Here is a 140666-nt window from a genome sequence, read left to right on the forward strand (position 1 = left end):
GTTTGATTGGTTTGTCAATCATGCAGGTTTTAAACGTTACAAATGAATAAAACTTTTAACATAAATGATTGATTTTCCATTTTGTCGAAACCATTTTTTATTTTTGGAAAAAAAAAAAACACTCATCAGCGGCAAGGGGCTGGCAGGGCCCAGTCTCCTCTAAAATGGAAATTTTCCATTTAGGCCTCTTAAAATTTTAAATCTGTAATGATAAAATTGCACTTTACCCTCTAAATGATAAAAAATTGATTTAATCTTTTAAAAATCATAAAGATATAGGCTATTAAAATGGTAAAATTATATTTTTACTACCATAAAAATATACAATTAAATTTCGACTCTCCTCAAAAAATTTCTAACTTTGCCCCTGACTTTCATAATACGATTTGAGCTTAAAACACCATAGTTTTCAATATATTTATTACATGTATTTTTCACTCATATAATAAGTTTGACGTAATCTAATATTAAATAAATAAATCTAATATTAAATAAATAAAGGGTTAAATCTAATATTTAAGTAATTTATGCACAAACAAAACTTACTAGAACTTAATTGCAAATTAATTTCACTATAATTTTTATATTCTTAAGCTATCATAAATCTTACAAGCAACCACTTTTAATTAAGAGTCAAATACCAAAGCTTACGTGTGTCGACAGTTGACTTTCACATGGGGATGGTTTTACTTCAATGCATATATATATATATCAGTTTTAGGTAGCTTTGTATGTAGTCAAATATTTCTTAGTCAAGAATAAGGTCGAATTGTGATTTTGGCTATCTACTATGTTCAAATTTGGGATTTAGTCCCTATATTATGATTTGGCATGATTTGGATCCTCTAATTTTATAATGCCATCACAGTTAAAATATGGTCCAATCAATTGTTAAATAGGTAAAAATATTATGGAGGCCCTTACTAGGAATCAGATTATAGTTTATCTCCTCTATTTAAAAAATAGATAAATTAATCCATGTATGTTAGTTTAAAGAGTAAACTGATCATTCTGTTAGAAATTTGATTCATTTCTATTGTTAATTATATCGATTAAAAAATTTAAGTGAATTTAAATCCAGAGAAATTGTAAAAAAATTTGAAACTCCACCAATGGACCAGAATTTAGGTTGGAACCATAAGATTTTCTAAAGAAAAACTTCGATAGAAATTGTGTAGTATAGATTGATGAAACCTCCTAGAAATTTTCTAGCAGGAAAATAAATCCCCAATTACCTCTTTATATATTTATAAACTTAAATTAATTTCTTGGCATAAACCCAGATTCATCAATGAAATTTCCTGCCCTGTCTCCACATTTTCAGCTTCTCTTTCTTTCCTTCTTCTTTTTTTTTTTTTTAATAATAATAAAAAAAGCTTCTCTTTCTTTCCATGGTGTAAATAGAGAAGACCCATGGATTACTCAAATAACCAACAAACAAATAATAATAATAATAACTATTTTATTGAATTTTGACCATATTACAAAAGAATATTCAACAGAAAGAACAGGAAAAGGTTTACAAAAATTTACGACTTATTTGGAGTAAAACTTTTGGGGGTTTACTACACGAAAAATACTAAAATTTGAAAAAAAAAACCATTAACAAAATGGGGTTTAAGTTTTCCGAGAGAGTTTTGAAGTATCATCCCTTCAAAGTTGATGGACTTTTCAATAGGTTTGATATCCTTATACAATTCGGATGCCTAAGGCAAAATGCGTGATGCATGACTATTTACAAAAAGAACTTGAGTGTTTGCGGATTTGAAGTAAGTGGTCAAGCACTTAGATTCTTCACAGAATCGGGAGAAAAAACTGTGACTAGAGATAATAACAAATCCATTAAAGAGTTCATCTACTTCAATTGTTAACGACCCTGCACAATATATATGTACTTTTCTCGCTTCAATTAGCATCTTCCAATTCCACCAAGTTCTTAATAACAGCATCGGTTGCACAATTCAAGAAACCCGACCAGTCCCTTTAATTACAAAACAAAACAAAAAAAATGTCAGAAATTCCATGTTTTTTAATTATCGCAACATTATTAAAAGTTGTGTTTCATACCCTTGTAAACTATCGAACGTAAGTCCAACGGTATATTTAGCTTCCTCGAGAGCCCAACTAAACCTTTCCAATTCCTCGGCCGAGCTGGTCCCGTAATCCACCACCCGAAGTTGCGACGGTTTAACGTCGTAAAATATGGGCACAACCCTTTTCTTACACTCCATCAAAAGCGCAAGCTCATGTAAGCAAAAGTACGAATCGCAATAATTCGGCGAAATGATCGCCACGCCGAGCTTACAGCTCCGAATAGCCGGATCTATTTTACCGTACAGCTTATCGCCGGCTTTCATATTCATGCTATCGAGGAAAGGTCTCAACCCCAACCTGAACAAATGGCCGTGGAGCAACCCCGCAATGGTTCTCTTCGTATCGACCCCACGGTGGTTGATGAAGATATCGCAAAGTGGCGGCTGCGGTGGAGGCGGCGACGGCCAGACTGAGGCAACTCGGTGGGGTTGAAGGATTTTGCGGCATAAGTTCACAGCTGATGAAGCACAACGTTGCTGCATGGTTACTTCTAAGAAAGCTATAAGATCGAGAGAGATTGATTGAAGTGAATGCTTACAAGGTAAAATACTTGAATTTTTCAAGTGTATATATAAAGGTTTAAAAGATCTAATAACTGGGTTTAATGGGTGAATTTTTATTTTTTTATTTTCAATTTAAGAAATTTAGAATTTTCCAGTTTGACTCTTGATGCTTTTCTTCCTATTTTTTTTTTTGGTATAATCCTTCTAACACGTTTAATATGTATATATATATACACCGTTTGAAACAGTCTCTCCTAGGAATATTGCAGCTTCTTATATTTCATTAGACTAAACATTAAAATATTCCTCTTCTTCCTTTCTTTTTATTTACTATTTTTTTGTCTTTTTAGTTAATATTACTCACATTAGTAATGTATAATTGTATGTATCAGTACATGAAATTAAATAAATTTAATTTTAAATTATATACATCATATGATTCGCTAATACCAATTTCTAAAACCCTTCAATTATTTAATTAATTACACCTTAAAAGTGAAAAATTGTAGATTTATATATATAAATCCTTTACTTCTTACTTAAGCATACATACCTACTCTTTTTTGACTTCGAGCCTTGTAATCATTATTTTCTTTGTAGTAATTTAGCAATGAACCCTAAAAATGAAGAATAATTTGTTTTTCTTTTTTGTTTTTTGATGAAGCATGCAAAATTTCCACGTGCGTCCATAAATGCGAAAGGTTAGTTCACTTGTTATATTCAAATCTCATTTGTTTGGTATATATATAACACTATGTGTTACACGTGGTTCAACCTATAATTAGCAGCTAATTATGCCATTAATGACTTAAGACTCCTATAATTAATTCCCAACTAAATTCAATTTATATGCTTAAAATATATTTAATTCCTGTTAAAATATATCACTTAATCTTTTAAAAAATTTCTAACTTCACCCTCCAGTTTATATATTATTATAGTACTAGATTTCATTAATTCTAAAATTCATCTCTTAAAACATCATTTTAAAAAAATATATGTATTGATATAAAGGAAAAGATTGTATAAAACAGAACGCCACGTCATCTCGTATCCAATTTCTAATAGTACTTTTATGTCACGTTGGCATTTTTATCTTAAAAAAATTAAACCTAAATTAAAACCTTGATATTCAGAATGAAATTACTGATATGATATTAAACCATTAAAAATATTAATATTTTTGTTTCATACCATCAATTCTTTCTGTTGATGTAAAATAGTTTGGTGGGTATATATTACTATATATAGCCATAAAAAATCCAAAGGAAGAATAACATGAACTGGTCTCGTGAGGCATGCAAATTTTCCATTTTCGTACGTCTTCATGTGCAGGAAAATTAAGTCATTAAACTTGTCTGAATTGCGGCGCACTTAGGTTTCACATTATTCCAGTTAATCATTTTATTAATTCCTCTAGGAATTTTTTTTTATGTTATTAACATATAATTTTGATAATTTTTTTATCTAGAATTTTGAATTCCAAACCTAAACTTCAAACTTAAAATCTTAAATTTTAAACTCAAACTCTAACCTTGAATCTTGAATTTGGGGGTTAAGGTTTAAGATTCGGGTTTGAGATTAAGGATTCAAAGTTTAAGGTTCACTCTCCAACTTTTAAATAAGATAATAATGCGCTTCAGCGCACTTGAACCTATGTTCTCTTGTATTGACAACAATGCTCATGCCAGTTGAGCTATCACTCAATCAGCAATTTATTTATTTATTTTTGCCATATAAAAATTAAGAAGTTAGTTGAACTGATAAGCTTGTTAAACCTTACCATCAAATTGTTGACTTGGAAATAAACAATTTAGCAATCTATATGATTAAAAATTAGTAAAAATTAATAGTTTAACAATTTTTTTACATTAAATTAGCCAAAATTAGTAGTTCAAATTCACGTGATTACTGAGAACCGAATCAGCTCTATAGTTTTCATAAAATAAAATGACCAAATTTCGACAAATTAAAATAAATAGACCTACTTCTGAAGTTACGTAAGGTAGAAGGATGCAATTCAAAATTAAACCAATACCTTTTATACTTCAAAAGAGTGGAGAGCTAGGCGGTGCATAAACATCACTCACCAAGTGAAACTGTATAATTTATTAAGGGTAAACTATAAAAATAATTATTTTTATTTGCCTCATATTACATTTTAGTCACTTACGTTTTAGTGACTTACGTTATCGTTTTGTTACGAAGTGGTCACTCTACTATTAAATTCTGTTACCTCCCTAACGGCAGTTCAAATGGATTTTAAATGTCAACTTGAATGTCCAGTTGCTAGGATGAAAATAAATTTTTAATTAAATAAATTTAATTTGGACTACCACTTAGGATGAAAATTTGATTCATTCCTATTGTTAATTATATCAATTAAAAGATTAAAAAATTGAAGTGAATTTAAATCCAGAGAAATTGTAAAAAAAATTTGAAACTCCACCAATGGACCAGAATTTAGGTTGGAAGCATAAGATTTTCTAAAGAAAAACTTCGATAGAAATTCATGACAATTACTGCTGTGTAGTATAGATTGATCAGACGTCCTAGAAATTTGGCTTTTTTATTTAAATAACCCAAATAATTTAATTAAGTATTAAAATGACCCACCTTTTTAATTAAACACCAAAATAACCTAAAATGTAACACCCCTTACCCGAGACCATCGCCAGAATCGAGTACGAGATGTTATCCAATTTAACTTACCAATTCGGAGCATAAAAATTTGCTTTTAAAATTAAATTTACTGTTTACAACAAAATTATCCACCTGAGCGACTGTCACTAATTTAATTATAACTCAAGTTACAAAACTAAAAATTTAAATCCGTAAATTTTCCCTGAAACTAGACTCATATTACTACTTACCATAAAATTTTCAGAATTTTTTACTTAGCCAATTAGTACAGTTTATTCATTAAATTATCCCCTATTTCACAGCTCGACAGATCTGACCTCTTGGCACTAAAAATCAATTATCTCATTGTACAGAATTAATATAAGGTTACCGTTTATTTATTTTGAAAATAGACTCACTAAGGAATCTAGACATATAAATTATAACCTATAATTCTTTCTGTACAATTTATAATGATTTTCTAAATTCAAAACAGGGGACTTCAAAAACCATTCTGACCCTGTCTCACTAAAATTCAAATATCTCAAACTATAGAATTCCTTTGCCTACACCGTTTCTTCCATGTAAAAATATACTTGATAAGCTTTAATTATATATATAATTCACTCTCTAATTCAATTTCTACTATTTATGGTGCTTTTTCACATTCACATCACTGCTGCTGTCAAAGAAACTGCTTCTTTGAATTAGTTACCATTTTAACATACATAACACCAAAACATATTCTTTAATAACTACTTCAATAGCTAATATTAGCCATATCATTTGAACATGCTCAAAATGATTAAGACCCTATACATGCCATAGTTTAAACATTTTGAAAAGCACATAATACCGAGATGATTATGATAGTGTGATACGAGCTCCGACGATCCCCACTTCGATCAAGTTCAAATCACTATAAAACAAAGGAAAAGAAGAAAGGTGTAAGCTACTAATAGCTTAGTAAGTTACATGTAAATAATAGGTGTACAAGCCCAAATTGTCCGGCCCACTAAAAAACCAAATTAACAGCCCAATTGACCCAATACACTACCCAATAACCAAATCAGCCCAAACCTTCAGCACAAAAACCCTAAAACCTTCAGCACAACTCCTAGCGCCGCAGCCTAGCAACTCTAGCCGCTGCGCGACTCGGGGCCACAATCCTCCCTCCGCGCGATTTGCGCCTCCACATACATACGCCCTCTTCGCCACCGAACCTGCAAAAAAGGAGGCACACAAACGCAACAAATATTGTTGGGGAAATAGATTTTTTATTTTTTATTTTCTTTCGGCTATAAAAGGGCCGTTATCAAATCTGTAATGGGGGGAATATGGTATGAACGGAGAAAATACGCACGAAATAGAAAAAGCACTGAATACAGATTGTTTTTTGATTCAAGGTGAAATTTTTTTCGTTTTTTTATTCTCTTTATTTCATTTGTTCTGATTTAAAAAAGAAATAATAAAAGAAAAGGGAGGAGGCTTACCTGCGTGGTCTTGCCGATGAAACCTGAAGCTCGCTTCGCCTTGGACGGCCGGGGTCTGGACTGGCCGATTGGTTGAGGGCGGCGGCGTAGGGAATAAAACCCTAGCAGAGGGAAAATGGGCAGCATCTGTTTTAATTTTTTTTATGCTGAAAATGTTTTCTGAAATGTTTTTTTTTTGTTTAAATAATGATTCAAAATGGTGCCGTTTAGCGGACTTGACCAGCAGGTGACCGACCAAGGGGAGGATTCAAGGCTCGACGTCGAGAGGAGAAATTTGCGCGTTTGGTCCTTCCTTTTTGCAGCGCACTCCAATTAAACCCTTTTTTTACTTATTTTAAAATTGGACCGAATATTTGATGTCCGTTTCAATTTAGTCCCTTGCTACGCAGCGTTTTGGAAGGAGGGGATAATTTCCCTTTTGGTCCTCCACTGTTATGCGCGCATTTAAGTTGGTCCTGATTTTATTTTTTTTTATTTTTTTATTTTTTCTAAATTCGTTTTTTTCGTTTTAATTCAGTTTGGCCCTTTTTTTTTCTCCCTTTATTATTTTTATCCTTATTTCTATATTTCAAAAGCACGCACGATTATATATACATGCATTTCAATGTAATATACGTACTTGTATATATACATTTCGTGCAGATTTTTACCTCTATATATATTATTATATTTTAGTTTTTTTACTTTCATAAATATGCGTGTACCTATGATTTTTATATTATTCTTCACCATTTTGAAACACATATATGTGTGTATACATACACATGTTCTTCGTATTTTACAATTCAAAACACATTTTATATTATACATATATACGTTTTTGAGTTATTATAAATATTTCTCTTATTCTAAATGCACACCGTTATTTGTACTCATATTATATAGGTTTTAATATACATATGCGTATTTCCATGATTTACCAATACATACACATATACATTTTTATTCTGTAAATATATACACATGTACATGCTTTTATGTTTATTTTATTTTCACGATTTCCAAATACATACATGTATTTTTATTATATTTTGATTGATATATCCCATTTCATCTTTTATGTGTATCTTTGTACATATGTTAAATATATGTGTACACATATTTGTAAATTTAATTATATAGTGTACTTGTATATATACTTGTGAATATTTATTCATATTTGTCTTAAACTAGAGTATTTGTTTCATGTTATGCCTTAACCCTTTTTTAGCATCTCTTTTAAAACATCTATTTTGATTTTCTCAAAGTATTTAAATCGTCCTATTTTATAAATTCCAAAATATTTGGCATTCATGATTCTCGTGAAAGATCATGTCCTAACTTACTGGATCGCAATTATTTTTCGATGAATTTAGAAAGCCAAGTATTTGTTTCGCAATAAATTCAAATTTTAAATAAAAGCTTATTCTCGGGAATTCAAAATGTTGGGTCCTAACTTACTGGTCATGACATTTTCTTCTCGAAATAAGAATTTTCAAAAACAAAAGGCAATATTCGGGTATTTTGAAGATTTAAAAACATTGTGCCCTAACTCACTGGGTATGGTGTTTTATTTCTTTGAAATAGGAATTGTCTTATTATTTTAATTCGTTCATGAAATAAAAAGTTTCCTTTTAAAATCTTTTCAAATTTTCGACACCAAGGCATTAAAAAAATCAATTTGGTACCAATTTTGGGCGTTCGAAGGTGCTAATCCTTCCTCATGCGTAACTGACTCCCGAACCTGTTTTCTCAAATTTCGCAGACCAAAATTATTTTTAAGGTGGGCCGATCACACCTTAATAAAGGATCGGTGGCGACTCCAGTTTTGTTTTTTAAAGTCGACAACCAAAATTTTTGTTTTCAAAAAACGGTTTCGACAATAGGTACTCATTTAACAATTAACACTTTTAACATATAACTAATCAAAACATTTCTTAGCAATTTCAGTCACTTACAAATGCACAATCTTACCAATTCATTTGCATATACATTTTCACACTTAACTTTTATCACATATATTCATTCTTTCAATTGTATCTGCATACACACTTCATTTCATATTCACTTTAATTCATTATTAATCCCGTTGAACACTTGGAATATACACGGATACGTAAAGATTTAGCACATAAGTGCCACAATCGATATGTAGCCGGTTACCACCGATATGTAGCCGGTTACCACCGAATGTAGCCGGTTACCACCGAAATGTAGCCGGCTACCACCGATCAATAACACCGAAATGTCCACGGCCTGCTCACACAAGTCGTCAGTGTCGCGCAACACATGCTAGATCACCCAAGATCCGGACTCACTGTAACATCAGTAACATCGGTCTCTAGTGACATGTCACTTGTATCCATTTCTATTCCTAAGTTCAACCGGGAATTTACACTTAACACTTTAATTTCAACACTTTATCACTTGAATAATTCATGAACAATTTTCCTTCCACATTCAATATTGATTCACATATCAATATAATTCACAATTTATAAAAATATATTGCTATTATTTACACATAACTTACCTCGGATGCAAAATGACTATTTTTTTTTGTAATTTAGTCGATAACTTTCTCTTTTCCCCGATCACTTCCACTATTTCTTCTTTCTTGATCTATATTAACACAATTTAATATATTTTATCAACATTTCATTCAAATACAATTCATACACAATATTTTGGCAAATTTACATTTTTCCCAAAACTTTTCAAAAATTCCACTTTTGTCCCTAAGCTCGTAAAAATAAAATTCACTAAATTCTTAAATTTCAAACTTCACGAAATCATATTTCATGCTCATAACAGCCCTCAATTTCACAAAATCACAAATTTATGCACACTTTATCATATTTCACAATTTAGCCCTTTTTCAATATTTTCATTGAAGTTCATCTAGTAAAACTTATAATTAACACTTCAAACATTCATTATCTAACATCACTAATCAATTTACAATTGTATCATGAATGGGTCGATTTTTAAACTTTAATTTCATTTAAATTAAATGGTAGAAACATAAAATTCAAGCTTCAATAAGCATAAAAATACGAAAATAATTAAAAACAGGGCAATAAATCACTTACAATTAAGCTTAGAAAAATCAAGAACCTTAGCTATGGTAACATGAAACTTTCGGCAGCAAGCTTCTGATTTTGAAGAAGATGGACACTTATTTTCTCTTTATTTTGTCTTTTTCCCAATTTGGACAAAAATGCCCTTGACCCATTACTTAGATATTTTTCTAGAATTACCCTTTTGTGTCCATAAACTAATTTATGGTCTAATTGCCACATAAACACTTCCAATTTCATGCAATAATTCAATTAAGTCATTTAATCACTAATTAGACACACTTTGCATTTTTCTCAATTTAGTCCTAAAAATTCAATTAGACACTAAATCATTAAAATTTCTTATCCATATTTTCACACAATATTTCAATCAATCAGTAACTAATAAAAATTTATAAAATTAAAATATTTCACTTCGGATTTGTGGTTACGAAACCACTATTCCGATTAGGCCCTATTTCGGGCTATCACATGAAATCTACAGTAAAAGTTAGTGGAGTCAAATTATATGGTGCCACCAACTTGTCACGTCAGCAAGGAGCATTAAAAAATTAATTTTTTGGTGGAGCCATGTAAAATGGCGGCACCTATATAAATACTATAGAAATACTACAAGTTCTGGAAAAATGGGGGACTTCAAAACAATTTTCTATTTTTTGGTGGAGCCAACCTAAATGGCGCCACCAGACCAGACCTGACACCTTATTTTATTTTTATTTTTATTTTTTTCTTTTTATTAACTTTTGTCTTTCTCTTTAAATTTTTTTCTTTTTTTAAGTTTTTTTTTATTTTTTCTTATTTTATTTTGTTTATATATTTATTTTATTTATTTATTGTTATTAATTTTAAAAAATTTGAAATGTATATTTGAAATTTTTTATAATATATTTTAAAAATTTTAAAATTATTTTAAATTATTTTTAAAATTTGAATATTATTTTAAAATATTAAATATATATTTTAATAATAGAAAATATTTAAATATTTTAAATATATGACCTTTCAAATTTATTATTAGTTTTTAATATTTTAATATTATTTAATTTGTTTTATAATATCTTAAATTATGATTTTTAAATTATTTTTAAAGATATTTGGCTTTTAATAAAATAACCCAAAAATTTTAATTAATTATCAAAATGACCCATTTTTTAATTTGGCTCCACCAACTTTTACTATAGATTTCGTGTCACCTTCGTGTTTAATTAAAAATGAGTTATTTTGATAATGAATTAAATTTTTGTGTTATTTTTATAAAAAAGGTCAAGATATTCAAACCATTTTTTAAATTCTATTTAAAAATTAAAAATAATATTTTATTTAAAAAGTGAAATTTGAATTAATTAAAAATAAAAAGATTTGTTAAAAAGATTTATTTGTTAAAAATAAATTTATTTAAAAATATATATTAAAAATTAAAATTTAAATTAAAAGTTAAAATATATATTATAAGATCACATCATGTCAAGAATGTGATTAGACATGAAATTAAATATTAAATAAAAATCAATTAAATATTAAATAAAAAACCAATCCTATATAAGGGGTTTGGTCCCCTTCAGAAGAAAGAAAGAGAGAGAAAAAAGTTAAGTTAGTTAATTTTTTATTTTATAATTATTGTAATATAATAATTATTTATATTGTATTTATCTATTTTTTATATTATACGATATCAAAATGTCTTCGGAGATACAGATCACACTTCATCAAGGATCGATGAAACAATAAAATTAATTATGAATTAAATAAAAAATCGTCTTAGTTTCTCTTTTTCTTGCTAAGCACTACTTTGCTCAACGTGTTTTGATTTATGAATGTAATCTCTATTTAGTTATTATTATTCATTTTAACTATTTTCTTGCATGAAATTAATCTGTATGTGTTGGTTATAATTTTTTAATTTTAGTACACATTTATAAATTTATATATTAATTTTTAATTTTAGTACACATTCATAAATTTATGTACTTAATATATATTTTAATAGATAAAGACAAAAAGATTTTAAAATTCTTAATAGATTTAAAATGTTTAAAACTTAAAGAAATTAAATATATTAAAAATGTTATGTATAGCCAATTTTAAAATTTTAATATATTTAATATATTTTAAAACTTAAATATATCAAAAAATGTTAAGTATATTTTAAAATGTATTTTAAAAATATATTTTAAAATGTTAATATATTTAATATATATTTTAATAGGAAAAGAGAAAATGATTTTTTAATATATTTAAAATTTTAAAAACATAAATATATTAAATATATTAAATTTTAAATATGTTAAAAGAAAATATTGAGTATAACCAATTTTAAATTTTAATAACTGAATATATTTAAATATATTAAAATTTTGGACATATTAAAAAATTAAGTCTATATATTATATGTAAGATAAAAGTTCTTGTATGTAAGATAAATTTTCGAGTTTGAATATGCCTAGTTTATATTATATGTAAAACTCTATATATTATTATAGATATCAATTCAATAAAATAAATTTTTTTATTTTATATTTACCCATACAACCTATAATTTTTAGGATATTATTATTTTTTATGTACTTTTGTTGTTATATAGTTGCCTTTAGTTTTAATGCTTAACTATGATTAATATATTATGACAAATCTTCATTCTATTATTAATATATTATTACTTATTTAATTTAACTTAAATAAAAAATACTTAGAATGGCTATGTTGGTATAGTATAAGTGTGATGTTTTTGTTTTCTCAACCTTTCAATTTTAGTCTTCAATATATAATTTTATGTTTAAATTATATAGATAATTGATTTATCATATTTTTATAAAAAATTTACCATACATGATGGTTATTGGGTTTTGAGGTCGTGGTTTCATTTTCCCAAGTACGATCCGGACGAACAGATCATGCCATACTTACAGATGGTGGGATTTGGGGACGTCGCATTGATCCGGAGGTTTGACCTGAAGGCGAACTTAATATCTGCCTTGGTTGAGCGGTGGTGTACGGAGACCCACACCTTCATTATGCCGTGCGGGGAGTGCACTATCACATTGGAAGACATCGTTATGCAACTTAGGTTACGAGTTGATGGTGTTGTGGTCACTGGTCGAAGCAATGTGTTGGAACCTTCAGTACTATGCCACAGATTGCTTGGACGGTCCCCCTAATGATGGGGAACGAAATTTCACATGCTTGACGTTAAAATGGTTGAGAGCAAATTTTAAGGAGTTATTGAGCATTGCCACTGAGTATGAGGTGATGAGTGTTGCGCGAGCCTATATTATGCAGTTGATCGGGGGGTACTTATGCCAAACAACACGTCTAATAGGGTCCACTTAAAGTACTTGCCTCTATTGGAGGATTTTTTTCATGCTGGTAGTTACAGTTGAGGATCGGCAGTGTTGGCCACATTGTACTATGATCTTTGCCGAGCAACAAAACATGGGGTTAGTAACATGGCTAGTTGTCTAGTTCTGCTACAGTCTTGGGCTTTATAGAGGATGCCGTTTCTAGCGACTGTCAAGCACCAACCATATTAGTGGCCACTTATAAATAGGTAAAAACAAAATTATACTTTAACACTTAACGACTTATAAGTGTGGATAATATTTTCCAAAGTTTAACTGCTAATGTGTTAGTTTCGATTTCAGATGGGCCACATCTTCGGGAATTGGTGCGAGCCAAACATTAATCATTTACCGCCAAATGATAGAGGCGTATGCTGTAGAGAAAGTAATATATATTTATATAGTTTAAGTAACATTGATTTAACTTATCCACTTGCAGTATGTGATGTGACTTGACTCATTATGTTATATTGTGTAGTTCTTGTGGATGTCGTATTCTGCAATGAACATTGCAACCATTATTCTTCAGTGGGTTCAAGCTGAAGCCCATATATGGTGCATTAACACATCGATGCTCAACTTTTCAATCATTGAGTGGTACAACGGTGATCGAGTTATGCGACAATTTGGGTGTAGACAATTTGTGCCGGTCGAGCCAGAACAATTTAATGAAGTCCACGGTAAGACCATGAGGGGAAACATACAACAGATTGGAGCGTGAAACATCAATCTTTTGTAGCACTATGGAATGCCCGGTACGACAGGCGGCCTGAGATGCACTCGTGCATGTTTGAATTTAGTCTCTCGACTGAATATATGCAGTGGTACATGACTCGATGTCGTGTTTATTTATATGGTGGACAACTTATGATAGTACCGGGTCATGGCTATAGACGTGGAAATCAACCTATGAGGGAGCTAGAGGATCAACATATGGTGGAGCCCAACTTGAAGGACCAACCTTTGAACACATCGAATCAATGGGTTGACGCTTTTTGTGATGAGTCGCAGAGTAGTTCATATCACTCGGACCTTGCCAGTTTAAGTTCATATCACCCAGACATAGGTGGTTCAAGTTCATATCACCCAGACATAGGCAGTTCGAGTTCATTTCACCCAAAACAACCATCGATATCATTTGATATATTTGGTAATAACATGTACTCCACCCCGCCTCAGGTCACGTTCGATCCATCTGTTGATCTTCCTAATGTGTACAGTACACCCCAACGTCTACCCCGTCAATGAATGCTCGTGAATCACTATACCTTGAACGACGATACCACTCCCGATTCTTTCCAATTTTAAGTTATGTAAATTTCAAATGTTATCTAATATTTCTTGTATTAGTTTAGGGTTCCACAACTTATATATTAGTCTTTTTTTATATAATTTATAATATCTTTTAAAGTATTTAAAGTTGCAACTATTAATTTTAAGTAAAAACTTAACACTAAATAATACAAACTTTATTTCTAAGAGATCATAAAATGCAAACATCAGGTACAACATTTAATTTCTTTCAGACCGTGAAGATTTACCAGTGTTGACGTTTTCATGGGGCCATTTGCTCCGATTGTAGCCAACTGTTATACATATGGTGCAACGTTTTGGATTGACTTGTTCTCTTATATCCATGTCGTTTCGAATCCTCATTGTTATCGGTCTACTTTGATTCGCCTACGTAGTGACCGATCTAGCAACATCTTGAACACAAGCGGTTGCACTTCCTATGTTGATACATCCCTTAATACAGGGAACTCGTTACCCCAAATACGTAACGTACGTTTAAGTATGTACACATCGTTGATATATTGTTCGGCATTCAAAATAACATAGTGTTTGGAACATCCAATACTCACATTGCCTTTTTCGAAGATCAACTCCGTAGGACCGTGACAGGATCCCCAACCGACGACCGACATACTCTGTCACTCAAAAAGTTTCTAAATTTTGGGAATATAGTTCTACATTCATCGACCTAGCCCTTTGAGCGTTCTCTTTCATGGCATCCCTAATTTTTTTGACGTACACGTGTCCTGCCTCTAACTGTTTTGCTTGTTTCAACCCCATTTTTGGCATTAAGGTTGCTAGCCTATAAAATGTGGTTGAAAAATCCGCTGAAATTGGCAAGTGACGTGTACGCCTCAAGACGGAGTTAATGGCCTCAACGAGGTTAGTTGTCAGTCTATCATATCGGTATCCCTCGTTAAAACATTGAGCCCATTGCCACGACTCCATGCTACCTAACCACTTCTGAGAGAAGGATTGGACCCCGCCATATCAATCTCTAACCTCGCCAACTTATGTCTGAAACGATGTGCTTCCAGCTTGTATCTTACGTATGTATTCCAATATTAAGTTATGTTACTATTCGAATTAGGAAATGGACTCGAAATAATTACAAATACAAATTTAAATACGATATTTTTACCCATGTTCACAATTCGTTTGCGCCAATCTTTATTCTTGTACTGATTGTGGAAGTTGACAGCGATGTGACGAATACAATAGACGAACCTCCATGGAACCTCAGATTTTTGAATCACAGCAACAAGACCCTTCGATCTGTCGGAGATAATGCAAATGTTGTCTTACCGGACAACATGTCTCCGTATGTTCTGAATAAAATACGCCCACGATTCGGAGTTCTCAGACTCCACGATAGCAAAAGCGATCGGTAGTACATTTCCGTTACCTTCTTGTGCAACTACAATCAGAAGTATTTACGTGTATTTTCCATAAAGCCATGTTACATCAACTTGCACTAGTTGTTTGCAGTAGGGGAATGCTCTAACACATGGATCGAAAGTCCAGAACAGTCGACGAAAAACACTTCTCTCCAGTTCCAATTGTCCATTAGGGCCTCTATAAGGCAACGTTTGCAAGTCCATGATAGTTCCTGGGATGTACTCCACCATCGCTGAAATCTAACCCTGAAGTTCATTGTATGACTCATCCCAGTCGCCGTACAATTGTTGTATAGCCATTTGTTTTGCCAACCACGCTTTCTTATACGAAATTTTGTACTGAAATCCAGCTTGCATGTCTGCAATCAATGTTGACACAGGAATGATTGAACAATCTTTCACTAGTGGCATGATACAATTGCAAATGCTTTTGGCATCCAATTTTTGGTGGTTTTGAGACATACGTGCGACACTACATGTATAAAGCCCTTCTAATTTTCGTATTTGCCATTGTTGAGTCCTCTGTATAAATGCGACTCGAACTCGCCAACCACACCCATCGCCGGCTCTCCAACATTCCACAACATATAATGTCGGTGTAGATTTAACAACTTTGTAATCAATCAACAACTTCATACTATATTGTTTGATGGCAAACACACAGTCCACATTGTTCTCAAACTGTTGCCCAACGAATAACTCCGCGAACTGTGAATTTATTGTCAATCTATGAGCAGGTACTATATAGGCGTACTCAGGAAACTCGGATGCATGCATTGCATCTGGATCCACGTTCAACATGTCGCCCCAAGGTTCATTTCATAAAATAATGCCACGAGTTGGGTTACTGAATGAAGGACCGTGAACATCTTCAACCTCTTCCGGGCCTTCACCATCGATGTCGTCTGGAACCTCATCAACATCGGGGTCACTAAAATCTTCAACGTCTTGATTAGAATCTTCACCATTATTGGTCATTTCTCTGACTTGCCTCTGTGCTTATTATCACCTCTAGATGTATTTGTAAATGGGGACCGGGGATAGGGTTGTTATACGAACTCCCAGCATAATTAGAATGTTTGGGCATCTTTGATGTCCATTCACATTCTAATTGGTCTGTCCATCCAACATTAAGATGAAAGTCAAATTTGTGATGTTGACTTATTGGACTAACATTCTCAACAAGCTCTAAGTCAGCTAACTCGGCAAATAATTCAACTGGTTGGGGGTTCTCACTCCCCGTCGGCCACCATATTTCCATCATAGTGCCTAAGTCATCATCATCTAACAACTGCATCTCACAAAATTTAACGGATCTGTAGAGACTGGAAACTTGTAAAATAATTTGAACATCGCCCTTCCACAACGGATAGCTATTTTCGCACTAATCTTCCTTTTCATTTATGCTAGCTCCACGTTTTTTTGAATCGCAAACCTACTTTTTGCCGACCTTGAAATACACAACCAACATCACTTTCTATAATTTCACCATAAAAAATAACATACACCAAAAACACCTCATTATTCATCTTGAATAGATTTTTTTAACTCTCGTAGTGAATACAATAATTTCACCATTCTATATATGGTAGAGAACCAAGAGGTGGAGCCATTCAAAATAAAATATTAAATATTAAATTATTAATTTAAAAAAATAAAAAGTACACTATTAAGTGATGGAGCCATTCTAAATGGCTCCACCAAATAAAATATTAATTCTTACAATTTTAAATTTAATTTAAAAACATTTGAATATCTTTAAAATTAATTTTAAAATTAATAATTTATAAAAATTATATTTAAACATTTAAAAATATTTAAAATATTATAAAACAAATAATAAATTTGAAAGGTCATATTTTAAAATATTTAAATGTTTTATATTATAAAAATATATTTAGTATTTAAAAATAATATTTAAAATTTAGAAAATAATTTCAAAAATATATATTTAAAATTTAAAATATATATATTATAAAACATTTCAAATATACATTTCAAGTTTTTAAAATTAATAATAAATAAATAAATAAAGATAAAGACAAAAATAAAAACATCAAGAAATGACAAAAGTTAAAAAAAAAAAGAAAAAACAAATTAAAAAAAATAGAAGCAGGGTGTTCTGGTGGCGCCATTTAAATTTACTCCACCCAAAATTTAAAAATTATTTTTAAAGTCCCTTATTTTTTAGAATTTTTAAATTATGATTTTTAATTATTTTTAAAGATATTTAAACCTTTTAAAAGAATTTTATAAAATTTTATTTAAAATTTTAAATGTTTAAATATTATTAAAATATATTTAATATTTAAAAATAATATTTAAAATTAAAAATAATTTCAAAAATATATTTTTAAAATTTATAAGAAATAATTTCAAAATATATTTTTAAATTTAAATATATATTTTGAAATTATTTTATTTTGTTTAAAAATATATTTTTAAAAATATGTTTAAAATTTAAAATTTAAAAAATTAATTTCAAAAAATATTTTTAAAATTTATAATACATAATTTTAAAAATAATATTTAAAATTTAAAAAATATATATTTTAAAACATTTCAAATATAAATTTTAATTTTTTTTAAATTAATAACAAAAAATAAATAAACAATATAAAATAAGAAAAATATAAAACTTAAAAAAAATTAAAGAAAAAGACAAAAGTTAATAAAAAAGTAAAAAAAAAAAGTAAACGAAAGGTGTAGGTCAAGTCTGGTGGCGCCATTTAAGTTGGCTCCACCAGAAAATGGAAAATTATTTTGACGTTCCCCGTTTTTTCAGAACTTGCAGTATTTCCATTATATTTATATAAGTGGCGTCATTTTACATGGCTCCACCAAGAGATTAAATTTTTAATACTCCCCGATGACGTGACAAGTTGGTGGCGCCATATAATTTGGTTTCACTAACTTTTACTGTAGATTTCAGATAATTTTAGTGTTTACTTAAAAAGGTGGGTCATTTTGATAATTTTTTAGCAGGAAAATAAATCTTTATATATTTATAAACTGAAATTAATTTCTTGGCATAAACCCAGACTCGTCAATGAAATTTCCTTCTCTGTCTCCACATTTTCAGCTTCTCTTTCTTTCCTTCTTCTTTTTCTATTTTTTTCTTAATTAAAAAAAAAAGCTTCTCTTTCTTTCCATGGTGTAAATAGAGAAGACCCATGGATTACTCAAATAACCAACAAACAAATAATAATAATAACTATTTTATTGAATTTTGACCATGTTACAAATGATTAATTCACTCAAGTACGTACCAATATATATGCATGTTTCAACAGAAAGAAAAGGAAAAAGTTGATGGTCTTTTAAATAGGTTTTATATCCTCTCCAGACAAAGAAAAGGAAAAAGTTGATGGTCTTTTCAATAGGCTTTATATCCTCTCCAGACTCCTTATACAATTTGGATGCCTAAGGTAAGATGCGTGGTGCTTGAGTGTTTGCAGATTTGAACTTAGTAAGTGATCAAGTACTTAGAGTCTCCACAGAATCGAGAAAAAAAGCAGACTATAGATAATAACAAATCCATTAAAGAGTTCATAAACTCCAAACAAAGAACGCTTCAAAAACTTCTCCCAAAATAATCAGCATGACTCCAAAAAAGTTGATGCGGTTAACAAATAATGAAGTATCTTCATTCTTGTTAACATATATGTACTTTTCTTGCTTCAATTAGCATCTTCCAATTCCACCAAGTTCTTAATAACAGCATCGGTTGCACAATTCAAGAAACCCGACCAGTCCCTTTAATCACAAAACAAAACAAAAAAATGTCAGAAATTCCATTTTTTTAATTATCCTAAGTCCTAACATTATTAAAAGTTGTGTTTCATACCCTTGTAAACTATCGAACGTAAGTCCAACGGTATATTTAGCTTCCTCGAGCGCCCAACTAAACCTCTCCAATTCCTCGGCCGAGCTGATCCCGCAATCCACCACCCGCAGTTGCGACGGTTTCACGTCGTAAAATATGGGTACAACCCTTTTCTTACACTCCATCAAAAGCGCAAGCTCATGTAAGCAAAAGTACGAATTGCAATAGTTCGGCGAAAAGATGGCCACGCCGAGCTTACAGCTCCGAATAGCCGGGTCTATTTTACCGAACAGCTTATCTCCGGGTTTCATATTCATGGTATCCAGGAAAGGTCTCAACCCCAACCTGAACAAATGGCCGTAGAGCAACCCCACAATGGTTCTCTTCGTATCGACCCCACGGTGGTTGATGAAGATATCGCAAAGTGGCGGCTGCAGTGGCGGCTGCAGTGACAGCTGCAATGGCGGCTGCAGTGGCGGCGTAGGTGGAGGCGGCGGCGGCCAGACTGAGGCAACGCGGTGGGGTTGAAGGATTTTGTGGCATAAGTTCACAGCTGATGAAGCACAACGTTGCTGCATGGTTACTTAAGAAAGCTACAAGAGAAACAAATTGATTGAAGTGGATGCTTACAACGTAAAATACTTGAATTTTTCAAGTGTATATATAAAGGTTTAAAAGATTTAATAAATGGGTTTAATGGGTGAATTTTTATTTTTAGAATTTTCCAGTTTGACTCTTTGATGCTTTTCTTCCTATTTTATTTGTATAATCCTTCTAACAAGTTTAATATGTATATATATATACACACACCGTTTGAAACCGTCTCTCTAGGATTATTGCAGCTTCTTATAATAGTAATATATATATATATATATATTTAACTAGACTAAAGGGAATCATTGAAATATTCCTCTTCTTCCTTTCTTTTTATTTACTATTTCTTTTTGTCTTTTTAGATAGTATTATTCACATTAGTAATATATAATTCTATGCCCAGTATATGAAATTAAATAAATTTAATTTTAAATTATATATATCATATGATTCGCTAATACACCTTAAAAGTGAAAAATTGTAGAATTATACATAAATCCTTTTCTTCTTACTTCATTTTTATAAACCCATTTATCCTATAAACCAAATATATGTATCAAAAGACATAAGCATATATACCTACTTTTTTGACCTCGACCCTTGTAATCATTATTGTCTTTGTATTAATTTTGCCATGAACCCTAAAAATGAAGAATAATATGTTTTTCTTGTTTGTTTTTTGATGAAGCATGCAAAATTTCCATTACGTGCGTCCATAAATGCGAAGGTTTAGTTCACTTGTTATAGTCAAACCTCATTTGTTTGGGAATAGTAAATTACGAATATATATATATATTATGTGTTACACGCGGTTCAACCTATAATTAATTAGTTAGCAGCTAATTATGCCATTAATAACTTAAGACTCCTATAATTAATTCCAACTAAATTCAATTTATATGCCAATACAATAGTAAAAATATATTTAATTCCTGTTAAAATATATCACTTAATCTTTAAAAAACTCGAGTTTATATATTATAGTACTGTGAACTTTTAATAAACATATGAATATATATAACTATATATAATAATCTCAAATAATAGGTAAAACCCATTAAATTAAAAATACCTATAATTCATTTTTAAAATATTATTTTAAAAAATATATGTATTAATATAAAAGAAAAAATTATATAAAACAGTAACACCACGTCATCTCAGTATATGATTTCTAATAGTTTTATGTCACATTAGTATTTTCATCTTAAAAAAATCAAATCTTAAAATCCTAAAATTCATGATGAAATTACTGATATAATATTAAACTATTAGAAATAGAGAATATCTTTCTTTTTTGTTGATGTAAAATAGTTTGGTGGGTAATATATTATTATATATAGCCATAAAAAATCCAAATGAAGAATAATATGAACTGGTCTTTTGAGGCATGCAGATTTTCCATTTACGTATGTCTTCATATGCAGGAAACTTAAGTCATTAAACTTGTCTGAATTGCGGCGCACTTAGGTTTCACACAATTCCAGCTAAAAATCATTTTATTAATTCCACTGAATTTTTTTCCATATAATTTTAATAATTCTTTTTATCTAGAATTTTGAACTCCAAATCTAAACTTCAAACTTAGAATTTTAAATTCGAGGGTCAGGGTTCAAGGTTCGGATTTGAGATTAAGGATTCCAAGTTTAAGGTTCACTATCTAGAGCCTCTTATCAACTTTTAAATAAGATGATAATACGCTTTAGCGTACTTGAACCCATGTCCTCTTGTATTGGCAACAATGCTCATACTGGTGGAGCTATGACTCAACCAGCAATTTATTTATTTACTCTACTTTAATTTTCTAGATGTCTTTATAAAAATTAAGAAGTTAATTGAACTGATAAGCTTGTTAAACCTTACCATCAAATTGTTGACTTGGAAATAAACAATTTAGCAATCTATATGATTAAAAATTAGTAAAAATTAATAGTTTAACAATTTTTTACATTAAATTGGCCAAAATTAGTAGTTCAAATTCACGTGATTACTGAGAACTGAATCAGCTCTATAGTTTTCATAAAATAAAATGACCAAATTTTGACAAATTAAAATAAATAGACTTACTTCTGAAGTTACGTGAGTTAGGGGGATGCAATTCAAGATTAAACCAATACCTTTTATACTTCGAAAGAGTGGAGAGCTGCGTGGTGAAACAGTACAATTTATTAAGGGTAAACTACAAAAATAATCATTTTTATTTGCTTCCTATTACATTTTAGTCACTGATGTTTGAAATGTTACGTTTTAGTCACTTACGTTATCGTTTTGTTACGAAGTGGTCACTCTACTATTAAACTCTGTTACCTCCCTAATTGCAGCCTAAATGGGTTTTAAATGCCAACTTGAATGTCCAGTTGCTAGGATGAAAATAAGTTGTTAATTAAATAAATTTAATTTGGACTATCACGTAGGACATCCAAGTTAGCATTTAAAACCCATTTGGACTGTCATGTAGAACGGAGCTTAAGGGTAGAGTGACCACTTCGTAACAAAACGATAATGTAAATGATTAAAATGTAACATTTCAAATATAAGTGACTAAAATGTAATTTGAGGTAAACAAAAATGACTGCTTACCCTTTTATTAATTTATGTAAAGGCAAGCCGCTATAAAAATGGTAAATTCATGTTTAGTCCCTCTAAAAATTATAAAAATATATTTTGACATCTTGAAATTTTATAATTTTAATTTAACTACATTAACAATAAAATATGTATTTTTAATAATATATATATAGTGTAATAACTATGCTAAATTAGTTATATATGCCAAAAAATATTAATTGGCCAAATAGGTCGGTTTTTGAAAATTTAGAGAAATAAATTGTTTTAGAGTGAGAGTATGAAAGTGTGCCAAACTAGACAAACTTTTTTGTAATTATTGAAAATACGTTTAACTAGATGTACTTTCACACACTCTCTTAAAAATAATTTATTTATTAAAATAAAAAAGCCTATTTAACCAATTAAATTTTTTGACATATATTCAACTAAATTAACCTAATAAAAAATGAAAAATACATTATATAATACAATAAACGTGAGAAAAAATAAATTAGACGTGGGCAATGAGTCCAAAGGAGCAGTTTAATATGAAAATACTGACTCATTTAATTAAACACGTCATCCTCGGACACGAATAGGGCCAAATTAAAAGGTGGTGGGTTAATGGAAATACCGAAAATGGATTTAGGTACAAAGTTTTATATAATCGGTCCATGACTCTTTACTTAAATTAAAGCTGTAATATGTAAAGTGTGAACCAACTTATTATTTGTTATTACATCAACCTGAATTTCCAATATTTGATTAATTAAAAATTTTAGTATTTTTATTATTAAAAATTTATCATTGTAGGTTACATATGACTTAGAGGTTGATTTAACACTTGTCTAGATCGATAAAATCGATCTTTTCTTAGTCCAATCAACTTGTCCGGTCCAGTTCCAATAACATTGAAGTTTTGACATCAACTTGGCCAGAATTAAATAAGTTTAAAAATATTTTATTAAGGATGGGGTCACACGGTTTGAACCCGTACCAAACAAGTGTCTGACAAAAGATTTAACCACCGCTTTACACAAGTCAATACAAGTTTTAAAATATTTTCATTTAAATGTAATTATAAAAATATAATAAATACGAATATGAAATTATATTTTTTAAAATATTTTAATTTTAAATAGTAAACCAAATTGTAAACATGTGTATAATATCTACTCTATGAACAATTTAGACCTGACTTGTTTACTATTCGATCTGTGTTTTGAATATACTCAATACCATATTTGAGTTGACATTTAATGCCCCAAACAAATAATGCTTAGTATAAGGATCTAATTGATACCATAACGAAATTTTGAGAACTCAATTAAAATATTTTAACATTGGGGACCAATTTAAAATATATATCATAATTTAAATATATCTAACGCAATTGACCCATCAAATTAAACTAAGCAACTTAAATCTAGGACTTAATCGTTACTAGGTCAAGCGTACTATAATATATGTTTCAAATAAGACAATATTATGTACAGGCTAAAATATGTTTCAAGTGTTTGTTATTTTTATATTTAGAATTTAGTCCTTCTATTTTTAATTTAAAGAATTTAGTCCCTCTACTTTTTGGATTTAAAAGGTTAAATTGTGTCACAGCCTCATAGGTCCTTGTACTTTTATTTTAACAATCTCGTAGATTCAATCCTTTAAAAATTATAAAATATAGATATTAAAATAATAAAATTATATTTTTATTATGATAAAACTACACGACTTAATTCCGACCCCAAAAATATTTGTAACTTCATGGCTAGTTGTAATTTCATGATTATTTTCCATGGCTCTATAGTAATTTACTATATATACCTTAACCATAACTTAAACGTATTTTTATCTTCTTTTCTAGAAAATATTTAAACACATAAAAGATGAGAAAATTCAACTAAGAACCATACTCTGTTAAAAAGATCATAAATTGGATTAAATTTAGTAAAATTAAGATTAAAAAAATTATAAAACCAACCCATTAAACCTTAAGAGATTTTGTAGTTTAAACTAAGCAAACACACACCATTCAATCTAAACCCACTCTGTAGATTTTTGTTAAGCTAAAACCCAAAAGTTTTAACAAATACTCTTACTTTTGATTTTTCTTCTTTTTAATCCTTGGCTTTCTTGTTTTAAGAGATATCCCCTTCCAAAAAAAAAAAAAACATGCACAGCAACACCAAACTGGGTTCTTTTTTTTTTTTTTTCAATGCTTCTTTGTTTTGTAAAATTATAGAACATTGACTTTTTTTTATTTTTATTTTTGGCTTTGTGGCAAATTGTTTGGTCGTAGATTAGTTGATAATGCCAGGAACTTTCTGTGGTTTATCACCAATGTTGTTTGGTCGGAAGCTTGTCCAGGTAATTTAATTATTCAGATTATTTTCTTATTTATTGGTCAAATTTCATAAATGGTCATTGTAGTATGTGTTTTTTGTGGTTTTGATCCTTCTATTATAATCGGATTTTTCTTTTTCGAAAGGTCGTGGTTATTTGGTGTAATTTAATTAATTTATTTTGGTTAAAATATGTTATATATCTTCGTATTTTTACAAATTTAGTCTTTGTATTTTTATTTTCATAAATTTAATCTCTTTACTTTGCAGATTTCAAAGTCTAAATCTAATTGTTCATACTGTTAGTTTTTTTTAATTTATTAGTGTGACATTTTAAAATAAAAAACTTACCTTATAGTTATATAATTAAAAAATGACATTATAATGAATCTGAATTTAATAAAATAATTTTAATATTGTTAACAGTTAGATCTAAAATTTAAAAATATGAAAAATAGAAAGACAAAATTCCAAAAATTTGAAGAATATAAAGACTTTAGGCTAAATTTAAATTATTCAAAATGGCTAACCCGATTAGATATTTATATAAAATTGAATCTTGTTTATGCAGGGACAAAAGGCCCCTCTACCAAGGAAGGAAAATTCATGTCAATCAAGTGCCTGCAACTTCATTTTGATTATGGAGCTTAGGAAAAAAATCATTGCTTTCAGGGACATCATTGATCTGCCACCACCTTCTAGCACTTTAGTTTCAACAGACCAGGTAATGCATGAATCTAAAATTAGGTAAATTATATTTGTAATCATCAACTATTAGTAAATTTTTTAAAATTTTACCACAAATAAAGTATTAGTGATAACTTAGCAGCTTTTAAGGTTGGTATAATAATAACTTTAACCATCTGTATTTGTATATTGCGTCAGTTTAGTCTTAATTTCAGAAAAAACACTTATTAGTAGTCGGGTTACTACGAGTTTTACATTACTTAAAAAATAAGTTTGTAATATAATTAAAGCGATAATAAAACAAAATTAAAAATTTTGAAATAATTTTCACTTGATTCAATTATTTTGTGTTGCTGCAGTTGTTGATTGGAACAATGAAAGATCTTCATAAGTTCTACCCTGAAAGCATACCCTATTTTCGCATTTCAGAGTTCAAAAAATTGCCTCTTGATAAGGTATTTTGCCCACTTTTCATAAATTTTTAAGCTAAAAAATGGGTATTCTGAAGGATCGTACGGTAACTGTTTGATGAAATGCCTGAACAGGCGCTGATATACTTTTGCAAGGCTTTGCAAGGCCTTGGGGACACATCAAAGATGAGCGATGAGTGGATAAACAAATATAAGTACGATATACATGATAATGACAACTGCAAAAATGTCGATAAGCTCGGTATGTTAGTTAATTTTGCTCAGCCATGTTGGCAATGGTCACTGGCGAAGCAGAAAATCAAAATTTTATCATTTTGAGAGGTCAAAGTGTAATTTTTTATTTTTAATTTGAAATTTTATAAATTATAAAAGGTGATGAAAATAAAGTCCGGAGCTCCTGACAACACCCCGGCTTCGCCACTGACAATGGCTATGTTGTTCTTACATTTTTTTGAACTTTGGCAGTTGAAATCGCTGTGGCTACACTCAATGGATTGATTAAGATAGCAAAGGAGAAATTCGATATGATGGATGAAGATGAAGAGAACAAAGAGTTCGGTCCGAAGGCGAAAACGTTCGGAAAGGTTTTGAAGGAATCGTATTCGGAGTATGGCTCGAGTAGCCCTTCTCCGGTGACACCAACTTCTGTCCTGCCTGAATTGATGAATGGTTCGCCGAAATCCTCTTATTCGTCATCACTTTTGTTGCCTCTTCGGGTTCAAGCGGTTGGGAAATCGAATCCTGTAGATGTGAAGCGGCTCGAGTCAGATATGCTTCCGAAGGTTCAAGTCCATGTTCAGAACTCATTGAACCAAAAGAAGGTTGCTGCTGTTGAGAAACAGAAGAAAGAAGCAAAGGGCAATTCCCCAGTGAGAAAAACATCAGAGGTTCCCCATTTGAATTCAAGCAATGCTTCTGGTGATAAAGCAAAGAGCTCACTGAATGCAGCATTGCCATCATCGCCTTTAGGGAGGCTACATTCCGAGTTGTTGAAAGATAAAGTAGGTGCAGAAAAATCAACATTGCCATCACCATCACCATCACCACTATCAGCATCCCTATTGCCGTCACCGTCACCATCAGCATCACAATTGTCATCACCACTATCAACATCCCTATTGCCATCACCGTCACCATCAGCATCACAATTGCCATCACCACTATCAACATCCCTATTGCCATCACCGTCACCTTCAGCATCACCATTGCCATCACCATCAGCGTCACAATTACCATCACCGTCACCACTATCAGAAACACCATCTGCAGATGTGTTACTGCCATCCCCGCAATCACAGCGAGTAAAAATGTCAATGGATATGGAGACGGACATAAGATTACTTCCACCACCACCGAAACCGTCGGCTGAAGTTTTATTGGCTCCCCTGCCATCCCTGCCAACAAAGCTGTCAACAGATAAGGCAGTAGATATAAGAGCATTTGCACCATCGGCGCCACCGACAGCAGCATCAGCACTAGCACCACCATTGTTGCAACAAAATGTAGTATCGGGAGGACCGCCATTGCCTTCGCCCCCAATGTTGCAACGAAATGTAGAAGCGGTACAAGCAACAAAAGTAGCAACAGAGTCACAGTTGCCTTCACCACTTTCAATGCTAACAAATATAACAGTGGCTGGAATACCATTACCACGTCCGCCATCACCTCCACCTCCGGTCTCATCGAAGCCAAATGTAATGGCTATAGGAGCACCCCTTCTACCACCACCTCCAGTCCTATTGCAGTCAAAAGTAGTGGCAACCGGAGCACCACTTCCACCACCACCACCACCTCCTCCTCCTGGAACAGTATCAACAATGCCATCACGCCAACCACCGATGATCCTTTCAAAAGGATCGGGACCATTGCTGCCGCCACCGCCATCACCCCCCATGTCAAACGGAGGAGCTGCTCCACCACCTTCTCCACATGGTGCGGCAAAATCCTTGCGCCCCAAGAAAGCAAATACTAAATTGAAGCGATCAAGCCATATAGGTAACCTATATCGGGTTTGGAGGGGCAAAATCGACGAATGTCCCAAGCAAGGCAAGTCACCTACTGGTACAAAAACTGGGGTTGGAACCATCATCATCAATGGCAAACAAGGCATATCTGATGCATTAGCAGAGATGAACAAGAGGTATATCAAGACCTGCACCTCATCCAAATTTTGTTTTTGTTTTTTTACCAATCACACATTCTTCATTCTTTTTTTCGGCCTCAGATCGGATTATTTCCAACAAATAGAAGAAGATGTCGACAAGCATGCTAAATCAATCACAGAACTCAAAACTGCTGTTAACACATTCAATACAAAGGACATGACAAAGCTGCTCAAGTTCCACAAACATTTAGAATCCATTCTTGAGAACTTAACAGATGAAACCCAGGTTATTTGAGCATTGCTTATCAATCTTATTGCCCTATGCTTAATGATTCTATGATTATGAAGAATGTTTTTGGGCTTGCAGGTTCTAACAAGGTTTGAAGGGTTCCCAACCAAAAAGTTGGAAGCATTAAGGACAGCTTCAGGACTTTATTTGAAATTAGAATCAATGATCACTGTGCTACAAAACTGGAAGATTGAGCCTCCTTTGGCTGAGCTTCTTAACAAGGTTGATCGTTACTTCAACAAGGTATGATTTGGCTCTTTTATAAACATAAGATAATTAATAATAGGTTTAGCCTTTATACTACAGTTAAATTTAGGATTTAGTTCTATCGAAGGGAGGCCAGACTCACAAGGGAAGAATCCGTCGAGGACCGACAGACCCGTCAACAAGTTCGATATTGGGCTGGGGATGTCTATACTCGATTTTATTCTTGAGTTTTGTTTTTCGGCTCTGCTAAGAGGCCAAGCAGGTTTACAAAGTTAGATCAAGTGGTACCCATACCCACAAATGCCATATAAGTCCATGGGTTCATACCCCCACCAAGAGCAAATGTGGATATTTTGTTGGTGGGTGAAAGCGCTGATGCTCTGTGAACGTGCCACCTTCTTGGGCTCTTAGCAGAGTAACTTGGCGAACTCATTCGGGCCCTCTGCAATGTCGGAAGACAAAACTTAGAATAAAACTAAGTATAAACGCTTTAGGCCCAATAGCAAACTTGTTGAGGGGTTTGCTGACCCTTGATGGGTGACATTTTGCAAACTTTTCCTCGAGTGATTCTGGCCTTCCCTCAACAAGTCCCTATACTTAAGTATTGGCATAACTTAACATATTTATTTTTATAATGTCATTAATTAATTAAATAAGTAATACTGATAATTATTTCAGTTAAAATGCTAATGTAGTTTTTTTTTTAAACACCTTTTTGACTTATCATGCTGACATGATTCTTTTTCATGCATGAATAAGAATACATGTTAGCATCTTAATAGTTATAACCGCGGAATATATTGGTTAAATTCTAAATTCAACCGTAATAAAAGTATCAAAACCAAAATTTTACCTTAGTAACACCATTTCCTCCCTAACCAACCAAAATCCATACAATTTTAAAACAGATCAAAGGTGAAATAGTCGCCCTGGAAAGAACCAAAGATGAATTAACCAAGAAATTCAAGAGCCAAGACATCGATTTCGACTTCCAAATCCTCGTACAAATCAAAGAAGCAATGGTTGATGTTTCATCCAATTGCATGGAACTAGCAATGAAGGTAAGCTCCAACTCAATGTCTCCATTAATCAATATTGAAAATTCTTCTTAAAAAAAAAACTGGGGTGTTAAAAAATAAACCCAGGAAAGAAGAGAAGTGAAGCTAAGAGAAAACGAAGTATCCAAAGCCAAAGCTGAAGCTCAAAGGAAAGTGTGCATTAAAATGCTGTGGAGAGCTTTCCAATTGGCTTTCAGGGTTTATACATTCGCCGGCCTAAGCCATGATGATCGTGCCGATCAACTGACCCCAGAATTGGCTGACGAAAGCCAAATCGATCCTCAATAATTCATTATATATATAAATATATATATATATATATATGTCTTGAGGAACTTGAATTGAAGTTTCAAAAGGGCTTTGTAAATTTAAACTAAGAAACTTTGCGAACTCACAAAAGCTTGAGATTGTAATTTTTATGATGTCATTCATTTTTTCCCTTGTAACCAACGTCGAACTATTGATTTTTCTTATTAAATTAATAAAATGTTTATTATTCTTTTTATAATTTACTATGTGTAATATCAAATTAATACGGAGTAGAAAGTGGTGAAGAATCGAAATATAAATGGACAAAACTCATCCACAATAATTCAGTATGGTGGGACTGGAGATCTATATATATATATATATATATGATAATCATACTAGATAATCGTATAATTCATTATATATAATAGGTTAAATTTTGCTATCAATCCTTATACTTTATGAAAGTTGTGGATTTAGTCTCGTACTTTAATTCGATTAATTTTAGTCGTCAGATTTTTTGAATTTTTAGTCCCGACACGATAATAATAATAAAATTAGTTTAGTTAAATTCAATTATTAGTCTTGAGCTATGCGTACAATTGTAGATTTAGTATATGTTTTACAATTGGATTATTCTAAATCTCTATTTTGTCAAATTTTGAAATTTCAATATTATGTGAATGACAATCGTTAATCCATTAACTGAATTTTTGTGAGTAATATGTTAAAATAACAAGCTCACGTGGCATGAGACATATTATGATATATTTTGAAAATAACATAACTTAATGAATTTAACAATTATTGCTTGTTGAGTACTGAAATTTTAAAATTCGAAAAAATATAGAGATTAAAAATGACTAAATCCACAACTTCTGCAAATTACAAAGATTGATAATGGAATTTGATTTTTTTATTCACTCCAACTTCACACAGTTATGGATTTAATGGAGCAAAGCTTGCTGGTTTCATCTTACCGTTGTAATGATCATTACATCAATGGCTATAGCTTGCAACCAGATGGTTATAAGCAGTTTCAAAGCTCAAAAGGCATCAATTCATCATGTTACAGATATGTGCACCCTAAGCTCGCTAATTATTGTCATACATCTCACTCCGCTTCGCTTCACTCAAGAGATCTCGCCAAATGTCTGTCTCATCAAGGCTCGTTGCCTTATCAAAGGCAAAGGCCTTGCCATGCCTTGTACGCCATCGTCATGCAAACTCCAAATGACAGGTGAAGTAAGACATGACTCAAAAGACATACATTAACACGTGTCAGCAATGTCACATGACTCAACCTATGAATATCAAGATGATGACACCTATCCTAGAATATGTATATATAGTTCTCCAGGGACAAAATCAGAAAATTACTTTAAGGGATATAGGAATATTAATGTGCAATTTTATCATTATACTAATATGTAATTTCTTAAAAACTTAAGGGACTAAATGGTAAATCTATCATTTCTGAAGGGCAAAGGTCACTACCTACCCCGTTTGCCTTTGTCCCTATAGCTTCCATACACTAAAAAAGGAAAACATTTATGGGCTTAGATAGGCTCTCGACACTCAACAATGTTTAAAATGAAAAATTTAATTTCTCACCGCAATTTTTAATAGCAATATCAAATACTTTAAAAACTACACTTTTTCACGATACTTTTCAAAAAAACATATTTTTAAACAAACTTTTTACAGCACCAAATTTGTCCTTAAAAAATATTAAAAGTTTTAAAAGTTGATTAAAATTATATTAAAATTAGTAAAACACTGTTGTAACTTTGTATGAACAGCAAGAAATGTCAAAATGTTTTAGTCTCTATATTAAAAATAGTTTAAAATTATATTTCTTACCATTATTATAATCTTATTCTAATCATTAACATAATTAATATTGTCTAATTTGATTTTGGCAACACATATATTTTGGTTCTTTTTCTTTTGAATATTAGTTTTATTATATGATTTTATCATATCTATTCGTTTTGTACAAAACTTAGAACTACCTATATGTCCGGCTTTTTCCCAACACTGTATTTTAATATAATCAAACTCACATTTTCCTACACCGACAAAAATAATGATATATCATTTAATAAGAAATAATTAATTATTAAGGTGGAATTGATTGACTTGTCTTTAGGTAAATATCAACTGTGGATGATAATTGAAAATCTTTTGACTGGTTAGTGGTGTAAATGACAAAGTTGTCTTTTTCTTTTGTCCCCCCATTGAATTATTTTGGATGTGGCAGCAATCAAAAAAATCCATATTAATCCATTGCTTGCCATACATTTTCTCTTATCATTAATGGAGGCACATCAATCATCTTGCCCTTTAATTCTAATATTTTAATGCTCCACCAAATCATTTTCAACCCTCGTCAATGTTTTTTAATTCTCATCTAACCCGTTGCCATTGAAATACGGTCGAAACAGTGAAATATGGTGCAATACTGTGAATTGGTGTTTTGTATGCACTTGGCATTCTTACTCATAAGTGTCTTATAGTATGTAAAATATGTGTTCGAGTCCAACTATGTGCGGGATGCAAACGAAGGCCAATAAAAGCCTACAGACACCCCTCAAGTGCAGCAGGCTTGAATTGGTGCACTTTCAAGAAGAAATGGTTTAGAAATTCTCGAAAAGCTTGAGAAGAGACCGAAATCTTGTAAAATTAAGTAAAACGTTGTGGAAGCTCTAAAAAGATATAGCCTTCTCTAGAATTGTATATGTAAGTTTATATAGAATATTCTAAAAGCACAATTCTTTATCGTTGAATGTAATATATCCTAGTTGTAAGATGAAAGGGACTTGACCTATATGAAGGAGGTAGCCCACCTTTATTTGTATACTTGAGCAGTAATACTTCTTATCATTCTCTCAAACTCTCTCCCGTAAGAATCGAGCATAATGTCAAACTTTTTCTCTTGTGTGTTTTAGGTGAGGCTTAAGTCTAACTAGTGACTTTTTAATCTGGATAGATGGTTGACTTGGGTATATATTAGCCGAAGAATCGAGCAGGTCATATGTTGGTGAAGCTAAAGTCTTGGCTCATAACCTAAGGTGCAGGTTGCACCTTCTCAAGCTCGATAATGATGTGGAAGATTCACTAGTCAATTAGAGAGACATGTGATTGCAACGCATTCAATGTTCTCCACCTTAGTAGCTAAGGTTTTTTTTTTAATCTAATTTGGTACTTGAATTTGATACACTTTTCTTAATTTGATATTTAAGTTTTTTTAGTCCAATTTGGTACTTAAACTTACGACCTACATGTGGTATATGATAAATGAATTTTTTTTTGTATTTTAAATGTTCTATTACATTTAGTTTAATTTATTAAATTCATTTTATTTTTAATTTAATATAATTAATTTCTTTTATTTTGATTATTCAAAACTCTTATTTTTTCTTCAATAGTCCTTTGTTAAGCATAGCTCAAAACACAATTTTTAACACGAATTTCTTTTGATATTGACGATATTTTTATGGAATTGAGGACTTTGTAAAGATCAAGCCATACTTTAAACATGTGGTCCCTCTTGAATAATTTATATCCTTAACAATCAAAGTGATCTTAACTTCAATAAAAATAAAATTTGAGCATATTCTTACTGAAAATTCTAAATAAAATAATAAGTCTTACCATTAAATTTAATGTCATTTGCTACCTATATAAAAAAAATAACACCGTTAGTGTTTTTGGGTAATTTTTATAGCATTTGACTAGTTTAGATATCAAATTAAATTAAAATAACTTAAGTATCAAATTAAAAAAAATTATCAATTAAGCCAAATTAAAATAATATAACATTCATCTTTGGATCTTGCTAGGCTTGTGGCAAGGAAAGTCCACAACGGTGACTTATCATGCATTTAATTTCGTGGATAAACACGAAAGTCAAAATCAAAACCACTAAACAAAATCAATTAAACTAATCTTACAATCATGTTCAGATACGTATTTGAGTAATTATTCCTTTCTTTAGAAGTAAAACCACGCTACCCTAACCTCAAACCTCTGCACATATATATAGTCCCCCCATTTGTTCCTGCTTTTTTCGAACGCTTTTACTTAAAATTCCTTTTTCCTTTTCTGTTTACTTCTCTGGGTCATAATTTTTTTTGGGATTTTTGTTTAAGCTTTGTGGGGGGAGGGGGGGTTGCCCTTTTAACTATGGCTTCAACGTTGTTACTGGCTCTGGTTTTTGTGATTGATCTTATTGCTTTTGGACTTGCTGTTGCTGCTGAGCAAAGGAGAAGCACTGTGAGTTTTCTTCATACAGAAAAAAAAAAAAAAAACTGCCCTTTTGTTTCTTTCCTTTCTTTTTTAGAGTACTCTTTGCTGTTTATGACTAATTTCTTATGGTTTGCTTATTTTGTTTATATGATTTCCTGAATGGGTTTTTGATTCCATGCTGTAGAGTTTAGGCTTTTTAGTTGTAAGGTAAAAAGTTGCTTGCTTTCTAAACAAAATGAATATTTGTTATATAGCATGGTTGTTTGTATTTGAAGTTCCAAGTTTTCAATAAGCGCTCACTGTGAAAACTAAGCTAGAAATGCACTTGGGTGCAAAATATTTAACTATAAAGATGGATTAAACAAGATTTTGTTGCAAGTATTAGTAGTTTTACTTACCGGGAAAACCGTGATTTTGGGCTAATTTAGTATTCCCGTTGAGTTCAAAAAGTGATTGAGTTTGGTTCTAAATAGGCTAAATGCTCAAATTGAGACCAAAAACGTCTTATGGGTTGTTTACATAAGGGACCAACTTTTTCAGATGATGTCTAACCTTTACAAAAGTGCTCAAATGAATGTCAAATCTTTGCGAAAATACTTAAATAAGTGCTAAACCATTTCAAAGTACTCAAATGTCGTATATCATATTTTAAAATATGTTTATTATTTTCATTTCTTTTCAAGTTATATCTAATTCAGTTGTCATGTGTTTTATTTTAAACACGCCAGCATTCACCTAATTTTTACGACAAATAGGGAAAGGGCATAAAAAGTCTTTATTTGAACACTTTTATAAAGGTTAAGCTATTATTTGATCATTTTAAAAAAATTGGCCCTTATGTGAGTTACACTTAAAAGGTTGGGCCCTAATTTGAGCATTTAACCGCTCTAAATACATCCTTTTATCAACAAGCTTGTTTAGTTCATGATAACAGGAATATTTAATAAAAAAATGTAGGAAAACACTAAGAGGAAACCGTGCTGAAAACATTGTATATCTTTAATACCATTTTAGATGCTATGTTACTTCAAGTGTGTTTTAATTTAGAACTTGAGGCTCAGGGAAGAAATGTCTTTGTTGTTCTTATTGATCCCAAATAGAGTGCACATGGCCTCTGAAAGAGGTTATTGCCTTGAGATTTGGGTAATGTATCTGTTGGTTCTAAGATCATAGGCTGGCTATGCTTCTTTCGATGCCAGCAGGAATGTTTCGTAGTTACAAACAATGTATCTACAGCGAACGATATTTGGTTATGCCGGTGCAACCATCGACAATTCTAAATGGTGATAGCCCTTGTTCTCTGTTTGCAGGCCACTGTTGGCAATAATGGGAAAGAAAGTTATTGTGTTTATGATAAGGATATTGCAACTGGCTTAGGTGTAGGTTCATTCCTTTTCCTTCTACTCGGTCAGATACTAATCATGGTGGCGAGCCGATGCTTATGCTGTGGTAAAGCCATGAAACCTAGTGGTTCTAGAGCATGGGCAGTTGTACTCTTCATCACTTGCTGGTAATGTTTTTTCACTGCTTTTTAACGCCTCGTGTTCGTTTCCCCAATCGTCTAATCAACGTGTTGCATCGGGTATTTCAGGGTGTTCTTTCTCATCGCGGAGGTATGCTTGCTAGCAGGGTCGGTCCGTAACGCATACCACACCAAATACAAGAATCTCTTGGATAATCCTCCATCATGTGCAACGTTGAGAAAAGGTGTGTTTGGCGCCGGGGCTGCATTCATTTTCTTAACGGCCGTAGTTTCCGAGCTTTACTACGTTAGCTACTCGAAAGCAGCTAGGGATGAGAAGCCTAACAACTATGGTAGGGACACTGGAGTGAGAATGGGAAACCTATAAGATGAGTATATATATATGGTCATTGATGATCATATGAAATATTCTTATGTAGTAATTCATTGTTAATTTGACCTTGGTGTGTTTTTGGTAACATGTGTGATTGACTATACATTGATCTTTGACCATGCCCACTTTAGCCTCTCTTTTTTTTTTTTTCTCTGTTTTTCAATGTTTTTTACCTAGGGTAAATTTAGAACTTTTTTTTAGAAGTTAAAAGTTAAATTATAAATTTAATTTTATTATTTTTTATAAATATTAAATCATAATTTTATTATTTTTGGGAATTCGAAATACAATATTTTTCATGTATTAACTTAAACTTTATAAATTTTAAAAGACAAGAGAAAATTTCTCATTTTAAAGGCCATTGTCCTTGTCTACCCATTTGGTGTCACCCTGACCTATTTATAAAATGTTTTTAAAAAAAACATGATTTTTCATTCAAAAGATGTTTCAAATAGTCACGTGTTTTACTTGTCTTTTAGAGTTTTTATATATAGTATTACACATGGTACTTCCACCACTGAATACCTTCATGAGAGGGCTTTGTCAATATATGAGAAAGATGAGAAAGATGAACGCGAAAGCGGATCGTAAAATTTGTCAAAGTTGTAGATTTGACTGAGGGTTCTAGACGTTCAAAAAGAAACTTGGATTTTGACACAACTTGAAACGAAATTGAATTCAAGTTAAATAGAAAAAATTAAAACAAATAAATAAAATAAAATAATAAATCAAAGATTAAGGATGCAAATAAAGAAGATAAATAGAAAGATAGAACTTAGCGTGTAGAAGTCCTAAAAAGCCTTAGAAATACGAAGAATTCACAACCATTTTCAACTGGCTCTAATTTTCCCTTTAAGATAGAAACCTTAGCAAGAAAAAGTTTAAAATGATCCCCACAATCTAAAAAGATTGTTAAAACTCTTCTAAGAAAAACTTAAGAGAAATTATTCAAAAGAAAAACTTAAAGAGAATTTATTAACTCAAAAAAGAAATAAAATAAGAATGAATTGTCTGAATTGTGTATAATGCAAATGCCTATATATACGCTAGCTAAATAAATATAAATAAAATTCTTATGTATACTAGAACTCTAATTTAATATAAACAATAGGTAGTTTTAAACTAAACTTTCTTGTTAACATAAAACTCTTAAATAACTTAAAATACTTAATAATTATAAAAAATTCGGAATAAAATAATAAGATATGATAAATATAATATTGAGCTCATATATAATAAAAATTAAGCCTAAAACTCAAACCTAATATGATTTAAACTTGAATTAAAAGTCTAAAACTCGTAATTCCCGTCATAATCCCGTTCAGAAATTCTGCTCGCTTAATTTTCACTAAAACAGTCATAACTTGAGCTCCCGAACTCAAAATCGAGTGATTCAAAATACGTTTCGAAACTAAGAGATAGATCTTCAAACATCATAGAGACATCTCAACCGAAAAATGCTAAGATCCCATCCAAAAAGTCGTCACAAATCTGCTGATATCCCAAATCTAAAAATTGACAATTTTAGTGATTGAAATCTAATAAATTTCCCTTCATCCATGCAAGTATCAATGTATCTCTACCAAAGGTATTCTTCACTCGAGTCCTAAAAACACATAATCCCATCATTGTTAGGTAGACCATTTATATTGACGTGACAATTATCACCGACCACTTACATACTCTACAACATCACATTACTCATCAATCTAAGCCCTTTGAAAGAATCAATGAACCAACCAAAGGCTACCATGTGCCTCCATAGGCCTATTACTTTATAAACTCATCTCACACCTGTATACCCTACAATATCACATTACTTATCAGTCTAAGCCCTTTGAAAAAATCAACGAACCAGCCAAAGGCTACTATGTGCCTACATAGGCCTAGGCTACTAGACACAACCCATACCTCTCCTAACTCCTTCATCATCTACTCCTCTTTCCAGATCCCTTTAATCAAACATATAACATATAAGAATCAGAGGAAAAAAATATATTTTCTCAACAATCCCATAGTAGATAAAAACTCAATCAAAGGAAGCTGATGCTATAAAAACAAATTAGGAAACAAAGAGTGGAAAGTGTGGCCCCAATGTCCACATGCTCTGGATCTCTCAACTTAGAGAGGATGAGAGCAGACCATGTTGGAACAAAGATTTTGGTGCCTACTAAACTAGTAATAATATAAACATAGAAGTACACAGTTCAGACTGGCCAGCTAGAAGAGGGAAAAAAAAGAAGAAAAGTAAAGCAAAAAAAAAAACCCTACTTTCCAACCAGACAAAGAAGAGAATGATTCTCTGATCATAAATTATAAAGAAAAAGAATCTAACTATATTACAACTATTCAGATATGCCACTAAATATGCATATCCACATCAACGACCTTCCATCACATTCAGTTTGCCCAGCATAGCTGGAAAAAGACCCCATTTCTGAACTCTTCATATATCATATAGGTTTTGGAACTATTGGCAAAAGCTGAGGAATCCAACTTTGAAAGTTGGAATTCGAATCTCATTATATGCGAATATAATGTGTGGGTTTTCTTCCCATGTTTTGTGTGGGTCTTATTCAACTATTTTCAGATTAGTCTGGTTTTTATTCGATTTTCATTTTTTATGCATTATATTGATTGTATTTTACATTATAGTTTGGTGTGTCATATAAATTTATACTTGTTTTATTCTTATAATTTGTACTTGCCTTGTAATTGTACGGTCTTTGTGTTACCGCATATATATATATATATGATATATCCTCTTCAAGGCCTTAGTTTAATGGTATGATTAAGGTCTAAGTTCGAGTACTTTATAATTCTTATATAAATGTATAAGTTCTCTACTAAATTTAATCTAACTAATTAATTAATTTGTAATTAATTATGATGACTGATTCTATTCCAACCGTAATAGTAATAATTATAAAATAACATATCCCACCATATTTCCCACTTTTCCATTCATACAGCTAACATGCAAATTCATTTTCTTGCATTATGTAAAGATGTAGAGAGTACAAAATAATGTCCACCTAAAACCCAGAGCTGAATCTGAAAAATCACAGCTTTGTGAACAATAATCAATCTAAGGGGCCAAAAAAAAAAGTAAATGAGAAAAAGGGATCTCCTACATATTAACATTGAATATATAATTAAAATTTGCTTTTCATGGTTTGATCTCAGAATCAACCCATGGTATGTTGTTGAGATCAGTAGAGACCAGTTCATCAATATCATCCAGGTTCCAGTAATTTGCCATGTCCATGCTTGCACTAGGCACTTGCCATGTCTGTGAACGACTACTGTTTGCTTCTCCAGTGTAGTTATAGTTACTTGGTGAAATGGAGCTAGAACTTGAGCTTGAAAATGGGAATTCTAGGCCTTGAGTTTGAGGTAACAAAAGGGATGAAGATGAACCCATTAGCATGTTATTACGGTCCAACAATGGTGGAAATGGATGTTGTTGCTGCCATTGGATTGCCATCAAGGAATCAAGTAACAGCCTATTGCTATTATCAGTTTATCACTAGAGGCAGTGCTGGTTTTAATGGCGGTGCTGGCAGCTTTGATGCCAGGCTTCAGCCGCTGGTTTTTACGACCACCACCGACAGGTACATTCCGGAGAGTGCCACCTTTAGTCCAATGTCTCTTACAAGCCTTGCAGAAATGTCTAGGCTGTGATTTGTTGTAGTTATTGTAATAACAAAACTTTGTGTTCAAAGAATCACATCTAGGACACTTCAATGGCTACTGGTGCTGGTTTTGTGTGCGTCGCTTCTTCATTATTGAAGCTTTTGGTAGTGTTTGAGCCTGCAACAAAGATTGGCTCCAACCATGACCACCATCGCTAGAAACCTGTTTAGAACTCAATCCCATAACACTATATATCTTTAATCTAAGCTATATGTCTCACATACATATATATACATAAAATAGTGAGTTTGTTTTAGACTTTGATAAACAAATAATGATATGATGATTAATATATAGAAGCATAGAAGAAGAGAGAGGATTTCTTGCTTAACAATGAATTTGAAAGTGGGGTAGGGAGGGTGAAACGTGGAATTATTTGGACCGTTGATGGTGGAGAGTGATTGGATAGGCTGTAAAGAGCAAAAGGTATTCATGTTACATGCTATAATAAGTAATAGTAAATTAATTAAGGTATGCTACAATGTCATGCATATCGTATAGTGTATATACATATAATAATCTTCCCTTAACATTTAGATGGGGGGAGAAAATGGGTCTCTTAAAACCTATAATTTGGGAGTTATGAAGATAGTCTTGCATGGCATGATAGCTGATAGATGATACTTGTGATGATGATCTTATGGGCCTATGTACATGTGATTATGCACCTATGGGCCTTATGTGTGAAGATCCCCAAGTTGGTTTTTTTCACTAAATATTGGCTTGAAAGTTGGCTCTAAAAACTTTAAATTATTGTTATTTCTTGTAGTGTTGTTAAAATTTTAATAATTTATTTAATTTTTATAAAAAAAAATTGACTATGTTGATACAGAGTGAAAGAGAGTGTTTGAAGACAGCTCACTAAGCAGACGGAAAGTCGTAAGTGATCAAGTATTGTAGTAGAAAGGAAAAAAGAGAAAGTAACAATTGAGAGAGAGACTATAGTGAGTATCTCGGCTCATATTTGGGCCTTATAAATGGTATTGCCGATCCTTTTTCGAGATTACACATATCTTTCTATTATTGGTTTCCTTTCTCCTATGTACAGGCTGCCTTATCAAGATACTAAATAAGGGTAGCATATAGACGTCATGTGGTCTCTCAACATGTACTCACCTTATTATTAATCTGTGAGACAGGTATTTCAAAGTCTTAATCAGTGGTATCTAGTCTTCATTATTGGTCTCAGCTCGTAAGACGAACTCTCCAAAGACCATTAATTAATTCAGGAGATAAACATATAACAAACATTAATTTTATATAAATAATAATAATCAAAGTGAATGGATAAATGGTACCTAAAAAGCTAAATAAGCACACATCAACTTTTGGTGTTGGAATGAAATGGCATTTGGTATGCGATTAAAAAGAGAATAATCGGTATAAAATTTTGTCTGATATAATTAACAAATGGCATTATTAGTTGCATCCATGAAAGGCTTATCAGAATATGAATGTGTGTGCAATTTGAGAGTCGCTCAAATTTTTAAACCATCAAAGGATCGAAACAATTAGGCCAGGGATGATGCATAAGTTTGATTTTATTTTTTAAAGTAAAAAATCAGTAATAATGTAACCTAAATCTTTAGTCGGTTGGTTAGGTAAAGTTGATTTGCATAGCCATTTTTCAATACTTTCCATAACGTCTGTCGCACAGTTTAGAAAGTGACTAAGCACACTAGCCAATTGAACGAAAACATGTCTTTATCCATCGTCTGGGAAACCAGTTGGTGGCAACGATGGCGCCAGCGAGGGTCCTCTGCAAAGCACCAATACCCGCCTGTGAGGAAGGAAGCGTCGCCGCTGAATGACAACGAGAGGACGTCAATGGCGCTTGTTTCCTTCCATTTTTCAAATGCAAAGCTTTAGTTTTTCTAACACTTACTGATAACTAATATTTTTAATTTGTTTGGGTGTGTCTTAATTTCATTATCGTTGCAATTGTTGTGTTACAATTATTGACTTGAAATTTGTTGATGCCGAAGAAAGAAGTATCTTCTTATTCTCGGAATAATAGTTCTTAATCTGGTAATTTTCTCTACATTAGAAACTTTACAATGTGCTTTTCTTCATCATCTTGCCTGCAGCATTAACGATACGAAATTATGATTCCGCAGGTAACAACTCTCTTGCTCAAAATTGATTTGGTTTGATTTTTTATTTTTTATATTAATTTTTTAAATTTATTTTGGTAAAATGAGTTTTATTTTATAGTTTTTAATATTATTTAACAAAATTTTAAGATATTTTCATAAATATTTTAAAAATATAAATTTTAAAATTTTCAAAATTATTTTACTATTTCAAATATAAAATATTTATTTTTATATCATATAAAATTAATATTAATTATATATTAAATAAAAACAGCATTCAATTCGGTTTCAGATAATCAAAAGACACACGTACCAATTTTTTAACGTTGCTTTTAGAATAAAGAAGACATTATCAATATCCCTAACACTCACCCTATTATTTTATTACATGGCAAAATAGTTAAACTAGTCAAAACAACAGACTTGTTAGAAATAAATTTAGTAAAAAAAAAAAAGATACACACGTGTGTGTATAAGATTGCACGTGAGAGAAGTTGGGCTGTGAGTCCGGTTATAATTGGATGATGAGATAAAGATGGACTTTTTCAATTTTCTACTTTATGGGCCTCAATTAATCTTATTCGAAACCCAATATAAATTTAATAATTATCCATTTTGATAGAATTTTTTGGTCAGAGTCTACTAAGAGTCCCTATACTTCTATATAAATTTCATTTTAATCCCTTTACCAAAAATTGCTCTAGCTTAATCCTTACATGTTAAATTTTTATTCAAAGCCTGATACATTTACAATATTTCATTAGGTTACTAATAAGTTGAACAAAATATATCATACTTAATTAATATACTCATGACCCGACTCGATCCATAGAAAACCAACCATCCCAAAAAAAATCCATGTATTTTTGAAATACCGAACAGCTAAATTATCAGTAACTTAATAGAAAATTATAACAATATCATGATTTGAATAAATTTTAATGTACGGATATTAATCTAAAGTAGTTTTTAATAAAGGGACTAAAATGAATTTTAAATAGTAATATAGGGACTTCCGATAAACTTTGACTGAATTTTTTTTATAAAAAAAAATCCAAACTGCCGTAAACTAGGACACTAAATTGTTTCATTTATTATTTTTTAACAGCTTAAAGTTATTTTATTAAATTTAGTTGTATTATTAATCTAAATATTTTTTAGAAAAAGCAGTGAAAGCGAACATGCTTTAGCTTTTTAAGAGGCGGCCGACTATAAAGAGTCTGCTTCAGTTTCACTTTCTTAAATGCATTTGTCAGGAACCAATTCCCCATGTCTTAAATTTATTTCTTAAGATATATTTTCATTAAAACAATAATAACAGTGTGGACATAGGAACATACAACATGTTTTTCCTTACCATGTTGTCTTGTTACAAAAATCACATGATCTATTTGACCTTGAAGGTAAAATTAACTCATATTAAGTATTTGTTTTGTTGTCCTCTAAAATGGTTCATTTTCAGGTGTATACATAAGGTAAATTTTATTGAAATAATATGTTAGAGGTAATTACGTGTCATACGTGATGACACGTATTTCTTTTGAAAGTTACATATATTTTAAATATTTTTAGAGGATTATAATAAACAGGTGATACTATACAAGTGGTTTATACTCATAAGAGATGAACTTTTAGAGAGATTACTAAATTAATAGGTTGTCGATTGACATACAAGTCAAGCATTTTATATTACAACGTAATAATGTACTATAAATTATAGGATTTTTTTGTAAAAATTAATTTTATCTTTAATTTTTATCTATATTAATAAATAACAACCACTAAAACTAATTATTTACTTCAAAATTTTCAAATTAAAATTTCAAAATAAGATTATTTTCAATAAAAATTCTTTCTAAAGTTTTTCCTTTTACCAGGGTGGGTTTAATTAATGTCAGTAGATATTGTTTAATAACGTAAGATAATATTCTAGAAATTAGTTTGTCTCATATGTATTTAATGAATATTGTTTACTTAATTATATGTAACTTATAATTAACTACATTATATAAATATTATTATAAATAATATTAAAGAATAAACAAATTAAAAAAAAAGGAAAATCATGGAGAAGCCATTGGTCAAGAACTCAAGTTGAAAGGGTTTCATCAACTTAGATTTCTTCTTGTTTTTGCTTACAACATCATCATCATTATTATTATTATTCAGCAGCAATTAAACCGTATCTTTAGTCAACTTTGGGTACATTAATCAACAAGTGGCCTTACATAAGAAAGATCATAAATGAGTTCATTAGCATGTGCCCAACTTCCCCAAACCCAATAAATTGGAACTAAAATCAAATTGAATAATGGCAACTCCTCACAAGAGAATCATTCAATGTAAATTGCACGACTTAAAGGATAAATGAATGTGCCATTGCATCACATTCAGAGATGCAAAATGCATATTAAAATGGGGGTGATATTGCTGTACTCATTGACTTCTCAATATTGTCTTTTGTTCTATCATGGTGACAAATGGTGAAATATACAAAAAGATGTCTTTTTTAAATCATTGACGGTTTAATTGAGTGTATTTTTTTATAAGGACTCAATTAATATTTGATTTTTTTATTAAAAGTTATTTTTTATTATTTAACCTTAGAAAATGACCTAATCTGAGCATTAAGTATGGTTTAGGTATCAATTTAGTCTTTTTTAGTATGAAATGGTAAAGCTCACTGCCATGGTAGATGATACCGAGTTGCTACTCAGTGTGATGTCGATATGGGTATGTTTTTCTATTTCATTCCATATATCTGAAGAATTACAAAAGATAATATTTTATACTCATGTTCATATATTTCGAACACAGAAAATCAAATACAAAATTTTCAAGAAAATTGAAGGGGGAAGCAGCCTGGTTTGAAAGATAATTTGTGGCAATTACATGTTTAATGGTCCCAAACTGGATCAGGATAATGGTTGCAATTGGCATATAAATCTAAGAGAATATGGTAAGGCAAAGAGATAAATTACATATAAAAGAACACACGCATGGTACCATGATGTAAACCAAGCCCAAGAGTAGGTGTCTTACATTAATTGGAGGCTGAGAGATTACTTTCATGTCTTATTCAAGCAATTACATCCTACATTATCTACTACTTTTTTGATTTTGCTTTTTTTTATTTAAAAAATAGATAAATCAGTCCATATACATTAGATTAAAAAGTATATCGGTTCTTTTGTTAAAAATTTCATTGATTTTTACCGTTAAAAATTGATCTTCATACATCAGCATGAGGTATATATGGCATGCCACATTTTAGTGTTTGGTTATTCCATCAACCACATCGGTTTTAAACAATAAAAATAGATAAAATTTTTAACTAAAATGACCAATTTGCTATTTTCTAATAAAGGCAAAATACAACCTGACTCTTTGTACGTAATGTTCAACCCAACATTCAAACCAAATGGTGTCATATGACTCAATGAATATTTGACACATGTGCTCTAATAAAAAACCATACATACTTAATTGGGATAAAAGAACACTTAAGAACCAAATTAAACTTTGAAACCATGCGTAAGTGAGGAAAAAAATCTAAGTATCAAATTGAACACTAAAATTAAACTCAGTTACCAATAGTAAATTAACCTTTTTCTTCAACCAGTAATTGGATAAAATCAAATAAACCCAAATCTCAATTATTGCTATCTTTATGTCATAAAGCATGAAAACATGTATAGTAAAAGCATGATTTAACAACATACTTTCTTTTTTACTTTCAAAATAAAAAAATAAAAAAACAGCATATTATTCTTCCTTTCATTCTCATAAGTTGAAATCACAGGTAGCAAAAAAAAAAAAAGGATTAAAAAAAAAACCCAAACTGAAAATATATAATGAGACAAATTGAACCTTATTATATAAAAATCTATACTTACAAACTTGATGTTGAAATATTGCAAAAAATACAACAATCTGATATAATATGATGAACAATGCTACCTTCTTCAACTCTAACATCCTTGCTTTGCCTGTTCCAAAGATGAACAGCATAGCTTTGTCTTCGGATTTGCTCGAGTTTACGACGTAACCAATCCGATTGAATCCCATTATTAGGCTCTCGGAATAAGCTTCGGATCCGACTCCAATCGACCGGATAAAAAGCCGGCGGTGGCAACACGGTGAAGTTAAATCCAGGCCTATTGGTAACTCTACCAACTACCCTTGAAACTAAATAAGGACCATTGTGACCCCATTTATTACCATCAAAAGTAAGTGCAAATTCTTGTATGAATTTGTACAACAATGGATGATGTTTATCAAAAACCAACACAGCGTTGTTTAATCTACTCCATGTTTTGGTCTCAATGTTCATGGACTGTGCACCGATGACATTGCTCAAATTGTTGAAACTTTTTAAAACAATAACATCTGTGTCGATATAAACGCCGCCGTATTTGTATAACAAGACCAATCGGAGTAGATTAGACAGGTTTTGTCCTAAAGAAACCTCACCTGGATTGATATTGCCTGTCTTTAATCGATTAAACCATGTTTCTGCATATGTGTGCTTGAATATAGAATCAAAATCAGGACTTACAGTGATTAAATTAAACCCCATGTTTAAAAATGGTTTTAAAACAGCATTTCCTTTTGGGGAATCTAATGAAGTGGATACAATGACAAGACAAGCTTTGGGGTTTGATTTGAACACACTTTCAATGACAAGTAATTCTCTATGACTCAATGAGTGTAATGATGAAATCCATGTCATGAAAAAACGAAGCTTACAGTTTGAATTTTGGAAAAAAGCCCTTAATTTGGTGGAGAAAGTGAAACCCTTTGTTCTTTTTGTTGTCCTTAATTGCAAAGCCTTCAATGTTTGAGGACTAAAACGATGAGGTTGTTTTTCTGGCTTTGAAACCATTGAAATGTTGGGTTTTTGTAAAAGAGATAAATGGGTTTTTAAGTTTAAAGATGGGTTCTCTTCTTTCACTGCATACATAACTGAGGAAGATGATAACTTTTTCACCGGTTTGTCACCGGGAAGGATCTCCGGTAACAAATTGGCGGGCTCCTGTGAAGTTTTGGCGGGAACAGAGAGGTTAATGTAGAAAACAGAGAAGCCATTACAAGCTAAAAGAAGAAGAAGGAAAAGTGGTAATAAAAGCACAAAGCTAAAGACTGAATTTTTGGTATGATGGAAATTATGGTAAAGTTTAGACATTTGAAACATTGGTTTTTTTTTTTTTTGGGGGGGGGTGGTTGTAAGAAATTAAAGTGGATTTGTTACAGACATTGATGGTGGTGGTAATAGTTTCATTTGTACATGAAAAAGATTAAGAAAAAGAAGGCATTTCAATGGAAGCTAGAGGAAGAAGAAGAACAGGAGCTTTAATGGAGGAAATTGCAAAATAATGGGATTTAAAAAAGAACAAAATTATTGTAGAAGTGTTTGTGTGGTTTTGGACTTTGAAAGCAACCATGCAAGCAAGAAGAGAGGTCTCTCCAACTCCCAAAGCAGCTTCTATTATTGCTATAATTAGCCAATAGGGAAAAATAAAAATAAAAAATTGCTGTAATAGAATAGTTTATTTTTGGTTTAAATATGCACTCAGTCCCTTGTCTATTTTTTACTTTTAGGAATTTAATCTCTTTGTTTGTCGGATTTGAAAAGTAATGGGTTAAATCATTATTTGAGGTCTGAACTTGTCAACTACTTTCATATTAGAGCTTGAATTTTTTTTTGCCCCAATTTAGTCCTTCAACTTGGCGTTTGTTCTCACATTAGAGCCTAAACCATTTTTTGTCTAGGTTAACCCTTGAACTTGACAATTGTTCCTATATTAGGGCAAACATCGTTTTTATAATCGTATACTTTTTTAAATATATATAATTGTATAAACCTTTTCTCAAAAAAATACGAGGCATAAAGATAAATTTAACTCTTAATATTTACATCTCTTGTCAATTTGATTTTTAGTTAAATTTAGCCTTCAACCTTTTAAAAAGAGTAAAATTACTATTTTTAAATAAAATACTAACTAAAATATTGAATTTTTAAATATAGAATTCACACGTATTTCATGGTAACTTTTTGACTTTTAAGCTTCTTTTAAATTTCTAATTTTAATATTTTTATGATTTTTAAAATATTCGTCAATATAATATATAAAACAAATAATATAATATTAATATGAATGACACGTAGATTATTATGCAAATGATCGCTTAATGTGAACGTATCATTATACCAAAATATAATATGTATAAACCTTAAATCAGTAGTATTGGCATCATTTATAAATAATTATAAATGTTTGAAGTGAATCTTCTCATGTGATATATATTATTATTTCCTTGACTAATAATAGGACTCAAACTGATACATCACATGCCAGCCAAAATCGTGGAAAATATTATTGTATATTGGATAATGATTGATTTATAATTTATAATTTATAATTTATAAATAATAATCTAACAAAAGTTTGAAGTAAATCTTTTTCATGTGAGAAAAATATAAGGTTAAATTAGTTACGTACGTAGAAATAATTTGTTTGATTTTTTGAAAGTTTAGAAAAATAAGTTGTTTTGGAGAGAGAGTATGAAAGTGCGTCCAGTTGGTGCGTTTTCTGCACAGTTGACAAGAAAGCACATCCAACTTTCTGCTGACATGTCTGTGCCCAGCCAGATACATTTTCTTTGGAATTTTGAAAAAACACTTATAACTGGGCGCACATTCCCTAATATGTCAATAGAAAATTTGCCTAGCTAAACGCGTTTTTATTCTCTCTTTTCAAAATTTTTTAAAAATCGAACTATATAACTAATTAACAAACTATTTCATATATGATTAATTTAACTGAAATATTATTCTTTCATTGACTAATAATAGGGCTTAATTTTTTTCTCAATCGATACATTAAAATGCAGCCAAAAATCGTGGAAAATAATGCTCATTATTCATATAAATGATTGGACCTCAATGTTATCTGACTTTGATTTTCCATTATTTAAAATACCAAATTAATCCTTTAGAATCAATACCGTACTATGAATATAAAAATTTTAATGCACGTTTTAGTGCTTGAATTTTTTTCATTTCAGTCTCTAATTTTGTTAGTTTAATCATTTGAATGTTAAAAATTAATTGCTGAATTATTTAATGATTTAATTAATCATATATTGCCACATGTCATACGATGATGTGATAATGATGTCATCACAAAAATCTTTAAAAATGAAAAAATTACAAAATTACAACAATAATATAAAAATTACTAAAATTTACTAATTACTAGAGAATTATAAAAATAATATTAGAAATTTTAATATTTTTAGAACTTTATGAATCACGAACTTGAAAATGAGATCATTGTCTATTCAAAGAATACCACATATGATAATTATTTTATAATTCAATCAATTGAATTTATAATTGGTAGATATTTTAAGTGATAAATTTAGATAAAATTTAAAATTATTTAAATAATAAAAATAATTTTATTTAAATTAAATAATATTTTAATTATTCCAAATATTTGTTACTATCTCAAGATAAATTATTTGTCTCTAGACCAATATATTAAAAATTGTTGTCAGTGTTTGACCATTCTAAAAATTTTGGTACAAAATAAAAAGAGTATGTGTGCGATAATGAATGAAGTATACTTTAGACATTGAATGGGAAGCTGAGTCAAATAAATATGCCGTTAGTAACCTTGGTAAAGTACTAAAATTGATATATTTTAAAATATTAAAAATTTAATATAAATATATATTCAATTTTATTAATACAATTTTAAATTTTTTATAAAATTGATTGTGTTACAATATACAATTTTATCAAATTTTAATATTTTAAATGTGATTAGCAAAGGTATATTTTATGAAAAAATACAACAATTTTTACTATTTTTTACAATCTTTTATGATTTCTAATAATTTTAATTTTAAAATTTTAAACTTTTTACAATTTTAAAAAATTCCAACATTATTTTAATTTTTAAACAATTATATATATTTATAATATTTATAAATTTTTTATTTTTTATTTGTAGGTTTTTTCTAAATGATGAAGTCAGTGTATGCCATGTGGCAAATTTATGATTGATTGGATATTCAAGTTGGGTTTTTTTGTATTCAACCGTTTTTTAAACGCCCAAGGGATTAAACCAAAAACATTTGATAATGTTAAGGATTGGATTTGGAACATTTGATAGCGTTAGGGATTGAAGTTGGCCAAAAAAACACTTTAAGGACCAAAGTGAGAAAATGCTATACTTTAAGGGCTAAAATGTTCATTAAGCCATATAAAAAATGAGCTTATTATTCTCAAATAATTTAAAAACGAGTATGAATAATGTGGTTTTTTGGCTTCTAATTTCAAGATTAGGTTTATTTTGGTATCTGTATTTTTCTCTTTTTTTTTTGGTTTATTGGTATTTAACTGTAAAATTAAGTCTATTTTAGTTTTGAACTTTTGAAAGAAATAAAAGTTAGATGACATTTGAAAATTATAAAAGTAATTCTTTTAATTTTTTCTAAGGAATGACATGATATAATCTCGTACTATCAAATCAATAAATATTGATAAAATCCAAATTTAATGATGAAAATGGGTTTAGTTTTCAAATTGTATCAAAGTAGATAGAAAAATACAGATAAATCACCTTTGAGGCTTGATCTTGGTGACTTTTCTCACATTAGGGTTTGAATTTTTTCTTGTTTAAGTTAGACACTGAATTTGGCAATTGTTCCCACACTGGAGTTTGAATTTTTTTTAATCCAAGTTAGGCCATAAACTTGGCAATTGTTCCCTCATTAGGGCTTGAATTTTTTTTTCAGGTTAGTCCTTAAAAGCCCTAAAGTTCATGCCCCAATGTAGGAACAATTGTCAAGTTCAAGCCTCAATATGTGAATAACTGCCAAGTACAGGGACTAACTTGAACAAAAAAAGTCCAAGCCCTAATATGAAAATAATTGCCTGGTTTAGGCCTCAATGTGAAAACATTTACCGAATTTAGGGCCTAACTTAGATAAGAAAAAAGTCTATCCCCTAATGTGGGAATAGTTTCCAAGTTCAAGCCCCAAATTGTAATTTAACCCTAAAATACAAATACGACAAAAGAATTTGCTAAGTTCAGGATTAAAAATTATATTAACCAAATAATTATTTCGTTAGTTGGTTGCTGTGTGTGTGCGTGGGGGGATGTTGCGCCTGTCGGTAGGTCACACGATAAAGGGTATTTTTGGATCCCACATCGTCTGTGTCTAGTTAGTTTCTTACGAATTTTATATAAAAAATAATTAGGAATTTTAATTATTATGTCTTCTTTTTGACTAAAGAAAAGCTGCTTCTACGTATTTGTCATATGTGGTTCAACCAAAAGAAATTGTTGCCTGTGAGACCATGTTTTCATAATTTGTAAGTTGAAAGATGATCTATAGATATTTTTTAGGGTATTGTTGACCCAAGTTATAAAATTATTATTAAATTATTCGATAATTTTTATTTAAGTCACTGAACTATTCAAGTTTTTCATTTAAATCATTGAATTGTTAAGTTTTTTTTCTTAAGTCTGACTTGTGATTTTCAAGTGATAATTCGATGATTGGTACGTTAGATCAGTACCCATCGACGTGTAGAAAAACATACCTTAGGTCCAAGTCAATTTGATGATTAGTGTCAAAGATTGAAGAAAAAATTTATTTAGATTTTAGTTTGCAAATTTGTGATGGTCAAAGTTGTTTTATAGGGAAAAATTGAATTGTACAAGAGAAGGGGAATGAGAGCTTTCAATTGATGTAGATGTTGAGAGCAGAGAAGGTCATACAACAACGATCTTAACAACCTAATAACATAAACGAAAACTTTTAAATAGTTTAATGACCATTTTGTAACATTTCGAAGTTAAGTGACCAAAACGTAATTTATAGTGACCTCAATATAATTTACCCTATTTTTATTGGGTGTGCAGGATGTTGAATAAATAAGGAAGATCGAATTGGATAAATAAAAATAATTCAATTTATTCGATTTTCAAATTTAAGTGATTTATCTATTTTAAATATTTAAACCAAATAAATTAATTAAGCATTAAATCCATCTCAATATTCAAAACATAATATCCAATTACTTTATATATACTAACCCAAATAAAATATAACCAAATCCAATTAAATTATGATAAAAAATCCAATTAATTACCTAATTAATTAAGTAAATATACAATAACTCAACTCAATTAATTAATTAAATCCAAATATAAAGTTAAATAATTAAATTAAAAATAATCCAATTAACTAATTTGAATAAATAACCTAATCCATTAAATAACCCAAATATAAAATAATACAACCCCAACACATTTAATTAATTTAAGGTAAATATAAAATTTCTATAAATTCATTGAGATAAAAATATATCATTAAATCAACTAAGATTCAAGATTATACAATCCAAAGAAATTTAAATTTCGCAGCCAATCATTAAATATGAATTATCGAGTTAATTTCATTAAGAATAATATGAAAACATAAAATAAAATTTAAAAGGAGATTAATTTAATTAATTTTAATATTATAGTAACAAATCCATTAATATTAGCAAGAGATAAAATTTTTCAAAAATTTATTTAATTGGTTTTCATATTTTGAAATTTAAAATTTTAATATTAAAAAATAGAATTTTCGAGAATGTGATAAACAAGTACAACAAATTTTAATACATTATTTTAGTTTCTACCGTTTTTTCACTTTAATCCTTAATTTTTTTTACTCCAATCAATACTTTAAAAAATGATATTTTTTCGATGACCAAAATAAAAACAACCTAAAAGTTTAGTGACCAAAATGAAAGTGAAACATGATGCTACGTGTAAAGTTAATTGCTGTTAGAGATTTAACGGTCGGGTGACTAAAATGGAAGCGCCTTAAAAGTTAAGTTACAAAATTGCAAAAATTTCATCTTATATAACCAAAATAAAAACACCCTAAAAGTTGAATGACCAGTTAGGTAATTTATCCAAAATCAAATATCTCCATGTCATATTTTCGTGTCTTATGCAAAAAATTAATGGGCTTTTTCATTCGGGTACAAACACAAGTAGGGTTCTTGCATACAGAGGGTCCATATTTAGTCCTGAAAGTAACAAATTTTCCCTACTTAATTTTTAAACTTTTTTTATCCATGTTAATCCTCAAACTTATAACTTTATCCAATATTAATCCTCAAACTTATAACTTTATCCAGTTTTGATCCATGGATGACATGGGTATTTGTGCCACATAATCACTTAAATTATTATAATTTTATAAAAATAAATGATACGTGGCATAACCTTAAAATGTCACGAGTTCAAAATTGAGAAAAATTATGAATTTCAGAATTAATTTGGACAAATAAAAGGTTGATCCCCATTTGCAATATCCATTATTTTTCATAAAATAAAAGAAACGTAGAATTTTGCTATCAGTTATAGCAGTCAAACCATAATTTTATAAACCAAAAAGAACATACATATACTCGCACTAAAAAACAATGAAAACAATATTCGTTTAAGGCAGTTTGATGAAATGCTATGGGAACAAACTTTCCACTTAAACAACAGCTGGAAATAATAAATATATTTATTAACTCTAAAGGAGACCTCTTCTTCTCTTGTAGTCACTAACTGTCAAGGTAAGAGCATGTCTCCTTCCATCATTCTCGGGAACTCGGCATCCGACGGTTGCTTCTATCCTTTGTTTCCTGGCCATGAATCCAGCCACCGCGCCCTCGTGACCGCCGAACTTCCGAAGCACGTCCAATGAGATTGGAAGCTCAAAGTCATGTAGCATGTTAGATTCCGTCCCTTCATCGACAGGGGCATTTGTGTCAACCAATTTCCCCGCACCTGCAGCTTCTTGCAAGGCAGCTGCTGTGGCTGCCCTGCCAGCCTCAGCAGCAGCAGCCCCTGCATCGTTGCCATTTCCACTGCCAATTGCACCGTTTGTGTCACCATTAGCTACCGCTGCTGCATCTCCTCCAGGAGCCTTTGCATTATAGTAGTTCCTTGATCTAGTCCACCTCCTCGAAAATGGATCATACCCAGCTTCCCCTGCTTTTAAACCAGTATTTACAGGTTTCAACCCGGATGCATTTTTGAAATTCTCAACTCTGTTCTTTCGGTTCATCTCAGCCAACCTAACAGCCTTGGCATCTTTCTCCTGTGACTGCCGGGAAGCCTCTAGTTGCTGCAGTCTCTTCTTAATCCTCTCAACCTCTACATCATCATGCTTGCTTTGTGCAATTTCTAGGTCCCTTCTCAGTCGGTCCTTCTCAGCTGCAACATTTAACGGTCTAGATGAACTGGACTTTTTCTCCTGCAACATCTGCTTTACGGTAGCTGCTGAGTAGACAAAAGTTTTGGCCTTCTGTAACGCTTCTTTCTTTTCAAGCACATCTTGCTTGCTCGGCATCCGGCCTCCACTTCGCTCCACCTCCCTAATTAATTGTCTAAACTCCTCCTCTAGCGGTGGGGAGTCTGAAATCATAGCCATCTGCCACCTGGCAGCAGAGCTTTCATTTCCCCAAACCACATTCAAGTACTTATATGTTGTCTTGTTCTCTAGTTTGTATGTCCGATCAGGATCCGTGGCATCAACATTCCTGACCATGCAGAGCCTGTAGATAGCGCCAGTTTTTGACCTTCCAATGCCGACTCTTACAAAACAACCCACAATCAACTCTTCGAAAAATGGCTCCATTAACCATTTTGCAAGTTTTGACCTTCTGATAGTAATTTCCTTAATGTCATTAAATGTTGGCCCATTTGGCCCCCATGTGCCCCTCTCATCCTCACTATCAACCATTCCGCCATCCCCAGTTGACCCTTCGTCTTCACTGTTAGACCTGCTTTCACTCTCACTCTGACTAGAGCTACTTAGACTTGATGCAGTGAAGGGTTTCCTCTTGACTGGTGATAAGCCCCGGTTGCCAGAACTGCCTCTAGATGCATCTCTCAACTTACGATGTGCCTCTGGATCCTGCTGCTTCAGCCGTTTTGCTCTCAACTCATTCAGAGCATCATCTTTAGCAGCAGCCCTATCCGCAGATCTAGCCGATGACCGCACTCCACGAGAAGGAAGAGGTGGAGTCTCTCTCTGTGACCGGCTAGGCCTATCGTTTTCCCGCTTCGATCTAATCTTCTCAGTAAATTTCTTATCACCTCTCTTATCTGCTCGTTCCGACAGAATCATTTCTCTTTCCAGTTCAGTCAACTGCGCAAGCTGTCTCCTGTCTTCCTCATTCTTGTAAAGATCGTCACCAACATCAGATTCATCACTGCTGTCACGCTCTCGACCAGAACCAGCATCATTATAATCACCTTCTTCCTGACTGCCCTGATCATCATCTCTTTCAGCAGGGTCTAACCTCTTCTTCAATGGAACTTGTGAACCAGACGGTTTTCTACTTGCATACCCATGATCATCATCCGAATCATCATCCCTAGAGTCACTTCCCCCATCTGAATATGAACCTTCACGTCGCCTTCTAGATGGTGGAAGCGAATGTCGGTTCCTTCCTCCAGTACCAGTTCTTCCCGCTGCCTCAAGAAGCAAATTTTCTAAGTCTGCCATAATCACCCGTGCACCCTTCTAGGCTGTGACAATTTGTTTCACCTCTGAAACCATTTAAAAAGATATAGTAAACCAATTTGAACGTTCATACACATATATATAGCGTTAACTAGTTTGAACATTCATTAAATATACTATCCACAAGAAAATTATGAAGAGAAATTCATTAAAACGTCACAAAGCATGTAAACCCGATTGCAGAGTTTTCTTAAACTCTATATAGCTAATGTAGGGGATAACAATCAATGACCCCTTTTTTTTTAATAGTAAAACAACTTCGATTGAAAATACACTAGCAACTAAAGGGGTATAGTTTTGTAACCTTAGCTTATACAGATTTATTCTTCAGCTCTTTTTTTGCCATTATCAATGGCCAATCTTATAATCAAATAACAAAGTATAATAATAAAGCAACGATTCCATGAAATTACTTATCATGATCAAAACCAGATCTAAGCCAGATAAACTGAAAATTCACAGTTTTTCTTATTCTATGCGTAAAACAACTTTTACAAAAAAAAAAAAGTAAAGTAAAATTCGGGACAAAAATTAAATACCACAATTTAAAAAGAAAAAAAAATAGGATGGTACCGGCGCCGACGAAGCGACGGAGACGCCGCCGCCTTAACGTTAAACAGAAAGGTAGAGAAATAAAGACTAACCTGGGTATCGCGAAAAGCTTTATCGATTTCGTAGCTAATTTTCTGATCTGGATATCGAATCAGAGAGAAAATCAATGGGTAATTAGGGGAAGAATCGGAAAAGGGCAAAGCATAAATCACTGGGTTGGATTTGAAAGGGCAAAAAATTTGGACTGAACTTTTACTTATAGACCCATTTATTATCAGTTGCTGGGTTTTCATTTTTGTTACTTTTAAACCCAATTTTTGAATGCCGTCTTCGGCCTATTTACGAAAAGGTTAAACTACACCTAAAGTCTCTGAACTATTAGTAAGTTTACATTTTGGTCACTCAATTTAAAAAAGTTACAAAATGGTCACCAGCCGGCTAACATAAAAACAGAAACACCAAAAAGTCCAATATAATTGAATGACCAAAAAAGACAAACTTAAATAGTTGAGTGACTATTTTATAACTTTTCATAATTGTGTGATAAAAAAAGAAAAATAATAATAATTTGGTGACTACTAATGGAGTTTACCATAAAAACTAATAAAATTATTACTTTATAAAAAATTATCTTAATTTTTTTATATTTATTTACACATGGATAAAAGGAAAACCCGAAGTACCTTCCTTCTACTTATGTCAAAAGGATAGAATCACGACCCATGACACTTACACGTAGCACATCACCCTATATGATCTCTCTCTTTTGGCATTTTAAAGAAAAATGTTTAAATTTTAGTTTTGATCTTATATAGCAAAAATTGAGATTTAATATATATACATTATTTTTAATGTAAATTAGTCTTTATATTTTTAATGTTATTAATTAGTCTAAACAGTTAATACCATTAATTTTTTATTAAAACATTACGTGATTATATATAATTTGAATGTCTTACGAGTTTTAGATATTGACATGTCCCTTTCCATTTCTTTTAAGCTTGTGTCTATTTTGACATTATAAGACAATAATCAAATTTCAAATTTGGCCTCTAGATTATGTTGAAACTTGAGATTTAATCTATATACTTTAGTTTTTACATAATTTAGTCCATCTACTTTTGTAATGTCATTAATTAGTCTAAACAATTAATATTGTTAACTATTTCAATCAAAATATTGACGTCAAAGTTTCTTAAGAACAATATTCCAACCGAAAAAAAATATTCCAATAGAAAAATGATTTTATAATGATGGTTTCAATGTGTTTTAAGAAAAAAATCCTAAAAAGTGTTTTTAATGTTATTTTTATTGTTATATAATATTTCTTAATTTCAAAACATTATACCAAAGAATTTAATAGAAGAATTTCAACAACGATAACAACTGAACCTAAATTTTAAATTCAAAAAAGTAGAGGACTGTATTCTAAAATAACAGAGGGAGACTCAATTCTAAATGTACAAAGTGTAGGGCTTAGAGCATATTTTAACATTCAAATTTTTACTTTATAATTCTATACAAATATATAATTAAACCAATGGCAAGCGTGAACTCGAACCATACTAGTATGTATTATTTCGTTAAAATGAAAGTTAAAGTTATTTGGTAAATTTTTATTTGATAAATTAATTTAATTTTAACTATTAAAATAAAAATATTTGAAATAATATTTTCTTGTTAAATTTTATTTTCAAAACATCAAAATCAAAATTGAATGATAAAGTTTTAATTAAAAAATTAAAGTTGATCGGAAAATTCAATAAAATTAAAGTTTAGTGCAAAATTCAATCACATAAAATTGAATGATAAATTTACCTATTTTCGCATAGTATAATGATAAACATCAATTAAAATAAAATATATGGATAAAATTGGCAAATTTATAAGCCTAGAAAAATCTATTAATTTCTTTATTTCTTGAAACATAATAATTAATAATGAAAATAATTATTTTATTTATTAAAATATTTTGTATGAAATATAACTTGATTTTATTAAAAAGAAATCATGAAAAAAAAAAAACAAAAATCGACGCAACATATAAAAGTTTTGCACATCATTTGTTGCCATAAGGGCTACACACTAAAGTAGGTAGTTTTGATGAGTTAAACAATAAACGACGGCAAAAGAAAACAAAGTTTAAATGAAAAAATTAGAAAAAAAAACCACCCAAAAATGAAACTTTACGTAGAAAGGTGAAGAGTAATGAATGATTCATCAAAAAGAATACATTGACCGTACGTGGATGTACGATCGTTCATTAAAAAGTACTGTTATGAATGATTCATAAAAAAGAATACATTGACCGTACGTGGATGTACGATCGCTCACTAAAAAGTAATGTGAGCGTTTTGTCATTGGTGGGATTCAAATCCCCTATACTAAAACATAGATAAATTAATCCATATACATATGATTAAAAAGTTAATTGGTCATTCTGTTGAAACTTCCATATTTAAAACTAGCATATGACGTCAAAATGAGATACACATGGCACGTCATGTGTAACTATCTGATTATTTCGCTAACCAAATCAATTTTTACCAATACAAATTGATGAAATTTTCAATAGAAATAATCGATTTGTTCTTTTATTTGATATACATGGATTAATTTACTCATTTATTAGTGGAAAGGTAAAATACAATTAGACTCTTAATACATGTAAAAGTTTTGAATACACGGACCTCTATGATACTTTTATTAGTTATATTTCTATTCTTCATCTAATTTGTGTATATTTATAATTATAAGGTAATATCTTTTATATTTGTACATATATTTATGATTGTATAATACTACGTTGTAAACTCTAATAGAAATTAAATTCATTAATAACTTTCATTAAATTATGCTTAAGCTACTAATTAATAATTAAAGATATTGCATTGATTAATCAATGATTGTAATTGGTCCCAAAACAAAGTTTGAACAAGAAAGAGAATTTTAAACCGACCAATAAATAGATATATGTACTGTCTAAAATTATTAAACCAATAAAATATAACGTCCTCTTTTTACGTTTTAACTTAAAATAAATTAATCCATTCATTATATTTAAAATTGACATCAAAGCTAAAAAAAATTGTTGAAAATTAACAAAAATTACGAAAAATCTAAACTAACGGAAAGGGTCAAACTTCAAAGCAAACAGACGGAAGCGAATCTATAAGAAACGTCAACAGCAGCCATATAAAGCGGCTATCTAACAGGTTTTTAACCCAATCCAAGATTTCATAAATATTATGCAAGTCCTTCAAGGTTCTGGGCATTGTTTAATTACGTCCTTCCTCTGACATCCTCCTTCGATTAGGTCATTTTTTTCCCGTGCACGCCCTTGAGAAAAAGGGATAATTAAAGTTCGGTCCCTCTCTCCGGTCCCCACACCCAGCAATGCCAATGACGCCTTCACAGTTCACACTAAAATTTATAATGGTTTAATATTATTGAAATGGATCTAGGGTTTTCTCAAATTCTTCATCACCGAAAAAAGCAAACCATAAGAAAGCCACTTTTTTTTGTAATTTTTTTGGGGAAAATTTGAAATACGAAATCGGAAATCATCAAAGCAATCAAGCGAAGAAGAAAGAGATCTGTTATTAGGGTTTTTTTTTTCAAATTTTTTGAGATCAAATACTCCCCCAAAAGAGCACAGATCTATGTGAACAAATCCGGTCCAAAAAAATAAGGAGAAACCCTAAATTTCTCCTTCGGTCCTTCAATTGAACTTGCAATCAGCAAAAAATTGTGGTCAAATCTAAAGAGAATCGAATAGATCGAAAAACAATTTTGTAAAAACTTTTTGTTGTTGATAAATTTGACGAGAAATTTTGAGAGGATCTGAATCTGGTGATGAGTATGTACAAATCGGTTGTGTGTCGAGGGGATGAAGTGTTGGGGGAGGTTGAGATTTATCCACAACAGCAGCAGCTAAGGGAAGAAGAAGAAGAATATGGGGGAAAAATAACGGTGATGGAAGAAGAAATGAAGGAAATCAGGATAGGATATTTGACGCAAGGCAGTGAGAGATGTCCACCACTGGCAGTGTTGCATACCATTACTAGTACTGGGATTTGCTTCAAAATGGAATCATCAAAGGACAACAACTACTCATCTTCATTTCAAGACACGCCTCCGCTTCATCTTTTGCACTCCGAATGTATCAGAGACAACAAGGTATAGCCCACCAATTTGCCCATCAACTTGAACACAAAAAAACCCAGAAAAAAACAACTAAGCTAAAATTAAGTGGGAAGCAAACAATAAGTTTAAAAAAAGGAGTTAATATTAATTGCCCATAAGCTACTACTAACTTACTGGACTCTTTACTGGACAGACATTTTTACAGGACCTCCGGTTTGAATTTTAGACGATTTTTTTGCGGAGCCCAAGATCCTTGTAAAAAAAATCATCAACTTAGAGAATTGGGGATTTTAACCAGTTGTAGCTCTTGATTTTGTGAGAACTGTATGAACTGAAAATGCATGAACTTCTGAACTGTGAGGTTTTTTGACAATTTTGGGGAAGTTGCTAATGCCCTAATCCTTGGTGACTTGTTGAAACTTTATATTTTTAGTCCAGAAGCAGGAAATATGAACTGGTTTTTTTGGGAATTATGATTTTCTAGAATATTAATTTCTTGACAATTTTAGAGTGAATCCATGAATTGCATGTACCATAAAAACGTTAAGTCTTGAAGTCTTCTTTTGAACCGCCCAGAAAACTTGAGCTGAATTGTTTGAAGCCATATCCCTGAATTTACTAAGGTGGGTACCATACGATGGGAGGTCCCTGGGTACACCTTTAGATATTTATGGGTAATAGTCTTGTATTGTAGCTATTAGCCTGGTATCATTAACAGAGTTTGGGCTTTGTGAATGAACTTAATTTGAATGATTCTTACAATTTCTGAGTGAAAACTTTTATGACAGTTAATGCTACTTTTTGTTATCAGATAATGTTTTGTTTTCCTTAATCAAAATTTTGAGAATTGATGGTGATGTTATTTGGTGCTTCCAGACTGCAGTAATGCCTATGGGAGATTGTGAGCTCCATTTGGTTGCAATGTATTCTAGGAATAGCGATAGGCCCTGTTTCTGGGGATTCAATGTTGCAAGGGGACTCTATGATTCTTGTCTTGTCATGTTGAACCTAAGATGTTTAGGAATTGTATTCGATCTGGATGAAACTCTAGTTGTTGCAAATACAATGCGGTCATTCGAGGACAGAATAGAGGCTTTGCAGCGAAAGATGAACACCGAGGTTGATACACAACGTGCTGCAGGTATGATGGCCGAGATTAAGCGTTATCAAGATGATAAGGCCATATTAAAGCAATACGCAGAGAATGATCAAGTTGTTGAAAATGGGAAGGTGATTAAGGTTCAGTCTGAGATTGTTCAACCCTTGTCTGATAATCACCAACCTATTATTCGACCTCTCATTCGATTACAAGAGAAAAACATTATTTTGACACGCATCAATCCACAGGTATAGAATTTGCCAATTCATGTAAAGATCTATTGCATATTGTTCAATTGTTCTTTTCTTGCATCTGCTATGGTTAAATGTTTCTCTGTTCCATCCCATAAACGAGGAACTGTTGGAATCTTTGGATTTTATGCAGTTAATCATTTAGAGAGTTCTTTTGCATGTTCTTTCATGGTTATTGTCGATTATATATTGCATTATTGACTCTATATTTTCCTATAGATTCGTGATACTAGTGTTCTTGTGAGACTGAGACCTGCATGGGAGGATCTGCGAAGCTACTTGACTGCAAGAGGGCGTAAACGGTTTGAGGTTTATGTTTGTACAATGGCTGAAAGAGATTATGCTTTGGAAATGTGGAGACTTCTTGATCCTGAGTCAAATTTGATAAATTCAAAAGAATTGTTGGATCGTATTGTCTGTGTCAAGTCTGGTAAGCTAGTAATTGGTAAAGCTGATTTACATGCATGGCTTGCAATTTGAGTTGCTTTCTGTCCGAAATGTTCCACTACTTGGTAGTTTTGTACTAATTAAGTTTTTGTATGATAGGTTTGAGGAAATCATTATTCAATGTCTTTCAAGATGGCATATGCCATCCCAAAATGGCATTGGTTATTGATGATCGCTTAAAAGTTTGGGATGAGAAGGATCAGCCTCGTGTGCACGTTGTTCCTGCATTTGCTCCATATTTTGCTCCTCAAGCTGAGGTATGCGCAATCAGAAATTGGCTTCAACATCTTTTTTTGTAGCGTGCACTTATTGCAACTCTATATGTTGTAGGCAAATAATACTATTCCAGTTTTGTGCGTTGCGAGAAATGTTGCCTGCAATGTTAGAGGTGGTTTTTTCAGGTAATAACACTAACCTTACATTGCATAACCTTGTCAGTCTTGTAACCTAAAATTGAGCAATTTAATTCAATTGCTCTTATCTGTTTACGCCTTCCAAAATTTGCATTAAATAACCCTAGGAATTGATAACAGAGAATTTGATGAAGGCCTTCTGCAAAAAATTCCTGAAATTTCATATGAAGATGATATTAAAGATATTCCTTCGCCTCCTGATGTGGGCAACTATTTGGTCTCTGAGGTTAGTCATGACGCCTTTTTCCTTAATTTTCTCTGGTCTTGCTTGTTATATTTATGGGTTATAATTTGTTTTGGACCTTTTGATATGGCTACTTTGTTCCTTGTTCATTACTAAATTTGTCATGCCTCTCAGGATGACACTTCTGCTTCAACCGCAAACAAAGATCCACCTATATTTGATGGCATGGCAGATGCTGAGGTTGAAAGAAGACTAAAGGTAATTGACATCCTTAGTTTCTTTGGATCCATGCAACTGGGCTTATATAATTTGTTCTTGTTTTCTCCGGTGTACTGTGATTAGTTAGCGAGTTCTGATTTTAGAGTAATTGTTACTTATGGAGGTGATCTGTGTGAATTGAATTTATAAAATTTTTCATTTTAGTTTGCTTGTTTCATCCAGGAGGCAATTTCAGCAGCGTCAACAGTCTCTTCAGCAAGCATTAACCTAGATCCAAGGCTGGCTTCTTCTCTTCAGTTCACCATGCCATCTTCTAGTTCAGTTCCATTGTTGGCAGTTCAGTCATCAATGGCATCATATCCGAACATGCAGTTTCCTCAGGCAGCACAAGTGATTAAACCAGTGGCTCCTGTTGTTTCCCCAGAACCAAGCTTGCAAAGTTCCCCGGCTAGAGAAGAAGGTGAGGTTCCAGAATCAGAACTGGATCCTGATACAAGGAGGAGGCTTCTGATATTGCAACATGGGCAAGATACCAGAGATCACACACCACCTGAACCTGCATTTCCCCCTGCAAGACCCGCAATGCAAGTTCCAGTTTCACGTGCTCAATCACGTGGAAGTTGGTTTTCTTCTGATGAGGAGATGAGCCCACGGCAACTTAACCGAGCAGTTCCCAAAGAATTTCCTTTAGATTCTGAGCAAATGCATATGGAGAAGCATCGGGGTCCTCCTTTTTTCCCTAAGGTTGAGAGTCCTATTCCATCAGAGAGACTTCTTCGTGAAAATCAAAGATTACCAAAAGAGGTAATTGGTTCTTTGTGGTGGCCTGGCATGAAGCCGTGATTTTTATGCTAAAGTGGGAGGTTAAAGTTATCTCTCATTGCTGAAACATATTTATCTTAGAGCATAATTCATTTGCAGGCACTTCATAGAGATGATCGTCTGGGGTTAAACCATACACCGTCTAGTTATCATTCTTTTCCAGGTTAGCTGAAGCAATTAATTGCACATTAAAATGATTGTGAAGTTTCTTGTTATTATTGTTTGTACTCTGAGGTTTAATCTTACTTTAAATTCCAGATATCTGATATCTAATTGGTATAAGTTTTTGAGCAGCATGAGGTGTTTCTGTCATTTTTATTTTTTCTGTTTGTTTAGTTTTAATGACCCTGGTTGCTATGTTGATATATTATAGTTGTTGTTTGATTTTGTTATATTGGACTGTTCTACATTTTGAAGGTGAGGAGATGCCCCTTGGTCGATCATCTTCTAGTCATAAGGATCTTGACTTTGAATCTGGACGAACTATTCCAAGTGGAGAAACTCCAGCCGGAGTTTTACAAGATATTGCCATGAAGTGCGGAGCCAAGGTAATTTGGAAGTAGTTTCTAGTATGAGTTAGGTCGTAATGTTTATGTTACAATATTATATGGTTTTATCTTGTTTGACTATGTGTCTACTGCTTATAAAATTTGTTTCTAAAACTTGTAGGTGGAATTCAGACCAGCTTTGGTTGCTAGCATGGACCTGCAATTCTCCATTGAGGTATATACAATTATTATTTTTGGGTTTGTTTTCATTGGGTGTCTCAGAATCTGAGATGGAGACATCCTCCTTTGCTTATCCTCTTTATTGCCTGTGGTAGGCTTGGTTTGCTGGGGAGAAAGTTGGTGAAGGTACTGGGAGAACAAGAAGAGAAGCACAACGTCAGGCTGCAGAGGATTCTATAAAAAGCTTAGCTAGTAATATATCTTCCTATTTTTATTGTTATCTACAAGTATGTTGCACTATATTTATCGGAATTTGATGGGTTGAGGTCCCCTCTAATGCTCTCTAGGCTAATAATAATCAATGCACTAGAGCTAAACTAATCTTACACCTCAATGTCTGCTTTGCTGAACTTCTATGATATAAACTGGATACAAAAAGGGTAGACAGTGAAAGAGCAAAATGCATAGTATGTATATTTTCCAGCAGTAAGAGCAATGCATTTCACTTTTTTCTTTACCTTAAATCATGCATTAGGCCAATGTTATAGAAACTTGCGGTAATAATCTAGAAGAGAATTGCTTGATGGGCAGCTTTGCCTAGCAAAATAAAACTTTTCTGTTAGAGAACTCTTGTCACCAGATTGTGAGTTTTCCAGGCTTGTGGTTAAGCCCATGTTGAGTTGATTTTGTTTCTGGCATGTTTCTTTCTTGCTGTCCGTTGATTCATTCAGTCTCTCTTCTCATGGTGTTCTTTTGGAGCGATTCTGACTCTCTTATAATAAACAGATACATATTTGTCACGAATTAAGCCTGATACTGGGTCTACACAAGGGGATTTAAGTAGGTCGGCCAACACAAATGAGAATGGCTTTCCTGGTAATTTGAATTTGTATGGGAACCAGCAATCCCCTAAAGAGGAATCTATGCCATTTTCAAATGCACCAGAACCGTCTAGGCTTCTTGATCCAAGGCTAGAAGGCTCCAGGAGATCTATGGGTTCAGTCACTGCACTTAAAGAACTAGTAAGATCTCATTAACTTGTTAGCTTTTAAGTCTTTAAGTTTGGCAACTTGCACTAATATAGTCCCTAGATTGGACTGATAATATGTGGTTTGTCTACAGTGCATGATGGAGGGCCTTGGGGTAGTTTTTCAAGCACAGCCTCCTGCATCTAATACATTGCAGAAAGATGAAGTATACGCAGAGGTTTGCATTTAACAACTCTTCTTTTATAATGAGGGACAATGAAACAACAAAAAGTGATGTTGAAGACCATCAACTTGAACTAAGTGATCTCTGAATTCCTTGGTGATCCCGATTAATATAAAACTCTTCTGTCATTACTTGATGTGGCGTTAAAAGAAACGATGAGGACTTTTTAATAATATTTAGTTGCCTTTCACTCAATAACAATGTGTCTACTCCTATTTATGTTTTAGGTTGAAGTAGATGGGCAGGTTTTAGGAAAAGGGACTGGTTTCACATGGGAAGAGGCTAAGATGCAGGTATACCTTTTGTTCTGTTATATTCAGAAATTTCTTTTGTGTGACATTATTTCTTACTGTATAATAATTTTTGCTGACTGGGCTCTTTTATCTCCCCATTAGGCTGCTGAAAAGGCCCTCGGAAGTCTAAGATCAATGCTCGGTCAATTTACTCAGAAACGTCAAGGTTCTCCAAGGTACATGATCTTTTACTCGTAGGGAAAAGAAAAACCATTGTTGCTTCATTTACATTTTCTTATTTGGTGCATCATTGGTTATATATGGACAAGGTCATTGCAAGATATGCCAAGTAAACGCCTAAAGCCTGAGTTTCCACGTGTTCTACACCGGATGCCCTCTTCTGGTAGATATCACAAGAATGCTCCTCCGGTTCCTTGAAGACACCTCGATATGGTAGATTTTTCCTCATTTTATAGTGTAGCAATTCTTGTGACATCTGTACAGTACGCAATATGGACTACAAGTGTACAACGGGTGAAGGCCATCAAGACCTGCAACCCACGTTGACTGTTAAAAACTTCGAGTGTTTCTTGCATATGACATGTCTGAAGCCCAAAAGATGAGATGTTTTTATCAGGGTAACCGAGGATTTTTATTCAACATGCTATCCTTTCATGGGGATAGACATTCATTCGGTTTCAAACAAGGTGGCAAAAGGGAGAACGCCAAATTCACGGTGGAACTCGGTTAATTCGGGACTTGAGCGCTTAAGCAAAAGGAAGACAAGGTTGAGCTTGTTGCTATGTAAGATTCAACAACAGTCAACATCGTTTACTAACTATAGCCAATGTTTCCCTGTTTTTTTAACCATAGAGTCCAGAGCTGTGGCCTAACTGGGTTTGATTGCTACATATAAATTGTCAATCCGTGAGAAAATTATTACTCTTCGAAACCGTAGTCATGAAATTGGTGAAATTTGCTTTTAGTACACAGCTGCTGATGTATTTACAATTTTGATCATTCACGAGTTTGCCTTTTCTATCATTTTATGCCGGTTGCTTAATCTCAATGATGTTTGGAATGGATCCGACCGGTTGGTTGGACCCCTGAATTGGTCGGGATATTGGTCTGGAGAATGGTATTAAACTGGTTGGATCAGAAATTAAATTTTTATTTTTATTTTTATTTTTTGAATTTCTAATAATTTTTTAACCAGTTCAGTCGAATTAGTAAACTGATGGTTTGACCGGTTTGATTGTTAGTGCAATTCTAAAAAGATTGTGTAATGTATTGATGCTGGTTTTAAATTTTTTAAGAATATATAAAAGAAATAAAGAAAATCTAATTATCCAACCTAACTGGATTCATTATCGAGTTAGATTTTGAAAAGAAAAAGTTAATTGTACCGGATATTTTCCAAATATATTAAAAATATTTTAAATTGGTATTTTAATTTTAATTTATATCTTTAAACTATTAAGTTATATTAATTAAGTATTTTCATTATTAATACTGTAAAATTTTGTTATGATTTTTATTTTAAATTATACCACATAAGATTTGATGTGTTTAAATATTTCATTTTAAATTTATACCATAAATTTTGTCTTGTCATTTAATAATTAAATGTCATTTATTCTAATATGTTAAATTCAAGTTGTTCATGTGATTACGTCAAATCTGATTTAGCTCGAGCTTACAACTAAGCTCACAAAAGAATTCTGTCATAAACTAATACTTTAAAGACTTAGTTAGAATATTTTTAAATTTGGAGTTTAGTTTAAAATCTGAATCACAATATAGGGACCCCTGTTGAATTTAACCCAATAAATAATGCATGAAGTTAACTTAATTCCTGAAGTGAAAACGCAAGTTCACCAAAAAACAAAAAGTATCCCGAAACAGCGTCGTTTAGCTGTCTTTCAATTTTCAACTAGAAGGATAAACAAGTAATTTCAATTATTTTTGTTTTTCTTACCAAAAATCAAGTCCTCGTTGGCCGTCAGCTGTAGGTGTATATAAAGGTCAAAAATAAAGAAATTAAAAGGAAAGTTCAAGAAAAAAAAAAAAAGCGAAGCTCTCTCTCTTGTTGGTAGCTAAAAAAAAAGGCTCCATTTTCGATTCCTTTTTCTCTTAATTTTCTTTAGAGAAAGAGAGAGATGGCTTCCTTTGATGCGTACGGAATGGAAGGAGAAGAGATTCATGCAGCTGCAGCACCTAATAACCATCCTTTCGATGTAGACGACGACGAGAGCTATTCCAATTACGGCTCTTACTCTAACTTCACCGACAATCAGCAATTCCCGGCCGACGGTGGTGATGTGGCGGTGGATCACTTGGCTTCTTCTCCTGAGATCTTCGGCTTCGGATCTTCTGATCCGCCCTCTTCTTTCTCGCAATCTCCTTTCGGTACTACGATTCCTGTTGAAAACGGAAACGGAACGAATGGATTTAGCGGTGCAAACGACGATGTTTTCAGTTCTGATGGTCCTGTGCTTCCTCCTCCTACTGAGATGGCGCCAGAGGAAGGCTTCCTTCTTCGCGAGTGGCGGCGGTTAGTACTTAGTAGTAATAATTTCTTTTTTTTTTTTTTGTTCAAATTGAATCGCTTGATTTGTCCACTTTTTGTTTGGATTTGATCGATTCTTTTGGTTTAGCAATCCTTCTCAGCTTAGATCTGCTATGCGTTTGAGTAAGCTATGAATTGTTGTTGCATTGGTTGAACTCTGATTAACTTGAATTCAAATTTGTTAATGATCATTTCGTGTTTCTAGATCTGCCGAGGTTTTAACTATCGCGTCAATCAGCTTGATTTGCCGTTTCATTTATGTTTCTTATGAAGTTCAAATTTGTTGATCTCTCTTGTTATTAATTGAAGTTCTTGTTCAACTTATGTAAGACTTGGTTGATATTTAGATTCTTGTAATCCGTAAGTGTTCATTAGCTGTGATGGATAAATGGAGAAACTTATTGAATATTATCGTTACGTGTATGATCTCATTAGGCAGTAGATTTAGAAGATCCAGATCCACATTAATTTTCCAATCAGGAGATGTTTGAATAGTTTTCTGAATAAAATATAAACTAATCACCTTTACTTAGGCATTAATTTCTTTGAAAGATCATTTGCATTATATGATAAATATGTTTCAGAGTCATGAGGTTGTGAGTCTATAGTTCCGACTTGATTTCTAGATTGAAAAAACATGTTCTCTTCCCGTTTATTATAGATGAGGAGTGAAGTTCTATATTTCACAATGATAATACTTACTACTGAGGAGAAACTTTCAATAATTACCTTGTTTATTGAATATGAGAATTTTTTTGTATCTATAAAGTCATATAATTTTTGAAATGCTTTCCTGTGAACCTCTCTTTGATTTCGATTCCAATGACGATGCACATAATGATCTCAACCTTTGTGGTTTATACTGTATTCTATCATGACAGAATTTCCTTATTTTTTTATTTTGATTTTTGCTCGTCTTAAGAAGATCCATGAACTAATGTGCCTGCTATTCTAAATCAAAGACCATCTTGATTGATTCTTTGTCTTTTTTTAGAATGTTTGTTGGTTAATCTGGAATAAGTTATTGTAGTATCAGTTCTACATGTACTAATTTTTTCGAGTTACCTTGTGTTCTTTATACTAGTTGAGCTATAGGCCTATTTAAAGGTCACGTTATTGTCGGACCAGACAAGAACTTTCTAGTCCAGTCTGGTCCAGCCCAGCCCAGTTTATTGTTCATTTAATAAAAAGATATAAAATGTTTTAATATTTTTAAATAGTGAAATGGACTTTTTGGCCTGGCCTTCATGGCAAGCAAAAGTAAAATTTTCTTAATCTAGCTTAACCCATGAATACCTCTAATAAGTTGTATATGGTAACCCTTTTCTTTTCTCTTCCTATACGTAAATTCTGTTGCTTTTTGGTATCCAAAAATTTTGATTTCTTATCTTGGTTTTGTCGTCGCAGTCAAAATGCCATTCAGCTTGAAGAGAAGGAGAAGAAGGAAAAGGAATTGAGGAACCAAATTATAGAAGAAGCTGAGGAGTACAAGCGAGCATTCTACGAGAAGCGGGAAAAAACCATTGAGACCAACAAAACTAACAACAGAGAAAGAGAAAAGGTAATATTCTGAACAAATCGTCTTTTTTTCCATGCCCGGTCGATATGCAGTTATATGATGATATCTCACCACTTGATTTTTTTTTTTGGGCTTGGAGCAGCTATACGTGGCTAACCAAGAAAAGTTCCATAAGACTGCTGACACGCACTACTGGACTGCAATAGCAGAACTCATCCCCCGTGAGGTCCCTAACATTGAGAAAAGAGGCAAGAAGGATGCAGAAAAGAAACCATCAGTATTTGTCGTCCAAGGACCGAAACCTGGAAAACCGACCGATCTTTCAAGAATGCGACACATTCTTGTGAAGCTGAAGCATTCACCTCCACCTCACATGATTCCACCTCCACCCGCTCCAGCAAAGGACACTAAAGATGGAAAGGATGCTAAAGATGGAAAAGACTCGAAAAACGTTGACAAGGCTGCATCGAACGGAACTGCAGAGAAAGGGGCAACCGTTTCATCTGCAAAAGATGGCGCCGCCACCTCCTCTGAACAAGATGCCGCCGCCACGACCGCTCCCGCCAAGGACCAAACTGTTGCGGAATCAGAGGCAACAGCAGCCTAATTGCTTACAACACATTTTCCATGGTTGTTTCCTTGCCCTATTCTTTTTTGTTTTTGCTCAAGGTTTCGATTTCAAATTGCATTCCCTATTAACATGGTATTTTCCTGGGAAGGATTTAGTACCATTAGTTACATACACAAGTACTATTCTTAATTAGTTTTTTTGTTTTTTTTTTAAACATTTCATGAGGTTGGACGTCAACTGTGATCGTTTTATTTTGCTGGTTGAATTGACTTTGTGGACTTATTATGTTGCTTGCAAGGTTACAAAATTTGTCTATAATCTGCGCTTTGCTTATTATCATTTTCGTGGTTTTATCTATGATTGTGTTTAAAACATCATATTTGTGGTTATATCGATGATTGTGCTTAACATATCATAAAATGACCTATTTATTAACTCCTTATACGTTTATTTTCTCAAAAAAAAAAAAACCCTTGCCTATTAAGAGCAGAAGTTTTTGTATTAATAGTTTTTTTAATATTGAAATTGGTTATTTTAAAAAAAAATCTTATATAAGAACTTTAAAGGAAAAATATTATGTACTTCTAATTTTTATATTTGTACATTTTACAAATTAAGGTACCAATAAATAAACACACAAGGCAGGCATTTTTTATCTGCCAAGCTTGTCACTAGCGATAACAACTTCAATGCAAGATTTACTGGTCCAACTGAAATCGTTAAACGTTTATAAAAATAAAAAGTATATATTAAAAATTGCTCAGTTGAACTGGTTAGTATCGATTCTTAGGTTAATCAATTCAATGCCCTTTTCTGGATTGATATCCTGATCTGATCTGCCAATCCAGTTCAAACAACGATTTTATTGCAGTACATATTTCCAAAATAAAAATAAGAATCCATTGCTAAAATTCAATTAAAACAGAAACAAAACCCAATATATTGACTAGAAAAGTACAATATGAAATTAGACCTGAACACGCTCTACATTCATACAATGTCTACCTGTCTTACAACTACAATCATCTAGAACTAAAGGAATCTATTACACCTATCCATATTCTTCTCATTTCTCACCCCCTTAAAAATCAATGTTCTTAGTTAACGTTTGTTAAAATAAAAAAGTAACCTAACAAATTATTTTATCAACAAATTTTATACAGTGAAACAGGTTCTAGTGTTGAAAAAGCCAATCATTTGTTTCCTATGTTTAAGCTTTAAACCTGCAGCACCTTGTAAAGCTTCCAAAAAGTACATACCCGTACATCGAAAAGAGGAACTGAAGTGAGCCCCTGACAAAAATACGACATTCACCCTGGCAGCTTCTATACAACTCGAACCCAAGGTCCGCCGCACATCGGACATCCATAGGCCCAACGACTGATCCACCAACTCACCCGTTCATTTTGACTAGGTTGGTGGGTCGAATCAGCCGAAGCAAAAGCTGAAGTTTGTCGCAAACATCTCATGCACTGCACGATATAAAACCAATAGATATGTTATTAATAGGAAGTTCATCAGAGAGAGTTCCAAACAAACAAGGAAAATCATATATCGAAATGACATATTTCAGCCCGACACTAGTGTCACGGCCGACAAAAAGACCATAGCGTTCAATTAAAATCTCTGGATGCGTGCGTTTTACATAAAATACATTGTCCTTCCATGCACCAGTCTAAGCACTGTTACATCATAATTCTATTTAACACCAACAATATTTGAAATCGAAACATTTCAAACCTTACGAGTGAAAGAAACTCTCCAACAAGATCTACAGTTAAAGTCAAAGCCAGAAGCATTTATTTCACACGATAAAATGGCAGGACGACCAGCAGACCATACGAGCACAAGAAATGAAACAATTTACTTTTTGATTGTTCACAGGGGCAAGCAAATACCAAGCACCACTCAACCTCTTGTAAACTTAAAAGTGCTATATAAACTAAATGCTTTTTATTGATAAAACAGGGAAAAGAAATATCCCAGTTCCAACTGATAGGAATTAAAAGCGTTTTACGAGGTGATCCTACAACAAGAACCGACAAAGACAAACACTGAAGTTAAAAGAGTAAATGTTTAAGAAAATTCTCAAACCTTGTACCAAACACCTTCAAGACCAGTCTTCCACACAGCAGTCACAACATCTCGTCGAGATCCCATTATACCGAGATATGCACCCAGGCCAACAGAAGTGTTTAAGCCAAATGCTGCATCTCTTTCAGACAGCCGACGCTTCCTTGGCCAGAGGGTTTGTACTCCGTAATGGACATTAGAACTTTCCATTGAGCTTGTATCAGGCATATCAATGGAATTACTTAGCCTGGGAATATCATCTCCCGGGCTCATATCCTCCAGATCTGACCATGGGCCACCAAACATATTCCGTCTGTGCCACTCTTCAGATGAGGGATGTAATTCTAACTCTCGCAGTAACAGACCAGCAGCATCTGCACCCCTAGGCCGAGGCATGTTCTGCAGACAATTCAGAAACATAATGGAAATTAAAAGGAATCTGGAACTCAAATAATTAGAACATAAAGTGTAGGAGATTCCCTTATGCTAATTGAAACTGCTTTCATTAGTATAATATCTAGAATGCACTCCGTAGATTCAGAAGAATCGACAAACAGATCGATTAGATACCCATATTATTTGTTTTATCAGTACATCTTACTAACTACAAAGATGCAAATCATGAGTTACATTATTTTTTTGTTGCCTAACATTTATTAGCTAGATTACGCAACTAGGTCTCATAAACTTGGATGAAATCTGCCTACCTGCATATGTGGGCCAAGGGATGCTTCTACCACCTCAGGCAATACCGTATAATTTCCATCAATATAATGCAACCGCACCTGGATGCTGCTGCTCCCCACCTGAGAAACTGGTAACGGGTGTGGTAGACCAGAGGTACGCCTACAGAGATCCATAAGAATAAGGAAAAGAACCTTTACCTGCAGAGCAACATATGAGGTTTATTATATCAAGATATCAACCCAGTCTGCCATTTCAGCATACTCCTAAATATTACTTGGGACCCCTGAACACAGTTCCTAAAGAAAAAATTTCACATAATGCAATTACCGGTGAGGGTATTGGTAATGGTAATGGTAGCAATAAAAATACACAGTAACTACCTCCTCAAACGTGTATCCTTGACCAGCATTCCCAGAACCTATCTTTAATCCCCTGGGACCTTCCTCAGCACCTTTAGCTCCAGGTACTAGTTGCCCAGCTCGTGCTCCCTGGGCTTCATCAGGTCTAGTCATAGTTGTTGGCTTAGCAGCAACCGAATTGACCTCCTCCATTTTCCCAGGAGCCCCAGGCTGATTTTTTTGTGGATTTGCATCAGTATTTCTTTGTGCAAAGCGAGGTTGTAGAGCTCGCCGAAAGAAAAAGCAGAAAAGTAAAAGTTGACATAGTCTATGAAGAAAATGGCAATCACCAATAAGCCTAACAGCAGGTGTTCCAGGGAAAGTTCCTGTATTAATGCTTATTGGCATAAAGGACGAGGGGCCACTTATGGTGTTCGGAGTTGAAGTGGAAACTCCATCAGTTGAGCCACTAATCTTAGCAATAGCACCCTGTACCCAAGCTTGCATCTGTGTGCTTCCAGTCGAACTTGTCGTACTACTTTGACCAGCTGTAAAACATGGGTTTCTTGCTGTGACTTAGGCATATAAATATAGCAAATTCAAAGGTACAAATCAAGAAGGGTAACAGACACAAAGTTCTTCAGCATCACGCAATAAAGCAAAAAGAAAAAGAAATTGGTACTGACCCTGACTAGTTGCTGGAGTTGCTGAACTTTGGGTAGGACTTGTTACCATATTGCGATTGCTACCAGTACCTGCAGTAACAGCATGGCTTGCCAATGTGCGGCAGAAACTAGCATAACGACGCAAGCGTGTAATAAAATGTGAAGCCAGATCCAGAACAGCATCAACATAAGCCTGCATATTGCATCAACAATAGTGCATATAAAGCCAACTGAAAAAAGGCTGAACTCTCTGCTGAAAGAAAATGCTAGTGGTAGAACATATAAGAGTATTTTCATATGCCAAGATGTGAACTGCTTATGTGGGGAATAGTCACTAGTCTAACAACATGATCCGAGAGCAACCATATACCCTCGTGCTGCACATAAGAAAGTTGCTAAACTTATGAATGAAACAAAGGTAAAAAATAAAGAAGCAACATCAAAAGAATGGACAGTGAATAGATTTTATTTCAAAAGTTAAATTTCAGCAGGACTAAAGACTTAATACATGTGCAGGTAAGTCAAACATAGAGGCAAGACCTGAATGCTCTGAACAAGAGCTGGATCAACAGCCATTGCTTCAGGATCAATGCTGGATAACGTCTCACCAGATGCCTGCCATGGTTCTGATACTAAGGCTGAAGGATTTACTAAAGCTGATTCAATTCCTTTCCCTAGCATATCCAGTAGCAACCTTGCTTGCATATCTAGAACCATTGCCCTAACCTCTTGGGCGTTTGTACCTTCCAGTAGCCTGCACTTTATCCTGTCCAGACTCTGCAAAGTATAAAGATAATATTGAACTTTCAAGCAAATGGAACAACTACCACTGAGAATTTCAAAAGCTCAAATATTATAGAACAGGAAAGTAGGAAGCAGAATTAGACAGACAGGAGAATATTTAGGCTGTCAAGGCAGGGTTATTTTCAAGGAAGCTGGTAGCATGATAGCCTCATTAGATGAGGTTTAGAGCACTGGGGTACACTTTCTTTAAATGTAATAGTTGGCAAAGTTAATAACCAACTAGAACTAATAAAGTAAAAACCAACAGCCAACCAGATAATGCAAAAAAAAAGTTAGCGAAAGACATACAGGTCCATACTGTTGCCTGTGCTGAATAGAAGGGAGAGAGTGAAAATCCGCATCTAAGACAGCAATCACGCTGTTCAGAGAAACTGAAAAGGACAATAATCATCAAAAACAGAAGTCAAGTAAGAGTAGGTGGTGATACAAAATGATTATGCTAAGGAAAAATATAACTTGCACTCAGGTAAAAATTTCAACAGATAGTGAAAGCTTGTTTACCAATGCCATCCTCAGCAGCACTCTGCGTACAGCCAACAGCATCCCACCAATCAACTCCAACCAAAAGACTCCACCAAAACCTGCTCCGAGTTATTAATAATAGTAATTATAAATATCTATCAAATCATTACATGTTTATAGATTAGCTAATTTGGTACCTCTCCGCAATAGCACGTTCCCAGGTTGATGAATTAGCTTTTATTTGACTACTTGAAACGGCAGGAGGAAGAACACGGATTATCTTCAACATGGTACGGTCCTTGCTAGTGTCATGCCAAACAGAAGCAGAACAACAGCTTGTTGAAGAGAAGGCAGGGGCAGCGATAGCAGAACCAACATTAATTTGGTAGTTATCAACAGCACTAAAGTTTGGACCAGAAAAAATGTGGACTCCACCCCGAAGAAACGAAATAGCTATCTCACCACCATGCGCAGAATAAACAATTCGAGCAAGGGTCCTAACGTCACTTGGTAGATCGAAAGGATCAAAACTAACCCTCTTTAACTTCTCGGAACTCGAATCAGATGCTTTACGAGAATCAGAAGTTGGTCCTGCAGCAGCTGCTTGATGAGACTTAAAGTCATTAGTTGGTGGTATGCTTGTATCCACTTTGGACAACCAAACAGTCTGCTTAGGTGCCTGCCCACCGAAACTGGAAGAAGGGTTCCCAAATATATTATGGAGAACAACAGGCTGAAGAGATGATTCCCACCGTTGCACTCTCCAACCTGTGATTGTAGGACCCTCGTCTGGATCATATGGGGACATGTATTGTCCTGCAATAAGCAAGATGACAGAATTTAGAGATGACCGACTAATAGCTTGTAAAATAAGAACTATCTCATTCAAAAACCAATGGAATCAACAGCAAAGAAGCATTCAGTCCAAAATGAAGTGTATATTATAATTATCATTATCATGCCAATAATCTATTTCAGTTGCAGCCTAAGTGTCCCAATACAAGCAAGATTCTCCAAGAATCAGAAATATCAAATTAACCAAACATTAGAAAAAAGCTTTTTTAATAGGAAAAGCAAGAAGTACACAAATTAACTTGAAAGATCAGACAAGTACCCTCAACAATAACAACAGCAATTACAGAACCACCACGAGTTGGATCAAAGGCAACTGCAGTTACACCAGAGCCCCAAGTAGTGGTTGCTGCAGATTGTGCTGCAGCCTCGGGACTCACATATGCTGAGAAATTTGAAACTGGTGAGCAATGTAGTGAGACAACATCATTAAAATCTTGATCTGCTGTCTTCTTCCCTTGCTTTGCCTCAGATATCAAATATTCTTGCCAACTAAATAAATACGCAGCCAACGGAGCAAAACCAGCCCAGTTGGGTGGATTAACTGAGGGTGGGATCCCATTACTTGTGCTGGTCTTTGCAGTGGCTTGAAATCCATTTCCAGTGCCAGGAGTAACCTCCCAGACAACGACAGTAGATGGGTTTACAATTGGAACGCCTGCCACATGCATGGCACCACTGTCTGTTATTATTGCATCAGCAGCCATGATACCACTAGGCCCAGCACCCAATATTCCCTTGCTTGTGCAAAACCACTTTCGCGCTACACTACCCTGCGTAGGGGGCCACTGGGACCAATGAAGTTGAACAGATCCTGAAGAGAAGACGGAACAAACACAAAGAAAATTGGGCCACCTGGCTGCAAAAAAAAAAAACACATTTTTCATACAAGCAATGAGTACCTTCCAAATTTCTATAATGATATCAATGTAAAAACAGAAAGAGCAGACCAAATGACAAGTTATGACCAAATGAGGTCATCATCAAAGAACACTAATAGCTTATATATGATCCTGTAAAATAGCCAACCTTACAAATCCAGAATGTTTACAAATTTATTCTTGCTCAAATCATGAATAGAACACGAAATTGTGAGCTAGACCTCAAATACTTAATGAGTAAAAGCTACAAACCTGAATTTTGAGACTGCTGAGAAAGAAATTTTTCCTCAAAAGTCGATTTTGAGTTTGCAGGATTACTGGATTTTGACGAAAGCCACCTATACTGATTATTAAAATACATAAATCAATAGCACAAGCGATCAGATCATTAACATTATGGTAGCAAAGACAAAAAAGACAACAAATGAGCAGAAAGTACCCATTGAAAGAATAAAAAAAAGGATGTTAATAAGGGAACAAAATAAAGAATGTTCCTTTAAACTTATTTCTTCACTTGGAAGGATTTAGTGATGGAAAGAAGATCCATCACTGTCATTTCTACATAGGAAGAGAAGTTTAAGGAAGAGCAACAAAATTACACCACAATTCCAAATTACACGATAATTCATGCCTCAAATATCCATTTCAAGAAATCAACTTTGTGGGCAGTAAAGTACTTACTGGAGACACCCCTGACAACCACTTTGTAACAACAGCTATATCCTGTCGCCACTCATGCTCACGCTTCCAGAAGCTAGCATCACGTACCAGATGGGCAGGCCCCTGCAGTTAAACATCAAATTTTAGGCAAGGGTAAGATTTTATGGCCACAAATGAGCAAGAGATAAACCAAATGATGTCATAACAGAAAACTTAGGGAAACACCAATACTGCCATTGTAACTAAGTCTGAAATGGAAGTATATAGAGAAAAGCCATGTTAAGAACTTAAAGGGAGGTCACTTAAGCATCTGAAAGAAACAATCTAGTGTGCTAGCTTACCTGGGATGGCTGAGTCCAGATGGTTACCCTCCCATGGAAGTTAGCTATCAATAAGGCACGAGGACAAGAAGTAGGCGACCATTCAATAAACTGAACAGAATCACGAGGAGAATCTGCAAGAAATGTGCAGAGCAACCAGTCATATACACAATATTGCACCAGACTTACTACACGTGTCAGAGCTAAAATTGTTAAGAAGACATGTCGACAGTGACAACAACCACAGCAATGTGAAATAAATAAATAAAGATATGAAGCACACAGTCATAATCACACTTCCAAGTTCCACCTATACAAAGACCTTGCATAACTATAAAGATAAATTAAAAAATCCAACACTATGAAATCGACACTTGGCACCACTAGTTAAGTCAAGATATTCAGCCAGGTTCATGAGAACACTTTAGAGCTATAACAATATGAGCTGAAAATGTAAAATTAAGCTACCTGCTGTGACATTGAACACCGCACACTCAGTAGGACGCTCTGGGATCACAATTTGTATAGGGATCCAGAAAGGTGGATTTGCATTGGAACTACAAATAAATAAAACACTAAATGAGTTTTAATTTTAGAAAGGTGTATAGAATAAGTGACTTTGACAACTTTAGTGCTCCTGAGAAACTTGAATTCCAAATAATTCTACAGTTCACTTGTAAGATGAAATATAGCAGAAATAGAATCTACGAGAAATTTATCATTCTACAAAGATAAACACTAGCAACGTCACTTGGAAGTAGAAGAAACAATTATAAAAAAAACAACTAACCTCGGAATCCTAGCACAAGTTTCAGTCGCACAAGCAATAGCATTCAATTTCCCACACCAAGCAACAGCACTGAAACAACAAAAAACAACGTAATAAACAAATCAATCAAGAAAAAAAAACAAGTGAATTGCAGAGTTGACTATGAATTGAACTAAAAAAAACTAACCTAAAATTGCGGCACAATTCAGGTACTCTCATTTTATACCGCAAATTGGACTTCGGTTGTTTCAACCAAATACAAAACACGGTAGCTGGATTAACCGGATCCTCTTCCATCACAGTATCTTCACTTTTACCCGACGAAGCGACAAGAACTTCGTCTTCTGCGACACCAGAAACCGGTTCAGAACCAACCGGTTTCTCCAAGCCCAGCTTAACGGCAGAATCAACCGGCTGGGCCACGGGCTCTTCCTCTGATTCCTTGTTATCGCCCAACCCTGGCTGTTGATTCATATCGAAGAAGAAAAAAACAAAACCCTAAATCTCTATATTTATATAAAAAAGATGAAAAAATGGAAGAAAGAGAAAGAGAAAAAATTGCGAGCGGAGTGGTGCAAAAGTCGCAATTGAAGGCGACAGGTAGCACTGTAGAGAGAGAGAAAAGTGAGTTGAGTGTTCGTTTTTAGTGGGGTTAGTGCGATTTGAGATTTAAAAGTGTGTTTTTTTTTTTTTAGGGCAAAGGCAATTTCTTTCTTTCTTTCTTTCTTTTTGTTTTTTTGTGAGAGTGGAAATGTGAATTTTGGGAGTGGGAAGGGAAAATTTAGTAACAGTGAAAAGGTGGGATCGGAGGTTGATGGGGTTGCCCGAGGGGGGCGGGAGCCGTGGCGGTGGCGGTGGCGGGGGGTTAATTGGTGGCTGAGAAATCTTGCTTGGTTCGGATTGATGATTTAGTGAAATGTGTGAGTTAAGTGACTGGTTAATATGGGTTTGGATTGGATCCAAGTGATGGGTGGGTGGTGGCTCTGATATTTGCCCAAATAATTTGGGTTTCCATTTTAAAACTACATGTAAGAATCTTGCGTCTTTTTCTTCAAATTTTGTGTACCTTAAAAGGAGGTTATTATAACTTAGGTAAATTATAGATGTAATTAAATTATTAAAAAGTAATATTTTAATCATTGATTTTAAAAATTTACAAAATGATCATTAAATTATTGAAAAGTTTAATTTAAGTTATTAAATTATTTAAAAATTTTTATTTAAGTCATTAAGTTGTGTTAATTTCTTTTTAAAGTCTAGCTAGTGAGCTCCAAGCAACGATTAATGATTAGTCTGGTGGATTAGTATTCACCGACGAGTAGAATAACATATTTTAAATCCAAGTCAATCTAACAATCATTGTTAGAAATAGGAGAAGAAAATGGCTTAGATTTTAGTTTGCAGATGACGTTCAAAGTTGTTTAATGAAAAAAATGAACTATAAAATAGAAGTGAATGAGAACTTTCGAATAGTGTAGACAGTGCAAAAAAAAAGGTCATACAACAATAATTTTAACAGTCCATTGATTTAATTGAAAACTTTAAAATAATTCAATGACCATTTTGTAACTTCTTAAAGTTAAGTGATCAAAACGTAAACTTACTAACACCTTGATAATGTTAAATATAAGTTACCCTAAAGCTATTAATTAAAATTTCAAAATAGTGATTTACTATAAATATTTTCCTCCAAATGTAATGTGAATTTACAAAATAAATATTATTCAAATAGAATATAATCTCATATATTCCAATATTTTAAAAAGTAAGTAAATTTTAACATATTGAAAATGTAATCAAACACGAATTGATTAAATTCTTAGAAACTTTTCGTCATACATCAGAGCTCTAATAAATTTTTATTTATTTTTGAATAAATTTCAAAACTATTCATAAATTTTAATAGTTTAATTATGATTATTAGTATGCCCAAATTGACAACATTGTTATTGTTGCCATTAAAGTGATCAGGTGATTTTCTAAAAGCAACATTAGAAGTTTGGTTGACATGTAAATTTGTTTTAGTTGAATATGATTGACAAATTTTCCATTTGGCCCTGATTATGTGATCGAATAATAGTAAAAAGAATTTATATTTCATCACTTTAATAGCAATAACTAACTATATTATCTGTTTAGATATGATAATAACAAAGTAAAGTAACTAAGTATACCAGAATGAATGAATTAAATCCCAAATTCATTACAGTAGAGGGACTAAAAGTATAAATAGATTGAACATTTATTTAATTTGCAATATAACATATGAATTTTGATTTTATGTTTAGATCTTGATTCAATTTTGCAAAATAAAAAAAGCTTATAAACATGCCATCAATTTACGTTTATTTATTGCATACATGAACTATTGTAGTTACTAGATATGAAAATAGTTAGACTTTTTTTTAATTAAGTTTGAAATATGGTTAAAATTTAAAAGATTTGAACAAAAAATTAAACCTATTTAAAATATCGTCAAACTTAGACTTTAACATTCAAAGTCCAAGCTCATTTCCGCTTTGCCCATTATTTAATTATGTAATATGTTTTTTTGTATATATTGTATAACTTATATCACATAAAAGTTAAACAATTGATCTTAATAAATTAAAATATATTAAATCATTAAATTAAAAGAGACACGATTTGTTGTAGTTTTTAATAGCGATGTATAACAACTAACAAGTTCGTATTAGTTATTTATAAATATTGATAAATTTGGCCAATTTTAAAACTTAACCAAGCCTAGACAAGTATAAGATATTTGTTATGGCTGACCCACGGGGACAATTTTTATGCAACAAGTATATTTATCACTGAGTCTATATGAAAATCAAATGAAGCTTTAATTGAAATGATAAAATTAATTTTAAAAATTATGATGTCCTAAGTTCAAATTCTACCGTATGTATAATTTTATATAAAATATAAATAAATAAAAAAGACAAAAGAGTTATATAAAGGTAACTGAACTTGATAAGTTGTATTTTTTTAACCTAACTAGTACTTAAACTTAGAAACCATAAGTCAATTTGATTTTTTTTTTAGTTACTTGACTAACATGATTAAAATATGAAACGTTGCATTGACGATTAATAACATGTTGACATATAGCATGTAACACCCCCTAACCCCAAATCGTGGCCGGAACAGGGTTATGAGGCATTACTGGACCTATCAGACAACTTACGAATAATTCACAATTAAAATAACATTCATAGTATAATTTAATAACAAAATTCACATAACGGACTCTTAAATCCCAAAACATATATAAAAAAAACCGAACTTGTTCGAATATTCCAATTTTTTTATAATTTTTAAAAAATTTCGACAAACATTTCGCTTATTTTTACATAAAACTCCCGCAAATTTAAAACAAAAACAACCAATACCAATGTTTCAATCAAAGATTTTATTCCTTAGAACACTACTAAATCATGCTAAATAAATTGATTTACTACTTTAATTATAAAGGTTTAAGTTAATATAAAAAAAAACAAACTAATTCATATCTTTCATTCCATTTCAAGATTTAATACTAAGTTTACTAATTTATAACTTTAAACTATATTTATCATCAAAAAAAGATCGTAACCATTTACTTACAACCAAGATCATTTAACATATATATTTACATTTATATATACGACTCGTGTACAATCACCTAGTACATGCCACTTAAACAAAAGGAAGAAATACATCACCAAAATTTTCTTGTTGGAGTCGAGATCTTTCTGGATGCTGAACTGGACTTTGAACTCTAATGACCTATGCGTGGAAACAACCGTACGCTGAGTATTTCATACTCAGTGGTATTATTATAAATTAAACTATTTAATAATAATAAAATTTCAAACATCGACCATAATCTTTATAAATCACTTAAACTAAATATACATATTTATATATCACTTCATAAATCTTAAATTCATATATATATAAATATATTACATGCTAATTCAATTCATAATTTAACTCATACATTATTTCTCGTACTTTTCAATAGTGCAAAATCAATCAATCTCATTTTTAAATTTTCATTTCAATTATTTACCCTATTAACAAGGCTCGGACTTTGACAGATGCGTGGATTCCACCCAAATACACCAGAATATCCAACCTAAACACACCTGGAATAATATAAATCCTCCATAACACACCAGTATATTATATCCTCCCAAACACACCAATAAGGCATTAAATGCCTCTTCGGATAAACCAAAGCATATAATAATATAATCATCTTCTCGGCCGAACTACAAGTCTCCTCATCACATCACAAATCCTATGGCATGCCATTTGTATACAATCTAGTTCGATAAGTTAATAGGGTATTATTTTACTTTTCGAACTTCGAATTCATTTCCACAACAAATTTCAAATATTCAATCAATTCAAAATATCTTTTATTTCAACTCACATATAATTCAATATTCACACATATTCTTACTTAATTTCAAATGTTATTACTTACCTTACTTAAAATGTCTCATGATTACAATTTCAATATAGCACTTAGTAAATAGTTTAAGTTATAGTAATACAAACCCAGAATACGCGTTTACTCCTCAACGATCTTTTCTTTTCCTTTGGATATCGATGCCTCGTTTTCCTTGTTAGCAATTAAACTTGAAGCTTTAAAATCTCAAATTTCCCCTTTTCTTTTCTTTCCCTTTTTCTTCCCCTGTTTTTGTCTCTTTCTCTATTTCTTTTCTGTTTTTCTTTTGTTTTACTTACTTTACTTTATTTCTTTTATTTTAACTAATAATATTAATAATATATTATTATAAAAATATTTTACTTATTATTTAAGCATATATTTATTTTTATTACAAGGGTACCTATATAATTATTACTATTGCACTTGTCTTTAATCTTTACCATACATTTGTCATCTATTTAGTTTATTTAATATATAATAATATAATTAATATAATATAATTAATATTATATTATATATTATATTATATTATATTATATAATAAAATAATATATATAAAACATAAAATATAAGATTTTTATCACTTATGCACCCATTTCTTGTTAATGGCTTAATTGCCATTTTAATCCTTTTTATTTTCTATTAATCTATAATTCAACTTTTACCCCTAATTTAATTTAATCATTTTTCCTAATTTCTCTTAAATAAACTAAATTCACCCAATTAATACCTAATTAAGCACTCAACTAAACTCATAATTACTTCAAATAAATTTTTTTATTACTCAGTTTACTAAGACAGAGGCCCGATAATGTACTTTTCCGATGCTTGTGAATTTTGGATCATTACATTTCTCCTTCCTTAATAAATTTCGTCCTCGAAATTTACCTGAGAAAAGATGCAGATATTGTGTTCTCATCGTCTCTTCCGGTTCCCAAGTCGCTTCTTCTACACTATGACTTCTCCATAAAACTTTTACTAAGAGAACCCTTTTGTTTCTTAATTCTTTCACTTCTTGAGCTAATATCTGAACCAGCTCTTCTTCATAAGTCAAATCAGATCGAATTTCAACATCTTCAGTGGGAATAACATGAGAAGGATCCGATCTATATCTCTGAAGTATCGAAACATGAAAAACGTCGTGAATCTTTTGTAATTCTGGAGGTAAAGCCAACCGACAGGCAACCGATCCGATTTTTTCAACTATTTCATACGGCCCAATAAAACGTGGACTCAATTTACCTTTTCGGCCAAATCTTAAAATTTTCTTCCAAGGCGATACTTTGAGGAATACTTTATCACCAACTGAATATTCAATATCTCGCCGTTTCAAATCTGCATAAGATTTCTGTCCGTCGAATGCGGCTTTTAGTCTATCTTTAATCTTTTTAACTGTTTCCTTTGTCTCTTGAATCAATTCCTGCTCTATTATTTTTCTTTCATTCAATTCCGCCCAACATATCGGTGATCGACACCTTCAACCATATAGTGCTTCATATGGAGCCATCTGAATACTAGATTGAAAACTATTATTATAAACAAATTCTGCTAGTGGCAAATATCGTTTCCAACCTGACTCAAATTCAATGATACAAGCTCTCAAAACATCTTCCAGAATCTGAATTACCCGTTCGGATTGTCTGTCAGTTTGTGGATGAAATACAGTACTAATGTTGAGCCGAATTCCCAGCGAATCATGTAATTGCTTCCAAAATCTCGATGTAAATCGAGGGTCTCGATTTTAAATTATCGATACCGGAATACCATGTAATCTAACAATTTCCCGGATATAAACTTCGGCAAGCTTCTGTAGTGACCAATCGGTTCTGACTGTTATAAAGTGAATAGACTTGGTAAGTCTATCAACTATCACCCAAATAGCATTCTTTTTGCTTGCTGACAAGGGTAATCCCGTAACAAAGTCCATAGTAATGCAATCTCATTTCCACTCGGGGATACTAATAGGCTGAAGTAAACCTGTCGGTACCTGATGTTCTGCTTTTACTAGCTGACAAGTCAGACATTTACCAACATATTCAACTATATTTTTCTTCATTCCTGGCCACCAATACAGTTCTCGTAGATTACGATACATCTTCGCTCCACCAGGGTGCAAAGCAAAAATACTATCATGTGCTTCTCGAATAATCAACTATTTAATCTCAGAAGTAGTTGAGATACAAATCCGATTCTAAAACCTCAAACAATCATGCTCATCAATATTAAAATTTTCCACTATACCATGCTGTACCATTTCTCTTTTCTTCATTAACTTTTCATCTTCTAACTATGCCTCTCTGATTTGATCAAACATCACTAGCTTAACTTTTAATTCAGCTAACAAACTTCCATCATCATTAATATTAAACCGAGTAAACATTGACCGTGATTCAACCGCTGTTTTTCTACTTAGTGTATCTACTACCACATTTGCCTTCCTTAGATGATAATTTATAATACAATCATAATCTTTCAGAAGTTCTATCCATCATCTCTGTCTCAGATCAACTCCTTTTGTGACAAAAGATATTTAATACTTTTATGATCAGTGTAAATATAGCATTTCTCACCATACAGGTAATGTCTCCAAATCTTTAATGCAAAGATTACAGCAGCTAACTCTAAATCATGTGTAGGTTAGTTGCGTTCATGTAGCTTCAACTGTCGAGATGTATAAGCTATTACCTTTCCGTCCTGCATTAATATACAACCCAAACCATTCAAAGAAGCATCACTGTACACTATGAAATCTTTCCCCGATTCTGGTAAAGTTAGAACTGGTGCATCTGTCAATATTTGTTTCAATGCCTCAAAACTTCTCTGACACTGATCATTCCAGATAAATGGAACATTCTTTTGTAGTAGCTTGGTCATCGGTAAAGCTATTTTCGAGAATCCACTAACGAACCTTCGATAGTACCCGGCTAAACCCAGAAAACTGTGGACCTCAGATACATTCTTTAGTGCTTTCCATTGAACAATTGCTTCGATCTTCTTTGGATCAACTCTAATCCCATCAACAGATACAACATGTCCCAATAATACTACCTCTGATAACCAGAATTCACATTTGCTCAGTTTCCCGTACAACTGTTTTTCCCGTAAAATCTGTAGCACTGTTCTGAGATGTTGATCATGTTCTCTCTCAGTATTTGAATAAACCAATATATCATCAATGAAAACCACTACGAACTGATCTAAATACGGCTGGAAGATACGATTCATCAAATCTATGAAAGCAGCTGGAGTATTAGTCAACCCGAACGGCATCACCAAAAATTTATAATGACCATATCGAGTACAAAATGCAGTATTCAGAACATCACTTTCTTTTACTTTCAGCTGGTTATACCTAAATCTCAAGTCAATCTTCGAAAATACTGAAGCTCCTTTTAACTTATCAAATAAATCATCTATACGGGGCAACAGATACCAGTTTTTTATTGTTAATTTGTTCAACTACCGATAATCAATACAAAGCCGTATTGATCCATCTTTTTTTTTAACAAATAACACTGGAGCTCCCCAAGGTGAAATGCTCAGTCTAATAAATCCATGATCTAGTAAGTCCTGTAACTGTACTTTCAACTCATTTAATTCAGTGGACGACATTCGGTACGGAGGTATAGAGATTGATACTGTACCTGGATACACTTCTATAGCAAATTCAACCTCTCTATCAGGTGGTACGCTTGGTAGTTCTTCAGGGAATACATTTGGAAACTCACATACAGTTCTGATCTGACTACACTAAATTCCAACTGAATCAGAATTAATAACATATGCCAAATACGCTGAACAACCCTGCTGAAGTAATTTATTAGCTTTCATCGTTGAAATGATACATGTCGTGCCACTGGTAAGGATGCCATTCACCTCAATTCTGTCTCTATCCTCTGTCTGAATACTGGACCTCTTTTTGTAGCAATCCAAAATTACCCCGTATTCGGATAACTAATCCATACCCATTATTATATCAAAATCACCGAAAGACATAATCAACAAGTCAACGGAAAACATTTTATCATGTATCATCAACGGGCATCTCCGGCAGTCTCTATCTACAGACACAGTTTATCCCAAAGGGCTAGACACTTCTATTAAAACTCTAGACATTTCAGATTTTAACCTTCTTGACTCAACCAGTTTTGAATTAATATATGAATGCGACGACCCTGGATCAATTAAAGCATAAATAGGCTCAAAATGCAATAAGAATATACCTGTCACAACATCGTGGGCATCATCTTCTTCCCGAGTACGAACTACATAGGCCCTGACTGGTGCTCTTGCCTCTGACTGTTGTGTAACTACGTCACTACTCCTACAAACACCTCCACCTCTAGATACTGAACTACCTCTACCTGACCCTTTGTCTCTAGTAGTAGGCACTGATCTCTGAGATGCTGTAGGTATAACACCTTCACTTTTTAGAAAATCTCGAATGAAATGATCTGTAGACCTGCATCAAAAACATCGTCGAGTTATCTTCTAACATTCACCAAAGTGCTTCTTTCCACAATGTTCACAGTCGGGAATATCAATATTTCTTGAAGGTCCATTTACACTACCAGTAAAAACAATAGTCTGTTTACCCCGATTTTTATCACCTCGATTCGATCTGAAACTTGACCTCAAACTACCTCTGAATTCTCGGGATCTTTTCGGTAGAGGATTTAAAATAGTAATGCCAGCTCATTTCCCAGTCGATCTAGCTATCTCAGGCTTTTTATCCAAACCCAAAACCTGCTCTACCATCTTAGCTCTCTCAATCAAATCCACAAGTTCTGTAATTTGTTATGACACCAGCTGTACTCTGATTTCATCTCTCAATCCTCGTAGAAATCTCTTGCAGCTATCAGCTTCTGTTAGAATGAACTCAGTAGCATATCGGCTCAATCAAGAAAATTCTCTTTCATAATCCACTACTGATAAGTTACCTTGCTTCAACATTAGAAATTCATGCTTTTTATCTTAAATATATAACTCTCCAACATACTTCTTCTGAAATTCCTTCTGAAATAATTCCCATGTTACATGTTCTGCTGGCAAATGTTGGATTACAGATTCCTACCACAGATAAGCCTCACCCTGAAGTAATGAAATGGCACAAATTAAGCATTCTCGGGGGGTACATTCTAATTGCTGCATAACTCGTTTAGTTGATTCCATCCAATTCTCTGCTTTAGATGGATCAACTCCTGTCAGACCCATAAATTCCATAGCACCATATTTTCTTAACTCTTTTATCGGGGCCCGTCTTTGAGTTGATACAGAAGTTGTAGCAGGAACAGTCCCCGCTACTCTTTGTAGAGCATCGACAATAATTCTTAACAAATGTGAGTTATCTCTATCTCTTTCTTCATTTAAAGGTTGATTTCTTCTAGGATTTACACTAGGTGCTATCGACTCTATTTCATCTAACTCTCTATCTCCGGTATACATTTCTTCATCAGACATTTTTAATATATAAAACAAAAACAAACAAATAGGTCAGCATCCAAAAATTCCCGACTCACTTTTAACTCAAAAGTGGCATGTACTACTAGACTCATTTTCGAGCTCGATTTGGCCCGAGAATCGATTAAACCTACTAGCTCTGATACCAATAATTGTAACACCCCCTAACCCCAAACCGTCACCGAAACAAGGTTACGAGTCATTACCGGACCTATCAGACAACTTACGAATAATTCACAATTAAAATAACATTCATAGTATAATTTAATAACAAAATCCATATAATGGGCTCTTAAAGCCCAAATCATATATAAAAAAACGGAACTTGTTCGAATATTCTAGAATTTTTTTTTATGACTCAGTTTACTAATTCGGAGGCCCGATAATGTACTTTTCCGATGCTTGTAAATTTTGGGTCATTACATAGCAAACTCACATTTTGACACGTGACAAAAAAATTTAGAATTTATAAAAAAAATTACTACGTGTCAAAATGTGTAAATGTAATATGTCACAATGTCGTTGGTCCTCAATGCCACGTCAACATATTTTAATAGTGTTAATTAGGTACCTAAAATAAGTACCAAGTTAACTTATGGTTTCCAAATTTAGGTATAGGTCAGGTCAAAACAAAGTTGAGGTATCAAGTATGAATAAGCTATCAAGTTCAAATACCTTCATATATATTAACACTAAATAAAAATATCCTAACAATATAACATTGTAAAATGCATGATTTATTTAGTTATTTACCAATTGAATCGGTGTCTAATCTTTAGTTGACCCGTGACACTAACTTCATTAAAAAGTTTAAATATGGTATAAATGTTAATAGCATGCATAAATCCAAATCCAAATCTAAACCATGATTGTCGAATCAAACAGTATTATCTAATTTAATTGGAGATTGATATCCAATTGATTTAACTGGTACTATAAACGTAGAGAAGAGAGTTGATGCAAAACTAGTTAGGATTTGATTTAATTTATTTCAAATACTTAATTTAATTTTATTGTTATAATTTATTAAATAAATTTTCATGTTTAATTATTAATTATTTATGTTTTCAACCTTTTCATTTTTCTAAATTGTTTAGATTTTTTATTTTGCAAGAATTAAATCAATGATTCAATTAATTGATTCGATCGTCGATCCAATTCTTATAATATTGATCAAAACTTGACTCGACTCATAAACACTTTCACTAACTTGTAAAACTAAAAAGCCAAATATCAATAATAATTGGAACAAATAGTATTATATGGAGTGGTGGTCAAAGCTCTAGTTTGACACTTAGGGTGAGTTTGGATGAGCGGTGAGGTACAGTGCGGTGAGGTACAGTGCGGTGCGTTTAGCTTACTTTTTGTCTCATATTATAGTATCGTTATAGTATCTAATCTCACCGTGCACCGCTATTTTTGCACTAATTACAAATAAACGCACCACTCATCCAAACCCACATTTATGTGACTTGAGTTCAAACCATGTTACCCGTTTCAAATATTTTATTAAAAAAATAATTGAAACCAAAAATATTGAGTCCAGTGATAGATCTTGATTGACATTAAATTTTAGGGGATCTAATTAAAAATTTTGAGAATTTTAGTAAGAATTTTCAATAATCTTAACAAAGGTCAAGACCTCTTAAAGTCCTAATGAAGATCCGCCTCACGAACTTCGAACATAAAGGAGGGGAAGAATTAAAAAAGAAGTTTGAGACAAAACGACGGCGGTTAGAAATACTGAAAAAACAGAATGCCCTGGGCCCAGTTCTGGCCCCTGGGAACTTGGCAAGAGGCTAACTGAAAAACTCGAGAAACCGCGAGATATCGTTACACTTCGGGTTTCATTTTTTCCCCCTCACTCACAGTCTCTCAACCCTCAAATTTAGCCAAAAAAGGACTGAAAATCCATTAAGCCATGAGCACGACGCCACAAGGAATTCACTCGCTAGCCTTCAGGGTAATGCGGCTTTGCAAGCCGTCGTTCCACGTCGAACCTCCTTTCCGTCTCGATCCTTCCGATCTCTTCGTCGGCGAGGACATCTTCGACGATCCACTCGCCGCTTCTAACCTCTCTCCACTCTTATCTAGCCACGTCAACAAGTCCACCGACTCCTCCGATATGACCTTTGCCAATAGATTCCTCCTCCACCACCCTTCCGATGCAATGGGCTTCTCTGGCCTCCTCGTCCTCCCTCAATCCTTCGGGTCTCACCACACATACTTCTCTTTATTCTTCATTTTTTGGGGGTTAATTGTACCATAAGTCCCTAAGTTATGACCAAATTCTAAATTGGTCATAACTTCAAAACTCTACAATAATATTTTATTGTTCCTCTTTGTTAGTATTAAATGTCAGCTTAAATGTGAGGTAAAGGGATTTATAAATATTTTTTAACAGGTCATATTCAAACTAACAGTCAACATCGATTGGAAGGATTTGAAATTAAGGACCAAATTAGAATTTGATCTATAATTCAGAAATGTCCTATGCAATCAACTCTGTTTTTCATTAATCGTTTTGTATTTCTTTTTATCTGATTTTTTTTTTCTGGTTTAATTAATATAGGGCGATTTACTTAGGAGAGACTTTCTGCAGCTATATCAGCATTAATAACAGCTCAAATTTTGAAGTTAAGGACGTCATTATTAAGGTCAGTCTGTTTAATTGTTTTCTTTTTTTTCATGAATTTACTGCAATTTTTATTGATAAGAACTGTTTAACTGTTGCATTGATAATGTGTTTGGAAAGGAAGAAAAATTTGAATATTAATTGACATTTTTCGCTTGTAGTTTGGTAGGACTTGTTCTTTCACGTTCTTTAATTGAATTTATTAAGCTTTTATGTTACTAAAAGTTCCAGATCACGTGCTTCTTTTCAAGCTTGATTTTAAGTATCTAAGTTCAGTGATTGTTTTATTTATTTTCATCTCTGTTAGATAAGTGCCTAAATGAAGTTTTGCTTGCAAGCTCATACACTTTTATTCTCAAAATATGTGTTTAATTCGATACAACAGATCAAGAAATCTTGGGTTTATTGTAGGCAGAAATTCAAACAGAGAGGGAGAGAATCCTCCTCTTGGATACATCAAAATCACCCGTTGGAACCATACATGCAGGAGGGCATTATGATTTTATTGTGGAACATGATGTCAAGGAACTTGGAGCTTATACGTATGTAGTAACAGACTGATTTTACTATCTCCTGTAATTTCTTTCATTAATTATTTTTCCCCTGACACGACCGTGATTTGTTGCATGACAAAAAATTAGGATGGTTTGCACCGCGTTGTACAATGATGGTGATGGTGAACGAAAATATCTTCCACAGTTTTTCAAGTTTGTTGTTGCGAACCCATTATCAGTTAGGACAAAGGTACTATCCCATGCCTTCAGAAAGAAATGAAATAATTCTAATGTACATGCTGCCCTGAGGTAGCTCCAAAGGCATTTATTGCTTCTACTTTGTTCTTTGAAATCTTCTCTTGGCTTTTCTTTTAATTTTCCATTCAGAATTGTAATGCTTCTTGCCTCTGTTGTGCAGGTCCGCACTGTCAAGGTAGGTTGAGATTGACTTGAATTTTCTAATGTAAGTGCATAAAGCCTAGATATTCATGCTGCTGCAATTAGATTCTTTTCATGTAATTAAGCCATAGAAATAAAAGGTTAAATTGGCTTGGCACTTATTGCTTTTTGATTTTATAAATCAAGTTGATATCAAACAAATTCCTAAAGCTAAAAGTTAAGTTTTAGAGCCTCTATCCCTCCTTAACTGAGCATTGTGAGAGGAAAGGGCAAGGGCTACCTTCCATTATGTAACCCAGCTTCAGTGTTTTCTTTTGGCTTTCTTTCCTTTTGTTGCTTCTCATTTTTTATCATTAAAACCAAAGTGCGCAGATGTGCATGTATCCTTCTGTTGCAACTTGCAAGTCAGTTTTTGCAATATGTAAAGCTAACATCTCCTGCTTGGAGTTGCTCGTTTGGTTTTATAGTTGTCGATAATGTCTAGTGCAGCGAATACTAGTTTAAATCTGCATCATTAGTCGTAAAAGTTGTGAATCAACTTGGGGTTTTCATGCTTCTGTAATAGCTGAGTGTTTCCATCTCAGGAAACTACCTATTTAGAAGCTTGCATAGAGAATCATACAAAATCAAACCTTTATGTGGACCAAGTTGAGTTTGAACCAGCTCCTTATTGGACTGCTAAAATACTAAAAGCTGATGAGCTCTATCCTGCAGATAACTCGTCAACTGGGTAAGTAGTGGACATATCACATGGATGTATCCTTTTGATTATTTTATTCTCAGCAGCTTGTCCTTGCAATGCTTTCAAGTCCTATTTGATTTTCTCTTTGATTTTTTAACTTAAATTATTGTAATATTTTCTTCTTTGTTAATAATCATTTACTGGCAGAGAGATAGTTAAGCCACCTATTCTTGTCAGATCTGGTGGGGGAATTCACAATTACCTTTATCAAATGAAAATTTCTTCACCTGGTTCTGAACAAGTGAAGGCAAAGAGGAGTAGTATCCTTGGTAAACTTCAGATATCGTGGCGTACAAATTTGGGTGAACCAGGCCGCTTGCAAACACAACAAATTCTTGGCACTGTAAGTTAAGCACTCTTTTTATTTTAAATGACTCCATATTCTCTATTCTGAAATATGTACCATATAAAGAAATAATTTGTTTTTTATTCATTTTTGAGAAAAAAAGAAGGAAAAACACTATCAAACTCTCTATGTTATGTTTATTGAGTTTGAGATCTGCATAAATATCAATACCTAAAAAAGAGAGAATTATTGAAATCATTCTGATATGTTTTTCCTCTTTTTCAGCCTAGTAGTTGCAAAGAGATTGAGCTGCACGTTCTGGGGATACCATCTTTAATCATTTTGGATAAGCCCTTCTCTGTATGTTTACTATCAAATTCAATTCTTTTACATTTTGGGAAACTTTTTTTTTAAAAAGAAAACCTTTTCATCCTAAAGACAAAACTTAAGGTCTGCCTACAGTATCTCGCTTTGCTTCTTAAGGTCTTCAGCTTCATCCTAAAGGAATTTTTAATCAACCTTTGAATGACTTAGTCTCTATTTTGCAGGTACATCTGAATCTCACAAACCATACAGACAGAGAGTTGGGCCCATTTGAGGTCTGGTTATCAAAAAATAGTGCACACGAGAAGTTTGTTATGTTCAATGGTCTTCAGACAATGGTAATTGATTTAATTGACTTCCAACATTAGCTTATCATTTTTTGTCCAAAACTATTGTAATATCTTCTTTCTGACACTTCCTGGCGGCATATATACCTAAAGCTTACCTTTATTGGTAGAGGTAGAGGGTGATAAATGGAATTTTGGTCTTAGATTATGTTCTTAGAACTTCTTGATGAAGAGAGATTTCTGCTAGGTGGGTGGCTAAAGTGATATGTCACACCACATAACATGTATACATGAAGGATATGGTAGAAATTCATCTGAATCTTGCCTTCTTAGAGCTTCTTGATGAAGAGGGAGATGTGGTTGTTGGCATTTAAAGAAATCTGGTCAGTCTGCATGAAATGTATGTATTAATGGTATAGTGGAAATTTCTGTCAATGTAATCTGGTCGTGACAACTGAGGATTGCTTAAATTTGTCCAATCAAGCCTCAAAATAACTGGATAAGTGAATCTTTTCTTAAATATTAGGCTCACAAGTTACTTTTCTATCATTTTCCATTGTTGCCATGAGGTACTGTATACATGTACGAGGTAGTTGCATGCACAACTCTGATGAATTGCTTTCTTTTGTCTTCTGATAAGACTCAGTACCCCAGTAACATTAGTAAACATCTATAATAATACTTTATCTGTTCATTTAATATCTTAAAATATGGAAGTTACGGTTTGCTGCAATACTTACATATGGATTTGACCCTTTTCGTACAGGCATTACCAGCAGTGGAGGCATTCGGTTCCACTGATTTCCATTTGGTATGAAGATGATTTACAGGCAATCATTTACTATAAAATGGAAGATGTCACATTATTTAATACTTATTCTACTTCTCCCTCGTATAAACTGCTAAAGACAGTTGGATTACTACTAAGATTTTTGCTACCATTGTAATAATTTATGGGTTCTACTTTGCATGTTGCAGAACCTGGTTGCAACTAAACTCGGAGTCCAGAGAATTAGTGGACTTATAGTGTTTGACACAATAGAGAAAAAAACTTTTGAACCTTTGGCAGATGTGGAGGTTGGTATCATGTTATATGTTTTCTTGTAATCTCAAATTGTTAACATCAATTTAGTTCTAATTAGATTTGTCAATTAGGCGAGTCAAGTTGATTTTGGATCTAATCAATTCAGATTTTAAAACTTCTTAGAACATTTCGGGTCTAGGTTATTGTGGGATCAAATTTTGCTAGTTGGGTCATCTTGGGTTAAAATCATTTCACGTTCCTTGTTTAGGTTTCGATTGTTGCCTTCTTATGATCAAATAGGGTTGGACCAGGCTCAGATTTGGGTTAGGCTTCAACAAGTCTAGTTCTAATATGTATCTCATCGATTGAATTTTGCAGATCTTCGTGGAGTCAGATTGATTTATTAAGTAGTTCTCATTTGTCAGGGCTTGATGAAAGGTTGAACCATCTCTCAACTTAACAAAAAGGTGTATTTGATGTAATGGCATCAATTAGATTGCGCAGCGATGAAGCAGACAGCAAAATAGTTAATTACCACTCTTGCTTCCCTATGGTCAATTACAAAAGGTCATATTTTTGCAATCTTCATATGATCAAATGCTGAGCTGCATCATTTATTAGATGATAAAAAACTCTTCCATGCATTTCAGTTATCAAGCCATGTTAGGATTTCTTTTCTAATTTTTTTTCATTTTATTTATCAAACATGCCTTTTACAAGGCATTTTACAATTTCATAAACGAGGAAATAAACACCCCCCCCCAAAAAAAAAAAAACACAAATAATAAAATGTGGGTCATTTAGTATTGAATTATTCAAGCTTTGGAGCCTCGCAGTGCCCAATTGGCTTCGCTACCAACTCGGGGCATCCTACTTGTTCTCGACTGAGCATCGGCCATGAAATTGGCACCACACATCACCCCTTCACTGTCAATTCTTGGCATTGCCTTCATTTTGCTCCTCGGATGCTCAAAACTCATCAATCCTTGCTCACTGTGGAACATACACCCTGTATTCACAAACACAAAATGTTAATACAATAGTTTTTGTACAGAAATCTTTTAGAATTATAATATAATACTGGTAAAAACTAATCAATATGAAGCACACGTAACCTGGTGGAAATGGTGCAAATGATTTAGCACAGCTTTCTTTTATAAGCTTCAAGTTATCTGAAACAACTACTGATCCATCAGCTGCTACACCCCAATAGAGATTAACCCTTTCATCTGCACCCTACACACCATTAAATAAAAACCAATTAATTAATTTAATAAGAAAATATACATTTGAATCACCCAATTATATGGAGAAGTTGGCTTTGAAAATGGTCTTACCAATGCAGCAAATACACTTCCAGCTTTGCTATCATACACCACAAATCCATAGCTGCCTTCAAGATCCTTAAGGACCTGGTCAGCCGGGTACGGACCACGGTCTCGGAGGGTCCGATATGCTTCGATGATAAACATGGCTTCATTGGTGCCCTTTGACAGCCCATACTGCTTTAGCAGGCTGCTCAAATTATTCAAATCCCCCAAGAATATGCAGTATATTTCATCCACTCCACAAAACAACCTACATTTCCATCAAAATCCAGAAACTTCAATTAAACAAAAAAAAATGGGTTTCTTTTTTTGAGGACAGAGAGTTTATTATTTTACCTTTGATGACTGGGGAAACGATTCTCTGTGGGAGCATAAGCAAAGCAAGCTGAGGATCCGAACCCCATTGAGACAGCATTGTTGGGATTTGAAGAAAGGAAATGGTTGATGATTTGATTGGGAAGCTTGGGCTTGTTTGATGAAGTGAGTGAAGCTGGGCTATGCAGCTCCTTTGGAGGATTCATTAATTCTTTCTTGAAAATGCCTAACATCCTTTCACTTTACGAAAACCAAAAATGGAGATTGATTCAAAAGGAGAGCTAAAAGCAGGTAGTTTGAAATGAAGATGAAGATGAGATATTGAGAAAAAGCCCCGTAATTGGGTATATATACAATTGAGGGATGATCCATAAAAACGTGGCAACATTATCCAAAACTCGATAATTGATGCCTAGATCACACGTCAATATCGTAATGTAGATAAATTAGTTCACACTTCACAACAACTTTTTAGAAATTTAAAAGGGTTAATTACAACTGAGGTTCCAAATTACAACCCAGATTTTAAATTAGTCTTTAACTTTTAAAATATTTTAATCTAATCCTCAAAATATAAATATTGTATCAAGCAGATTTTTTGTCAACGTAGGCATCATTTTGGATAGCATGTGGACTAAATTGTAAGCATGCCTACTTATTGTGTATACAACTTGGATCTCATGTGTTAAAAGGAAAAAAAAAAAGAAATAGCCTTCTTAAATTTTGTTAACTCTATTTTTTTTAAATATCATATTCAAGTTGCTTATGTAGTAATTGCACGTGTTTATAAATATGCTTTACATCCAATGGAGTGACATTTAACAATTAAATTGATTGTTAAATTGATAGAATGGTCTAATTGATACAATTTTGATACTTTGAATATTTGATTATAATGTTACTAAAGTTATGGATTAATTTAAAATTTGGATAATAGTTTTAGGATATATAGTGTATTTAACCATTTTATTTTTTATATAAATATTACTTTTAGTTGTATATGTATTTAAAACTACTACAAATTCAATTTTGTATCATTAAAACATCTATTCTTCTTAAAGTGGATTTTAATGGTTTTCATGTAAACTAGATAAAATATTGTATGGATAAGGACTCATCTTGAAAATTTTAAATGTATAAAACCTTTTAATATTTTAACCTAAATATATTTGGAAAGAGACAGGAAACTTTATCCTAAAACATAAATTATTGTAAAAATATTTTGAACCAACCATCAATTGGAACATTGAAAAATTATTTATTTTATATACTTTTTTATCATTTCCATAAATCATATGGTTCTTTTCCCAATTTCGAACTTTGGGCAAATATTATAAACATCAAAATTACTATCGGGGGTCTATTTTTTTTCACAATAAACAATAATTAATTATAGTATATGGGAATCCAAGAAACTTGTCTCACGGCTATCCTTGGCCACAAAAAACCCAATGAATGGAAGTGACGGTGAACCCAGTCAGCACATTAATCTGATTAATTTCTTTAAGGTTAAATAATTTCATAGGTATTTTTACTTTTCACAAATTTAAGATTTAGTCCTCTATTTTTCATATTTTAAAATTTAAGTCCAATTATTAACATTGTTATTTTTTTATTAAATTCAGGTTTATTATAATATCAATTTTTAGTTACATTGCTATCAAGTGAGTTTTTTTTAATTTCAAAATATTTAATTTTAAAAAAGGTTAGAATTTTTAAATCTAAACAATAGAGAGATTATAGTGAGTATATTTTAACATTTTCTTAATTTTTATTCAAGACTTACTAATATATGCGAAAGATGTAGATTCGAGTCGCTAAAATGCATTGTCCTCTTATTGATTATTCGATATAAATTAAAAGTGAATGCCTAGGTTAACCAATATATTTTATTTTTTACAATTAGCGGATATACTTTGTTTTATTATTTAAAATAAATTTAGAAATCTATATCCAGATTATATAAAAATTCAAAATTATACGGTTTTAAATATTAAGTAGATAATGTCGATTGAGTCTTAACTCAATTGATATGAGTATTATTGTCAATACATGAGGATGTGAGTTATAATACATTGAAGCGTATTATCACTTTATTTAAAAGTTAGGAAGAGACTATGAATAATTCTAAACATTAAGTCAAAAAATAGAATCTATAATGAAATTATTCAATAAATAAATAAATAAATAGATTTAATTAGATTTAATTTGATATATATAATAATAAAATTAAAATTTTAATATATTTGAGGAGAATTTAAATTCGGATAAGACTTGTTGCCATCAACATAACCTTCCTCTTGCATCTATGCTTGATTTGACCTTATCACCAAAGAATAATAAAATATATTTCACTTTTCGATATAAATATAAGTTTAAATTTTGAAAATAATATTATTCAGATAAGTAATTGTAAATCTTAAAAGAAATTAATTTTATGAATAATAAAAAACATAAAATATATATAAAAATAATAATGATAAATTTTAATGCATTTAGTCATAATGATAATTTTAACTAATTTATCCTTTTTATTGTTTTGATCACATTTTTCTTGAATTATTTTAACTATGAACCTTCAAATATTTTAGTTAAATTATTTTTATTGAACATAAAAATTGATTGAATTATTAAAATTTTGACAACATGATAATCTATTTGTACTTTATAAAAATATAAAAAATTCAACAATTTTTTAAATATCATCCGCATCAAGAACTAAAATACATGTAGACTATTAAACCGACTATCGATTAGTCCATTAAGATCTTAACAACTTAGTCAACTTATTGTCTAATAAAAAATTATTTAATTAAAAATTAAAAGTTAGGATTTAAAAGTTAAAATGATGAAAAAAATAACGTCAAATAGTAAATATTAAAAACTAAATTTATTATTAATATATTTTTTATTCGTAAAGGTAAAAAATAGCAAAAATGTCAACCAAAGGAGCCTTTAAAATCAGACACGCACAAGAAAATCGAGGCTATTAGCCCAGCCTATTTTCTAGAAGGCTTATGCATATAAACTTTTGGAAAAATTGGTCTAAAGGGCTTTCAAGTGATTATAAATTTGATCTTTGGTTGAATAAATCTTAAATTTGTGAGAATGTTGCAGATTGGTGGGCTGGACAGCCCATTTTATTCTAAGAATTCACTCAATTATAAGGACTAATTTCGTATTATTGTAATAGTTGAACTATGCTTTTATTTTTATTTTTTGAAATTTTTTTAAGTGCTACAAAAATATACAATGAAAAAGTTTGATTTGTGAAGTGTTTAGTATTACAGTAAAAAATTATAACGGAAAATTAAAATATTCATTTTATACGTAATGTTAGAAACTAAATCATAAATAAATTTAATGATATTTAATTAATTTAATATAATGATATATGAAATATACATTTTAAACACAATTAATAATAAATAAATAATTTAATTAATTTAGTATAATAATGCTTGAAATACAATTACAAAATAATTTAAATTTTAAATATTTTTAAATAATTAATATAAATAAGAGTGTTTTGATGATAATTAATATAATTATACTTCAAATATCAAAGGAAAAATATCTTTCAAAATTATATAATTTTCTAAAAAATTCTATTTAAGAGTTAGTGATTATTATTTTTATTTACTTGAATAAGTAAATTAAAGAACATTTATGGAAAATATTTTGCAACTTTGTCAAAAAAGAGTCCAAAACCCATAAAATAGAGTTGAATTTGTCAAAATAAAATTTTAAAGAAAAACTAAAATAAAATAAAACGAATTATCAAAGAAAATTTAGAAAATTCAATAAATCCAATGGAATGGAACTCAATCCCTAAATAAATTAAATGTTGGTGTCCAATGTTTTTTTTTTATAAATTATAAGAGGAGGATAAAATTCTAATAGTACCGCGATTAGTGCAACTTAAATTGATTATATCTAGAACGATGAACACCATAACTATTATATTAATACACGAGATTCGTGGGTAGAATATTTAATCATTAAACGTAAGAAACAAACTTTGAAAAAAATATTAAAGCTAATAAAAATTACTGCATAATTATGTTCAATCATGAGCCTTAACAAATTAACAGGAAAGAAGAAATCATGAACCTTAATAGAAATTATTATCTAACATGATACTTTAATAATTGGCCTTGTCCGATTTATTTTTAATTTAGAAAATTATTATTGAAGTTTTATATTAAGAATAAGATTGTATTTTATTTTTTAATCAGAAAATAGGCAAATTAGTTTATATATGTTGGTTAAAGAGTAAAGTGATCATTTTGTTGAAAATTTCATCCATTTTTATTGTTAAAATTGGTTTCTATATGTCAGTATGAGGTACACATAACATGCCACATATGACTGTCGATTATTTTATCGGTCACACTATTTTTAATAGTACAAATGGTATGGATGAATTTTTCTAATAGAAATTATTAATTTACTTATTGGTCTAACATATAAAAATTAATTTGCTCATTTTTAATAGAGAGGCGAGAATACATCTTACGCATGCTACAAAAACCTCTATAGTATTTTTACCATAACAATAGGTTGACAAAAAAGTCACATTTTATTTTAAGTTGTCACATATTTATAATATGCTTTTATAATATTATTAGTAGATTTAAATTTGATAACATTGTTAATTGCTTTCAATAAAGTAAAATGTGACTTTCTTAAGCTCTTGGCCATAATTCCTTTTCTTTTATCATTTTAATTTTAAACCTTAAAATTTAATTAACTTTTTAAAATTAAAAAAATTGATTGAACTATTAAAATGTTAATGACATCGATATGATAGCTTATGTACCAATCTACATATATTTTATCGTGGATGTGGATATTTTTATTTTTAATTATGAATTTTTTCTTTTCAACTTCTTTGAAGTAGACATGGTTAGTCACATGGGCTACCATGTTACTATTGCTAAAGTTTTAATGGTACGATTAATTTTTTGAAAAAAATTGACTAAAATTTGAAGATTGACTGATCGAGAGACAAAGTGATAAAAATGACAAAAGTGGCAAATATTAGGGTTAATTTTGTCATTGTAATTTTTTTAAGCCTTAATCATTAACCTGACATGTAAAATTAATGTTAATCGAATATGTTGATAACATTATAAAAATAGATAGGCTAAATTAATCTATATTAAATCTCTAATTTCAGTATAATAGAAGGACTAAACTTATAAATAGACCTTAGTACTGAGTATTCATAATTAGGTCTCTAAATTCGGATTAAATTGTTTTAGTATAGTATTAATGTCTATTTATGAGTTTAGTCCTTCTCTTGTATATAAAAACAAAAATTAAATTTGTGGGAAATTTTAAATTTAATCAATGTAATCGTATTTATTATAAAAGGACATATATTTTTAAAAAATTATATAAAAAAGAGTTTAGAATTGAAAAATATATATTGTTTTTTAACGAGGATTAAGTGTGAGTTTGGATGAGCGGTATGGTGCGTTTAGTTTATTTATTGTCTCACGTTACAATATATAATTTCACCACCATCGCTTTTTTATACTAACCGCAAATAAACACACCGTTAATCTAAATTCACCCTAAAAATCTTATTATTAATTTTTAACAAACAATTTGGTGCCCATAAAAAATCAAAGGAGGAATAATAACATTTACATAATTATGTTCAATTATGAACCTTAACGAATATTCTCTCATTATTATAGTTCTTGGTTGGAGTTGGATACCATATGATTATTTGACAAAATATGATGTAATATCATATAAAAAATTTAGAAATAATAAAATAATATTTTAATCTCTATTGTATCATTAAAAAAAAAACATTACAGCTCATAAAAGTTACTACATAATAATGTTCAAATATGAGAACCTTAACTAATATTCTCTAATTATTATAGTTCTTGATTAGGGTTTGATATATTATGCTTATTTGACATAATATAATATTAATTGTAAAATAATTGAAAATAATATTATATAAATATTATTTTACAACATAAATCGGATTTGGTAGTTTAGTAATTCGTCTAATTGTGGTTTGAATCCTTGTATTATATTGAAATTTAGATTTAATTTTTATATTCTAGTTTGAAATAATTTAATATATTATACTTCTATGATATTATTAGCAGATCCAATTTGATAATATTTTTGGTTTTTAACAACTTTAATCATTCAAATGATGTGAAAATTTATTATTAATTGAAAATGATGCTTGGCCCTCGGAATGGAAAATTTCTACTTAAATCCTTCAAAATTAAAAAATTATAATGTAATGTTAACCTCCTAAAAGAAATTTTAGCTTTGCCCTTAATTGATGATAAAATTTTCATGTGACGTGAAGTATACCCAATAGCAATAGAAACATTCCATTTCATCATTGGAATGACAATAATTAAAAATATTATCAACTTGAACTTACTAATAGCATTATAAAAGTACAAGGACCAAATTATGTTAAATTAAAATAAAATTGTTAAATATAAAATTTTAACATAAAAGTAGGACAACTAAATCATAATTACACCTTAATAATTTCATTTTCATAATTGAAAATACAAATGAATGACAAATAAAATGTTTGTCAATGAAGGGATAAACTAACATTTAGGGTGCCTTTAGATGGACAGTGCATTTACTTTTGGTAAGGTTAAAAATAACGCCAGCGGTGAGATTAGTTATTGTAACTGTGAGGTAAAAGATTCCACCGTCCATCCAAAGGAGGCTTTAGTCATTGAAGTTGAACATTTTTCATCTTGGCTCTTAATCTTTCTTTTATGGTCCAAGTTAATTTTGAAATTTGGTAGCCTTTTCCTATCTGGTCCTTAAACATGAATTTTGTTAAGGCACTTTGAGATTAGCACTTCGAGATTGTCGTGCCATGAACATTTTCTTAGAAAAAAAATAATTTATAATACTTTTTTTATATTTTAGATTTTATATATTTTTAAAAATTTTAGGTGATTACGTGACACAATTTCAGAGCCCCACATCATTGTGTCTTAACAATGTTTAGGGATCAAATAAAAAAAGTTATCAACTTCCAAAAAAAATTATAAAAAATTAAAGACCAAATTAGGGGAAAAAATGCTAAACTTAAGGAATAAATGTTGTTTTTATAAAAAATGGTAAATTATATCCAAGGTCACTAAACTATTAGCAAGTTTACATATTGATCACTCAACTTCAAAAAGTTACAAAATGATCATTGAACTATTCAAAAGTTTTCATTTAAGTCATTGAGTTATTCTGAAAATTTTATTTAAGTTACCGGGTTGATAAAGTTTTTTTTGTTTAAGTCTAGCTAGCGATCTTCAAGCGACAATTCGACAATTAGTACGGTAGATTAATACCCATCAAAGAGTAGAAGAACATACCTTAAATCCATGTCGATCTTACGATCAGTGTAGAAGATTGGAGAAGAAAGCTGTTGGATTTTGATTCGTAGATTTACGACTTTCAAAGTTGTTTCATGAAAAAACTAAACTATAAAAGTGAAGCGAAATGAGTAGGGGCGAAGCTAGAAAATTTTTTAGGAGGACTGAAATTAAATTTTAATTTTTAATAGCCTATATCTTTATAAATTTTAAAGGATTAAATCAAAATTTTATTAATTTTAAGGGGTCAAAGTAAAATTAACTTTATTAATTTAAAATTTTAAAATTTCTAAAGGACTTAAATAGATAATTTTTTATTTTAGGGAGTCGGGACTCCTGCTAGCCTCTCTAGATACTCTACTAGAAATGAGAGCTTTGGATTAGTATAACAGTGCAACGGTGCAAATAAAAAAGGACATATAATGACTTAACTTTTAAATAATTTAATAATTATTTAATAATTTTTTAAAATTAAACGATTAAATCATAAATTTATTCATAATTCAGTAATCTTAGTGTAATTTACTCTAAGAAACGTAAAACGTAAAATTGTCAATGTTCAAAGAAAGTGTAAAACAAAAGCTACCGAAAGCAAAAGGGTGAAAAAGGTGGCAGACAAAACTTCCTAAAAGAAGGAAAAAACAATCCAAAAATTCATCAAATTAGATTCTGATAAAGATATTATTATAAGTGGGACAATTTTTTGGGTATCGGATAAGGCGCGTGTCACGGACTGTCAAGACAAAGTACTATTTGACTGTCATGGCTACCTAGAATTTAGAACCACCACCACCAATATTGAAAGTGAAAGACGCCTTAAAAGACACTGTCAAATAAAAGCTAAGCTTAGAGAAGGAAATTAGGGTTTATTTTTTGAGGGGTGAAGGATTGATTGGAATTTGATTGTTTTTTCTTAGAGATGTACACAAGTTCTATGCGAAAATCTTTCAAGGATTCTCTTAAAGTGCTTGAAGCTGATATTCAACATGCTAATACTCTGTAAGTGTGTTTGTTTTGAAAGAAATTTTCTGGGTTTGATTTTTCTTGTTTTTTAACGGTTTGGATTATTCTTATTTTTTGGAGAATTTTTGTTTGTCTTTGCTTTGATTTTTGTTTGGGAATGAATGATACTGTTGATAAAACGTGAAACTCTTTTTTTTTTTGTTTGAATAATTATTGTGAATTCTGTATTGGTTAACTGTAACAATTTCCTATTTTTAGTTGCTCTTAGGCATTCCATGTTTGATTCTTTGCCCTTTTTTTTAGAAACAAAATTTGGGTGTTAAATCATTGGTAAAAAATCTCTCAGATTTTGAAGTTGAACAAATTGATTCCTCTAAAAAATATTGGAACAATTTAATAGTCAAATTTGAAAATGAGCAATTAAGGCCAATTAATCACCATTTTATTATTTTCTATCAATTTAGTAATGATTTAACAAATTTAGCCTGCAACATTTGTGCTAATGTTGAGGTTAAATTTGTAGATTTTTAGAATCGGACCAAATTGATAAAATATATAAACATTAAGAGCTAAATTTGTTATTATACCAATCAAAATTATGTCTGAAAACATTAATGCCATGATTAATTGTCTTTAATTACTCACTTTCAAAATTAACAGGGATTAAATTGCTTTAATTTTTGTTTGAAAGGGACCATTTTGCTCAATTTCGAAATTGAGAAAGACTAAGAGAGGTTTTTTCCCTAAATAGTTTTTTCTTTAGCTCATGAAGTGCGCATTTTATTTTAAAATTAGCTATTTTGAAGTTTAAATAGAAGTGAACTGCTAGAAAAAAAACATGTATTTCTGCTTTGCAGCAGTGTGAATTTTCACATATTTCACTATTTCAGGTAAAAGTAATATTCACACAATGTATTAGGGTCAGATTGTATTTTATCTTCTTTATTTTAAAAATAAACAAATTAGTCCACGTATGTTAAATTAAAGAGCAATTAATCCTTTTAATTAAAATTTTCGCCCATTTCTACCATTAAAAACTGACATTATTGATAGAATAAACAGATATGGCATGCCACATGTACCTCATTTTATGGACTAACTTTTAACAGTAAACAGAAAGACTAATTTACTTTTTAATCTAACAGGGACTAATTTGGTCATTTTTTAAGTAGAGAGACAACATGCAATGTGGCTCCTAATACAAATGTCTCTATGATATTTTTTACTAGTATTTCACCGATATATTTTGATCCATATTTATCATTATATTCTTCTCATTTGGCTTAAACGCCGGCTTCTTGTGTTGCAGGGCATCGGATTTTCCGAGGGAATATGATGGTGCATGTCTTCAAATGAGGATGTCGTATAGTCCGGCCGCGCACCTCTTCTTATTTTTGGTGCAGTGGACTGATTTTCACCTTGCAGGAGCCCTTGGATTGTTAAGAATACTAATTTACAAGGTTATAGTTTGTTACTTTACGTATAGCTCGTAGTTTTTTACGGTGAAAATCAGTTGATTTCGTCACCATATATCACATTCTGCAGGTTTATGTGGATGGAACTACCACGATGTCTACACATGAAAGGAAAGCAAGCATCCGAGAATTCTACAGTATCTTTCTCCATCCGAGTCTTTTGCTGTTTGGTGCATGTGTAGAACTTAGGGGTGTAAATGAGATATTGGTGCTCGCAAGCTACTCAAGTTTGACTCGAAAAAATTTAAACTTGATTTGGTAATTATCGAGCTGAGCTCGAGTAGCTCGAGATGTCAATTAAGCCGAATTCAAGCTTAGTAATACTTGGCTCGAAAGGCTCTCAAGCCTTATTGTGCTTTTCATACTTTTATACTATTAAATTATGTTATTGCCTTTGATATATATGATTAACTTTAAGCTTAATTATCGAGCCAAGTTTGAGCTTAAGTACAAAAATTGGTAAACGAGCTGAATATCGAACTCGAGTTTGGTAGTATTTGGGCTCGGCTCGGCTTGATTACACCCCTAGTAGAACTAATGGTTCTCAATTCCTATGTGTCCAGCTGTTATCTATCCCTCTTTGCTGCAACTTCAGAGCGGTGTCACCGATAGTGAAGATAAACAACAGAAAGCGGCATGCGTGGAAAGGTATCGTAGAAGAGAAGATGAAGAGTATAAGCAGCTTACCGATATTGATTTCGAAAGAGAAGAAGAATGTGGAATATGCATGGAAACAAACAGTAAAATGTTGCTACCGAACTGTAATCACACCATGTGCTTGAAATGTTATCGGGAATGGTATTCTTCCTCTTCCATGCCTTCAATCCTCTTATTTCCTTTCACTTCTTACATTTTGTCTGCTCATAATTCATCCAACCATGCCGACATCCTCTTAAATCCTCATGTTTTGACATCAAAAGTGTTGATTTTTGTTGTGATACGGCATGCAGAATGGAGAATATGATGTTTCCTTTACATTTTCTTAAAGAAGGAACCGTTCATGTCTCCCGTAATCCATATAGCTTTCGAGTAATTGAAACGTATTTTGGTCTTCTGTCGAGTTCCTTGACTTCCTATCATGCTTGTTTTCAAACTGTATCCTCCATCTAGGAATCGGGTTTGAAAAACTGTTGATGTCATCATTTAGTTAAGGTGTCCTCGGTTTAAGCAAATCGCTTTACCACATAATGGTAAAAGCAAAACTCGTACCTCATCGATCACAGTTCAAATAGACAAGGACTGCTGACCAGTATGGCTAGTATTCTAGAACAATAACCCGGTAAATGTTCTCGGTTGTGTTTAGTGACTGTCAATGGATAGATTACTTGCAGGTTGCCTTAAACTCGGTTTATAGTTTCCCGTTTTGCTAATTCTTGAATAACAATCTGTTTCAACGAATTGCAGGCGGTCAAGATCGCAGTCGTGCCCTTTCTGTCGTGATAGTCTCAAAAGAGTTAACTCGGGGGATCTTTGGGTATATACAGACAGCCGGGATATAATCGACATGGCCACAGTGACAAGGGAGAATCTTAGAAGGCTTTTCACGTACATAGATAAGTTACCACTTATTATCCCTGCTACCATTTTTGATACTTATGATTCTCATTTAAAGTGATTAAATATAGTCTAAAACATCGGCTCCACGATCAGAGCATTTCGGGTAGAAGTACTATGGAAGCCCTTAATACTAGAAGTCAGATTTTATTTTGCCCCTCTACTAAAAAAATGGACAAATAAGTCCGTGTACATCAGATCAAAAAACAAGTTAGCCCTTTCTGTTAAAAATCTGTACTGATAAAAACTAGTATGGCTAATGAAATAACCAAACAGTAACACGTGACGTGCCATGTGTACCTCATGCTAATGTACAAGGATCAGTTTTGAAATTTTAACAAAAGGACTAATTTGCTCTTTGATTTAACGTACATGGACTAATTTGCTCATTTTTTAAGTAGAGGAGGCAAAATGTAATCCTACTCCTAATACAGAAGCCTCCATGGTATTTTTACTGAGGATTTTCTAATCGTATTTTCTTGATTACATAAGGACCGAATCACTCGATTTGGCAAATTTAGCTAATCTAGTATATGCAATGCCTTTATTCCCACTTCTCACCATAGGCAAAAAGACCATGCCCGAGTTATTGTGGGCTGGTGCTGAAGTTGAGGTATATATAGTTCATGTAGGATCCACAAAGAAAAACTGTATTTAGTACATTTTGTACATGCTTGTATAGCCTTTTATGTTTGATGATTAAATGTAATAAAATCCTTTTGCCAAAACCATATGTTGTCTTGTTTGATTCTTAGTTCTATTTCTTTTTGAGCTTCTTGTTCTTTTGAGGTTTGCAGATTCCTGGAAATGAGATGAATAATACTGAAACATAGGAATATCTGAAACTGTTAATATAATTTTTAGTCCCTAAACTTGCCAATTAGGTCCACTTTGATACTTGAATTTGGCAATAGATTCATTTTGGTTTCTAAACTTGGCAAATGTAAAAGTTTGATGACTTAACACTCTAATATTGTGTCATAATTGAGAATAGGTTCATTGTTTTTTAATTTTAGGTGATGATGTGCCACAATCTCAAAGTGCCACATCATTAAATCTTGATGAAATCCAAGTTTAGGATCAAAATGAACTTAGTTGCTAAGTTTAAATACTAAAGTGAATAAAAAAGTGGTTCCAAGTATTGAAGTGAAAAAAATTACCAAGGACTAACAGTTATATTAACCCCAACTGGAAAAAAATGTTTCAAAGGAATATGCTCAACAACTTGATATAAAGCTAATCTATGGTAGTGTTTTAAAGAAGGTTAAATTCTGTTATTAGTTATTGTATTTTGCAAAAGTTCTGAATTTAGTCTCTGTACTTTAATTTAGTCATTTTAGTTCCATTATTTTTAAAATTTAAAATTTCAAACTTTACCAAACGATATCTGTTAAATTCATTTAATTAGGTTATACTATTTGCAAAATGTGATGCGTTAAGCATATTGTCATGTATGCAATGTTGTGTTAGTTTGTTATTTTAATATATTACTCGATAAAAATTTAGTTAATAAATTAACGATTATCATTTGGGTTAAGAATGAAATTTCAAAATTTGGAAGGTAAAGAGATTTAGAATGATCTAATTGAAAAGTATAGATTAATTTACAAATATATGCATAGTACAAGACTAATCATTGAATTTAACCAAACAGAATTAACAACTTCTATTGGGCTGAGGACTTAAATTTCAAAATTTGAGAAGTATAAGGAATGAAATTGATCAAATTATAGATATTAAATTCACAACTTTTACAAATATAAGGACTAATAACCAAATTTAACCTTTAAAGAATATGCCGAACAACGAGCATGTTGCAATATTGTGCCAAATTGATGTTTGATCACATGGCTTGTTAATTGTTTTTTCCTTTCCACTGTTTTGGAAAACAGCCTGGCTTGTAACTATTATGGTTAAAATGTGTTACAAGTCCCTGTACTTTTCAAAGATCAGGATTTTAGTCTTTGTATTTTTTATGGAATTTAATCTCTATATTTTTCAAATTTTAAATTTTAAGTCTTACTGTTAAACACTATTAAATTTTTTTGTTAAATTCAACTTAATTTCAAAGTCATTTTAATTACATGGTTACCAAGTAAATTTTTTAATTAAAAATGTTACAACAATAAATTTAACAAGGTTAACAGTTAGACTTAAATTTTGAAATTTGAAAATAGATAAACTAAATTTCATAAAATAGAAATACATGGACTAAATTTCTAATTTTGAAAAGTACAAAATCTACTGCTATTTTAAGTTGAACCTAAATCACTCCAAAAGTTTTTGGTTTTCTTGTACACTATACAACATTCAAAAATTGATCCAAAAAATTCGAACCCCTAATGTTTGAGCTTGAATTCTTTTAAATCCAATACGATGATTGTGAAAAAATCCAATAGGATCAAAAAGTAATATTCTTCATGATAATATTTTTTTAAGGTAAACTATCAAAATAGTCACTTTTGCTTGCATCAGATTACATTTTAGTCACTTATATTTGAGATGTTACGTTTTAGTTACTTATGTTATCGTTTTCGTTACAAAATGATCAATCTACCGTTAAACTCTATTATCTCCCTAACAGTAGTCCTACGTGGTAGTCCAAATGTGTTTTAAATGCCAACTTAGATGTCCAGTTGCTGGGATGAAAATATATTTTAAATTAAATAAATTTAATTTGGACTGCTACGTAGGACATCCAAGTTGACATTTTAAACCCATTTGGACTGCCACGTAAGATCGCCGTTAAGGAGATAACGGAACTTAACGGTAGAGTGACCACTTCGTAACAAAACAATTGACTAAAATACAATTTGAGATAAACAAAAGTGACTATTTTTACAGTTTATAAACTTCTTTATAGAAAAAAAAATCACAGCGCTCAAACATATATGTTGTCCCGAAAGCATTAAAGTAAATCAAAATGAAAAGGTTTAATATATTATTTTGTATCTAAATTTTACTTTAGTATTCAAATTGGTATCTGATTTTTTTCAATTTGATACATAAATTTGGCTTTAATGTTTAATTTAGTGTATAAGTGTTTTCAATTTGATATTTGAGTTATTTTTGTCCTAATTAAGTATTTGAGTTTGATTTCAATGTTTAATTTGGTATTTCAACTTTTTTTCATGGTTCTAAAAATTGGACCAGTGGTCAAATCAATTCAACCACCAATTCAGTTCAATTAAATAAACTATTAAAAATTCATAAAAATGAAAAGTTATAAAATCAGTTCAACTAATTTCTTTTGTCTCGATTCAAATGGTTCCGAGCGATTCATTCAAAAACTAGTTAAACCATAATGGTATATCGATTGGTTTTTGATCTAATCAATTTGACAGATCAATCGATCTAATTCAAATAATAATACTTTTTTGTCTCATTAAGTACTTATATACCTTTTTACTAGAGCACACAAGCCAAATATTCATTGGGTCACATAACGCCATTTAGTCTAGGCACCAAATTAAACATGAAGGACCAGAAAAAAATTTAAGTATTAAACTGAACACTAAAGGTAAACTCAAGTACCAAATAGCATATTAACCCAAATAAGAAAAAGTCTCAAAATACAAGCTGGATATTTTTAAACCGTGGAAGAGTGAAGACCGTTCAATCGATAATACACGTAAAAAACTCCTTAAAATGCAAAAATAAAAAATAAAAAATTCCTTCTTTTCTGGCGGTTTTTTTTTTATTATATATTATCATACACAAAAAAAGGAAGGCACAAACTTCGCATTGAAAAAAACAGATACAAGAAGGAAAAGAGGGAAAAAAGAGAGGAAGGAAACATAAAGGGATTTGGACTTTGGAGGGAAAAAAAATAGAGAAAGAAAATGGGGAAAGGAGGGGACAAGAGAATGGAAGAGAAAGATGAAGGATTAGCAATGGCGAATGATTTCTTTTGGTCATATACAGATGAACCTCATGCTTCAAGGAGACGTCAGATCCTCTCTAAATACCCTCAAATTAAAGAGCTTTTTGGTCCAGATCCCTTTGCTTTCCTTAAGGTATATATGTTAATATCCTTCAAAAATTTTTGAATCTCGTTCTTCAAAATTTTTTACTGATTTTTTTAGATCCCCAAGCAATGTAGCTGGTTAAGTTTATTGGATATTGATTTTTTTTTAACTTCGTTTTGTTCATATTTACTTAAACGGAGATCTGGGCCTTGAATTTTTTTTTTCTGTTTTGGTTCTGGTTCTGATTTATTTTTCTCTCTGTTTTGTTCATTTAATTCAATGGAAATCTGGGGTTTTAGAAAGAGTCACTATTCAATTTTTACTAGGAATATATATATATATATATATATATATATATATATGTTTAAAAATATCAAACCTTGAAACCTATGCATTTTGCTTCAGCTATGGACTGCCATATACTTGTCTTTTTTTCATCTCATTATTCAATTTTTTTTCTCTGTTTTGTTCATACTTAAATGGAAATCTGGATTCTTTTTCCTTTTTCTGTTTTGGGATTTAAAAAAAAAAAGTCATCTTTTGGTTCACATTGATTGGAATTAAGCTCTCTCATGAACTTTGGCACTTCTACCATGAGCTCATGAACTTTAGCCTTTAGTTGTAGTTTTCATCAAAACCCAAACTTCTTTTAGGTTTCAATGTGCCTCTAGCCCCTGTACTTTATGGAAATTAGGAATTTAGTTTCTATACTTGTATTTATATAGAATTTTAGTCTTTTATTTTTTAGATTTCAAAATTCAGTATAAACTAGTAACACTATTAATATTTTTTTTTGTTAAATTTGTAGCTATTACATTTTGAAATAAAATACCACTCACTCGCTAGTAGTGTAATTAAAAAATTGTAATTAACCTGAATTTAACAAAAACATTGTAACATTATTAACGGTTGTCTAAATTTTGAAATCTGAAAAGCAGAGGGACTAAATTCCTTGAAATAGAGACTAAATTCCTAAATTTTGAAAAGTATAGGGATTATAAGCATATTTTAACTTTTTTTTCCTTGGGACTTTGAAATGATAGACCCATTTGAAATGAATTATATAAATGAATATAAAGATTAAACCTTGAAACTTTATGCATTTTGCAGATTGGTGTGGTTGTTTTGATTCAACTATGGACTGCCACTATCCTCCATGATGCTAGTTGGCTAAAAATATTGATAATTGCTTATTTCTTTGGCTCATTCCTCAACCACAATCTCTTCTTAGCCATCCATGAACTTAGCCACAACCTTGCCTTCTCAACTCCGATCTACAACCGTTGGCTTGGGATTTTCGCTAACCTCCCTATCGGTGTACCTATGTCCATCACTTTCCAAAAGTATCACCTCGAACATCATCGTTTCCAAGGGGTAGACGGCATCGACATGGATGTTCCAAGCTACGTTGAAGCCCGTGTTGTGACCAATGCTTTCTCAAAATCCATATGGGTTATCTTCCAACTCTTCTTCTATGCGCTCCGACCTTTGTTTCTCAAACCGAAACCCCCTGGTTGCTGGGAGTTCATAAACTTATTCTCTCAGCTCGCCCTCGATGTGACCATGGTTTACTTTCACGGGTGGAAATCTTTCGCTTATTTGATCCTTTCGACATTCGTTGGTGGTGGAATGCACCCGATGGCAGGACATTTTATCTCCGAACATTATGTGTTTAAACCCGAACAAGAGACTTATTCTTATTATGGTCCTCTTAATCTTTTGACATGGAGTGTTGGCTATCACAATGAACATCATGATTTCCCTAGGATCCCTGGGTATAAGCTACATAAGGTGAAAGAAATCGCACCCGAGTATTACGAAGGCTTGGAATCGTATAAATCATGGAGCCAAGTTATTTACATGTACATAATGGATCAAACCGTCGGACCGTTTAGCCGAATGAAGAGGAAGATCTCGAAAAAATCTGAATAGGTGATGTGTTCCCCCCCCCCCCTCCCCATTTGGGATCTTTTTGTTTTCTGTTTTGCCTTTCTGTGTTTCAGTATGGGGTTTACTTGCATTTTAAGGCTCAAATATTGTTTTGTAAACATTGTTGAGGTATTAAGATTCTATTATGTAGTTTTTAGATGACTGAGCTAAGTTCGTTCATTGATTAATCTTTTAAAGATTGCTTATTGTTTTATTTCACAATGTTATCTTTGAACATTTGAAACAGGTTATGTTTGGTTATTTTCTAGGCTAAAATATGCTGTTAGTCTCTGTACTTGACAAAATTTACGAATTTGTCCCTATACTTAAAATGCTTAGAATTAAGTCTGGCTTTTTCTATTTAGAAATCCCAATCCTAGCATTGAAATTGTAAGTATTTTTCATCAAAATTCATCAATTTGGTATGTTGGTATTCATGTGATGGGGCATATGATTAATGAAAATTAATAATTTTGAACTTTTAAAGTACAGGGATTAAAGATCAACTTTTGTCAAAGGACAGGGACTAATGACATATTTTAACCTATTTTCTATTTCACTTGCATATTTAACAGGACAGTTTCTTACCTTAAAACCCATCAACAATTTATAGGGTCTTAATTATGCATACAATATAAGAACAACAACAAAAAAACACCACATGACACAAATGTATGAACGTGTCAAAATCTATATAATACAAATTATTAGAACCTTTAAAACGAAAAAACGACATGAATTTACGGATTTAACCTTTTTAATTCAGTGCTGAAACTTGTTTTCTGGCATGAGCATCAAGGATACATAGCTTGGTTGTGTTTTGTCATGGTGAGTTCTCTGCTTTCATTTGTGAATGATGAAAATTTGGCAACACCCTTTTCTTTACTTGTTCATCTGCTTAATGATAAATCAATAACATTAAATAAAAATAACAAAACAAAAAGATAAATAAAGGTGAGAGTATCCTATAGTAGGAGTTAGATTGAATTTTGTTCCCTTTACTAAAAAAATGGGTAAATTAGTTCTTGTAGGTTAGATCAAAGAGTAAATTAGTATTTCTATTAAATATTTCATCTATTTTTATGGTTAAAAGCTGGCCTATGTCTGTCAGTATGATGTACACGTGACACACTATATGTCACTGTCTAATTATTTCATTAGTCACACTTGTTTTTAATAGTACGTATAGATGAAATTTTTAACTAAAAGAACTAATTTGCTCTTTAATCAAATGTACATAGACTAGTTTGTACATTTTTTAAATAAAGGAGGGAAAATGTAATTTGACTCTTAGTACAATGATTTCTACGATACTTTTACCTAAATAAAGAGAAGCCAAAAAAGGAAAAAGTTGGAAAAGGGTTACTTACATTCCAAGCTTCATTCTTATTGGCAAAAGGAGGGTCTACAATAACATAAGCAGGTTGTTGAGGATGGTTATTTATTAAAGGAAGCCTAGCTTGATTGAATTCTTCGTCGCTATCATAGTTTGAGCATTGGTTAGGGCCACAAGCTCTCAATGCCATAGCCGATAGTACTGAAAGTCCCTGTGAATACGAGGGTCGGAAACTTAACCAATAAACATCCTTTCATTATCATGTGATCTAAGTTCATGAAACTTGCAGATGAAGTTACCTGTCCTAAGAAAATAACGAAGCCAATCCATTTGAAGATGTCAATATTGGACTCAACAAATTCTTTGAAATCATGGAACCTTCCTGTTGGATCTTCAGGCAAATCCTGGTATCATATCAACCAATGATAAGAAATTGAAACTAAAATGCTTTGAAACGAAAAAAGGATTGAAATGAAACACGTCAAGGAGAGGTTGAACTTGCTCTAGGGGAGATGTATTCGAAGTATTGTCAAGAGTTGAAGGACCCTTTTCAACAATGGTTGGTATTGTCCCAAGGTAATTGTGCTTGGTTTTATCTCGGGTTTTGTCTCCTAACTCTGTAGAGAGTCTCAAGGGGTTCACTGAGTGAGAGTGCCTCACCCACTAAAGAAATGTGAGCATTTTCTCGACGGGGACGAAGACAAAGTGGGGCATGTAGTGGCCTTGCCTCCCCCCTCTCCAATGATAGATTTATCTTTTAGTCCCTTAAATCTTTATGAAATTACACGTTAGTGTAATGGTAAAATTCCACTTAGACCCTAATAATTTATTATTCATATATGCACATAATGGGAAATGCTCACGTTTCCTTGATGGGGGAGATGCTTCCACCCCGTGGACCCCTCAAGGCTTTACGTGGAGTAAGAAGACAAAACCAAACTCAAACACCTTAGGCTCAATACCGACCACCTATTGAGGGATCCGTCAACTCTCGATAAATGACACTTTGAAGACTTTTCCGAAAAACAAGTTCAGCCTCCCTTCAATAAAGCAAATAGAGGAAAAAAGTCTCATATACCTTTTCCCACTCAGAATTCAAGAGCACATCAGCTGCAATTCCAGTTTCTACCAATAAAAGCACTGAGATAATCACCATGTACTTTTTTGCTACCATTAAAGAAACAACAAATACATTGCTTGGAAAAGAAATTTTCAAACTCAAACAAAAGCATACAAAATGAAAAACAAAAAAAGGATACACAGAAAAGGCAAAATCCATTTGCAGTATCAGCAGCAATATGGCCTAAGCATGTTAATAGGCATAAGGTGATGCCTGTGCCCAGAAAAGTATATATAAACCTGCACTTGTTTTTTGTAATTAGCTGAAAAAAAACTGGTAAAATTAGCTGAAAAATGATTTTCTGTATATAAATAAATATAGTACCATGGAGCAGTGGAATTGAAATCATCAAATGAAGAGCCTCCCATGTCTCTTTGCCAAATTCTTACCATCCAAAAGCCATATAAAATCATAGCAATACCCACCATTGCCATTATCAGGTTCACACATTTCAAAGCTGATTGTAGGCAAGATTTTATGATTCTTGCCATTAAGAGAAAGAAAACCCCAGAGCTGGTTTTTTTTCTATGATCACTAATCTGAAAGATTAACAAGAAGCTACTTCGGGGGTATCTTAGATAAACACTATAGACTTTGGGAATATAGGACAAGGAAAAATTGGTGTGGCAAATGGGTAATGGCTTATCAATCAAAGAAACAGTGACCTTTTTTTTGTTTGTTTCTTTTCTTATTGGTATTCGCATAGAAGAAATTATTTTCTTTAAGTAATATTTGTTGTCCAAAAGCATAATCTTTGAGATCTAAAATACATAAACTAAGCATAATCTAAGTAATTATATTATTTATACATGTCCAAAAGCTATACTTGTTTATATCTTTGAGATCTAAATACATAAACTTTTTCAGTTTTCTACAGGAACCATGGGGGGGGGATAAATGGCCAAATCCATTGACAAAAAAAGGCTATGATGGAAAGAATGATTGAGAGATAAGAGAGAGAGAGAGGGGAAATTTCTGGGAAACTATCTGTTTGTTTTCTTGTTGCTTGGCTTTTTACATTTTGTCACACTATCAAACAATGACACTTCCCATCTTTTTATATTTGAATTTATATAATAAGTAATATTACTTGGATTTCCTGACACTGACGTTGCTGTGGTGTAGTGGTTATCACGTTAGTCTTACACACTAAAGGTCCCCAGTTCGATCCTGGGCAGCAACAAAATGGTATACTTAAATGCCGACTTTTATTTTGTTCAACCACGAAGATTCCAATACTAGGAATGGTTGCACAAAAGCCAAATAAAAATAGGGTCTCAAGCCCAAACCTAGCATACAGAGGCTGATGTTCATATAATGACACACCCCTAGTAAACTCAAGTCAAACTGAGAGAGGAACCCTTGTGTACCATCATCGAAAAAATGGTATGCAACGCGTGATCGAAGATCATAGCATATATATCTGATACAACACTTGATCCCAAAAACCCTACTACAGCGAAAAAATAGAACTAGTAAATTACAAACATCCCAAAAAAACACGTTGTTTTCGATGCCAATGTTCATAATCTTTTTAGTGAATCTCGACGTAGCTCCAACAACAAAAGATCTTCAGATTAAATGAGACAAAACACGAGGCCACGAACTCGAGAAAGCAAGCCTCTATTAGCTTGATAAAAACAAGCCATCAAAGGCTCAAACACGAGCCATAGGAAGCTCAGTACAAGCCCTAAAGGCCGGTTTTGCTCCCATCGTGCGGGCAGTTTTGCTCATTTATATAATTTCCAACATACATTCCAAAATTCATTAGCTGTTTACTTCGTAAGTGTAAAATTCCACCAATAAATAAAAATAGAAAACTGAGAACCTTGGTTATAAAAGATTGTCTTCAAATATTGCTTTCTTTCATTAAATATACTAAAATTGATTTGGATAATATAAAACTATTGACAGGTGCTTTCGTTGAAAATCTCCATAGCAGATACAAAGCCAGGGTGCAGTGACAAATAAAGGATCCTATCAACCTTTGATTTTAAAGCTTAAAAATAAATGAGCTGCTCTTCTCCCCCATTCCTAATTTATTTAGGTTGAGAGCCTCCAATAAAAAAGGAAATTTTCATACAAGGACCCTGCTCTTGCTAAGTAGAGATTCCTAGCACCCTTTTTCCCTACCAAAACTTCGAACAATCTCATTTGGCTGGTGTCATGGAGAGATTGGATTTTATATACTAAGCATACAACCTACTTGTTTTGACCACGAAGATGCTCGCGCATAAGCATATGAATCTCTGCCTTGACAACCATACGCATTTTCTTAGCATCTTCCCATAGTAAACCATTATGCATACGAGCAAAGTCGGAAGCAGCCTCAAAGACATCCTGTTCGATAGAGGAAGAAGTCAATTCCAAGATATGATAACATAATGTTCAGAGATAAAAGAAATATATGACTCAGATCAAGAGGCTCGATATTACCCTTGAAGGAAATTCATCGTAAAAATGAGCTGGAGTCATCTCAACTCTATTCAAATCAGTTTCCCACAATCTTATCTGCAACAAAAGAGCAACTATGTGAACATCCCTAGAGTAATCTACTTTCGAACTGAAAAGTGCTAACACTCGATATGCTTCCCTTGAAGCAGGGATGTATAAGTTTAAATGAATTAGTCACATAATACAGCCAAAGTATTTAAGCAGATTAAGTATTCAACCTGATCCGTGACATTTTCAGGTACCGATGGTAATTTCTCAGCAACTCGAGGATGTGCGTTCTGCTGAAGGAATGTAACTATCTGTATTCAGGAGTTACAAGGAGCTGGTTAGACTATGTTAGATAATTTAAGTTGCTACTTTTTTTCAATTGTGTGATTTCTTGCATGTCTAGATCCTTCAATTTGGGATATCAAAGAGCAAATAGAAATGGATGCTAACCTGCCCCGCAGTAATGCCATTTTCAAAAGCATTATAGAGGCTTTCTTTTGTTATTGCACCAACTATGAGGTTTGGAAGTTGATACTCTACCCTATAAATGTGAGCACATTATCGTTTTAGTGAAGAATTCAATAGTTAGTATAGCAGTAATAAAGCTGAGAATCTTAGAACAAGCCAGTGAAAGTGGTTGGCTATATATGTGAATCAGCAGATTACAGGTAAATTCAAGAGCCTTTCTGAAGTGGGTAGGTAAAGAAGTGGAGAGCTAGAATCAGCAAAAAGATATTATTAATTGGCTATTCTTTCAATCAAGCAGAAACAGACCCTTGTTTACTTACTAAAAATGTATTCCCACATTTCTAACTTCTCTAGACTCCTAATAGCATTAAATCAATTTGGATACCTTTTTTTAATGGTATCGAAGGGGAAATTAATTTTTAATCAGAAGGTTGTGTGGTTACATTTCCACCTACTGGCCCCAAAGACTTTGGAGGAAAATAAGAAATTTTTGCTTTTGACACTGGGTGATTTTCATTTCCCTGGAACCATTCTGGAAAATGATATCCGAAGTTATAAAATGGGAAGTTCATTGAGGATTCACTGCTTCATACCTTGCGAATAGACGTAAAATTTCACAGTGCAACTTAGATGATGAGTATGCGTACATCCTAAAGTTAGTTTCCACAACAACAAATCCCTGAAGTTATATAGCAAAAGAACTGCATGAGTAAAGTGTAACACAGCTAGGGAAAACAATGATAACAGTTAATACATCAGAGGCCATGTATTCACACAACTAACTTAATTAGCCATACCTGTTTTCTTGATGATGAATCTGTTAAGCTCACTGAAAGATTGGTGGCTAATTTAGTAGGTATAAACCAACTCTCTTTCCTGCCCTGGACATATGCAAATACCATAAAACCATCATAAAGCATTACTTAAAACAGTTTATCTGTGTATTCCTATAAGAAAAAATAACTTTAGTTAGGACAACCTTCTGAAGTTTGACCAATCCCAAGTCTGCAAGGTCCTTGATCATAGTTGTCTGGTCATCAGTCAGTGTATCTAAACTATATGCCTATGACAAGACAAAGCAAATTTATAGAAAATGTCCAACAAATAGTTCACAAAAGTTAAATCTAAAGAACCTCAAGAAAAGAAAGCATTACCGAAAGGAAGTAAGAGTCTATTCAAATAACAAAATACAACAAAAGTTTTTTTTTTAAGATTAATAATGTAGATACTTGCTAAGAAAACATGGATTAAACAAATGTCAAACATAGGCTTCTTCCAAAAAACATTTTCTATGAACAATCATAGATCAAGGGAAAAGTTATAAATGAATATGGCATACCTCACCAGGGGTATGAAAACTAAGTTCTAGCAAAAAAGCAATTAAGTCTGCTTGATCTACACCTTGCTCCTGCACCAAAACATGAAAGTCCGAGCATAAGATAAAAAGACAGGCTACAAAATGACAGAAAAATAGTTGCATCAATGTCTTCCAATTCAAGTAAAGAGGCCAAGACAAGGAGCCAATTTCTATTTTTCCTTCATTAAGCTTATCAGTATATGGATCCATCAATCCACAAACACTTGTACAACCAAAAGTCCCATATAGGAAATGGCACCTTTTTCCCTTGAACTAAAAGTAGCTGCTAATGCTCAAGCACACAAGAATACACAAGCTATTACTTTAGTGCATGCGCACAGTCACACCCCCTAGGGTACATTCACATTTAAGAGGATAATATATACTAATAAACCAATACCAAATAAAAGTTTAGAATAAATTCATGCTAATTTCCCCTTCAAGAACTTAACAACAGTAGAACACAATAGCTCTAACAAACAAGTTCCAAGCAGAACAAAATAATTATCTCATCAAATATACCTCTGAATTGGAGATATACTCTCTGATAATATACCAAAGCTGAGCATTTGTATCCATCAACTGTAAATTACACAGATGAGAAGTAATTTTAGGTGACAGACAACCAGAAAAGAGGCAAAAGGGCCATGAGTTTCATGATGCACACCAAGAATTGGAAACCACTCTCAGTTAATCTTGGAGCTTCTTTATCTCTGTAGAAACAGACATAAAGACATCATGACACCAATCGTGAGATATAGAACCCTCAATAACTATTGCATAAAAGAAATGAAGCTAAAGTTCATGGCAGGATTTAGCACCTCTGACGCAAAAGACCACGCTGAAAAATTCTCATCATGGAAGAGCTGAAGCTCGTTGATTTTTCGGCTTGTCCTGAACTTATAAGTTGCAGCAAGAAACACTGCTTAACAAAGCTGAAGTAAGAAGCAGCTCAAACATTAAAACTAAACAGTTGAGCAAATTCAAAACTAATTGCATAATTCCGCATCACATACACTACCATTAAGAACATAAATTATGCCAATGAATCGATGAAAAAAATAGGTGAAAGTCACACCTCCCATTGCTCATGTGCATAGGCATCAAGCTCCTCTGAGGTTGGAAGCCTTGCAGTAACACTTTGAGGCATCGGTTCTCTTGGCAAAATACCACTGCAAAGTATAATCCTTTAAATAACTACTACAACAATAACACAACATAAGGAATCTAGTGGCATAACAAAAAATTAACTACGTATGTGATAGAATTGGCTGTAATTTAAGTAATAAGAAGAATATAATTTAAACCGGCAAATTTAAGGGTTTTACAAGTATGTAAACTCATAATACATAACAAAGAGAAAATTTTAGCCCCTTACATTTTGACAACTAGCCTCTAACCTGGGGAAAAAAACTTACCCAGATATCATATGTTTTCGAAGATTAGTCTGAAACGTGGAATTTAACTTGTAAGTGGTTTCCTTCTTCCTAACAAAAAGATAAAGATTGATTAACACAGTTCATACGACCAATTCCCTATAATGCACGGTAATAAGAAAAACAGATGCAAATGAAGCAAAAAGTAGTTGCAATTGCTTACCGATCAATTACTTCAAATACTCTTAGCTGAATCAACCGATCGATCGCAACTTTGTGCTTAGATGATCCATCAGCAAGCAGCCACTCCTGCAACGACTTGGATGTTATGGGAATATCGATGTACAACATTTGTAACACGTATTTCTTCGCCAGCGGCGGCAACGACCTGATCAATGAACGAATGCTTCGATAAATTCAGAGATTCCTTGTTTTCTTTAGTGTTACGGATTAAAGTGGGGGGGGGGGAGAGGGAAGACCTGAGAATGGCTTCGCAAATGAACTGATTACGATAGAGCAAATCGAGCTTAATGGCGGGCAATGAAGCCACCATGTCCATGAAATTCTTGGCGATAATCTTCACCTGAGGCATTTTTCTTAAAAAAAAAAAATCTTCTGTCGATTTCTAGGGTTTTGTTTTGTCTACGGATGTACAATCGAAACTCAGATTGAAACGATCCGAAAACTTGAATCCGAATACATCATTGATACAAAGGAAAATTATAAGGGTTAAAGTTGATAGGTAGATATTAAATTTTTTACTACATTCTTATTATATTTTAAAAATACGAGTAAATTTTTCATTTTATTTTTATGCCACTGAATTTTATCATGAATTTTGAATTTTATTAAATTTCATCACCAACTTTAATTTTTAATTAAATTTCATCATTCAATTTTAATAATTTGAAAACATAATTTAATTAGAATAATTATTTTAAATATTTTTATTTTATTAATTAACAATAATTTAACTTATAAATATTAAACATTAGTAAATTAAATTAAAATTCTATTTAATGAAATAAAAATTTGAAAAATAAAATACATATATAGTCAAAAGAAAAATCAAGTTCATTTTGTAAAAGAACTTTTTTTATTTCTAATATTATATTAATTTATTCAAATATTAAATTAAAATATAAAAATATTAAATGCTGCCTTCTAATTATTTTAAAATAAAATTGAATAGTAAAAGTTGATAAAATTTTCGACTTGTAAAATTCTATAAAATAAAAGTAAAGCCACAAAATTCAATATAGAGAAAATATAGTGATGATTTTATCTCCGGTTCATAATGACAATAACAAATACCATTCAACATGAAGTACATTGGTAATTTTCAATATCCACTTCATCAAATAATCAGTTCAACTAACATATTCTCACTAATTGAAAAATCTTCTAATCAATCTAGAGATATTTTGATTCCATTAGTTGTGAGGATTTGGAATATGCATATTATCAATTAAAGAGAAATTCAACAATTAAAAGAAATGTTGATTTTTTAGGACCCTTCATTCCTTCAAACGAAAATAGAATCATATCGATTCCTTAAGTGCCTTTTTGGATATTTCTCAATGTCTCAGCTATTCACGCCACGATTTTGAATCAGAAGAAATATTTAAGAAATGGCAGATCTGTTCATTATATCAATAATCAAGTCAAATATGATGTATTATAAGAGATTTGTCTTTTTATTTATTCTTTAATATTGGATAAAAAACAATCATTGAATGAATCATTCAATTCTAGAGATAAATCGAAAAATAAATATTTATCGACTAAAATATAGTGACAAATTAGCATATTAATCCAATTAATTATAATTATTACGGGTTTTTTTTTCAATTATAGTATAGTAACGACGAGTGAACAAGCTCTAAGAGAATTGAGAAAGCCCAATTGGGCAACGTTCCTAAATGTGTTAATTGTCAAGTGTAGTTGAGTTTGAGGTGTTAAAAGTAATAATATTTTTACTTAAATTTAATTATATGAATATAATTTTTTTATTATATATTTTTATTGATTCTAAATAGTAAAATAGGCTATGTGGATCCAATATTGAAAAATAAAAATTTAAAACGATATAAAGTAAGTAAAATCACTTGACCCATGAGTAAATGATATTTGTACTTGCAAACTATTTGAATTTAACTAGAAAAAGTTTGAATTTAATTTGAGCTATGGAGTAAATTGAGTTTGAAAATCTTAAGCTCGTATATATATATATATATATATATAGATTTGATACAAATTAACAATTAAGAGGAAGGGGAAAGGTTTTATAAGCATCAAACTTTGAATTGATGATCAATTAACTTAAAACTTACACAAGAGTAATAATAGAATTTAACCAAATAGATTTTACAACTAATATTTGGTCAGGATTATATTTTTACAATTTGAAAAGTATAAAAACTATATTTAATTAAATTAAAATACAGGTATTAACACCACAATTTATGCAAATTAGATGGCCTAATAGCAGAATTTGACTCAATTCATTCGTAAAATCACACGTGTACCGAGATGTTGAAATCTCATTGATTTCTTTTTTCTTATCAGTAAGGAAAAAAAAAGGAAGTGGAAGCTGGGAAGAAAGATGGACTTGCTGCATTGGAAGCTCTTTCCGCTGTTAGCGCTGCTCGCTTCTTTCCTTTTCTTTTTCTACATTCAAGATTCTTCCAAGGTTTATTCTAATTAAACTCTAATTATTAGGTGTTAATTATAATCTTAATTTTCGATTTTTGTATTTTTGTATTTCTTTTTTCTGTTTGACATTGATGAGAAAAATAAACAGATGAAACGAAGATTTTCTCAGTTCTCTGACTTTCTTTTAGGTTTAATATCTGCTTTAAGAATATCAAAACTAAGGAAATACTCTGATGAATTTCAATCTTAATAATCCTGAAAATGATTATGTGATTTTAGCTTAAGCTTTGCTTTGTTTGCTTTAAGGAATTTACTTCCATTGACTTGCTTTTCTTGTAACGCAGTTTTGTCGTTTTAGATATGATTTTTTGATATCGTAAATCGATCAATTAAATAGACTGAAATTATGATTTCACATTTGACAGTCATCTCAAAGCGGTTGTAGTCTTTTTCCTCACAGTCACTATTGGATTGCAAGCAAGCGCATTGTGACACCACAAGGGATTATTTCTGGTGCTGGTATGTAAAATGACTGGTATCACTATGAAGATTCGATAGAGTAAACATGGGAACCTAGTTCATTATGTTGATAATCAGTGTTACTACTAGACCATTTTGCTGTATTTAGTACTTCATTTTGTTTATTTGTTTTTCCGGATGTGTAAATGGACAGTTGAGATAAAGGGAGGGAGTATCGTATCAATAGTTAAGAACAAGGACTGGAGTGGCAAATTTAAACAAGTAGTTGATTATGGCAATGCAGTTGTCATGCCTGGCTTGATCGATGTGTAAGATATTAGATCTTGTTTTCTACCATTCATGCTACTTAATAATTCATTCGCAATTTGTTCATTTCCCCAACAGTAATTACATAGCATAGCACTATGTTTGATAGAAAGGAAAGATGAAAAAAAGGGAATGGAATGAAACTAAAAAATACTTTCTCCACCATTTCCTTCGAGTGGTAAGAGGGGAAAACACAAGAGGACTGAAGGAAAATGGGTGGATTTGCATTTTTACTTTTCCTCCAATTTCAGGCCTTCCGTGAGAGGAAACCAATTTTTCAGCTTAATTTAAGAATTTTATTTACAACTTTACCGATAATCTCTTTCTTTCACTTTATTTTTCATCCTTAAGATCAAATTGAATGAAGGAAAATTAACTTTCTTTCCTCTTCCTTCTTTTTTTCTTTCCTTACCTTTTCTGTCCCTCTGATTTCCTTTTGTCTATCAAACATAGTATAAATTCTAAGCAATAATGGAGATAGATAACTGCTTGAGCATGAAAGTAGATGCAATCAAAAGGAAAATTTATAGTGCATAAAAGTTGCTTACATTTTGTCCATGGTAGGCATGCGCATTTAGATGATCCAGGGAGGGCAGAATGGGAAGGATTTCCTTCAGGGACTAAAGCAGCTGCTGCAGGTATATTGCTTTATATGTATAAATTGTAATGAACTTGTATTAACATATGTCTCCTTTGGTAATAAATGCAAATTATAAATAATTCACCTTCTTTGAGTAAACTTTACAGTTTTCTGTGGTGGGTTTGTTTGCTACTTATTTACCAATTAAAATGTTTATGGTTGGTTTTGGTTGTTCAGATAAATATGTTGTTCTTCCTTATTTTCCCTTCATGATCAACAGATATATTCATGCACCATTAGTCCTTTAGAGTTGTGCTATTGGAATTTGGAATATTTCTTTCTTTTGGTTGGCATACTGTATACGCATCGTAACTTTCTATTACTGTATGTGTACAGGTGGCATTACAACATTGATTGACATGCCTCTAAATAACTTTCCTTCCACTGTTTCAACAGAAACCTTGAAACTCAAGGTATGCCTAGTACATATCGATGACAACATAATAGATATGATATATATCATCTATTTGATCGCCATTTCTTTTGACAGATTGAGGCTGCAGAGAAGAGTATTTATGTTGATGTTGGTATGTTCCTTGAACTGTACCTTAATAAATCTCTATCTCAAAGACTGAAGTCTAAATAATATACCATGACCAGGCTTCTGGGGAGGTCTAGTTCCTGAAAATGCATTCAATGCAACAGCTCTGGAAGCCCTCTTAGATGCTGGAGTCCATGGTTTGAAGGTAAGCATCTAATGAAATGATTTAGTTATATATCATTTGCATAGTTATGCCACCAATAACATGAAGGTTGAGTCTTTGTATTTTCTTAGAAAATTATGCCACCAATAGTATTGTATGATTAATCTTAATGTCATGTATGACATTAAGTATTTCCCAACTGGTGAATGCTGCTTTGGATCCTAAACCTAATGTGCATTAGTTGAGGTGAGAACTCACTGACATCATTAGAACATAATAATTCCGTTTCCTAAGTCCTAACAAAGATATCTTGTAATAGCAGGGTTAATCATTTTTGACAAAAGAAATTTTATCTTACAACTTTTATGTTCATGCTTTGCAGTCTTTTATGTGCCCTTCAGGGATCAATGACTTTCCTATGACAGATGCCAGGCATATTAAGGTTCGTTTCTGATACCTGTATTGCACTCAACTAATGATAAAGCTAGTTTTCCTTTTGAAGCGCGGCATATTTGCATTTCTGTCCACATTTCTTTTTCCATGTTCTTTAGTATTGTGATAATCCATAAACTATAGTCTTCTGATCAATATACTTTAATCAGTGTTTGAAACATTGTTAATCTTTAGTCTATCTTCTGAAATTCATATCAATTTGCTACTTTAGGCAGGACTGTCTGTATTGGCCAAATACAAGAGACCTTTACTCGTACATTCCGAGATTCAATCAGTTGTTGAAAGCCACTTAGAAACTGAAGATGGTGGTGGTGATCCTCGATCATATTCAACTTATCTTAAAACAAGGCCACCTTCTTGGTAAGTTGAATTTTCTTTTATTTTATTCATTGGGAAGGAGCATGTTTAAATACTTTTGTTTAGAGCTCAGTGGTTTTATATATGTTTTGCACAGTTTACAAATTCGTTGAATTCTGTTTCTTTACATGGTTTAGATTAATCTTGATTTCCCACCCAGGGAGGAGGCAGCTGTTAGAGAACTTTTGACTGTTACAAAGGACACAAGGAGCGGAGGTCCGGCAGAAGGTGCTCATCTTCATGTGGTTCATTTGTCTGATGCCAGTTCTTCCTTAGATCTTATAAAGGTATTTATACAACACAATCTCTCTGATAGAATTCCCTTGCTTGATCATAGCACAATTTTCGTGTTCTGTTTCCTATTCTTCAAACTGCCAATAAATTACTACTTGTGATATTGCACTTTCATTGTGAACGTATCAGGAAGCGAAAAGGAGAGGTGACAGCATAACTGTTGAGACTTGCCCTCATTATCTAGCTTTTTCAGCAGAAGAAATTCCTGATGGAGATACTCGTTTCAAGTGTGCCCCACCTATCCGTGATGCAGCCAATAAAGAAAAACTATGGAATGCTTTAATGGTATTGCCAGTAACTTTTCTGGTGCAACTAGTTGACATCAATCCAGTTTCTTCAAACCATTTCTTCTCTATTTTTGCTAATGTTCCAGGAAGGAGATATTGACATGCTGAGTTCTGATCATTCACCAACAGTCCCGGAACTTAAACTCCTCAATGATGGTAACTTTTTGAAGGCTTGGGGCGGTATATCATCTATACAGGTTGGTAATTTTCCATTTAAAGAAAAATGATCTCGAGAAACTGTTTGCTTTCTTCCTATATAAAATTCTTATACCATGTTAGTCTAACATTACTTCCTCAATATTGTGCTAATTTTTGAACAAAATGCTTTATAGTATCATCTCTCTGGCTTCAAGGTTGATATCCAATGAAAACAACTTCTGTCTGATTCATATTGTTATGCCGGTTCATCATTTCTTCGTGTCTCTCTTTGATTGTTATTTACTCTTACTTGGTACCAGTTGGTGGATACTGATTAATGCCCTTTTGTATCGAGACATATGCAGTTTGTTCTTCCTGTGACATGGTCATACGGACAGAAATATGGAATAACCTTGGAACAGTTAGTTTCATGGTGGAGCGAGAGGCCTGCAAAGCTTGCTGGACAACATTCAAAGGTCAAATTTCTTAAACTATCTTTTTACATATGCATTTCCATTAATCCCCCTTCCCCTTTTTCTGGTGCATTACGAATGAATAATCTGGAGATGACAACTACATTGTTTAGGGAGCCATAGCAATCGGAAACCACGCAGATGTCGTTGTTTGGGAACCTGAAGTGGAATTTGACCTCAATGAAGATCATCCTATGTTTGTTAAAAATCCGGTATATATCCCTTTATCTCTATTATCTGGTAAAAGTATCATGGAGGCCTTTGTATTGGGAATCCGATTGTATTTTACCCTCTTTACTAAAAAAATGAGCAATTTAGTCCTTGTACATTAGATTAAAGAACAATCTGGTCATTTTTGATTAAAAATTTTATCCAATTTTGCTGTTAAAAATTGGCGTAGCTAATAGAATAACCAAATAGTTACACATGGCATACTATGTGTACCTCATTTTAACATACAAACCAATTTTCAATAGTAGAAATGGTTGAAATTTTTAACAAGGGGATTAGTTTACTCTTTGATCTAATATACAGGGATTAATTTGTACATTTTTTTAGTAGAGAGGGCAAAATGCAATTTTGCTCTTAGTACAAGGGCCTCCATGGTACCTTTACCCTATTATCCCTATCTCATTCATAATTCTTGTTCTCGATTGGTTCTATTGTTAAGTCGGAGTATGTTTTCTCCCCTATCGAATGCAGAGTATATCTGCCTACATAGGCAAAAGACTGTCTGGAAAAGTGCTGGCCACTTTTGTAAGAGGGAACCTTGTTTACAAAGAAAGGAACCATGCTTTTGCTGCTTGTGGTTCTACCATCCTCGCAACATAGCATGGAACAAAAGGGTAACATTATTCTCATAAACATCATAACAAGCAATGAACTTTTCTCAATTTTCATAACACAAAATGAAAAATCGAACAGTTAAAACGCAATAATCACGAGTTGTACAATATATTTAATACATATGTCTCCTAGTTTTTGTTTAGGATTTTAAACACATTTAATTATTTATGTTATGTTCATCTTTACATAGTTAAGATGAAAAAAAGGCGTGCATGCAAGTATCACTAAATTTACGTCTCATCTTTCTTCTCACCATAATGCATTGTAGTAAAATCTTTATTTATCAGCAACTTTTACATTTTTTAAGGAAATGCTAAAATTTTCAAGAAAGGAAAAGAAAAACATGAAATTATATAAAGAAAATATTGTAAATTACATGTGTTCATGGGTTGGTTCATGTCATTACTTTTTACATATTTTAAAAATATAATTTTATTTAATTTTATATATATTTAAGTAAAATTTTAAATATAAGCGACTTAATTTTTAATATTTATATTATTGTATAATATATTTAATTTTCATTTGGTATAAAAGATCTATAATAAATTTAAAAACTAAAGGAGTCAGGTTGGATTTTTTTATGTTTTTTACAGAAGGTCAGGATTTGTATGGTAGAACTCAATCTTGACCTTTATTTTAAATGGTTTTATTTATGATTTAGTTCTTGGATTATATTAAAATTTCATTTTGGTACTTACTTTTGGTTTCCCACTTCGGTATTTAAATTATCATTTTAGTTTCATTCTACTTTAAAATTGCCGGTGTCCAATAGAATGTTCCACGTGTAATGTTTTTAAATCGTAGATTAAGCTATTTTAAATTAATCCAATTCTTTTACTAAACTCATTTTCCGAGATTAATAATGTAGCACTAAAAATATATTGGGTAAAGTGGAACAAAAGTGATAATTTAGATACTAAAATTAAAAAAATGAATATAAGACAAGGATCAAATAGTAAATTAAACTATTTTAAATTAATCTAATATATATATATATATGAAGTTATAAAAAGAAAAACAATTTTTATATGGCAGGCTTATAATCTATCATTTGTCACTATATAATTCTCCCATGTGTAATTGTTTATTATATTTTTAAAAATTAATTAAATGTAACATATATTGTAAAGAGCATAATTAGGTAATACATACCAAATTTAAATTATATTTTATAATTAACTATAATTAATACAAGACTCATAATCAACAATAATTTTTATTCGACTTTTTATTTATTGATAGATATCATCGTATATAAAGTTTTTAGTTGTTGAAATAAGAAAATAAATATTTGAATTACTAAAATTCTCGGCATTACAATATCTTTTAAACTTGAAACATTCTTTCCCTATAGCTGTAATTATGTGTAGCACGTTAATTTGGATTGTTTCATTACTTTATTTTATAGTATCTACAAATGAAATGTAGGAGTTGGAAATATACACGAGCGAAAAGAAAAAAAAGTATAATATTTCCTTTTAGAATTTGTCCTTTTCATGGAACACGATCATTTTTAACTTTTTAATAGATTTTAGTTTGATCTTGAGAATATTTTGATCCTTAATACGATATATAAGGACCGCTACTATAAATAGTACTACACTATTGATCTTGAAATATTGATTGCTTGTTGAACCCTGTGAATTACGTGAAAGTAGGATATTCTGAATTCAATGGTTCAAGAGTTCTATAAAACGTTCTTTGTGGAAAAAAAATGTGAATGAAAGATGCTACTGAATTGAATTGGGTCCATGAATTTAAGAAATAGTGAGAATTCTTGATCTTTCTCAATATCTCTCTCAATTCGAAAATTCAGGATTTGAATTGATGTCCTTTCATTGATTCTTCCTAAATTGCATTGATTTATCCTAAAAATTTCATTTCAATTGAAATTTGGTTATTCACCATGTACGAGGATCTTCGCTAAGCATCCATGGCCTCATTATGAAATCAAGAAAAGATAAGTGAATTTAATGTTGATTGAAGACATTGTTAGTCGAAGATGATGTTTATGATGGTGGTTAGTTTTTTAGAAAAAAGAAGAGTTTTAGAAAATATACCGATTCATCTAAAGAAAGAAAAAAAAAACAGAGAAGTGAAAATGAGAAAAATAATATAGAAGAGTCAGAGTGATTAAAACTCTATTAATAATGAAACTTCACCTGGGAGTAAATATTAAAATCTAGATTTTGGATTAATTTCATTTTAGCTCCAATTATACATTTAAGTAATTTTATTTTAATATCTTATTTTATCCACATCATTATATTTAACTAATTAAGTTATTTTTATGATATATGTTTAATTTTATTTCAAATTTAAACATAATTTTAGTTTTGATTATGATGCTATTTTAATTTTTAATTTAATAAATGCTTAATTTATTGTATAATTTAATTAATATATATTTTGCATGATATATAATATTTTATATTTATGCTATGTGTATTTTAAATTATGTTGTTACTAAATATTATAAAACATTATATAAAATCAAACAAAGATCGAATAAAAATTATTATAAAATAAAAGCACAAGACAAATAAACAAAATGTGAAAATTGTAATTGATTAAATGAAAAATTAAAAAAATTAATCGATTCCATTTCTCAAAATGCATTTCACAATTACATTCATAATTATTAGATAAACTTTAATTTATGACATAACACATAATATATGCTACAATTTATTTAATTTATTTATTTTAAGAATAATTATTTAATAATATATATTTAATCTGTGCATAGTAGGGAAATACAAACTATATATTTTATTGAAGTCATTTTCCGAGATTAATTACGGGCCAGTTCTTCATTACTTTTGAAAAGTGTTGTGGAAAAATATTTTTGAGAAGTACTTTTGAAAAGTTTGGTTTAAAATTTGAGTGTTTAGCATTGCTGTCAATAAGTGATTTTTAGAAATAAAATGTCCATTTTAGACATGTTATTATCAAGTAACAAATATGCATTTAAATAATATTTAAATTAGTTAATATTATTATATTTTAATATATAAAATATAAATTTTAAGTATTTTAAACAATAAATATTAATTATTTATAAAATTTAATTAAAATATATAAACTGTATTTTAAATATTTAAATATAAGCATTAAATATTTGTAATTAGTATTTTGAAAATTATTTTTTATTTTTAATTAATGATTTTAACACATTTGTAATTAAGCATCAAGAATAATAAAAGAAAAGTACTATGTTATTGGAGGGGTGAAAAAATAATTAAGTACCAAAAGTACTTTTAAGAGAGTAAAAGTTAAAATTTTTACCTAAGTACCTTTTAAAAGCTAAAAATTTTAACTAAAAATAATTTATTCTGCACAACTTTTCTTCTAAAAGAATCAAAATGTTTTTTTTTAAGCAATCAATAACATGTTGTGGCGCGTAGCGGCCAACGTTTGGTATGGTTTAAAAAACAGAAATGGATAAGGAAAAGCCCATCCAACTGAAATCCAAATAATCTTCATGCAACTCTCCACTTATGTCCTTTCCCTCCAAAAGCCTCCGTCTCTCTCGTACCGCCACCGTCTCTGCCACCACTCTCTCTCAAAAAGACCCTTTCGGCACAAACTCATCTGCTCGCTCGCCAACTCAGCCGATCAACGCTCATCTGAACTCGTCACCACTCTCCAGAGCGAAACCCTAAAAACCTTAGAATGGCCTTCCCTTTGCAATTACCTTTCTCCCTTCACATCTACTTCCATGGCCTTCTCCCTCACCAAAGCTGCCGCAATTCCCGTGGGTCAATCGCGGGAAGATTCCCAGAAGCTTCTCGACCAAACCACTTCCGCTTTGCACGCCTTGGAGGCCTTGAAGTCGGAACCGTTGGATCTCTCTGTAATCGAAGACGTCTCGGAGATCCTTCATTCCGCGGCTTCAGGACAGGTGCTAACAGTAAGGGAGCTTTGCAGAGTTCGTAGGATGCTCGGTGCCGCGAGAGCTGTCTCGGAGAAGTTGGCAGCTATCGCTGAAGGTGGTTCTTTGGAGAGGTATGATAAATTTATTTTCAATTTTCTCTTGCTTTTTTGACACAAGTTTAATCTGCATTAAAAAAACTGTTAATAGTTTGTAATGGCTTATGATTATATATTAGAAACGGTTGGAGTTATAGTTTTCGTATTGGTCTTACTGTCCATACAAATGGATTAGTGATAACTGATAAATACACATATAATACTAAGGAACAACATGTCTAAAAGATTTGTAATTGCTTTCAAGGCGTGTCTTAATGAGTGTTAAAGCTTCAAGTTGAAAGGATTATCTTTATACGTAGCAAGAAAAGGTCAGTTATGGTGATGAATGCTTTGATTCTTTTCACAAGTCCAGAAATTGATTTTATGTTTCTTTAAGGATTCGAGCTTTTGATCTTAACAGAGTTTGGTTTTCATATTTTGCTTTTCCTAGTGTAGGTACCTCAGACTTTTAGTATCTTAGTTTAAAATGATTTTGGTGTAAGCAACTTTATTTGATGTGTCTCTGAAAGGTTCTTATTTTTGTTTGATTCAATTGGGAGAGGGCAGTCTGTCATATGATATCTTGTCTTAGTAAGGGTCTAATATTGTTTTCGAGGTGCTATAGATCCAACTCTGCACTGCTTGTTTCCTGTTTACTTTTATGAAATTAAATATATAACCTGCCTGTATGAATGTTAAATTTAATTTTATAGAATCTAATTCATATTATTGAATTTTTTGCCAGGTACACTCCATTACTTGAAATACTTCAAGGTTGCAATTTTCAGTTGGAGTTGGAGCGAAAGATAGGATTTTGCATAGACTGCAGCCTTTCAACTATCCTTGGTAGAGCAAGTGAAGAATTGGAGCTTATTAGAGAAGAAAGGAAGAGGAACATGGAAAATCTGGATTCTCTGTTGAAAGAAGTATCAGTTAGTATATTTCAGGCTGGAGGCATTGATAAACCTTTAATAACCAAGAGGCGGTCAAGGATGTGTGTGGGCGTCAAGGCTACCCATAAATATCTACTTCCAGGTGGTGTGGTTCTAAATGTTAGCAGTTCCGGCGCAACATACTTTATGGAGCCCAAAGAAGCAGTTGAGTTGAACAACATGGAAGTAAAGCTTTCAAATTCTGAAAAAGCTGAAGAAATGGCTATCCTAAGCATGCTTACATCTGAAATAGCAGAATCAGAAGCTGAGATAAAGTATTTGTTGGATAGACTTATAGAAGTTGATCTTGCTTTTGCTAGAGCTGCATATGCTCAGTGGGTGAATGGTGTCTGTCCAATTTTAAGTTCAAAGGAATCTGAAATGTTAATTTCTAATGGCGCAGATAATGCTTTGTCAATAGATATTGAAGGGATGCAACATCCGCTTCTCCTTGGGTCTTTTCTAAGTAATTCCACAGATTTTATCACATCCAACTCTATGGGTCCATCTGTTTTGGGCAATAAAAGTGGTGAAATGACTCCTATAAAGTCTTCAAAAGTTGTATCCAACTTTCCCATTCCTATAGATATTAAAGTTCAATGTGGAACGAGGGTGGTCATTATTTCAGGACCCAATACAGGAGGTAAAACTGCTTCAATGAAAACTTTGGGATTGGCATCTATTATGTCAAAGGCGGGCATGTATTTGCCTGCTAAGAAGCAGCCAAGACTTCCATGGTTTGATCTTGTTCTTGCAGATATCGGGGACAGCCAGGTAGTGGTTTTACCATTTTTTATGAGTGATAAATTCTCATTTCCTTATTAGCTTTTGTCCTGACACTTCTTTTATGATTGAAGTCTTTGGAACAAAGTCTTTCAACATTTAGCGGGCATATATCACAAATTTGTGAGATCTTGGAAGTAGCCTCAAAAGAATCACTTGTCCTTATTGACGAAATTGGTAGTGGAACTGATCCTTCAGAAGGTGTGGCTCTCTCCACCAGTATCTTACAATATCTAAAGAATCGCGTTAATTTAGCTTTTGTGACAACTCATTATGCGGATTTAAGTCACCTTAAGGAAATGGACCCTCAGTATGAGAATGCAGCCATGGAATTTTCTTTGGAGACCTTACAACCCACTTACCAGATACTCTGGGGTAGAACTGGTGATTCCAATGCATTGACTATTGCTAAATCAATTGGTTTTGATGGAAATATAATTGAACGAGCAAAGATGTGGGTTGAGAGTCTAATGCCAGAAAAGCAGCAGGAGCGCAAAGGTGTGCTGCAACAATCGCTAATGGAGGAAAGGAACAGTTTGGAAGCTCAGTTCAAAAGAGCTGAATCTCTTCATGCAGAAATTATGAAACTTCATCATGAGGTATGATTTTAGAATTTCAACTCATCAGAACATGATTTTTTTGTTGCTGCTTGCTCTTTGTTATCAAGAAGAGAAGTGATAATAGGTGTTGATTGCTTATTCAAGGTCAAGCTGTATCATATGGCCGGTTATTAGCACATTGGAGAGCTTAACTTCGTTTTTTTTAGACTAGTATATGTTCTGTTTTACTTATTTTAGTTGTTTTTTTATTTTTTCTTGCTCTTGATAATGAAGGTTAGGAGTGAGGCAGAAAATCTTGAAGAGCGTGAGAGAGCTCTCAGGGTGAAGGAAACCCAAAAGGTTGAACAAGAACTAAATGCTGCAAAATCCCAAATTGAAACTGTAGTACAGGAATTTGAGAATCAGCTCCAAACTGCTAATTCTGAGGAGTTCAATTCGTTGGTTAAAAAATCGGAATCTGCGATTAACTCCATTCTAAAAGCTCATCAACCTGGTGACAGTTTCTCTTCTACTGAAACAGATACAAGTTCATATCAACCTGTGTCTGGTGAGCAAGTCCATTTAAAGGGACTAGGAAACAAGTTAGCTACTGTTGTTGCAGCATCTGAGGATGATGACACTGTTCTAGTCCAATATGGTAAAATTAGGGTCCGTGTTGAGAAGAGTAATGTTAGACCAATTTCAAGTAGCCAACGGAATAATGCGATCAGCTCTCGGCAGAGTTTTGAAAGACAGGTTTGTAATAAAGAATGCTTTCTTAAACATTTTGCTTTTGTTTTATGTGTTATATTTTTTTAGTCCTCTTATCGGGTTGGGTACCATGCTGAACATTTTGGTGAAGGACAATAATAGCAAGAACTAAGTTGAGTAATGGGTGGCTCTGTTTGATATACCCTGCAGTTCAATTGATTAGTGGGGCTGACTATGTTGGAATGCAGCTCCCCTCCCCCTTATGCATATTTATTTACCTTTTCGTTTTAATCTCCCAATTTCCGAGGTCCTTTTTGTCGCTACTGGGAAAGGGAAAGTCAATCCATGACTATTCCCGTAGTTCTACTGGTTGTCATACTTGCATTACTAGCGCAATTGCTTATTTAAGTTGCACTTAAGTACATATCCAACAATGTTCTCCACATCCTTTTTTTGAATGCCTCCTGAAGCTTTTACAGACAAATAGCCCATAGCTTGTTTCCTGCATATTTTTCACAAAATAGTAACTTAGATCATGTAGATGCAATGAAGTTGATCTTTCCTTGGCCGACACATTGAATCATACTGTAAAAAGTAGCATTTTGGGTTTGTTTCATGTATGACTTAAGCTTATGATCTTCTGCTTGTCTTGGAATTGAATTTAATAACTCTGATTCTGATCGTTTTGCTATAGGGAGAACAGAGCAGAGAGGTCCCCAGTAATTCAGATGCTACAGAAAGTGGTGCAATTACTTATGGCCCATTAATTCAGACATCAAAGAACACTGTAGATCTCCGCGGTATGCGAGTGGAAGAGGCTGAAATCCAACTTGACATGGCTATCTCAGCAAGAGGATCAAATTCAGTTCTCTTCATTGTGCACGGCATGGGCACTGGTGTCATTAAGGAGCGAGCACTGGAAATGTTAAGAAATCACCCACGCGTGATGAAGTATGAACAGGAAAATCCATTGAATTATGGTTGTACAGTTGCTTATATCAAGTAAAGGACATTCATGTTCCTTTCACTTGACTGCACTTTCAGTATATATTTGTATACACAATGCGGCCAACTTTTAGATTAATTGGCTAGTTTGATTGTTTCCCTCAGTTCCCAGGCCTTGGCTTGGCATGAATGATTCATCAATGAAAGTAAGCTAATAGATCTGAGTAGCAAGTTGTAACGGTAACAATACTAATTGCTTTCTTTATCCATTAATCCTAGCTGTCCAGTTTGAATTTTTCTGAATAACCCCATCATTTCTGTTTTCTTTTTCTTTTCTTGGAAGCTGTGAACCCACCTGAGGAAGAAACAAAAAATTTTGGCACCATTCTTGCATGCAAGGCATGCCTTAGCTTCAGAGTCCAGGTTACACGTGAAACCAAACTTAAAGCTTTGTGTTGTGCCACATGCATAGACCCCAACGTAATCCTTTTTTGTAAGCTAGTGAAAGGAACCATCATTATTCTTTCAGTTACAAAGCTACAGCCATTTAGAGATAAGCATGAACTGAAAGTATTGGCTCCATTTAGGGTGCCAAGGATTTGCATTAGCTTTAGTATTAGTGTTTTTGCGGCAAGCATTGGCCTTGGGAATCTTGGGTTTTTCTGCAAAAATGTTGGCGGTTTTCGAGAAAGCAACAGGAAATCCACCGGAGGAGCTCAGGCTTCCTTCAGTTGGATTGGATTCTGATGGTAAGGGAACTCGAGAAGAAATCTTGCAGACTTTCAGGTTGCTGTGGCCAGAGTCGACCTTTTACCACCTTTCAAATGGAAATTTCATGACACTGTCACATGGAGCTCAGAGTCCTTTGCATCCAAGGTATTCAAAATTCATCCTTCTCGATATTTGGTTATGAGCTGAATTATATAATCTTGTTTTCTTTCCTTAAATTATCTTTGGCTGGAAATAAAGATCATACACTGAATGTTTCATGTTGCATCTCATAAAATTCAGAAGTTCTATAATCTAAGAACTTTAATGCTTTAAAATTAAAAAATAATAATTATTATTATTACTAACAGGGTATATATCCTATCTTTTTCAGATCTATGGCTTGTACTTCTAGTATCAATTTTCACATAATAGATATATATAGGTTCCTTTTTTCAATTATTTGATGATCTATCTAACAAAGAATGTACCAGCAGGTCCATGGTTGTCATGGATGACATCTTCTGCATCTTTATTGGGACTCTTGTGAACATTTGCGAACTCAGGCGACATTACGGCTTGTCCAGACAAGCAACAGAAGCCATGCTTGTGGTTGATGCTTACAAGGTTCTTCGAGACCGAGCTCCATATCCACCCGACCAAGTCATTAAAGATCTTGAAGGAAAATTTGCTTTCATTATTTTCGATGCTAAATCTGGTACCCTCTTTGTGGCCAGAGTAAGTAGATATAACCAAAATGCCTACTTTTTTTAACAGTTACGTAGTTTTCCTTTCAAACTTTATAACATAATTGTTTAACAATGTTTAATTAGGACCGTGAAGGAAGCATTCAACTTAAATGGGGAATGGCTGGAGATGGCTCCCTGGTATTATCAGATGATCCAAACACCATAGAAAAGGCTTGTGGAAAATCCTCTGCTTCGTTTCCTCCAGGTAAAAGTATTGGTCTAATTGTGGTTTTAGTCCTTTTAACATGCTGAAATTTGAGATTTGATTTATTTATTTTGATTTGGCCTAATTTGATCTCCTTAACTGCAACTGTTAACTTTAGTCATTAAACTGTTGAGTGGGTTTCTTTTGCTGATAACTTCTTTACCGTAAAAACCCCATGTCATCACTTTAAAAGCAGCAGTTAACAGCTAAGGTTTAACAGTGTTTTCAATCTTGACCTACAAACAGGGGCCGCGGCGGCAGGGGGTGCTGGCTGGTGCCCGACCCCCTAAAATGGGAAATTCAACTTTTGGCCTTTTAAATTTTATGAAATTTTTAGTATATGGTAAAATTGTATTTTGCCCACCAAAATGATAATATTTTGATTTAATCTTTTAAAAATCAAGATAATATTTTGATTTAATCTTTTAAAAATCATAAAGATATAAGTTATGAAAATAGTGAAATTACATTTTAATTTTCATAAAATTATACAATTTAATTTTGACCTTTCCAGAAAAATTTTCTAAGTTTGCCCCTGATAACTAATAAAAGTAAAGTGACAAAATTATGCCAATTAGTGAAGAGAATTCCAAATCCCAATATAGTTGAGGGACAAACAATAATTAGACCAAAAGTATTTATAAACTTGCCTTTTAAGTTCATTTTACTGTTACAAGTACAAATTTATGTATTTGTTAAATTTTACAGGCTGCATTTTCATGAATGGCAATGGCCTTATAAGCATTGATCATCCACTCCATAAGGTAAAAGCAATAGCTTGTCAAGATGACGATGGGAAAATCTGCGGAGTGATGTTTCAAGTCGACTTGTTTACGAGACTCCAAAGCATTCCTCGTAATGGCAGTGCCGCTAATTGGGCAGATACTGCCATCGTCGAGGGAGACTGAAAAAAGGGGAAGTTTTTATCGGAACGGTAGGCGAAATATTGCCTTTTCGTTTACATTGTGGTGAAGTGGACAAGATCTGAATTCTGGCCTAAATGTTTTATGCTTGTTATGATTTTGAGCTTTGCATGTGTTCGTGTTGACTTCTGTTTTTTTTTTAAAAACCTTTGTTAATTCAGGTAATAAGAACAAAGACCAACAAAATGTCTGGTAACATAAATCAGAATTTAATTTTTACAATTAATGCATCCAAAAATACACAAAATATCTTGTTTTAGTTATAAAAAGAAAGAAAGAAAGAAAGAGAAATGTTAAGTATATGCACTAATTAAAGGGTCTAATTATAATTTATAATATTATAGTAGGTGTTGTGTTAAAGTGATGATTTGCAATTTTATGAATCATGATAAATTAAAATAGAAGCATCAAATTCCATATTTCAATATGATGGAGGGCTAAAACCATTATTAGACCTTAGCTAAAGTT

The 140666-nt window shown here is 32.2% G+C and overlaps 18 protein-coding genes and 2 non-coding genes across 26 annotated transcripts; 11 read left to right on the forward strand and 9 right to left on the reverse strand.

The window, feature by feature from the left end:
• Window positions 1-1905: 1905 nt before the first annotated feature.
• Window positions 1906-2576, reverse strand: LOC105777056 (TIR-only protein). Its single transcript, XM_012600110.2, has 2 exons — window positions 2068-2576; window positions 1906-1981 (listed from the first exon to the last, which is right to left on the reverse strand). The coding sequence occupies exons 1-2, from the start codon at window positions 2574-2576 to the stop codon at window positions 1906-1908; spliced, it is 585 nt and encodes a 194-aa protein (XP_012455564.1).
• A 16900-nt stretch (window positions 2577-19476) lies between these two features.
• LOC105775976 (TIR-only protein) lies at window positions 19477-20200 on the reverse strand. Its single transcript, XM_052622007.1, has 2 exons — window positions 19644-20200; window positions 19477-19552 (listed from the first exon to the last, which is right to left on the reverse strand). Exons 1-2 carry the CDS (start codon window positions 20198-20200, stop codon window positions 19477-19479), a joined length of 633 nt encoding a protein of 210 aa, XP_052477967.1.
• A 4873-nt stretch (window positions 20201-25073) lies between these two features.
• LOC105774913 (uncharacterized protein At4g04980) lies at window positions 25074-30368 on the forward strand. Its single transcript, XM_052622008.1, has 9 exons — window positions 25074-25130; window positions 25677-25829; window positions 26152-26247; window positions 26338-26464; window positions 26689-28363; window positions 28448-28613; window positions 28695-28859; window positions 29732-29884; window positions 29969-30368. The coding sequence occupies exons 1-9, from the start codon at window positions 25074-25076 to the stop codon at window positions 30167-30169; spliced, it is 2793 nt and encodes a 930-aa protein (XP_052477968.1). The 3' UTR covers window positions 30170-30368.
• Window positions 30369-34132: 3764 nt separating this feature from the next.
• On the forward strand, window positions 34133-36362 carry LOC105778172 (uncharacterized). Its single transcript, XM_012601814.2, has 3 exons — window positions 34133-34408; window positions 35692-35891; window positions 35973-36362. Exons 1-3 carry the CDS (start codon window positions 34319-34321, stop codon window positions 36229-36231), a joined length of 549 nt encoding a protein of 182 aa, XP_012457268.1. The 5' UTR covers window positions 34133-34318; the 3' UTR covers window positions 36232-36362.
• A 2904-nt stretch (window positions 36363-39266) lies between these two features.
• LOC105774997 (dof zinc finger protein DOF1.7) lies at window positions 39267-40172 on the reverse strand. Its single transcript, XR_008189598.1, has one exon. It is a non-coding gene; the product is annotated as a dof zinc finger protein DOF1.7 (transcript).
• A 5712-nt stretch (window positions 40173-45884) lies between these two features.
• LOC105778472 (uncharacterized) lies at window positions 45885-47507 on the reverse strand. Its single transcript, XM_012602183.2, has one exon. It carries the CDS (start codon window positions 47221-47223, stop codon window positions 45922-45924), a length of 1302 nt encoding a protein of 433 aa, XP_012457637.1. The 5' UTR covers window positions 47224-47507; the 3' UTR covers window positions 45885-45921.
• A 5960-nt stretch (window positions 47508-53467) lies between these two features.
• LOC105776939 (protein RTF1 homolog) lies at window positions 53468-56442 on the reverse strand. Of its 2 annotated transcripts, none has more exons than XM_012599916.2 (2): window positions 56276-56442; window positions 53468-55657 (listed from the first exon to the last, which is right to left on the reverse strand). In XM_012599916.2, the coding sequence occupies exon 2, from the start codon at window positions 55611-55613 to the stop codon at window positions 53631-53633; it is 1983 nt and encodes a 660-aa protein (XP_012455370.1). In that variant the 5' UTR covers window positions 55614-55657; window positions 56276-56442; the 3' UTR covers window positions 53468-53630. The 2 variants fall into 2 exon arrangements, with proteins under 2 accessions (XP_012455370.1, XP_052478202.1); XM_052622242.1 differs by lacking the exon at window positions 56276-56442 and adding an exon at window positions 56205-56222.
• A 3186-nt stretch (window positions 56443-59628) lies between these two features.
• Window positions 59629-66921, forward strand: LOC105776978 (RNA polymerase II C-terminal domain phosphatase-like 1). The gene is made up of 17 exons (XM_012599977.2): window positions 59629-60362; window positions 61206-61676; window positions 61899-62109; window positions 62226-62383; window positions 62457-62527; window positions 62660-62765; window positions 62898-62981; window positions 63165-63746; window positions 63864-63927; window positions 64182-64312; window positions 64434-64487; window positions 64588-64684; window positions 65219-65454; window positions 65555-65638; window positions 65872-65937; window positions 66040-66113; window positions 66207-66921. Exons 1-17 carry the CDS (start codon window positions 60039-60041, stop codon window positions 66313-66315), a joined length of 2922 nt encoding a protein of 973 aa, XP_012455431.1. The 5' UTR covers window positions 59629-60038; the 3' UTR covers window positions 66316-66921.
• A 1001-nt stretch (window positions 66922-67922) lies between these two features.
• Window positions 67923-70854, forward strand: LOC105777195 (clathrin light chain 1). The gene is made up of 3 exons (XM_012600304.2): window positions 67923-68431; window positions 69854-70007; window positions 70108-70854. Exons 1-3 carry the CDS (start codon window positions 68037-68039, stop codon window positions 70570-70572), a joined length of 1014 nt encoding a protein of 337 aa, XP_012455758.1. The 5' UTR covers window positions 67923-68036; the 3' UTR covers window positions 70573-70854.
• Window positions 70855-71452: 598 nt separating this feature from the next.
• LOC105776307 (mediator of RNA polymerase II transcription subunit 16) lies at window positions 71453-79897 on the reverse strand. Its single transcript, XM_012598886.2, has 16 exons — window positions 79235-79897; window positions 79069-79137; window positions 78747-78835; window positions 78300-78412; window positions 77980-78081; window positions 77551-77641; window positions 76680-77276; window positions 75763-76381; window positions 75605-75684; window positions 75392-75474; window positions 74840-75076; window positions 74321-74492; window positions 73677-74182; window positions 73317-73493; window positions 72631-73008; window positions 71453-72008 (listed from the first exon to the last, which is right to left on the reverse strand). Exons 1-16 carry the CDS (start codon window positions 79519-79521, stop codon window positions 71862-71864), a joined length of 3747 nt encoding a protein of 1248 aa, XP_012454340.1. The 5' UTR covers window positions 79522-79897; the 3' UTR covers window positions 71453-71861.
• A 10795-nt stretch (window positions 79898-90692) lies between these two features.
• On the forward strand, window positions 90693-95918 carry LOC105776308 (uncharacterized). 3 transcript variants are annotated; one of them, XM_052622615.1, is made up of 12 exons: window positions 90693-91162; window positions 91524-91608; window positions 91998-92128; window positions 92228-92330; window positions 92499-92513; window positions 93064-93209; window positions 93399-93564; window positions 93793-93867; window positions 94056-94169; window positions 94885-94929; window positions 95097-95195; window positions 95521-95918. In XM_052622615.1, exons 1-12 carry the CDS (start codon window positions 90873-90875, stop codon window positions 95539-95541), a joined length of 1290 nt encoding a protein of 429 aa, XP_052478575.1. In that variant the 5' UTR covers window positions 90693-90872; the 3' UTR covers window positions 95542-95918. The 3 variants fall into 3 exon arrangements, with proteins under 3 accessions (XP_052478575.1, XP_012454346.1, XP_012454345.1); XM_012598892.2 differs by having other exon boundaries at window positions 90694-91162; window positions 93369-93564; window positions 95568-95918; XM_012598891.2 differs by having other exon boundaries at window positions 90697-91162; window positions 93369-93564.
• On the reverse strand, window positions 95812-97110 carry LOC105776309 (stem-specific protein TSJT1). Its single transcript, XM_012598894.2, has 4 exons — window positions 96807-97110; window positions 96480-96720; window positions 96258-96378; window positions 95812-96151 (listed from the first exon to the last, which is right to left on the reverse strand). Exons 1-4 carry the CDS (start codon window positions 97016-97018, stop codon window positions 95958-95960), a joined length of 768 nt encoding a protein of 255 aa, XP_012454348.1. The 5' UTR covers window positions 97019-97110; the 3' UTR covers window positions 95812-95957.
• Window positions 97111-104917: 7807 nt separating this feature from the next.
• On the forward strand, window positions 104918-108890 carry LOC105776714 (E3 ubiquitin-protein ligase AIRP2). 2 transcript variants are annotated; one of them, XM_052622928.1, is made up of 5 exons: window positions 104918-105166; window positions 106440-106590; window positions 106676-106832; window positions 107169-107403; window positions 108010-108890. In XM_052622928.1, the coding sequence occupies exons 1-5, from the start codon at window positions 105087-105089 to the stop codon at window positions 108218-108220; spliced, it is 834 nt and encodes a 277-aa protein (XP_052478888.1). In that variant the 5' UTR covers window positions 104918-105086; the 3' UTR covers window positions 108221-108890. The 2 variants fall into 2 exon arrangements, with proteins under 2 accessions (XP_052478888.1, XP_012455024.1); XM_012599570.2 differs by having other exon boundaries at window positions 104929-105166; window positions 106676-106742.
• A 2985-nt stretch (window positions 108891-111875) lies between these two features.
• Window positions 111876-114213, forward strand: LOC105776712 (sphingolipid delta(4)-desaturase DES1-like). The gene is made up of 2 exons (XM_012599568.2): window positions 111876-112175; window positions 113238-114213. Exons 1-2 carry the CDS (start codon window positions 112002-112004, stop codon window positions 114057-114059), a joined length of 996 nt encoding a protein of 331 aa, XP_012455022.1. The 5' UTR covers window positions 111876-112001; the 3' UTR covers window positions 114060-114213.
• A 378-nt stretch (window positions 114214-114591) lies between these two features.
• Window positions 114592-117398, reverse strand: LOC105776713 (tetraspanin-19). Its single transcript, XM_052622611.1, has 6 exons — window positions 116837-117398; window positions 116652-116751; window positions 116471-116551; window positions 115692-115796; window positions 115427-115603; window positions 114592-114950 (listed from the first exon to the last, which is right to left on the reverse strand). Exons 1-6 carry the CDS (start codon window positions 117259-117261, stop codon window positions 114939-114941), a joined length of 900 nt encoding a protein of 299 aa, XP_052478571.1. The 5' UTR covers window positions 117262-117398; the 3' UTR covers window positions 114592-114938.
• Window positions 117399-117622: 224 nt separating this feature from the next.
• On the forward strand, window positions 117623-117695 carry TRNAV-UAC (transfer RNA valine (anticodon UAC)). Its single transcript has one exon. It is a non-coding gene; the product is annotated as a tRNA-Val (tRNA).
• A 660-nt stretch (window positions 117696-118355) lies between these two features.
• On the reverse strand, window positions 118356-122855 carry LOC105777878 (general transcription and DNA repair factor IIH subunit TFB2). The gene is made up of 15 exons (XM_012601373.2): window positions 122635-122855; window positions 122379-122543; window positions 122198-122266; window positions 121858-121951; window positions 121601-121701; window positions 121447-121492; window positions 121302-121361; window positions 120762-120830; window positions 120402-120485; window positions 120220-120303; window positions 120016-120101; window positions 119405-119495; window positions 119185-119265; window positions 118949-119023; window positions 118356-118852 (listed from the first exon to the last, which is right to left on the reverse strand). Exons 1-15 carry the CDS (start codon window positions 122745-122747, stop codon window positions 118715-118717), a joined length of 1356 nt encoding a protein of 451 aa, XP_012456827.1. The 5' UTR covers window positions 122748-122855; the 3' UTR covers window positions 118356-118714.
• A 1824-nt stretch (window positions 122856-124679) lies between these two features.
• LOC105777851 (allantoinase) lies at window positions 124680-129968 on the forward strand. Its single transcript, XM_012601346.2, has 15 exons — window positions 124680-124847; window positions 125236-125329; window positions 125484-125598; window positions 126161-126234; window positions 126573-126649; window positions 126727-126763; window positions 126837-126922; window positions 127263-127322; window positions 127545-127693; window positions 127851-127977; window positions 128114-128269; window positions 128358-128468; window positions 128775-128885; window positions 128996-129094; window positions 129585-129968. Exons 1-15 carry the CDS (start codon window positions 124761-124763, stop codon window positions 129711-129713), a joined length of 1512 nt encoding a protein of 503 aa, XP_012456800.1. The 5' UTR covers window positions 124680-124760; the 3' UTR covers window positions 129714-129968.
• A 3208-nt stretch (window positions 129969-133176) lies between these two features.
• LOC105776552 (uncharacterized) lies at window positions 133177-137919 on the forward strand. Of its 2 annotated transcripts, none has more exons than XM_052622279.1 (5): window positions 133177-133739; window positions 134449-135409; window positions 135493-136017; window positions 136252-136713; window positions 137372-137919. In XM_052622279.1, exons 1-5 carry the CDS (start codon window positions 133216-133218, stop codon window positions 137672-137674), a joined length of 2775 nt encoding a protein of 924 aa, XP_052478239.1. In that variant the 5' UTR covers window positions 133177-133215; the 3' UTR covers window positions 137675-137919. The 2 variants fall into 2 exon arrangements, with proteins under 2 accessions (XP_052478239.1, XP_012454722.1); XM_012599268.2 differs by having other exon boundaries at window positions 133178-133739; window positions 137363-137919.
• Window positions 137920-138064: 145 nt separating this feature from the next.
• LOC105776555 (stem-specific protein TSJT1) lies at window positions 138065-140323 on the forward strand. 2 transcript variants are annotated; one of them, XM_012599271.2, is made up of 4 exons: window positions 138065-138489; window positions 138816-139059; window positions 139155-139275; window positions 139984-140323. In XM_012599271.2, the coding sequence occupies exons 1-4, from the start codon at window positions 138284-138286 to the stop codon at window positions 140181-140183; spliced, it is 771 nt and encodes a 256-aa protein (XP_012454725.1). In that variant the 5' UTR covers window positions 138065-138283; the 3' UTR covers window positions 140184-140323. The 2 variants fall into 2 exon arrangements, with proteins under 2 accessions (XP_012454725.1, XP_012454726.1); XM_012599272.2 differs by having other exon boundaries at window positions 138819-139059.
• Window positions 140324-140666: the final 343 nt, after the last annotated feature.

This window comes from Gossypium raimondii, chromosome 10 (genome assembly GCF_025698545.1).
Source record: "Gossypium raimondii isolate GPD5lz chromosome 10, ASM2569854v1, whole genome shotgun sequence".
NCBI classification, from domain to species: domain Eukaryota; kingdom Viridiplantae; phylum Streptophyta; class Magnoliopsida; order Malvales; family Malvaceae; genus Gossypium; species Gossypium raimondii.

Bases quoted from the DNA above. Each gene is read 5' to 3' on its own strand.
- LOC105777878 (XM_012601373.2), bottom strand. From the start codon at position 122,747: ATGCCTCAGGTGAAGATTATCGCCAAGAATTTCATGGACATGGTGGCT. The intron at 121,362-121,446 runs GTGTGCATCATG...TGTAATTTACAG, and splicing joins AGAGTGGTTTCCAATTCTTG to TTGATGGATACAAATGCTCA. The intron at 119,024-119,184 runs GTTGAATACTTA...CTTTTGTTGCAG, and splicing joins CTGAAAATGTCACGGATCAG to ATAAGATTGTGGGAAACTGA.
- LOC105776714 (XM_052622928.1), top strand. From the start codon at position 105,087: ATGTACACAAGTTCTATGCGAAAATCTTTCAAGGATTCTCTTAAAGTG. The intron at 106,591-106,675 runs GTTATAGTTTGT...CACATTCTGCAG, and splicing joins TAAGAATACTAATTTACAAG to GTTTATGTGGATGGAACTAC. The intron at 106,833-107,168 runs GTTTGACTCGAA...CTATGTGTCCAG, and splicing joins GGTGCTCGCAAGCTACTCAA to CTGTTATCTATCCCTCTTTG.
- LOC105776712 (XM_012599568.2), top strand. From the start codon at position 112,002: ATGGGGAAAGGAGGGGACAAGAGAATGGAAGAGAAAGATGAAGGATTA. The intron at 112,176-113,237 runs GTATATATGTTA...TGCATTTTGCAG, and splicing joins ATCCCTTTGCTTTCCTTAAG to ATTGGTGTGGTTGTTTTGAT.
- LOC105778172 (XM_012601814.2), top strand. From the start codon at position 34,319: ATGGCTTCAACGTTGTTACTGGCTCTGGTTTTTGTGATTGATCTTATT. The intron at 34,409-35,691 runs GTGAGTTTTCTT...CTCTGTTTGCAG, and splicing joins CTGAGCAAAGGAGAAGCACT to GCCACTGTTGGCAATAATGG. The intron at 35,892-35,972 runs GTAATGTTTTTT...CGGGTATTTCAG, and splicing joins GTACTCTTCATCACTTGCTG to GGTGTTCTTTCTCATCGCGG.
- LOC105776309 (XM_012598894.2), bottom strand. From the start codon at position 97,018: ATGTTAGGCATTTTCAAGAAAGAATTAATGAATCCTCCAAAGGAGCTG. The intron at 96,379-96,479 runs GTAAGACCATTT...AATGGTGTGTAG, and splicing joins GAAGTGTATTTGCTGCATTG to GGTGCAGATGAAAGGGTTAA. The intron at 96,152-96,257 runs GTTACGTGTGCT...TTGTGAATACAG, and splicing joins ATTTGCACCATTTCCACCAG to GGTGTATGTTCCACAGTGAG.
- LOC105777056 (XM_012600110.2), bottom strand. From the start codon at position 2,576: ATGCAGCAACGTTGTGCTTCATCAGCTGTGAACTTATGCCGCAAAATC. The intron at 1,982-2,067 runs GTATGAAACACA...TTGTAATTAAAG, and splicing joins ACGTTCGATAGTTTACAAGG to GGACTGGTCGGGTTTCTTGA.
- LOC105776552 (XM_012599268.2), top strand. From the start codon at position 133,216: ATGCAACTCTCCACTTATGTCCTTTCCCTCCAAAAGCCTCCGTCTCTC. The intron at 133,740-134,448 runs GTATGATAAATT...ATTTTTTGCCAG, and splicing joins GAAGGTGGTTCTTTGGAGAG to GTACACTCCATTACTTGAAA. The intron at 136,714-137,362 runs GTTTGTAATAAA...GTTTTGCTATAG, and splicing joins GGCAGAGTTTTGAAAGACAG to GGAGAACAGAGCAGAGAGGT.
- LOC105774913 (XM_052622008.1), top strand. From the start codon at position 25,074: ATGCCAGGAACTTTCTGTGGTTTATCACCAATGTTGTTTGGTCGGAAG. The intron at 28,364-28,447 runs GTATATCAAGAC...TTTCGGCCTCAG, and splicing joins TTAGCAGAGATGAACAAGAG to ATCGGATTATTTCCAACAAA. The intron at 28,614-28,694 runs GTTATTTGAGCA...TTGGGCTTGCAG, and splicing joins ACTTAACAGATGAAACCCAG to GTTCTAACAAGGTTTGAAGG.
- LOC105776978 (XM_012599977.2), top strand. From the start codon at position 60,039: ATGAGTATGTACAAATCGGTTGTGTGTCGAGGGGATGAAGTGTTGGGG. The intron at 62,384-62,456 runs GTATGCGCAATC...TATATGTTGTAG, and splicing joins ATTTTGCTCCTCAAGCTGAG to GCAAATAATACTATTCCAGT. The intron at 64,488-64,587 runs GTATATACAATT...TGCCTGTGGTAG, and splicing joins ACCTGCAATTCTCCATTGAG to GCTTGGTTTGCTGGGGAGAA.
- LOC105776307 (XM_012598886.2), bottom strand. From the start codon at position 79,521: ATGAATCAACAGCCAGGGTTGGGCGATAACAAGGAATCAGAGGAAGAG. The intron at 79,138-79,234 runs GTTAGTTTTTTT...TTGTTGTTTCAG, and splicing joins GAATTGTGCCGCAATTTTAG to TGCTGTTGCTTGGTGTGGGA. The intron at 76,382-76,679 runs GTACTTGTCTGA...TGCTTATTGCAG, and splicing joins TGCTGTTGTTATTGTTGAGG to GACAATACATGTCCCCATAT.
- LOC105777851 (XM_012601346.2), top strand. From the start codon at position 124,761: ATGGACTTGCTGCATTGGAAGCTCTTTCCGCTGTTAGCGCTGCTCGCT. The intron at 124,848-125,235 runs GTTTATTCTAAT...CACATTTGACAG, and splicing joins ACATTCAAGATTCTTCCAAG to TCATCTCAAAGCGGTTGTAG. The intron at 128,270-128,357 runs GTATTGCCAGTA...CTAATGTTCCAG, and splicing joins AACTATGGAATGCTTTAATG to GAAGGAGATATTGACATGCT.
- LOC105777195 (XM_012600304.2), top strand. From the start codon at position 68,037: ATGGCTTCCTTTGATGCGTACGGAATGGAAGGAGAAGAGATTCATGCA. The intron at 68,432-69,853 runs GTTAGTACTTAG...TTGTCGTCGCAG, and splicing joins CTTCTTCGCGAGTGGCGGCG to TCAAAATGCCATTCAGCTTG. The intron at 70,008-70,107 runs GTAATATTCTGA...GGCTTGGAGCAG, and splicing joins ACAACAGAGAAAGAGAAAAG to CTATACGTGGCTAACCAAGA.
- LOC105775976 (XM_052622007.1), bottom strand. From the start codon at position 20,200: ATGCAGCAACGTTGTGCTTCATCAGCTGTGAACTTATGCCACAAAATC. The intron at 19,553-19,643 runs GTATGAAACACA...TTGTGATTAAAG, and splicing joins ACGTTCGATAGTTTACAAGG to GGACTGGTCGGGTTTCTTGA.
- LOC105776713 (XM_052622611.1), bottom strand. From the start codon at position 117,261: ATGCTTTTGGACAACAAATATTACTTAAAGAAAATAATTTCTTCTATG. The intron at 116,552-116,651 runs GTATCCTTTTTT...GTAGCAAAAAAG, and splicing joins ATGGATTTTGCCTTTTCTGT to TACATGGTGATTATCTCAGT. The intron at 115,604-115,691 runs GTAACTTCATCT...TCGTATTCACAG, and splicing joins TCGTTATTTTCTTAGGACAG to GGACTTTCAGTACTATCGGC.
- LOC105776308 (XM_012598891.2), top strand. From the start codon at position 90,873: ATGAGCACGACGCCACAAGGAATTCACTCGCTAGCCTTCAGGGTAATG. The intron at 93,210-93,368 runs GTAAGTAGTGGA...ATTTACTGGCAG, and splicing joins GCAGATAACTCGTCAACTGG to AGAGATAGTTAAGCCACCTA. The intron at 94,170-94,884 runs GTAATTGATTTA...CTTTTCGTACAG, and splicing joins TCAATGGTCTTCAGACAATG to GCATTACCAGCAGTGGAGGC.
- LOC105778472 (XM_012602183.2), bottom strand. From the start codon at position 47,223: ATGTTTCAAATGTCTAAACTTTACCATAATTTCCATCATACCAAAAAT.
- LOC105776939 (XM_012599916.2), bottom strand. From the start codon at position 55,613: ATGGCAGACTTAGAAAATTTGCTTCTTGAGGCAGCGGGAAGAACTGGT.
- LOC105776555 (XM_012599271.2), top strand. From the start codon at position 138,284: ATGTTGGCGGTTTTCGAGAAAGCAACAGGAAATCCACCGGAGGAGCTC. The intron at 139,060-139,154 runs GTAAGTAGATAT...ATGTTTAATTAG, and splicing joins GTACCCTCTTTGTGGCCAGA to GACCGTGAAGGAAGCATTCA. The intron at 139,276-139,983 runs GTAAAAGTATTG...TAAATTTTACAG, and splicing joins CTCTGCTTCGTTTCCTCCAG to GCTGCATTTTCATGAATGGC.